Source organism: Ornithodoros turicata, chromosome 10 (genome assembly GCF_037126465.1).
Source record: "Ornithodoros turicata isolate Travis chromosome 10, ASM3712646v1, whole genome shotgun sequence".
Classification (NCBI taxonomy): Eukaryota; Metazoa; Arthropoda; class Arachnida; order Ixodida; family Argasidae; genus Ornithodoros; species Ornithodoros turicata.
Genome location: NC_088210.1, coordinates 26704537 through 26826432, shown reverse-complemented (window position 1 = coordinate 26826432; position 121896 = coordinate 26704537). Strand labels below are relative to the sequence as shown.

At 44.0% G+C, this 121896-nt stretch overlaps 1 protein-coding gene across 3 annotated transcripts; it reads right to left on the bottom strand.

Moving 5' to 3' along the window:
• Positions 1–872: 872 nt before the first annotated feature.
• LOC135371280 (neuronal acetylcholine receptor subunit alpha-7-like) lies at positions 873–114626 on the bottom strand. 3 transcript variants are annotated; one of them, XM_064605384.1, is made up of 10 exons: positions 114301–114626; positions 35522–35661; positions 27144–27188; positions 26602–26646; positions 23027–23136; positions 16398–16654; positions 13277–13471; positions 10687–10773; positions 3982–4091; positions 873–2799 (listed from the first exon to the last, which is right to left on the bottom strand). In XM_064605384.1, exons 1-10 carry the CDS (start codon positions 114377–114379, stop codon positions 2305–2307), a joined length of 1563 nt encoding a protein of 520 aa, XP_064461454.1. In that variant the 5' UTR covers positions 114380–114626; the 3' UTR covers positions 873–2304. The 3 variants fall into 3 exon arrangements, with proteins under 3 accessions (XP_064461454.1, XP_064461455.1, XP_064461456.1); XM_064605385.1 differs by lacking the exon at positions 27144–27188; XM_064605386.1 differs by lacking the exons at positions 26602–26646; positions 27144–27188.
• Between the last annotated feature and the right edge of the window lie 7270 nt (positions 114627–121896).

Sequence of the window (121896 nt, the reverse complement as noted above, 5' to 3'; positions counted from 1 at the left end):
TTAATGTTTTTACACGATGACTCATTTGGAATATACCTTCGATGACACCTACCACATGCTACACTCTTAAAAATAAGTTTCACCACATAGCACGCTCCCAGCCAACTATCATCCCGAATGACAACGTTCTCGCCCCTGATTTGTTGAAAACGGGTGGAGGAGCCTATTTTATTGCACCCAATCGAAACTTACATCCCCATTTTTTCTTTATTCACATCACATCACATCACATCATTGCACCCAATATGCACGTGCATAATAATTACAAAATCTCCCTTTCTCTCCTTCCCTCCCGTTTCTCTTCTCCCCCCTTTTTTTTCTGGCTATAGTCGAGACGATGCCCACGCGTGTGAGGCCAACAACGGCAAGCTACTTCGACCCCCCCCCCCCCTCATTTTTAAGAGTGTACCTGAGGCATTTCCTGCACTCTAAAAACAGAACTTCACCGCATAGCACGCTCTGCGCCAACCACTGCTACGAATGATTGGGTTATCGCTTCTGATTCGAGGAGACAGGGAGGCGTACGCCTTTTTGTGCCAATTATCGTATATCCAAATTGACACAAAAAAAGGCGTACACTCTTAAAAATGAACTTCACCGCATAGCACGCTCCTAGCCAACCATAATCTCGAATGATATCGTTATCTGCATGATTTGTTGAAAACGGGAGGCGTACGCCCTTTTTGTGACAATTATGAACAGCATAAGTGTCACAAAAAAGGCGTAAGCCTCCCGTTTTCAACAAATCAGGGCAGATAGCGATATCATTCGAGATCATGGTTGGCTAGAAGCGTGCTATGCGGTGAAGTTTATGTTTAAGAGTGTACGCCCCACTCCCTCTTTCGAATCAGAAGCGATAACCCTGTCATTCGTGGCAATGGTTTGGTGCAGAGCGTGCTATGCGGTGAAGATCTGTTTCTAATTTTTTTAAAAAAGTGTGTTGCCAGTGAGGTTGCCAATCATCTCTCTTATAGGCTTTTTCGGACATAATACGCTTTACGCATCGCTATTGTGCTTTCATCTTCATTGTCGTCCCTTCTGCGCAATAGTGTACACTCTGAGGAAAAAAGGAGTGGTCTTAGTCCATTTGAGGAGAAGATGCATTCCCACAACCAGTAGTCCGGCCCTTTTGGGACTAAATTCATGGAAGTTTACGCGTACCTTACGGACCATGTAAAGCGCTGTGAAGAAAATTGCGGCGTCAGGGGTCTAAAATGGGGAGTAAGTACAAACCGGGGGACTAGAAACTGTAAATACTCCCCATTTTCCCTTCCTTTTTCCCAGAGTGTACCACTGCCTCACTGGAGGTCAAACATTCTCTTGTTACCCCGTGAAAAGGTTACATTGTTAGCAGACGATGAATAGATCAGAAAAAATCTCGCGTTTTCAAAACACCGAGAGGAAGCCGAACACACGAGGTAGAAGATGGGAATGACTACAGGTGGAAGATACCCTGAAAGAGAAGGTGATGGTCTTGAACGCGTTGGTATCACGAGCAAACCCCGCACCAGTCAACACCACACTCCCCATACTTCGTTCACAATGATCTACCAAAGGTCACAGCTCGTCTACTCTGCCGGAGGACGTGGGCTAATGGCGAGGGACACCGGTGGTGGAAAGCTTGCCAGAACAGAAGCACTTTTCGGAAGTTGCAGAACAGAAGTTTCCTTAATAGGACCTTCTGTAGATAATTTTGATTGTTACTTGTCTTTGCTTAGAATCTGTTATTAATTTTTAAATAATCAGTGTAACGTTCTCTTGCACGACACAATGTTTATGAGGATTGAGAATGCTGAAAAAAGAAAGAAAGATGTATTACTTAAGATGACTAGATGAAACAATCGTGCTAATGAATATGCTCATTTAAAGAAGTCATAGCCACAGCCCCCAAAAAATAGATCGATTAGGTTTATAAATTAGAAGCAACAGAATACCAATACGTATTCAGTGTTTCGCACGATACGTTTTTGTATATTTCGCTTCTTGATCAGATCCTGAGACTGGATTACATGCCTGGCATGACATGGTATAGCCTCAGCCTCGTGCTATTGTGCCATGCACGGCATGTTTCCACCGCGAGCTGCTTGCGAGATCAAGCAACCTCCTTCAGGTTTCACGCCCCCTCATACTCACACGCACTGACGAACATTCGTTATCGCGAAATTTCCCGCCTATTTTGCCGTCCGCGGTTCCACTCCATGTCCCACCTATCATAAGAATCCATCTTCCCCGGCAGAGTAGACGGCTTCCATCCGGGCATAAGAGGGCACAATTGGCGGCGAGCGGGAGGACCGGAGCCAACGGCTACGCGACAAGGTGAGGCGCCGAGAAGAGGCAAGCGCACGTCGAGACGATCGTGAAAAGCGAGAAGAGAATGAGGCACACACGGTCGACAACCATGGCAGCGAACCTCCACTCGTTGACAATCTCTTTCACTTCCTCATCTTTTCGCATTCGGTTCGTGATAAAACGGAGCTCGCGCAGAATGGAGTTGAGTTCTCGCTGCTGCGACGGTGGCAGGCAAGCGTGAATGGGTCCCGCGTCGCCCGAGTACGGGCCATGGGCACGGCAGTCTGGATGATGGCGGTGGCTGGTCCCCAGAACGGCACTGCTGCTGTTGGCCGCCCGGAAGTCATCGTCTATGTCGAGCACGTTTGCGAGCAATGAGCGCGACGAGCGCTCCTTGAGCTCCAGCTCTTTCATCTTGCTGTTGAGTAAAACTCTCCTGCGCGTGATCTTCTGACCTTGCCGCTCCATGCGCAACAGCCAGGGTAGCCACACCAGGAAGACAGTCTTGATCTGATTGGAGCACCAGAACACATCGCATTACTAGATGAACAATTGAATGTTTTCTTTGGTTTTAACATGCGACGAGATATCGTGTAGTAATAATTCTAATTCGGAGATTTTTTATAGTGCTATGTGAGTCATGATTTCGAGAACCACAAGCGATTTACCACTTATCTTACACTCTAAAAATTGAACTTCACCGCATAGCACGCTCTGCTCCAACCATTGCCACGAATGATAGGGTTATCGCTTCTGATTTGAAAAGGGAGGGGGCGTACGCCTTTCTGTGGCAATTTGGATATATAATAATTGACACAAAAAGGCGCACACCTCCCTCTCTCCTCGAATCAGAAGCGACAACGCTATCATTCGTGGCAATGGTTGGCGCAGAGCGTGCTATACGGTCAAGTTCTGTTTTTAGATTGTAGTGAAGAGCTAACCTAACCTAACCTAACCTAACCTATCACATACGTTGCAAGGAAGCACGAGAGATGTATGCGTCTTGCACTAAAAGCGATATATTTATCACAGAAACAATCTCTTTGATTAATTTTCTCTGGGCTTGCAGAGCTATGTCCCTTTCTTAGAAATATTGTGTTGTCTCCGTATTAAGCGCTCTCCGTTCGCATTTGGAACTTGTTACGCTAGGTTTACAAGCAATAAACTGTAAAATTTTGAGAGAAACAAAAAGAACCGCAAAATCTAGAAGTTTGACCATTTCACAGAGCATTTGTAAACGTGGTGCCTACTATTATACTGATAGGTTTTGCTGGGCTAGGAATCGTGAAACAAGCGTTATCGACATCAGTAAAGTCACCATATAATTTGATCAACACTCTTAAAAGTGAACTTCACCGCATAGCACCCTCCTAGCCAACCATCATCTCGATTGATATCGTTATCTGTCCTGATTTTTTTGGAAACGGGAGGCGTACGCCTTTTTTTGTGACACTTATGCGTTTCATAATTGTCACAAAACTGGCGTACGCCTACCGTTTTCAACAACCAGGGACGATAACAGTGTCATTCGAGATATTTGACTAGGAGAGTGCTATGTGGTGAAGTTTATATCTAGGAGTGAAGCACGATCCCTTCGCGTTTATTATGTTTGCCTTTGGGTCCTAACATTTGCATGTTTTGAACACTTTTTTTTTAATCGTTCAACTACTAATAGCAAACATGCGCACGTACCACAGCAGGCATTTCAGTGGTTTCTTGGTTCCTATGATGATAGTTGAGTACCACCACTGTCATCACCACAGAGAAGGCTACCATTATCATAATACATGCAAAATATGTTCCTGAAAACAGCGAAACACCTGCATTACATGACGTCCTGGATTGAGTAATGCTCCGATCACTCCAATAGCATTGCGTATACAGCTGTGATCTACACCGCTAGCATTTACAACAAATAGGTAATAGAATTCTGTTACTGAGATCGCAAGCGTAACTTAGAATAAGAATAATTAATCTAACATAACGTTATGCATTGAAACATGGAACGGTTCTAAATACCCTAGCCACAATCTTAATGCATTAAACGGAATGTCATTTACTTCCCCTCCTAACCAACCACCCTCACCCTTCACTCTTAAAAATGAACTTCACCACATAGCACGCTCCTAGCCAACCATCATCCCGAGTGACATCGTTCTCTCACTTGATTTGTTGAAAACGAGAGGCGTACACCTTTTTGTGACACTTATGCGGAAATGCTAATTGTCACAAAAAGGCGTACGCCTCCCGTTTCCAACAAATCATGTCAGAGAACGATGTCACTCGGGATGATGGTTGGCTTGGAGCGTGCTATGCGGTGAAGTTCATTTTTAAGAGTGTTGATTTGTTGAAAACAGGAGGCGTACGTCTTTTTTGTGACAATTATGCAGAACATAATTGTATGAACGATGCCATTCGATATGACGGTTGGTTAGGAGACGAAGTAAATGCGATTCCGTTTAGTGCGTTGAGTCTGCCGTGTGGCTAGAGTATTAATCCACTGTCGCAACGTAATTCGGTGCTATTACATAATATCAGTTAAAGTAATTAGCTTAGTGTTGTTCTTTTCTACTTTTTTTTTCACCCTACACTGTTAAAACAGAACTTCACCACATCGCACGCTCCTAGCCAACCATCATTCCGAATGATATCATTCTGTGTTTCGATTTGTTGAAAATGGGAGGAGGAGCCTATCTGGTACAGATTATCTTGTCCCAGATAGGCGCCTGCCCCCTGTTTTGAACAAATCATGACACAGAATGATATTATTCGGAATGATGGTTGGCTAGGAGCGTGCTATGTGGTGAAGTTCTGTTTTAACAGTGTGCAAAGGCAGATAGAAACAGAAACTGGTCACATGTACACCGGAAAGCACATAAAATCCACTGCACGCCGACCATGCACATGCATCATACGATACTAACAGCGGGAACAAGGCTTCACTCATGCATCTCGGGGTTTCGTCAGCATCAACATCGACATCGCTGGTGCAACAACAAGCATGCAGCACTGCACAAGTGAATGTTTTATTTATGTAAAGAGTTTAGCGGTTTGAATTAGGACGTGTGGATTGAGCAAATGGTTGCTCATCGAAACCTGTCGTCTGGTGGAAGCGTTTCTCTGGAGACAGCTTGCGATACTCTCCTATCGATAAACGTCTTCTGTTGCTGAAATACGACCCCATTTATTGCATGCTTACCGCCGATGGTGTCTGTGGATTAGCCTGGGAAGATGAATATTGTTTGAGGTAAGACAAAGTGGATATTATTGGACGTGGGCATGGTTGAACTTGGACATAGTTCGGTGGTTTGATGGCATCTGTCGTTAACACGATACCGCGGACAGGCATGATTGCACGCGCAGTTAGTGCTTATGTTGTTACTTCGTATTGACTGTTACTTCATGTTACGTCATTGTTACCTGAATCGGTTGTTCACTGGTGCCTTCATTTGAAGTATATGCTTGCGATAGTCTGCGCTAATGAAATGTTTCAAGTCAAATGGGAACTCCTGTAACGTTGTTGTATAGATGAGGCAGACACAGAAAGACAAACACAAGGCACTGCTGGTGCCCTTTCTTCAATTGCCGTCACTCAGTTAAACCTCAGCTGCTTTTTCACTAGTACTAATTTCTTCTTGCCACAGTCAACAGATAGTGTGTTTTTTTTTTCGGTACTTAGGTTAGGTCCAGTTTTAAGCGTCCGTTTAGTGTTTAGTAGATAAAAGATTATATCAGATCCTTTTACGGGCACAGTTTTTCCAGCTGGAGATAATAGTTCCCGAATATGCACAGACAGATCGACACAATATTTTAAGCATGCGCTGCCGTGATTTTCTTTTAAACATGGGGTTAACTCTTACGAAGATAATTCGGTACAACGCTGTATTTGAAATACTGCGTTCGACTCCAGCGTGCTTCGTAAGTTTCAATAGTGTAGGTAACACAAGTGCCCGTAAATGTATCTGATTCTTCGTGTTGCGATTGGGAACAAGTGTTAAGCGTTGGGTCAGGAAAGAAGTGCAGTGGTTGAAAGGAAGAAAGCGTAGGGAAGGAATGGACTTCTCGACTTAGAAGTTAGAAAACATCAATTGAATTCGACATTCAATTCGTTGTTCTCTAGAGCATTTCATCTCACGATGTTGCGCCAGCCCAAACTATAATCGAATCATTGCATAGCCCAGTACTTTATAGATTTTGTTAACGTATTTAACATTTCGGCTCCCTCAGTGGTCACCCTCAATTTATCCAACTAAATTTGGTTCGGCATTTTTATTAATTTCGATAAACAATACACCAAACTTGATGTGCCTCTTGAATACTTTGCGCATAGGGGGTCATTGTTCTTCTTATCGAAACACTAGCCGTGCATAAGATACAGAAGAAGAAGAAAGAAAGAATAATTGGGAGAGAATCTCGTGTTAACGCTCTTTGCTTCTGTGCTAATGTGTGACCGAGAAGCCCGGCGTATGTTAACTGAAGCCAGAGGCTCACGAGGTGGCAGCATTCCTGAGCATATATGCCAGTGAGCTTCGATGGTCTCAAGGAGGGGAGATTTGTTTGGGGAAAAAGGTGGTGATGTTCCGAGCAAACTCGCACCTATCAGTGGTAGAGCATCAGATGTGGCGGGGATTTTCTCGCAAATCAGCAGCAAGAAGACGATCAACGATAGAAGGATGGTCACTCCTGAGGGAAAAGTGTCGGACAGGCGTCACTTACACAAATTACAGACCCACTGTCACAACGAAGGCTGTGAACGTGGTGCATGCAAAGACGAGAGATCGCACTCTTCACAGTCGATGTAGCCATAATACCCTTTCAAGACCGTTTTCCGCAATTTTTACAGTGACCGAATAAACATTCGTGAGGCGCCGTCGTGACTTTTATGAAGTAACCGCTATCTATTCGAGCAGTGTTAATCTGGAAATCGACACTCTTAACAATGAACTTCACCACATAGCACGCTCTTACGCTCTTAAAAAGGAGTTTCACCACAAAGTCTCCTCCTAGCCAACCATCATTCCGAATGACAGCGTTCTCGACCATGATTTGTTAAAACGGGAGGCGGAGCCTATTTTGTGGCCATTATGCAAGTGCATAATGATACAAAATAGGCTCCTCCCTACGTTTTCAACAAATCAGGGGCGAGAACGTTGTCATTCGGGGTTATGGTTGGCTAGGAGCGTGCTATGTGGTGAAACTCATTTCTAAGAGTGTAGCCAACTGTCATCCCGATAACATCTTTCTTTCCCCTGATTTATTGAAAACGGGGCGCACAACTCTTTGTGACAATTATGAACAGCATGAGTGTCACAAAAAAGGCGTACGCCTCCCGTTGTCAACAAATCTGGGGCAGATAACGATATCATTCGAGATGTTGGTTGGCCAGGAGCGTGCTATGCAGTGAAGTTCATTTTTAAGAATGAGCGAATCTATATGCGTATATATGCCCTTTCGATCGGAAATGCTTGAAACATGTACAAGGTGGCGACCTATAAAAGTCCACCCGCGCCAGCATGCCATCTTAGCCAGTTACTCAGTGCAGGTGGTACATTTGTCTCCCTTGAAAGCTCCGGAGGCGATACAATCGTGCTACATTTCCTGGTAATTGAGCATCGTAGCACAAACTTTTAATGCGAAACGTACGAGCCCCGTATTCAAAACAATTACAAGGGCGGTGTTGCGAAGAGTAGTTGAGACGCGGCTCCCCAGACGGCGTTGTGACGCACAACATTGAAAAGCAGCTGGGATCGCATTGAGATGGTACGCAATCACAGCCGCCTCGGTGTCGTGCTCCGGTGAGCAACGTCCCAACAGCTCTTCGCAACACCGCCAATGTAATTGTTTTGAATATGGGGTTCGTACGCTTCTTATTAAACCTTCGTGATACCATGTTGAATCACACTGAAATTTATCAGCATTAAGTCTCCATCCGACTCTTATATGCAAACAACACGGTGATCCACCTGCATTGGGGAACTGTCGAGCACGGCATGTCGGCACAGGTAATCTCTTTATGGTTGACACCTTGTCTGTACCGCCAATATTACCTCCACTCTCCAGCACGTGGACGTGCCTTCCCATACACCCGAGCCGAATTTATCTAATGCGCGTAGCTTATCTAAACACGCGCGAGTTTCCATTGGTCACGGATTAATTGGAAATGTGTTAGCTACGAACGCACCAACTGCGTGCGTGAAACTTAATCTGCACCGTCAATTAATTGTGACCATATCCCCTCCCATTGTTCCCCGTTTCGCCTCATTTGCATGTCTGCAGCATTTAAATATGAGCTGCCGAGGACAAACTGAGAAAGGCCACATTCGCAGCGACCGACGACGATGAATCGATGCCGGGACCGTAGTGCTGTCACTGATGCTATTCACCCAAGCATTGTTGAAGAGCGCACGCTTTCCGCTACCCCGACGACAGGGATCGATACGTTTTGTGCAAAGAAACGAGTGCTTTCGGCGAAGCCTTGTCACGTCATCTATATGCGCGTTTTCTCGCACTGCGCTTGGGGGAATCACGGACGATGTCTTCTTCCCCTCCCCCCCCTCCCCCAGGGAATGGTGGCAGCGGGAGAGTAATTAATTCAAGAGCAACCGCTTTGATGACAGTTTTGTACGTTCCTCTTTCATAGATAGGATGACGAATATTGAATTTATGTCTTGCTTCGTGGGGTTCGCTAAATAATGTTTGCAAGCAGGCTGGTGTTTACCGTTTGCCTTGGAAGATGCCGAATTGAGAAGTGAAGGCGTTGTGTTTGTGAAATTTCACCGTATAGTCAAAAACCTTTCCCGTGGCGCGTTGCTTTCGCGTTCTTTTTTGTTTTTTTGTTTTTTTGCATCCGTTTTAAGTGCGTTCTTCGTCCTCACACTCTTAAAAATGAGCCTCACCGCGCAGCACGCTCCCAGGCAACTTTCATCTCGAATCATATCGTTATCCGTCCTGATTTATTGAAAACGGGAGGCGTACGCCTTTTTTGTGACACTCATGCTGTTCATAATTGTCACAAAAAACGCGTACGCCTCCCGTTTTCAACAAATCAGGGCAGATAACGGTATTATTCAAGATGATGGTTGGCTTGGATGGTGCTATGCGGTGAAGTTCATTTCTAAGCGTGTATATGTTGCGCCCGCTGTGCTCTCTTTCAGGAGGCTGAAGGTGGTGGTGGCCTCCGTGCACAACGGGTACGACAACGATATGCTTGTATTTCGAAACAACGAGGAGAGGATGAGCTCGTCCGCTGGTGGAGGTAATGCTCTTACCAGTCCTCGTACTTCGCTTGAGTCCCTACGTACTTTTCGCTGTTGACCCGAAACGCCGGGCGATATCTCGCGGTATCTGGTAGCTGTTTTAGAAAGAAAATTTAGATTCTTAGTCGTTCGCGTATTTAACCGTCCTCTGCCAATCTTTTATTGGTTCTTCTTACACTCTGTCTATATGTACCCTGCCTTCTTTTATGGAACCTGTGGCGTTGATGCTGATGTTTGCGAAAACGATAACGGGGGACTTGTAGCGTATTCTGTGTGTTTCTTTAGCGAAGGTTTGACATCGGCAATTCCCCAAAGCGCCGGAGCTTTTCAAGTTATATTGAAATACGGCTCGACGAGTGAGATACGAAATCATAGAACAGAATCACGGTACTGACATACACATACGACTAAACGTTCTAACAACAGCCGAGCTCGGTTTCTTTCGCGTACCTAAACTTCAACTCACGAGCGCACATGAAATTGTCAAACCATATATTTTTTGAAGCACAATAACTACACAAAACGCTTAATGAGTGCAAATTCAAAATGAATATCCGTGGGCGCGTTATTTTTGAAAACGTCTCCATTAGAACTACATGAACACTTTTATGGTTATAGGGTGCAGAAAAATAATTGGCCTTTCGTATAGTGGTGGTAGTCAAATTTGAATTACCTGATTTCATTTCGTTTCATTTCACTTGAATACTTCAAGGCACTTTTAAAAAAGCACATTACATAAGGAAGCTACATGTTAAGGTGTTACCCTTACGCACACTATTATATTACACATGGGAACATATTTGCCCGACGTATTATTTAAGTCCTGACTCTAAACAGTGGACCAGTTTTGCATGTCTAAGCGCCTTGATTTGAATAAGGTGTCTTTTTAAACGGAGATCTGAAAATTTGGAAAAATTCGGAAAAATATGAATATCTCGGCAACCATTATGATGCGTACGCTACGCTTTGATTGGTGTAACCGAGCTCGGCTTTGCTTCTAAGACAATGCAGTAGCATATCGCATAGCAGGACTACATAACGCAAGGACATATAGTTACACGCCGCATAGAAAACAACTACGTCATGCTGGGTTCGAACGGGGTGCCACCGCATCAGGTCCCCCTGGCGTGAAATTTCGCACCTATAATGGACACGGCGTCAGATGTGGGTGGCATGGTTTCGGCTAACTGCAGCATGAATACAGTCAGGGACAGAAGAATGGTGACACCTGCCAGTTGTGTGGGAGACAAATTGAGTTATGTTAGGGTAATGCGTCAGATGATGAAGCTGCAAAAAATCATTGCACAATGGGTGACGTCACACTATGAACTCAAATGATTGGCGATTGAGGTCAGAAGTGCGCCACTAAATTGATTAGGGACAGTGTCTCGTGTTCTTTAAAGCTTCGGACATTCTGGCCCTGCGGAACCAGAGAATGCGCTACCTACATGGGGTAAAGAATACACATCTTTTATACTATATAGTTTCTTATTACAGATCTGTTCCTCAAGTGAAGGTCACGACCCTATCAAACGAGAGTAGAACAATCGGAAGATGGCGCCACTAGTGCACGGTTCACGCCCGCCTTTGAAAGGCCTTTCCACAAATAAGTCAGTTCATAGAAAAAACCCTTGCCTCGGCCAGAGAAATCAACGCCCAAGGCACTGAAAGCTGCGTAGTAACACGTCATGGCGAGGGTGGCAAGGTGCTTTAGTTGTCGTGCAAGGCTCTTAAATAATTTATTTCTTAATTTCTAGATAATCACAGCAAGGTATATCGCATTTCACAATCAGAAAAAGTAGGTACTGCAGGGTACACCAGGTCACTTTCAGTTTTCTGGTTTGAGAAGATAACTGCGTTATTCTAACGCCACCTATAGGTACAAAAAAGCTGCTTAATGCCTCCTCTCACTCTTTCGCAAATTTGAATTAAAATTAAAAATTAAAATTTTTAATTTTAATTTTTAAATTTAAAATTTTTAAATTAAAAACAATAATTTAAATTTAATTACACTTAATTAAAATTTTTAAAAATTTAAATTTTAAATTTTCTAATTTTAATTTAATCTATAAAAACATGATTTAATTTTTAATGATGCATACAATCGCGATGTCGCCTGCTTAGGTCAATGGCCGCAGACGACTGAGCGCAGACGATTTCAGACACGTACAGTCTTCCTCTGGCTATCAGTGGCTTCGCATGCGACTGAAAGCGGCTCTTCTAAATAGCTACGGCCGACGAAAGCACTTCGTCTGCTTCAACCAATCGTGACAGACGATTTCGGACACGTACAGGCTTCCTGTGGCTTGCCAGTGGCTTCGCATGCGACCGGAAGCACGTCGTGGTTGGCGTAATTTTAATAACCCCTATACCTAGGTGGTGTTGGTTGTCTCCTTACAGTCTGTCCCATTTGCTTTGACGGTCCACCCTAGCGCTGTCTCTGAGGTCTGTTAATAGAATACAGCGTAATAGGGCAGCATGTAGTGTGTGAACACGCGTCCCTGCTTGTGTTAAAATGTCGTGGTTCCTTTTCAAGCCAGGGAGCAACAGGCGTTAACTCGAATCGACCGCGCTGCTCCTCTCATTTCGCGGTTCGCCAGACATCGTAATTGTCGAGTGCGGCGTCGGGCACCCTGTCTCTTAAGTTGACTTACAAGAAATTAGCATACAACACGCTCAGCAGTTACCCGTAAGTCCTCATAAATTACACTATGCGTGAACTAGCGAGACATGCTACGCTACCCTCTAAAGCAACATCGTCACTCTTGCAATGGCTGATGCCAAGGTAGGAGTTATAGGTGCAGTGGGGACACAAGAAGCTGCCAGTCAGTGCTGCGTTTCATACAGATGCTTTTGCCGCCTGGTTAAGACACTCGCTCGCTAGAGGAGTATTGGTATCTTTCTTTTGTAGAGCATCAGAGGCCACCACTGATCTGAGAGCAACGATGTGGCTACAGAGCAATGTGTTTCTGGTGACCCTACATAAACACCTGGTAAGTGCCGTACAATAAATAACACTCGTTGAGCTTGTCATGATCCCACTACTATAAGCACTCTTTCACGTCGACATGTATTGCTAACTCGCGCGACTATGCAGTCGCATTGCCCACGTTTTATCCGCGGGTGCAAATGCTGTAAATTTTGTGTAACTCCGCTTAATGCACTAACATCTTTGCTGTTCCTATAACTTTTAAACACGAAATCTATTACTTTCTTGTCCAAATTTGTCATTATTTCATAGTTTCGGGAACAATTCACGAAGGAACTAACCAATCTGCAAACGTCGCCTAGGTGTCTAATACCTATCCTCTTTTTTTAGTTTTTTCACTATACTCAGTATAATAGGAATAGAAAAAGTCCAACAGTATTCTTAAGAAACGAGACTTTACAAAAAATGACTATTATATTTTTTCACGAGGCTTTCCAACTTATAAAAAAAATAAAAGAACTGGAGACGACGACCGCATGGCGAAAGGAACGCTAAAAAGAAACAAAGTTCCTTCCAGTACATTTGAGCTAAACTATGTAGCGAAGTGGAACATTCTTCCAATACCGCTACTCTGTCACGCTAGCCGGCGCTTTACCGCAAAAATTTGTCCGCGAGCATTTTAATAACCGCACGTGGGGGCCACAAACGAATTTTTAGTCGTTAGGAATTCCAAAGGGGGCCTGCCAGCATTCATTTCTCCTAGGAACTGCGGCTAAGCGAGAATGCGTTGGATGTGACTGACCAAGGGTGAGCCTCTCTCCAGTGTCTGGGGGCAGCGTGAAGCCCAGAAGAGTCATGGAGGAGATGAGCACGCATGGGATGATGAGGTTGAATCCGTAGTAAAGTGTACGCCGACGGATGTGGATGGTGTAGGTGATATCAACATAGGATTCCGGGCAGCACGCATACGTGCGTTCGTTCCGGATGCCAGGCACCGCTGAAACAGAGACATCGTTGTCAGTAACACTGCATTTTGGTTGGTCTACTCTCTGAATGTTCTGCGTTCAGACGTTTGCTGCATTTTTATGCATGGAAGCGTATTCGACTAAACGAACGAGGTGACATCGTAAATAAGTAAACATAAAAAGTAAAAAAAAAACATAAGTATAATAAAGATTTGAATTTCAATACAATTTAATACCTGTAAAAACATAATATATAAAAAAACATAGAGTAAACATACACTCTAAATCTTTTCACACCTTTAAAGGTGTAACAACGTGCATGGCGCACGTCTTTTTAGGTGTAATTTTGGTAACATCATAATGGAGCACGGTTTCGCACAAATTTTCTTTACTCGAGTGTTGTCTGTCCTCCGAAAATTCAGTCTTGCAACATCTGAACATTGTTCAACAGTATTGTAGACACTTGCGCGTGCTCGATTATCGATAGCGATGCATATATGCATTAGCTCGTACCTACGATATCCAAGACATAATGAAAGCAAGATTTGCACTGACACTTGATCTTTAGTAATGCTTTCCAAATTTTGTAAAATATCATCCTGGAGATGCAATGTTACGCAACCAGGTTGAATGTTCATAGCGCACACCTTTAAAGGTGTGAAAAAGTTTACAGTGTAGGTAAACCGAGTGACACCTAAGCCAAGGGACTCGAAGCCTTCAGCAAAGTGGCCTATTTAAGCGTTTATTTTTTTAAATAAACATGTCCCCCTTTATGTAGTATATATATAGTATATATGTAATTGAAGATTATCTTGACAGCAAAAAGAACATTCACTGTGCTAGTCAAAACGATTACCTGGAGCGCTTCCCGAAGTTTATTTATTTATCTTTTACGTTCTTTGTGTGGTCAATGCATAGTTAGTGAAACGACAAAAAAAGAAAAAAAAAAGGACCTGCATAAGATGGTGGATAAACTCCATGATAGGCGAGCCTTAGCGATGACCGAAAGACACACAGAGACGAACGTGTTTGTGTCGTATTTGTGTGTTTTTCGTCCATCCCTCGGGCTCATCTGTCGCAAAAGAAAAAAGAAACCCTGTGCGGATAATTTGCTGTCCTTGCGCGGATACTTATGTATTACACTGACTGTGTGCTTACAGCGAGCGATATCGGGAAAATGGGAAAAACAGCATTGCTTTGTACAGCCGCGCTAGCGCCTTTCGTCATGCCTTCTCGTGTTCTTTTAGCGTTGGGGAATATTCTGCGATGTACAGAATATTCCGTCGCAGACGACTGGAGAAGATGTGTTCGGAGAGAAGACCGCATCTAACTCCCGATATGCTGGTCCCGATGGTCCCGTGTGAATGCTGGACATAACTGCATACGCGATGGAACATCCCACCTCACAGAAGCTTTCTGATTTTGCTTCACTAGAATATTCCTTGGAGATGTTGCTTGTTTGATTACACGGTGATACTATCGTTGAGAGAGGAACAAAACTTTAAATTCGTCGCGTCTGTTATTCCTTACCTGTCGGACTTTTCTTCTGTGTATCCCTCCCCCCTCGTTTAGTGACGATTCCAGAATATTCCACTACGTACTTCTCTACGGGAGTACTGTGTATACCACCTGGTCCTGTCTTTCCCTCCGCCTTTGAATTCAGGAATATTTCCCTCGCTGGCTGTAAAGCGTACTTTCCCACATGCGTTCTCTTAATGCGGCAAAGCAACCTTGCGCTCAAAGCATAACGAAGTGTTGTGCTTTTCTTTTCTTTTTTTTTAAAGAGTTCCAGAGCTTGACAATTGCTCCTCGTTTTTATTCAATAGAGCCCAACTTTATTCGTTTTACAACGATCTCATTCTACCGTTATCGTACGATTTTCGTTTTCGCGACAATTTTGCTTCCGTACACTACGATATGAACATGAGACAGAGCGCACCTGTTCTCTAGGGCTTACGGCTATGATCTTTCCGCACAAAGTTCAAGCATAGGAGAGTTCTCCTCGTTCGAGGATTTCAATATATTTCCGGCCCTTTGTACAGCAATTCCACCAAGCGAGCGAATTTCAAACGTACGCTCTAAGGGTCAGGCCCGCAGTAAGGTGAATGCGTAAGTGCGCACATAAATTACAACTCTCTTTCAAGACGCAGCGATATTCTACACTCCTGTCTTTTCCTAACGTTCCCCATGCCGGAAAATTCAAACGTGGTGAAAGTACGCGTGATACTAGGTATCGTGAAATGAAGAGCGCCCCCCGTGTTATTGCGGATCGCTGCGTTGGTGTTCACATTCTGTTTTTCTCTTATTTGGTCGCGGCAGTAGGAACGGGTTATATCGCAGAATTAAGAAGTGATCATGAATAAGAAAAATGTTGAGAAAAGAAATAGAAGAAAACAAGAACTCTAGACGATACACAGTAAATGTTTTTACAGCATTCATCGTGCAAAAAGGGTGTTTTTGTAAGTAAATACAGTTTTTCTTTAGTCCACAGGGTCAACTGAAGCGAGTAGTGAAATAAGCTGAAATGAAAGCGGCGGAAAGAGATGTTTGAAAATCACCGAACTAAAACTACATTTTAAACGGCATACACTGGGTAAAAGGGTGCTTTACACGACTCCCTTCTCTATATGGTGTGAAACTTACAACACAAAGGTGTGCACCATAGGACGAGACACTTAAACGCGAAAGGTGTAAAAAAGTACTGCGGTAGTAAGTTCTTAACACAGTTAACTCTGTTTCCCAGGAGTCACTGAAAGCTCAGAAAAACGCTAGATTTTTTTACATGTTATGACCTTGATTTCAAATGTGATTTACTGGGACGTGACACCCTCGTACGTCAATGTAAGATACTAAACAACACTTTTAAGACACTTATATTTGACGCAACAAAAGGGGGTAAAAAGAACAGACGGAAACAACACAATGGCACGTAGCGGAGAAGGAAGTTTGGGCACGCACCTATCAGGTCCCACTCGCCATTAGGGATATAGGAAGAAAGGTCTCCGCCTTCGTCACTGTTGAGTCGTAAGTCGAGTTGTGAACCGTCGTACGTCCACGACCCAAATTTCAGGTCGCACTTCTGGTCGTCAAATGGAAACCAGGTGATGTCGATCTTACACGTACTCTTGAATATTCCCGGAGGAATGTAGTTGCAGCTACCGTTGTTGCGGACGACCACGTTGGTGTGATACGTTCCGTCAAACTTTTCGTCCGCACTGAAATGAGGCGAAGTAACGATACATAAAGAAAGAGTGAAAGTAACGTAGAGATAATGTATGTAAACTAGATATTGCTTTGTTCATGCAAGCATAGAAAAACGTACAATGAGCTATTGACCTGTATGGTAATTGCTCTGTTTGCTCACCTTGCTGTCCACGATAGTAATCAAGCCTTTCTCATTGCCTTGTGCAAACATTCTACGTAACTACTATTTATCGATTAATCACCATATGATTTTTTCCCGTTTATTTCTGCTGCGGTTGGCACTGTGTATTCTTGTTTGGATCCGGCAAAAACAAAACCGAAGTATACTACTTTGTGTATAGCTCGCCTCTCACTGCTTCCATTCGGTTTGGAATACTACTTGCTGTTCTATCTTCTTCTTTCGAATCTATAGCATATTTCACCAGTGAACCGCAATAGACGGATGTGTCCGAAACAGCTCACCTCTCGACGTTGTTCTTTCGCTAGCTATGACATTGAGTGATTGATCACGCGCGGATAATTGGATATCTTTGAATACAAACAACAAGCCGCAATATCTTTCTTTGATCGGTGAATCTTTAAACCGGAAGCATGTGAAGCAGATTTTATCCATTTATTTCATTCGTTGTTAAGTAAATGTTGAAACACAATGCATTCGCAGAAAGGACACCGAGTGCAATGCGGAATAACTGCGACGCACATAGCATTCACCTTCCAAGGTCTCGGATTACTGCAACGGCGTAATCAAAACATATAGCGAAGATTCAATAAATAAAGACACTCATACGTATAGCAATACATATTGGCTAAATCACAGGAGGAATTGCGAATAATGTATGTCCGTATGTAAGCAGTGCTGTGGAATGTGTGTGCGCATGCGTGCTCATTAACATTTTCGTCATAACAATGGAGGTAATTAGAATGCACTTCTCCACAGTACGCATTAAGAGGGTGGCTATAAAACCTTTCATCAAAGTCGCTCCGAAACTTATTATTAGTTCATTATTGCCGTTCCTATAATGCGTATGGCAGGCTTCGAATGACATCAGGCGCGAATAAAAGAAAGCGCTTAACCTGCAGTCAACTTTCTCATTAATGCGGGACGCGTAATGTCCACAGCACCAGGGTAAACAGCGCACAAAATCAATTGAACGAAGAAGGTGATGCAAGGTAACAGCATCTCTTTTCTGCTCCAAGGCTTTTCAACCCAGCCGCTTTTTGTTATCTTCCCTCTGTTGGAGAGACACTATGTCTTTGCGAAAGTAGGCGCTAACGTAAGAGCACTAGGCTTTGAAAGGTCGTGCTGTCTTGGTCTGTCTTCTTTCCGTTTCATTTTCTTTTTTTGTTGTAATGGGCGGGGGGGGGTATTTATTTCGGCAGGGGAAGTCAGCTAGAAAGGACGGCTTGCTATTCCGTGGTAAATAATCTTTAGTGGGTGGTTAAGTTCCTGGGGTAGGCTGGGGTAACGGTGTTGTATGGGGTGAGACACACCCTGCACGGAACAAAAAAAAAAAAAAAAAAATCCCGAGTCACCGAACAACATTTTAGAGGGGTACCAAAGTGCAAAAACTTCTGTTTGTAGAATGAAAGATTGCGTTACCATGACGGCAATATAAAAGGAACTGAATATTTCTGTGCAGAAAGTAAACATGCAGAAAGTAAATAGACCCTGCGGTGATCTGCTTCCGGGAATGTTAGTTCAGGGATGGTTGCTAGTTGAATGATGCAAGGCAGCGTGAATAAGCCGCGAAATTCCCTCTGATGAAGGCAAAATTCGGGGTTAGATAATGATAGAGCATATGCACCCCTGGCACCGCTCTCTGTCTCTCTCATGGTGGGCTTTCTGTGTAAGGGAGATCGGCTCTAATAAGCACACGCTATATGGTTGGCGTCCCTGCCTGTGCAGATGCACAGGAGCCGGTCAAGTAGCATAAACGTATTTGGAAGCAGTGGTAAATAGTAATAGCATAAAGGTTTGCCATTTTATACCATAGCTATTCGCCCCGAGATCGAACGGCGTCTGTGCGCTGCTGAGAAACAAACGATGAACTACCGTAGTGTGCGCAGCTTCCTCACGTCGTCTGCTTTTACACGCAAAATATCGGCTGGTTTGCGTTTTTCTTTACAAGGACCTTTTGATTATGTATCGCTGTTCCACAGCTGCGGACGCACTGCTCGTCGCCATGATAGGAGCCGTTGCTGCACGTGCTACTGACCCCAGAAGGATTGCACTTCGTCCTCCGAAAATTTTATTCAATTATACTTACTCGCTAGTTTTCCTCTAGCAAAAGTCTCGGTCAACATTCAGCGAACCATGTACGTCACCGTATTTTTTCAATCTCGTGACCTACAAAGTTTTGCTCACACACACAAAAAAAAAAAGAGCTAAAAAGCGGCTATTATGGTGCCACTCCAGTACCTTCTGTGCACCCGCCACCGGCTTAGTCTAACATCCCAAATATGGAGGCGGTGCGTAAACCAGTTATATTACCGCGAAACGTGTTTACGTCTCTCCCGTCTACTCGTCTATGTGTACTATACTGAGCAGAATAGCCGTTATAATGAAAAATCTACGATGCGCGATTCTATGCGACCACATTTCCTGATGTCTCGCTGTATGCATCTAATGTTGCACCAACGTCGCATAAGGGTTGCATATAACGATTAGTGTGAAAATTTTTATAAGACCAAATAGAAAAACAGAAGTCCTCATATACGGGTTTACACAACGCAGTCGGTATAGAGGGCGCCTAAAACCAAGAGGACTCCAGCCAATGCAGGACAGAAAGAGGAATGTCCTTTTTGAGGTGCTCGTGGGCTAACGCCCTTTCGATTGTCTGTATAGGTTCCAATCACACTGTGGTACTGTTCGCCAAATTTCAACATCCATACCGGGACCATAGATTTTCTAATTCCACAGCAGGAACGGAACGGTACACTCTAAAAACAGAGCTTCACCGCATAGCACGCTGCGCGCCAACCATTGCCACGAATGATAGTGTTATCGCTGGTGATTGGAAGACAGAGGGGACGTACGCCTTTTTGTGGAAATTTTCATATATCCAAATTGCCACAAAAAGACGTACGCCCCCCTCAGTTTTCGAATCAGAAGCGATAACCCTACCATTCGTGGCAATGGTTGGCGCACAGCGTGCTATGCGGTGAAGTTCTGTTTTTAGAGTGTACACTCTTAGAAATGAACTTCACCGCATAGCACGCTCCTAGCCAACCATAATCTCGAATGATATCGTTATCTGCATGATTTGTTGAAAACGGGAGGCGTACGCCCTTTTTGTGACAATTATGAACAGGATAAGTGTCACAAAAAAGGCGTACGCCTGCCGTTTTCAACAAATCAGGCCAGATAATGATATCATTCGAGATGATGGTTGGCTAGGAGCGTGCTATGCGGTGAAGTTCATTTTTTAAGAGTGTAGTTCAGACGCTTGCAAGGAAGAAGGAGTCCGCTAATTGGACTGAGTAAGGTGTCCGTCTATATCGCGCAAACGAGATTACCAGCAGGACGTACGACGAACTCTAATTAAAAATTTCCCCCTGCCCGTTTATTAAATAATTTCGTCGCCGGCCAGACTGCGATTCAAGGAAAGCTGTATTCGTGCAGGTTCGTGCAGATTTGATATGCATTCGTAATATGCCCGTGTGTACTGACGTAAACTTACTGCCCCGGGCTCAATATGTGTGCATGTTCAATTCCGCCCTGAAATGTCGTCTGTCATTACAGTTGAGTAAATACCTGACCTCTGCAATTTACGAACACGCAGGCTTAGGCTTACGACATTTTTGTTTGTTTTTTCTCGGGGCGAGAATAGCATTCGGAATTGCCTCCGGAGTTATATTTGTATCGTACGCAAGAAAATAGCGTGCGCACGCGCTAAACGCAAAGCCACGGCGCATGCGCATTCGAATTGCGCGTCCGCTAACTCCTTGTGTACGCAAAGCAATTGTGTACCCAGTACAAAAACGCCTGGACGCCTGGTTGAGTTCTTCTTGTTCTATTTTTTCAATCGATCAGTTTAATGTTGCGCTCTACGGGGTCTTCGCATTGATAAGGCCTTCGTCGGCCTTGATTTTTGTTATTTTTTATGACTGGCTGGATTGAATTGGAAAATACAAATATTATTTTTTAGGCGTTGGGGTATGCGCATCTACCGTATTTTCACGCGCACCTCAACAGAAAGCCATTCACAGTACTTCGTAGCCTTCGCCTTTTGTGTGCGTTTGTTTTTAAAGGATGAGCAAGTCGGTCTTAAGGCTCATTCACACATGCGTTTCAAAAAGCGGCGCCGCCTCAGCGTGCGCGGCGGAGCCGAGAGGGTCCTGTCACACGAAGCCTAGCCGCCGGCCTGCAAACGCGCTTCGTTGTTGTTGCTATACGTCAAGATCGTACCGACACTTCCAAGCTCTCATCCTCCAAATTTACAGCGTGAAGCATGTTATCTATTTTGCCATTATTGTAAAGCATTTTTGCTGGAATCACCAATCGTTGCGACGACAGACGTGACACAATATTGCACCAATGCAGAGAAGGAACGGCAGAAGAAGCGAGACACGTGTTTACCTACCAACACGCGGTCACACACAAGTCGTATTTATTTTCGTCGATTCCGTGGTTTGCGCAAATTCCCAGCTCATCGTTGACAGCTCAGACCACAGCCAACTACTGGTGACAACGAATCTACTCACACGGTAGCACCAAACACACACACACAAAGGACAAAAGATCCCAGCGCGGTATCGGGAGGCCCGCCGGCGCCAAAAGGAAGCCACGTCCACCCCTCCGAGCGTTCCGATTGGCTGGGTGAAAAAGCGTTTGTGAAACAGCGCTGCGAAGATGCAGCACGAAGCGGTTCTCGAAAAGCGTCTGGAAACGCCTCGCAGTCGCAGAGCGCGTGGCGCCGCCTCAAGAAACGCATGTGGGAATGAGCCTTTAGCCTGACTGACCGTTCCTCCCTCTCTTGTTTCAATAAGCATATCCAACCCCCCCCCCCCCCCCCCCGCCGTCGTTATCCTGCTGACGACATTGATGTGGCAGAGGTAGAGTTTCGGTTTGCATGTTATGTTTTGTTTCGTATTTTGCACTATAATAATTTTGTCTTCCTCGCATGAATTCACTCGTTATCCTGAAGGTAAGTAGCACAGTAGGCAAACTTTCGCATAGCACAACGTGTGCTATAGTTATGAACAAATCTACCCAATCAGATGTTTTATATATACATTTTCTGGCCGTACAGTTCGCATCATGTTTGTTTGGAACAAAATGGGCGCACCCTTTGTGCTCTAAAACGTATGGACTTCTTCTATCAGCCGGCCAGCATTTATGCTGTTTTATGAGTGCGTTCTTAGTAACTGTAAACAGCAGTACTATTAGGGGAACCATGAAATGATTTCCGCGAATTCCGAGTACTCTGCTGGAAACGGTTCTCACGATCCTTCACTATCATAAGCACTTCGACTTTTAACCGTATTCAGTGCACTGGGGGCGCAGTTACCCCACAAAACTAGCCGGGAGTGACCGCCGGATATACATCCCTTCCAAGTGATCTTACGTCATCAACATCCAGTCCTGACATCCAATGGTGGACGACCGTGAGCACACACCCCGCGGGACCACGTGGGTGCATGGTTTCGGTTTGGACAACAAACGACGCTGTATCTGCCGTCGAAATCGGTAGAAATATGTCGAAACGCAAATTGTCAGCGATGGAGGAAGAAATTATGCGACGCACTCAGCGTCTCGGAATCGTTCCGTACGAAGCAGCTCCCAAAACGCCACAGACAGAGACATTTTCTGACGAAGAAGCAGCTCAGGGAGGAAAACGTGCTCCGGTAACCATACCGACAATCAACGGCTACATTACGCTTCCGGTAGGACTCTGTGTCAACGACTAGATACGATCTTAGCTCCATGTCCAAGTAAAACATATATCATAACGAAAATTTTGCAATTTGCTCGGAAAAGACCGTCCGCTAATCGGCAACATCACCTGCGTTTATTGACGTCACGATCAGTTCGCCTCGCAGGCGGGACGTAGCAGCACCCGTTCATGGCCGTGGTTAATAACGAATATTTGCGCTATTTGAACGATTTTCAACTTCATATTTCACAGGTTTAATGCTTTAGTACAGAGGAACAAATTGAAGATGGTCATACTTTCATTTCGTGGTCCCTTTAAGACGCTGAATGCGGCGACAGCGCTGTGCGGAAAACAATTATTGACTGGGGGGGGGATATGTTTATTGATAAAAGAAAGTATGTATATTGACTCTTGGACTATGTGAGCAGCAAGGGTAGCACATAATCAGCAACAACTAAGCAATTAAGAGGCACTCCCATTCCAGGCACACGCCACAGGCAGACGTACCTATTGTACATCAGCACGTCTGGTTTCCAGATCTTGCTCGGCGGTATCCGCAGATCTCTGACGCCTCCGTACTGTTTTGGGTCCCAGCGAAGGTTGACGTCGACCCAGTCCTGGTTTTTACGTCATTTACATCCAAGGGGGATACAAAGAGGAAGGCACACCGTGGAGGGGTTACCACAAACACGTAGGGGAATAATACAAGGTGAGATTGGAAGAGAGAAGCACATTGGGCAGATATTAAAGCTACTCGAAAGGACACAGGCTGTATATACGCTCTTTGTATAAGCACATGTCGTATAAACAGAACAGAAAAACAATGGGACAGCAGAAAGGACTTATGAAAATAAATTGCATGGATATGTGTAGGTACAGCGCTTGGTATCTTTTGGGATATGTACAACGCACGCGCTCCAATGGGCATGTTCTTATGCCCATGCTCTGGGCTTAATGTTCCGGGCATGTCATTCATGGCGAATAGTGTGGGATAGTTGTTGGTCACACTTCCCTGTGTCTGGGGAAGACGCGCACAAGGACAGACACAAACAGACGAGATGAGACTTCCTTGCCCTTGTGCACATCTTCCCAGGTACGTGGAAATGTTACCAACAGCTAGCCTACTCCAGTTTTGTCTGCATTTTGTTTCTACACTCTCAGAACAGAACTTCACCACTGCCACGAATGATAGGATTATCGCTTCTGATGTGAACAGAGAGAGAGAGGGGGGGGGGGCGTACGCCTTTTTGTAGCAATTATCATATACCCAAACTATTGCAAAAGGGCGTACGCCCCCCTCGCTCTTCGAGTCAGAGGCGGTAACTCTATCATTCGTGGCATTGATTGGCGGACAACGTGCTAGGCGGTGAAGTTCTGTTCTGAATGTGTAAGCAGTACAGTGTGGAATATTCCAAGGACTCAAAGTATAGCATCGCGGCGAAGAACTAGTGACTAGCCTTGGAGTCGCGTCGGGGTGCCAACCCGCCATCTCCCAAAGGATACACAAGCACACTGCGTTCATTTCGAGAAGGTTGAATTTTGCGCTCCTAACCACAGGGAACCGTGTTTCTGTGCGTAGAACAGTTTTGTTGCTGTTTTTTCTTTCCTCTTGTTCTGCTGTGAAACGTAGTACAATAGCACTTCCGCAGCGATGGCACCAATATTTGCTGTAACGCTTGCTCCGCATCACCTCAGGATGGAGCTCCAGAACTACAGCATTAACTAGGTTTAATAACCCTTGCTCCTTCTTTATAATCGCTGTTAATCCGAATCATATGACATCGCGAAGTGTCAGCTGAGGAAGGCTTCACTACATAACTCAATTTTGAAGCGGTTCTTCGCTACTACATCCGCACTGATAACGTGGAGTTTTGAAAGGATATCCCAAGCAGCACAACATATTGGCCCAATATTGGACCAATATTGGCAATGTCGGCCCAATATTGGACCAAGATTGAACCAATATTAGGCCAGTGTTGCCAATGTCGGCCCAATATTGGACGAAGATTGGACCAATATTGGCAATGTCGGCCCAACATTGGACCGAGATTGGAACAATATTGGCAATGTCGGCCCAATATTGGACCTGTTGATGTTGTGCTGCTTGGGTACCGTTTTTTATTCAACTCCTGAGGCACCTATTAGATATGATTAAACAAAGACTTTTTTTTATTACTTCAATTTTGTCATGACAACGCAGGTTTGCATAAGATTATTGCTCCTGTATAAAAAAATACAAAATTAAAGGAAGCTGTCCGTGCCTCGGCCAGCCTATTTAGGTACATTTGCTGAAACAATATTGGTTGCAGCGCTGAGCAATCTCTCCATCTGAAACAATTTTCGCTGCTCGCACGCAGTTCAAACCTCGTTCCTTCATAAAACCGAAAATGAATCAGAAAAAAAAGAGAAAGAAATGTGATGCATCCTTTGAATGCTGTCAGGACAAACAATGGGCTCACTCTGCGTTTTGCAAGCATTACGTACTTTCACTTTGCGCGGCGAAATATGGTTGGTCTAATGTCTTAAACGTTTATTTTACATCTGCAAGACCGTAGTCCCACGGCCGCTTTCCCAACGTAGCTCGCCAGACTAAGCAAACTTGTCATATTTTAACGGATCGTCTCATGTTGTGTAGAAGTAGATTCTCCAAAATTAAATTCTACGAACAGAAACCACGGAAGGGTCAGTATTGTTAGGCAGATTGGCTTGCATTGCAAATATGCAATGTATCCTATGAATAAAGTAGGATATAACGACTTTAAATATGGGCACACACTAACATGTTGTACACAACATTAGGAAAAAAATGCACATGAGTAGCACATTCAATTGCAATTACAGCTGTAGTCGACATAATCAAGCGAAACAGCAATTTATGCATGTGTTGGTTTAGATCGCGGTTTATTGTTTATTTAGCGTGAATAATAATTTATTTGAGTATTAGTTTAGATGCCGGGCAAATCCTTGGTGGATGATAGCCTTATGCTGTTCATGATTACCACAAGTTTCTGTTTCCAGTACGGAGAACACGAGCTTAAAGGCACTTCATCTGCCACCAAAGATTTTTCCTCCCAGTTTAGAGCCGGTTTAGATGATACCCTTCGCTCAAGATCCATTGCGGCAAAATGTTTTTCCTTCCATTTCGGCTTCTGCCAAAAGAGCAGGTGTTTATTTAGCGTGAACATACTTTTGTACTCGTCTGGAAGTATTACAGTAGGAACAATTCAGGGGCAGTATACAAGTTCGTCTTGATCGAAGGGCATTCATTCTTTGCGTAAAGTCATTAGAGACTCTGAGAGGAAGTGAATTTCTTTGCAAGCCAAAGCATGAAATTGGACGAAAATCTGAATTAAAAATTTCAAGTTACATGATAATTTGCAACTGAGAGTAGTACGCATGCGAACTAATAAAAAAAAAAAAGGAAAAGGAAAACGAAAAAGCATGCACTAAATTCTAAACACAAGGCAAGTAGGTATCATTACCTTCAGCGAACATTCAAGTTAGTTCAACTATATTAGGAGCAAAATTACGTGCCAATCTATTTAGTAATTCATTAATTACGGGCATGCAGTGAAACAGTAGGGAATTTTTCAAAATAAATCAAAACCAGAAACCGAAGCCATAATGAAGATAGCAATTTCACGTGCATGCTGACAACATAATGCTTGAGTGCATGTATGAATCATGTTTTATTTGGAGATACGGTGAGAACTTTTCTTTTTCTTTTTTGTGATTGGTTAGAGGATAAATTCGGTTGAAAGAAATCACCCTCTCAGAATGTTTATCATCTCACATTTAGTTTCACATTTTGGGATCAATTCGCAGGCGGGCACCCGGACCATTGTGGCAACTTCACGGTCAGTCGCTTCCAAACAGAACATGCTTTGCTGGCGGGCATTTGTTTGTGCATCACGCCAGTATCGTATTCGTTCCCCTGCCTTTACGTTTCAATTGTTGCTGGTGTTGTTCGCCGATTTATCTCATCATCCTCCAACCTCTTTTATCCTCTATGCATCTGCAGTGACTGCTGTCGTTTCTCTGTTTCTCGCTTTAAGCACTGGGAATTAGATCGGCGAACTTACCAATGTTAACCAGATATTTGTTACTAAAAGTTGGTTCTTTTCATCCTATAGAAAGGAGGAGAAACCAGAGTTCAGTTTGGACATCAATGGGAGCTTCACTTCGCAAGCGGTAGGCTCTTTTCTCTCTCTCTACCTTTTTTTTTTTCTTTTTTTTCGCCTATTGCCATCTACAGCATTTATGGCAGCATTTTTTTTGTCTTGTTTTAGGGAATGGTTAGGGCAGGTTAGGCTTAGTGCGATGCTTTCGTGGAAGGTAAAGGAAGAAAGAAATGCAGCGGAGAGGAGGAAGAGGAAGAGGGACAGGGGGAGGGGGTGAAAACGATGGTTGGGTTAGTTGAGAGCACACATCGTCGTTTCTTTACGTTTCGCGTTTTGAGCGGTAGATTCCGTTTTTGTTTTCTTGTTTAGCGTCTCGTAAACAAAAACAAAAAACGATATCATGCGTACATGCGTACTTGTATGCGAGATACAGGTATGCATGTACGCTCCGTCAAGAGACACGGTCGTTCGACATTGCACATTACACAGGTGACATCACTTACCAGATTTAACCAAACGTTTGATGTAATTATCTGATTCTTTTCGTCCTACGGGAAAGAACAGAAAAAAGAATGTAACGGAATTTGATTTCCTTCAGTGGTCTTCATCTTTCGATGGTCTTAGAGTAGACTGAGTCCTGATCGCTGTCGTCACACTGATTTTTTTTTTTTTTTTCAGGGTCATATCCCAACATCTCTCATTCGATTCATTGACAGATACGGTTGGAATGAAATGTAAAAGTCTAACGAATATCGTATTGTTTGCTGCTGTACGATTTTTTCTGTTTTAGAAATTAACTCCTAAGGGTAAGAAATGCAGCGAGATGCGCTCGCTATTCTGCAGCTAGGACTCTGGATTGGTCTAAAGAGGTTTTATGCTCTCCACTGACTTCAGCTGATCAAATTTGGTGACAATTTTCGTGATGTGTATCTCAGTTGATGTGCGTCTCACTTCGCCGGTACGCGCAGAGTGAATGGGACGTGCTCTGACATAATCCGCATAAAAACCACAGCTATGTAAATCGGACAACCGTGGTTGCTACCGTAGAAGGTATTATTACGTTATATACTGTCAACATAAAGAGAGAGAGAGATTTAAAAAAAAACACCTTTATTCCCACGATATATCTGCACAATACTCTGCACAATACCCGATAGTTTGCGTAATCAACTAATCGAGGCGGCTTCGATTTCAAACAATCACATTCACTCTGCGCCAATGGAAGCGTAATTGCATGAAACAGACAAAGCGTGCAGTCGGAAAGAGAGATATTAGTGCGCGCAGAAAGAAAAGCGAAAGCGATTTGGAAACATACATGTCACACATGGTATATTGTGTCACAGCTGTGTGAATCGTCGCATACACATCGTCCACCTAATCCCTCTGGTATTTACGGGCCGCGCACAGAGATGCGGTTGTATTGCAGGAAATGCAGGAGGACTCCGCTCGCACCCTGGCCGTGACGCCAGGGTGAAAAGGCTGGCAGTGCCCGTCGAAATCATGCGGATTGACCCTAAGACAAATCTGAAATGTCGATAGAGTACACTCTTAGAAATGAACTTCACCGGATAGCACGCTCCTAGCCAACCATAATCTCGAATGATATCGTTATCTACATGATTTGTTGAAAACGGGAGGCGTACGCCCTTTTTGTGACAATTATGAATAGCATAAGTGTCACAAAAAAGGCGTACGCCTGCCGTTTTCAACAAATCAGGGCAGATAACGATATCATTCGAGATTATGGTTGGCTAGGAGCGTGCTATGCGGTGAAGTTCATTTTTAAGAGTGTAGGGCTGTGCGAATAGTAATTTTACAGCCCAAACGAAAACGGAGCGAATATTTACACATAATATCCCACATATGTGCAGCGTACACTCTAAGAAAAAAGGGTGTGAAAAGGTGGTAACTTCTATAGTTACCACCTAGGCCAACATAGCGTCTGATAAAGGGTGTAAAAGGGTGGTAAAAGCAATTATGATATATCCAACTTGCTACAAAAAGGCTTACGCCCCCCTCGCTCACCGAATAAGAGGCGGTAACCTTATCATTGGTGGCAATGGCTGGCGGACAACGTGCTGTGCGGTGAAGTTCTGTTTTGAGAGTGAGGTAGCAGGTAGAACTTTGCAACCTTTCAGGCACAACATATGCGACAACTATTACCTCCTAAAAGGTGTAACTTCTCCACCCTTTTTCCTAAGAGTGTACATGTGCAGCAGGCATGCGTGATATGTGCACACATATTTTCGCATAAAGTAGCACTCATTTTTGTTTCATACCCTCTCTTCTAGGGTTTGCGGGCTTGCGAGTGGTTGCTTCAAAACTATTCGAATAACATTCGATTAAACGGCGACATTTCCTCGAGTGTGAGGAAGAGGTAAAACGCGCGCACGCACAGGGCATAGAGAGAGAGAGAGAGAGAGAGGCAGACAGACGTAAACAGGATGAGGCTCATATGATCATATGAGTCTCGTCGAGTTCCCTTTATTGTGTTTGCGCTTCGCTTCTTTCTCAAAGTCAGAGAAATGTCGCCATTTATTCCGTCACACGAAAGCACTTACATATTAGTGCTTTGATATATTTGGTTCCGAAGCGACATTGCTTTGATTCGATATTCAAATACAGAATTTTATATTCGATTCAGAAATGGGATCGAATGTTAATTACTCGCTTCGTTATTCGAAAAATATAAATATTCGCGCAGCTCTACGATGGAGTGACGAAACACTTTCCACTGGTGGTGGTGGTGGTGGTGGTAAAAGGGTTTGCCATTGTCGGCCTCACAGAGGTGAGCAACATCACAACTGACGCCCTGGGGGAATAATGTGTCTCCTGGGCCGACATATGTCTGAAAGCGTCGAGGAAAACCCAGGAAAAACTTCAGACAGCACAGCCGGCACCGGCAGAGTATTTGCAGAGAGTCTTTGCATTCGAAGTGCGTTCCCAACCAACGCATGATGCGAACAAACTACACGTTCGCTAGCTGCGTTCTCTTGGGTTACTAAGAAACGAACAAGCACCTTTTCGCTTTTTGGGAAACTTTTACTGCGAACGCACATTGATATGCACCAAAGTGTAACAGCTGTCACGAGCCACAGAAGACGCGTTGTCCGGAATCTGCGTTCTTATGAGATCGATTAATGCGCGCTCTCGAACATCTGTGATCAGCTACGCGCGGGAATTACCAAAACGCCAAGTGTGCGATAGAGAGGTACAAGCTATGTGCCTCACGTTCTTTGCCTTCATTGTATTTTTGTTTTATGGTGGCGATGCTGGCAGGCCTAGATGATTGATAACCTTTCGAAAATTATAAAGCATCAACGAGGACACGCTTTGCTGGAGTGGGATGCATCGATAGCCTTCTCATGGACATTTCGACGTTCTTGGTTTTTATTTGTGTGTTACAGTGTCTCGCCTTTTTAAGTACTGGGATGTGTTTAGAACGGGCTTCAGAGAGCGGTACCTTTCGGTAATTATTCATGCATGCACAATATCTTACAAGCTGTTTCCCGCAAAGCTTAATTGCACTGTTGTGAAAAATTAAGAGGACAAGAAGGGTACACTTCGCCAATAACTCCTATGTAATTTCTTAATAGATGATTTGCTAATAGTTTCTATCCTAAAAGTGACACGTAATCGGGATTAAAATGTTGACATTTTGTGCGCACTCTTTCCTTAGAGCAGATTGTGAAGTGTTTTCGTTGCACTTCTTGACACGGGTTTGGCACGCCTATTTGATGTTTACGAATACTTACGATGATCTACACCTGTACTCATGTAAACAAGCGTCACGCGTCTCTTTCGTCTCCTCACTGTCCTCAATGTATTTGTGTAAAAGAAATAGCGAAGTAACTTATGAACGCATCATGGTGAATGAAAGGTCAAAGGAACAGCCGTGAATTCTGTGATAAGATAATTTTTATGTGAAAGATGAAAGTCACTGAAAAGGTTAGCCAGCTGTAGGGACATCAGTTCTTTCATTAATTTTTATGTACCTGGTTCAACCGTCATTATTGAAAGTAAAACATTTTCCAGCTCAATTTCTTGACGATCACCAATTTCACGCCTTCATACGGGAGTGGTTTAATAAATAACCTTAAATATTTTATTGACCGTTAATCCATACCTGATATTCTAGAAAACAAGGTATCGCTTTTCTACGTAGTCTCTCTGCTTTCAAATGCAGGGACACATCCGTTGGGAAGCGCCTGTATTCCCTGAGAGAACAAGTCCTTTTCGGCGGGTGCGCGGCCAATCACACACCGCTTCTTTCGCACCTTCCTCGCTGTACCTAAAGCCCTGATAAACACACCCATTCTCAAACCGCAGATAAACACGCGAAAGCGCTCCATGGGATCACTTCTCAAAACTAAAAAGTCTAACCCTTAGCCTGCTCCCTCTTCCCGCAGAGTTATTTCGCAGACTTGAGAAACTTCTCTGCCGTCCGTAAGTGAGAACTACTTTTGACAAACTCCTCTTACAAGCAAAATAAATCACTCGGCAGCGCTTGCGGCGCTTCAGTCTTATCCTGGGTCACGCAGTAGCCTCACTTTCGCTGAAGGCGAAGGCAGCACCGCGGCGCGCTCAAAAATTCTGACACCCGCAATTCTGCAAGATGAAGCACGAGTGCTCTTATCAGCTTATGTCCGCAACGTATCCCTTCACGGCCGTGCGCGCATGCGTGAAACACCGACAGGTAGGTAGACAGACTCCTTCCCACGAACCTATCGATTCTGTTTCCCGAATCTTCTCTTTCGGATCGCTCCCTCTTTCCACATTCTCTCCTACTTTGTATAGGACGTGCTGGGAGGCGTTTTTAGTTGCCATGGCTACCCCTTTCTAAGCCGGTGGTTTCAGCCGGATACCCGGCGCAAAAGAGGAGTCCATCTTGTTTTTTCTTTCTTTTTTTTCTTGCTTTTTTCTCGCACTTTACGTACCCTTTTTCTTGTATCTTTTTTTTCCCCGTTTTCGCGCTCTACTCAGAAAGGAGAGAAGTGATGGACTTTTCCACCCACTCTGCTTCTGACCTTTTTCGTCACACCGCAATATTCGTCACTTTATTCTGTGTGTTTTCTTTAACTTTTCAAAACTTGTTTCCTTCTTTTTAACTTTTGGGGCTTACTTTTTATTAATTATTGTCGGAAAAGGGTTGAATTGATCTACAGGGTACAAGGCGTGATGTCGGCATTGTTGCATTTCAGAGTGGAGCATATTCATTGCACGCATAACCCTCTTACATTCTGTTCCATATGTGTGCATCGGATTGCTTGAATGATTTCGTTGACTAACATGATCTAGGTACATCCTCTGAAAGGTGGTGCTTTGTAATTGTTTTGCTACGCACAGGAGGAGGAATTTAAAAGGCCAAACGGTGAAAGCATAATTTTAAAATACAACCACATACAGCATTTCACTGTTTTATCTTGAACCCTGTTTGTAACTCAAATAATGCCTGGAGTCTAACTGCACCTTAGTGAAACAAGGCGCGGCAGTCACTGGATCTACCGGTAAATAATAGCAATTCCATAAACGCAAATGCAAAAAAAAAGAAGGAAAAAGGAATACTCGAGTTTTAAAACCCTGAACGTAGTAATATAATAATATATACATATTGCTCCTTCATTTTCGCTAGCTCAATATCAATACATGAAAACCAGTTACGGAGCAAAACGTAATGTTCAAAAAACCAAATGTTCATTATACGCAACATATGATACGCGCGATATATCTATATTATATATATATATATGTGTGTGTGTGTGTGTGTGTGTGTGTGTGTGTGTGTGTGTAAGTAAAATAATCAGACGTGAACGACAGATTACAGGGAAGTTAACAAAAACTAGATTATTTAGTGCATAATTTAACACAAAGATTATAATACACCATGAGATATTTAAAAGAACGGTTGCCACTGTCGGAACGTCGACCGTTCTTTTAAACGTCTCATGGTGTATTATAATATCTCTGTTAAATGACCCACTAAATAAACCAGCTTTTGTTAACTTCCCTGTGATCTGTTGTCCATGTCTTACTATTTACTTTTATATATATATAAATCGATCTCCACATCGTAGTGCGAGTCAGCATATTCGCTGCCCTGCCTCTACACGGATCTGCCCGTTTCGTAACCCTAGACGCGGGATGCAATCTGCGAATGCTAACCATGACAACGTAGCGGACGCGAATCCAATTACGGAAAATTACGCAGCATGACGGCTGTCGCATTGCCTCTCTTTTTCGAATACTCGGTCACCGAACTTGAGACCGAAAAAAAAAAAAACAGCTAAAAATGCAAGGACGGTATGTCCCCTGTCCTTGTAAGCAGACTCTAATAAGACATATGGGCGTTAATCGATTAAAGTATACGCGATTTGAGTGAGTCTTATTCGCAGGAACAGTTTGCTGCTTGAGCCTGCAAGGCGCTATGCGAGTGAAGTACTGCACAATCAGCGTTGTAAAGGTGGCGCCGCCATCGGTGGAGTTTTACCCGCACCCGGATTCACGTATTATCAAGGAGTGTGCGAGAGAGAAAGAAAATGGAAGCGATGTACTTGGTCGTTTTACACACACTCTTACAAATGAACTTGAATGAAATGAACCGCACAGCACCCTCCTGGCCAGACACCGTCTCGAATCATATCGTTATTTGCCCTGATTTGTTGAAAACGGGAGGCGTACGCCTTTTTTGTGACAATTATGAACAGCATAAGTGTCACACAAAATAGTTTTCGATTGTTTCCGAATGATGACAGTGACTGCAGCTACACTCTTAGAAATGAACTTCACCGCATAGCACGCTCATAGCCAACCATCATGTCGAACGATGTCGTAATTAGCACTGATTTGTTCAAAACTGAAGGCGTACGCCTTTTTTGTGACACTTATGTTGTTCATAATTGTCACAAAAGAGGCGTACGCCTCCAGTTTTGAAGAAATCAGTGCTAATAACGACATCATTCGAGATGATGGTTGGCTATGAGCGTGCTATGCGGTGAAGTTCATTTCTAAGAGTGTAGCAGCAGTCACTGTCATCATCCGGAAACTATCGAACGTATCTTGACAGAATGCCGCGCATACCATACTATGCGGGAAACCCACCTCTCACACTCCACGTTCTTAAAAATTAACTTCATCTTACACTCTTAAAAATGAACTTCACCGCGTAGCACGCTCCTAGCCAACCATCATCTCGAATGATATCTTTATCTGCCCTGATTTGTTCAATACTGAAGGCGTACGCCTTTTTTGTGACACTTATGTTGTTCATAATTGTCACAGAAAAGGCGTACGCCTCCAGTTTTCAACAAATCAGGGCAGATAACGATATCATTCGAGATGATGGTTGGCTAGGAGCGTGCTATGCGGTGAAGTTCATTTTTAAGGGTGTAGCACGCTCCATCGCCAACCATTATCCCAAATGATATCGTTATCTGCCCTGATTTGTTGAAAGCGGGAGGCGCACACCTCTTTTGTGACACTTTATGCTGTTCATAAATGTCACAGAAAAGACGTACGCCTCCCGTTTTCAGCAGATCAGGGCAGATAACGATATCATCCGAGATAATGGTTGGATAGGAGCGTGCTATGCGATGAAGTTCATTTCTAATAGAGAGCAGGCTTGGCATAGTGACTGATATCCTATTTTCCCGAGGGTTCTACTGTAGAACGAACTACCAAAACTTGCAACCTCGTGGCTTTCCTCCAAGAAACGGGTCTCATGCAAAGGCCCCTCTAGTGCACCACTCATTCACACTCTTAAAAATGAACTTCACCGCATAGCACGCTCCTAGCCAACCATAACCTCGAATGATATCGTTATCTGCCCTGATTTGTTGAAAACGGTAGGCGTACGCCTTTTTTGTGACAATTATGAACAGCATAAGTGTCACAAAAAAGGCGTACGCCTCCCGTTTCCAACAAATCAGGGCATATAACGATATCAATCGTGATTATGGTTGTCTAGGAGCGTGCTATGCGGTGAAGTTCATTTTTAAGAGTGCACAGTGCACTTCCGTCTCATGAGTACCGTTCATCCTGCCTGTACCTCAGCCTTCAAACTCTCATCTTCCCCCTTTCTTTTCTTGTTTTGTGGCTATCGTCGTGGCAATGTCCACTTTGTGTTGCCGACAACGGCAACCTATTTCGGCACCCCCCCCCTCATAGTAGTAGACCCCCCTAGTAGTAGTAGACCCCAGTAAAAAGTAGACGTCGTTTGCCGCGTATCGTGGTGCTAGTGCTGGCGAAAGGGCTCGCTGTTGTCGGCCTCACAGAGGTGGGCAACGTCACGACTGACGCCCTGGGGGAATGTGCGTCCTGGGGCGACTTCGTTTCCCAAACTTCTCATAATGGCGGACACCCGAAAAAAGGCAAAAATTAAGAAAAACAAACAAACAAACAAGCCACCGCCATGTAGGGAATGAGAAGGTAGTATATTTCTGCCTTCTTTAGTATCATAAATATCGTCACATATCAATAACGTCCCCCTCAGAGATGACGTGACCAGCACTCGCCAAGACGGTCTTCGGAGCTGTTTTCGATCGTCGCGGACCCTCAGGAACACTCTCGGAGACCCCACGGGTGTCCGTGGACGGACCACACTTTGGGAACCACTGTTCTAAGGGAATTGTGCCAACATATGTCTGGAAGCGTCTGAGGAAAACCCAGGAAAAACCCCAGTTGCCACGCGTATCGGTTCAAGGGTTGTATAACAGCCCTTACTACCATACAACAAACACGTCTCAGTTCACTCATATCGGTCATAAAGTAAGGGACCCTTGTAACGGATGTGTATGCGACGATTGCAGCCACTGCAGCATTATTTTCTGGTTACCGTAGAAGCGACAAACATACCGATGTCTGTGGAATGCAGCCCAGTACTTACGACATCAATGATCTGTTGAAGCGTAAGGCCGAAGCTAAGGAGGAGAGGTTCAGATTCGTTGGCAACTGGCCTCTCCAGGGTGTTGTAATTGGAGAGCAGATCGAATAGAAGCCTGCGCTCGTGAGGACCTTGCACGGAATCTGCAAAATCAAGAATACACATCAGGATATATTGAGGACAACACAGAGAGAAAAGTAGAACCGAAAGTGTGAGTTTTGACAAAAAGTGGTGAAAAGCAAGGTGTGTGTGTGTGTGTGTTGGGGGACCTATTTATTTTGTCAGGAAAAGTCAACCAGAAAGGATGGCTTGCTATTCCTTGGTAAATAATTCCTTAGTGGGTAGTCAGAGCCAGGTGATGTGGGGTCAGAGGACAGAGGTCTTCCGCCGTTCCAGCAGGGTCTTACTCTACAATGTGGTGCTGTTAGAAAGACCCACAGGATGTCCTAAAATTGTCTTTTAGACATCTTGAAAAAGACATCTTGAAAAGACATCTGTCAGTGGGGCTTCCTGACGACATCCTACCTGGATGTCAAATTTAAATTGGAATGCATGCATATTTTTGCGCGGAAACTATTGCAGCCTCATAGTAATACAGTTTTGAGCAGTATGTTAGAAAGGCAGGTCCATGGTGATTTTGAGCATTGAACAAAAAGTATGAAACCATTATTGAAGCGTATATGGCAGGAACCACACCAAACAACCAATATTTCACGAAAGCTGTTCATCATATCATTGTTCATATCACCATTGAAAACGCCGTAAGATGACATTGAACAACAGAACAGTCTTTATGTTACGACAACGTTCGGTACCCCGTACGACACTCACGGAATTTGAAGTCACGTAGCTCTAACTGAGGCCGAGAAACATCAAAGGACGAGCAAAATGTTTAAACGTCATAACTCCCTCGTTGCAATTCGACTAATGAATGGCGGTTGATGAAATGGGATTCGAACAAAGACACCCTTAGTTCTTGCCAGAGATGCTGTCAGTTACACCATGCTTGCAGACTTGTACAAAATACTGCGCAAAAGTATTTAAAATAAGATACTAAATACTCCATGGAAAAAGTATTTAAAATAGAGTACAAAATACTCAAAACTGAAAGTAATTTGAGTACAGTACTAAATACTCTAAGAAGTATTTAAGATACTCTTTAAAGTACTTTAGTATTAGCAGGAAGTGAAACGCGTATTCTGAACGTGGCCTTACAAATGAAGGGAATAAACTTCATCAGCCATGCATATCTTTCATTTGCAAAGTCTTGGTGTCAAGTAATGTTTGGTGAACTTTGGTGAACCCAAGTAAACTTTGTTGATATGTTCTGACCCAAAACTTCGTAATCCCTCCTGTATGTCGGTTCGGGTCTTTCAACCTCTGGCACATGTTTCTTGCTTTGATGACCAAGGAAATAAATGCCGGGATTATCTTGTTCCTAATCCCCTGGTGATTCACCTGGCAATATGAATAGGAACGGTTTTCTGACGAAGTTTGCTATTCACAAGCAAGGCCAGGCTTGGGACCAGCCTATTGTACAAGAGGCTAAATGACAGATTCGCGCATTCCCGAAAAAAAGAAAAAGAAGAAAAGGAGGGTTAAATTCCAGTGAGCTGAAAATCTGCACGGCGGGAAGCGTGCTGGAGATATGGCTTGACGAGGAAGGAAAGTATTTTGAGTACTGAGTAGCAAATACCGAAAAAAGTATTTTAAATACATTAAAAATACTTGTCGCAAAAAGTATTGAGTAGAGTACCAAAATACCGGAAAAAGTATTTAAAATACTGTATTTTGAGTACGTATTCAAGATACGTACAAGTCTGCATGCTTGCCACTCCTTCTACTTTGCTGGCGTGGACCAGTACGTTGCTGAGTGTGTAGCTGGCACGGTGTAAGTGGTAACGTCTCTGAGTGAAAGCTCACTTGTTTGCCTATTCATGAACTGCCATTCTTCAATCGCATTTGAAGTCAACTAAAAATATAACATATTACAACTGATAATGTACGAGTACCAATGGCTTAGAGGACTATACAGGCGCTGAAATCGTTCCTCAGAAGGGGGCACTCACTCCATTTCTCTTCTCTTATCTGCTGAACCAAAGTGACTGCGGGCGCGCAAACGGGTCAGACGTACTTTTCCATTTCTCGTTTTTTTCTTTCTTTCTTTGAGTTCTTTCTCAAATGAGTTCTCTTTCATTCGTGCTGCGGTCATTTTCTCTGAATACATATGAGGCTGTATACTTGATTGCGATTCACAGAATGTGGCCTATGTCGTGGTCAATGCGGTCGTGAAGTCGTTAAAGTACGGCGCATGCGCGTAGCAAGGAAGGGATTGCAAAATATTTAAGAATATGTGACCAGGTACCAGTATCTATATCTAACTATCACTAACTATTACTAACTAATTACTAACTAGCACTGGCTATAACAACTGATATTTACTTTATTAGACATTACTGTGCTACACATTACGTTTAATTAACTTTGGCTAACGTGTAATTCTTTTCATTTCGCTTAATTTACCTTCTACTTACTACTACTAATTAACCACAACTATCCACTATTATCATTTGCATATTACCACTACATATCCTCTTCTACTGCTGTACACGGACACCACACTCACCCCGCTACGACGCCGGCTATTCTTCGAAATGGCGCTTCTAGTGCTGACCCATTAACAAGAAAAAGAAACACATACACAATACCAGTATTGAATTACAGGTTACCTTTTTCTTTTTTTATGAGTGTACCCTCACATTAATTGCTGCGAATGTGAGAAACCGGCGATGTAAGGACATATCACGAGTTCAGTGCTCGACATAACCAGTCGCTTAATTCCACACTACATGCCCGTTACCCAACTAATCCTAGCCGTCTCCTGCTACACCGGCGTTATTACTTTTAATCCATCGAGTATGTCCAAGAGCCATCCAGCACACAAACAGGCCTGTAAAGTGCGACATGGTTTCGAAAACGTTGAAAAGTTTTCTGTTGGAGGGCGCGATAAATAAGTTTCCCCCGAAAAGCCAGCGTGCGAGTTCGAGCGCGGGAAGAGGTTTTGTCGCGCGCGTTATTCCTCGCGGCGCTGTGTTTTTTGTTAAGTTTTGCAGCTTATCCCTTTACGCATGGCGGCGCTGCGTCCGCGCTGTGTGCCAACAGCACGCTGGAATCAATAAGTTCGGTTGCATTTCAAAGTCCCTGGTATACAGGCCTTGAATTTGACAGGTGCGAGCACGTAAGCTTTGGGCAGTATCACACGGAGGTCTCGATGAATGGAAAGAAAGCATTGGGCCTACAAAGTGGAAGTGACAACCATTACAATGTTGCAAAGAAAGGGAATGAGACAGATAAGTTAAAGAGACAGTTTCGGTAGATATTGAAATGTATTGATACTCCTTTCTGGAGTAACCTACGTTTTTTTTTTTTTTGTGTGTGTGTGTGTGTGTGGCATTGTTTACTGTTCAACGCTCTTAGCGGATTTTTAAGATGGATGTAGGTTGAGAAGAAGAATATGTTGTTCGCAGATGCACTCTTAAAAATGAACTTCACCGCATAGCACGCTCCTAGCCAACCATCATCTCGAATGATATCGTTATCTGTCCTGATTTGTTGAAAACGGGAGGCGGAGCCTATTTTGTGCTCATTATGCACGGCACACACATTATGCACGTCTTTTCTGTGACACTTATGCTGTTCATAGTTGTCACAGAAAAGGTGTACGCCTCCCGTTTTCAACAAATCAGGGCAGATAACGATATCATTCAAGGTTATGGTTGGCCAGGAGCGTGCAATGCGGTGAAGTTCATTTTTACGAGTGTGCCACTGTTCCTTTGTATTACGAACGTTCTTCCTACAGTCCTGTTAAGCCATCTTGTTTGCCCGCTTTCGATGCATGCTAAACTAAATCGAACCAGACACATTTTAGAAATCACGGATCTTTGCGAAGCGCAGGCAGCAGCGCAAATATAAGAGCCACTTGCTTAACATGCAGGCGTGATTGAGTTACAGAGAAACACAGCATCTTCTTGCACGATCTGAAGATATCCTTGAAGATATCTTGCATATTAACAGTGCACATAGTTACGAGGGTCTATTTTAATAAGAAACTTTGTAACCGAAAAGAAAATAAGTTTCCCATTTCATATCTACAAACTGTCCATCCACTTTGGTTTACTTAGTGCCGTACGAGATAGATTAATAAAAACTGTCCCGAGGTCGCATAAAAAGAAAGGGTATACCATGTAACAATGTATTTTAATTCAATTTCTTTCACACGTCTGGGAAACTACTTTTCCATGTTTCTCTCTTTTTCATATGCGGGGTAGCGTTCACAATGACGTCCAGTCTTTCTTTCTATTTTTCTTTCTTATCCTTCAAGGAAATAGAGTGGTGCGCAGATGTCTGAAGAAGCTCGAGATGTTTCAATGGGGAACCCGAGGAACGCCGCTGAGATCCTTCACGTTCAAGTGATTAGATACAACTTGCGAGACTGCTCATTGTTCAGACTGTCCAAAACAGAGACTTGTTGGCCTTAAGTTCTTGATTCGCAAAGCACGTGGAGTTCCTTGACTGTATAATTCCATGCTAGAAATTACTGCTTCTTTTACTTTTCGTACCCTGTGGCCTGTTTCGAATTTAGCGGTGTTCTTTCAGTTGCATCGTTTGATAGCTTGGTCATGTCTTGGCTTTACCACTACGCAACGTGTCTGATAAATGCTTGGAAGTACTTTTGAAGTATATACTTTGAAAGTATACCGAGCGGAAAGAAGCACCCGCTGAATGGTGGCAACACAAAGAGCGTGCTGTAGACTGGAAGGTAGTGGGATCGAATCCTGTGCTCTCTGAGCTTTTTCCCTGAGTTTTCTGGCGTACTTTCCGGACGAACGTCGGCACAGTTTCCCTTGAAGTCTGCCCATGACGCATACTAAACCCCTGTCCCTCCACTCCTTCCTACTGCTCGTTCTCCGTCTGTACGTCACTCACAGCCACAGTTGCGTCGCGGCCTTAACACGGAACCATAAAAATCTATGATAAGATCTTCAAAAGTAGGAGAGCCCACGAATATTCTAGTATTGAACACTGACACTAGCACTGACTGCATGATTAGTAGAGACGACTGAAGTAAAAAAAAAAAAGTTTATTATCTATTTATTTATGACTGTACCTCAAGTGCCCTCGCGGGGCGTTACATGAGAGGGGAACAAACTCACACATGAACATACAAGAACATGCTAAATGTACATAAGAGCAAGAACTTGCGGTAGTGGCGGCAAGATCAAAAACCAAAGCATTTAGACAAGCTGCTACCAAATACAACGGCGTCAGAGCTGTGATATCCGCGCCTTACCGATCAAGCCTTATCATAACCTATTTCGTATTACACCTATCGCGCACGTCCTTACCACACATAATCAGACGCTCATGACAGTCTGTTGGCACGCCATTGGCACGTCGTCTGTTCCCCTGAAGGATCCTCTCGAAGGAATGCAAAAAGATTCCCGCAGAACCGGAAGCGATCGATTGCCTGTCGATTATTTAATGAGGCACGAATTCAGCCCTCGGGACGCTAGAAAGACAGCCCTCGAGGCGGTAGAAAGAAATTCATCTTTCGACACCCATCGCCACCTCTAGCAGTATTTGCCCGCCTACGAAATACGTGGGGTACAGTGAAAGAGAGCATCGGCACTTAAAGTGTGATTGGATCCGCGCTGAAATTTCCCGCTGAAGAGGCAATGCGCTTCGAGGCAAACATCATGAACGCGCTCGGGTAAGTGCTTCCTTTCTGAGAAGGCACCGATTAATTGGGCCGAGCATAAACGTTTCCGTTCTCTCGCTCGCTCTGTATCGCTTCAAGCGTACTTCTTGTGTTTCTTTACGATAACGTGGCATTACGCCGTGAGGCAACTATATGATCATGAACGATGCCACAGTAGTCGATCTGTGCGTTAATTTTGCCCACCTGAGGTTGCCTTAACGTGCGTGACGACACTTCAGTGCGTGACGTCACAGCGATGCGGCGGCGCAGCTGCCCTGTTTTGGTGGGCAAAAATCGCGCGAATATCGAGTCACATTGTATTTTCGGTCGCTATAAGAGGCATGCCGCAAAGCGGTGTAACTGCTACGTGGTACAGAAAGGCAGCTTCCTACACCCTTCTGCCCACCAGAGACGTCTGCTCCATCCGCATGCGCAGATGCGCCCTCTTGTTTTCAAACTGAAACGGGTGTCATCGATTACATTTCGCCGCCGTGCAAAGCACGCTGGTGAGCACCTATCAACCTTATCAGCCTTTTCGGCCTATCAGCCAACGCGTTTTTCCTGCTTCTTGCCCACCACAGCAACATATAACCTCGAACCAGTCTGCTCGTGACGTCACACGTTGGTAAACACAGGGTCGCCTATAAGGGACAAGGCCAACAAGTAATTTACCAAAAGGCCAATGGAGTGCCAGCGCCAGGGGTTGAACACGGACCTTCCTGATTACTGGTCAGGGGTGCTACCTGTACACCGCATCCAATGTGCCGTTATGCCAATGTGGCGTTAATGTGGCGTTAAGGAAGCATTCCTGACCACTAATCCAGAGAGGGCCCAAGTTCCACCCCTGGCGCTGGCACTCATTGTCTTTTTCGCGAATTATTTGTTGCATTTAACGTTCCTTGTGAAGGACGGCGTGCCTAAGCAACTCTTATCTGCCACCAAGTTGCTGGCGCCCTCTGCCCTGTTAGAGCTCGCCACCTTGGGATCAGCACACGCTACCAAAAACATCGAGGCCGGTCCTGTTGTATATCTTGAATCTTCCGCGTTGCTTGCTTTTCGAATAGCTGGGCTTCACTTCAATTTGAGGTTTGTACCACACTATAGACGTGAACAGAGTTAACAATATGTCTGCACGAGTGAGGTTTATGACAGTTTTATAAATGTGGTTTATTGCGTCATGTAAGCATTGTCATATGACAACAACAACAACTCTTATTTTGCGATTATGATTGATTATTTGACTCTGATGATGGGATATGATCCGATATGTGATGAGTGATAATTGTGATTGATTGATTGATTGATTGTTAATGGAAAATTGTTATGGAAATGATTGTGATTATGACTGTGTCACGCGACTTTGATTGCGAAAATGACAAGAGGCTGCAGACGCTCCTCGACGTTGTTTGTGTGAGCTCCTCGACGGAGCTCCCTGAGCTCCTTGAGCTCGACGACGTGAGCTCCTCTGTTTGTGTATCAAACGCGGGTCTCACTTGCAAGGAACGACTTTAAACTTAGTTCTCGTATACAAAACCGTTGCTGAATGACTCGACGTAAAAAAAAAAAAGAAATAGAAAAAAAAGTTCTTCACAATGGTTGTCAAGCTAAAACTGATCTCTAACACATACGCAAAAACAGTTTTCTTCGAAAGTCTTATCTTCACAGAAATATAGTGCCACAGAGTTGTTTCGCATATTACTTGCCATTTTTCTTCGTGCATGGCGCGTTTCTCTTTCTAACCACACACCCCTATATCCTTGCTGCGCCTGTCGCGAAAAATCCTAGGTGTGCGCATCCTACCAAGCAGCACCACATCTTGGCCGCATATTGCTCCAATATTGGCAATACCGGCCCAATATTGGTCCAAGATTAGACCAATATTGGGCTTTTATTCGGCCGGTATTGCCGATAATGAACCAATATGGGGCCAAAATGATGTGCTGCTTGGGCTCCTGCATTCTATTTTACTCCGACCAGCAGCACTACATCTTGGCCCCATATTGCTCCAATATTGGCAATACCGGCCCAATATTGGTCCAAGATTAGACCAATATTGGGCCTTTATTCGGCCGGTATTGCCGATATTGAACCAATATGGGGCCAAAATGATGTGCTGCTTGGGCTCCTGCATTCTATTTTACTCCGACCCTTCCTTACTCTTCCTCCGCCTACGCAGCTCCAACGAAAAGCTCCCGAAAGCGGGAGCTCGCCCGTGAGGAGTCACGTCGGATGAATAGTTCGTTTGCACGTAAAAACACGAGAGCAACGCAGCAGAGGCTGTTTTGTTGGCGCTTTCCCAGGTGGCTCGATAGCGGTAATGCGGTCGTATTCACTTTATTTCTCCGGACTAGTCGCGTCGGGGTCCCGTTAATGACGTCGTGCAACTTTTACCCAAAGTCATAAAGCTGTAACTTGGAGTGAAGGAAAGGGTTGCGGGAAGGAAGTGAAACTAGAAATAGGGGTTGTGTACCTGGGCCGTTCGTTCGCTTGGGCTTTCTATTCTCCCGTGGCGTGAACTCGTAACCGGGAACGGGAAAAGTGGTTTTCGTTACCAGCCACTCGTGTGGACTTTTACTAGCGCCGCCCTGGTGGAACACGTTGTAATAAAGTTTGTTGCAGCGTTGCCCAAATAAAGGATGGTTTAGAATAAAAGGAGATTTTTGTACCTTGTGGACTGTGTTATCAGGGGAGTTTTGTTGTAGCGTACGCTATCGCTTTGCGCAAATCACTATAGCGTGTTCCCACTGCGTACGCAACGCGACTACGTACTGAAACCAGTAGTTTATCCAGAACCGCGTGTTGCAAGAAAATTAGGGATGCAGTTCTATTGTAACAGTTGTACACAGGAAGAAAGGTAGGGGGTGTTGCCAAACATTTGGGTGGTGCTGGGGGGGTTGGATAAACCACTGACTAAAACTTTCTATTGTTAGGTTGGAATACTTGCACATGAAAGTTTGTCCTCTTAACATGACTTACAGTGATATGACAGTTACAGTTTCATACATTTACTTACTTACACTTTCTATAGTGGTGGTGGTGGTGGTGGTATTGACAAGAAAAAGTGTTGACGTATCCTCCATGTTGTGCGGGTTCTATGCAACTGACGCGCCAGTTTCTACCAGCACCAGCGCCTACACTCTCAGAAAAAAGGGTGTGAAAAGGTGGCAACTTCTATAGTTACCACCTAGGTCAACATAACGTCTGATGAAGGGTGTAAAAGGGTGGTAAAAGCAATTATCATATATCCAAATTGCTACAAAAAGATGTACGCCCCCCTCGCTCACCGAATCAGAAGTGGTAACGATATCATTCGTGGCAGAGAGTGAGGTAGCAGGTAGAACTTTGCAACCTTTTAGGAACAACATATGCGACAAGTATTACCTCCTGAAAGGTATAACTTCTCCACCCTTTTTTTCTGAGAGTGTACGATCTCAGAAAAAAAGGGTGTGAAAAGATGGTAATTTCTATAGTTACTACCTAGGTCAACGTAGCGTGTGATAAAGGCCGTAAAAGGGTGATAAAAGAAATTATCATGTATCCAAGTTGCTACAAAAAGGCGTACGCCCCCCTCGCTCACCGAATCAGAAGCGGCAACCCTGTAAGCCGGGTGTTTTTTTAACTTTATTTATATATTTCTATTTTACTTTTTATTCCTTTTTTAGGGAATATAGCAAGCCGACTTGCTGCCTATCTGACCTTTCCCCTTTTATCTTCCATGTCCTTTGTTTTGTTTTTTTTTCTGCCAATAAATTCTTTCGCCCCTATCATTCGTAGGTAGTAGGTAGAACTTTGCCACCTTTTAGGCACAACATATGCGACAGCTATGTTGTGCCTAGAAGGCGTAACTGCTCCACCCTCTTTTCTAAGAGTGTACTTTCTAGATCAGGAACATGCTCTCGCCGCTCAATTAAAAAAAAAAAGAATATTGAATAAAGGTCTCGTGCTCATTCATTTCTCGTTTTCACTTGTTTTCACACTGTTCCGGCATTTCACAGTATCCGGGAAATTAATATCGCGAAGGGATTCAGTCTCATCAATTCCAATTATCCTCGGTGCAGCTTCCCCCGTCAGAGGGGTTCCTGGTTTCATGTCTGCCCCTCTCTCATTCTATTTCACGGTTTCTTCTTTCGATTATTTTTGCTCTTCTTAATCGCGCTTGAAAAGTGCTTCGGGCGAACTGTGAAAAGCGCCTCAGCGTCGTCCAATTAACTCGGAAGCCCGTAATTAAAAACGCGTTGTCTCGGTACACAGCAGAGGATCGCAAGGCAACCACTGAAATGGGCTCGAAATTGAAGGTACCCTGATTGAAGATCAATTCCGAGTACAAAGACAGTCGTATAGCACATTTTCCTTTGTTGGAATTCACATTGCGGGGCTTCTTACCCATGTCCACATGCGATGTGACGTGATTGAAAAAGAAAAGAAAAAGTTGGATTTAAGTCACGAGAAAGTCATGCTTATCGCGTTTCAGTATACAGGGTGTCTCAGTTAAATCCACGGGCTAAATAATTGGCGAACGGGTGCCCCCTATCGAGGAACTTTCTTCTTTACGAGTATCTGTTCTATACTACCTACCCTCTTAAAAATGAACTTCACCACGTAGCAAGCTCCTAGCCAACCATCATCCCGAATGACAACGTTCTCGCCCCTGATTTGTTGAAAGCGAGAGGCGGAGCCTATTTTGTGCCGTGCATAATGCCACAAAATAAGCTCCGCCACCCGTTTTCAACAAATCTTGGGCGAGAACGTTGTCATTCGGGACGATGGTTGGCTAGGAGCGTGCTACGTGGCGAAGTTCATTTTTAAGAGTGTACAAGCTGCGCACCGTATGAATGAGCGGGAGGCTCTCATTATTCAAATAAAAATTCAAATGAGTTTCGTGAAAAACGTAACTTCTGAAGCAGGGCGCCGTCGGCATTAAAATGGGTACTACCCCTTTTGGGACCTTCAGTGGACACCTTTTATAGAAAAATCTGCCGCCGAAGCGGGTCATTTGTTGCAGTAATTAATTGGTTTCGGTTTACATAGTTTTGTCGCGGCTGGTCGCGGTGAAGCGCAAAAGGCCGTAATTCATTGGTGGATAAGGGAGTGAAAGAGCGTCCTATGTTTGGATATGCTTATGTCATGCATTGTATGGCGACTCAAGTTTCCGCCCTGCACTACAGCCCAGTGAGAGATGTATGTCGACTATGTCTCGGGGTTTGCTCGGAATGCTCTTTGCCGATTTGTATTTTTCTTCATTCGCTGTTCTTAGTCAGGCCGTCTGCACCGGGGATGTCACAAGTACTGCTGTTCTCAGTTGCTGACGGGGAACGCTATAATATGTTCTCATTACACTTCCCAAACGCAAATGTGAACTGCAAAAGAAAGAAAAAAAAAAAGAATACAAATACAACATTTCAGACACTGTGTTGTATTCTGGTGATTAAATATAGATAGAAGAATACGCACTCGCTTTGTCGTTGTTAGGTTTAAGATAATGATGATGATGATGATGATGACGATGATGGATAGAAGAAAAAAAATGGGGAGGTGGTAGGTTGAACATATCTGTCACTATCTACACTCTACTGGAGTATCCGGTCCTGACCTCGTCGAGGCTAACAAATCTGCATTTTTTCTTTTCTTCTCTAATCTAATCTACCCTAATCTGAATCTAGGATGTCCGCCAGTCAACGCGCACTCCAACCCGTGAAATCATAATTAACCCTCTACATCAACGATAAAGTGGCGTCAAAAGTGACTCACCTCTCCATTTTTCGTCTATACATAATCGCCATCATCATCATCATCATCATCATCAACAACAACAACAACAACATCATCATCAACGTCAACATCACGTCAAAAGATCATAGGCAACGATATACGCAACCCAGAATCAGCCGCCTGCTCTCATAAACGTCCACGCGCAGAAAAAGTACTCCGTCGCACAAACATTGTACGCACTCTGTCTCGCCGTTCCCAGTGCACGTTATCAATGCGCACAACAACAACAAAAAAATTGGCGAGCCAAAACCTCCATTAATATTGCGCGCCATGCATTTGTCACGTCGTTTCCTTTCGTAAATCTGCTGAATCACGAAGCCGAACAATGTTCGCCGATCCGCCATTGACATAGAACGTATACTTTTTGTTTTGTTTCGCTACCGTTATTTTATTCTGGCTCCCTTCGACGCGGCACTTTATATATTGGTTGCGTTAACATGTACTATACCGCGGATACTCCAGCCATACAACCGGCGATACATTCACGACCTGCTTGTTTTAGTATCCACGCAAGTGCGCTTCAGATTTTGTTTTCACTTATTTTGCTATATAGATATACGTATATATATATATATATATAGCGAAACGTGTAACCTATTGAAGCCCGCTTTCTTTGTGCGCAAGGTACACAATGCCGTTTACTTACGATCTTATTTCCTCCCTGGCGTAATAAGTTGGTCAGGAAAGCCGTGCTTTACGAGACGTTCTTGGAACACGAACGTGTAACGGGAGCCTGGACGGCAGCAAAGAAATATAGATAGCGAAATAGAGGTAAGCTACGAAGACGTATGGGAGAGGGTGCTGATTCACGGGGTACAACACGTGTAGGGATAGAGTCTACTGAACGTCGGAGAAGGAGTGAGAAAGGTAAAATGTTCAGCTCGGTGTGTTGTAGGAAGAGGTCGCAGGTCCCTGAGCGTGAGGTAAACAGGTGTCCAGGACCTTCGTTTTGTACACTCTTAGAAATGAACTTTACCACATAGCACGCTCCTAGCCAACAAGCATCCCGAATGACAACGTTCTCGCCCCTGATTTGTTGAAAACGGGAGGCGGGGCCTATTCTGTGCCGTGCATAATGAACACAAAATAGGCTCCGCCTCCCGTTTTCAACAAATCAGGGGCGAGAACGTTGTCATTCGGGATGCTTGTTGGCTAGGAGCGTGCTATGTGGTGAAGTTCTATTTTAAGAGTAGAGGACTGTGCATCATGCTCAAGGGAAGGCTACCCCTACACTCTCAGAACAGAACTTCACCGCATAGCACGATGTCCGCCAAGCATTGCCACGAATGACAGGGTTACCGCTTCTGATTCGAAGAGGGAGGGAGGCGTACGCCTTTTTGTGGCAATTTGGATATATGATAATTGCTACAAAAAGGCGTACGCCCCCCCCCCCCTCTCTCTCTCTCTCTCTTCAAACCAGAAGCGATAACCCTATCATTCGTGGCGGTGGTTGACACACAACGTGCTATGCGGCGAAGTTATGTTCTGAGATTGTAGGACATTGATCGTTGTGGCCTTTTTGTAGTCTCATAGTTTTGATTGTCCACACGAAGTCGTTGAGATGCCGCTTTTTTCATTCGTCATGTGTAATGTGCCCCCTATGCATAACATTCTCGGTGAATCATAAACAAACCCCCGCCACAACTTCCGGTGCCACGAAGACTTCCGGTCCCTCCACGGCTAAGGACGCTCGGAACCAGCCACCATGCAGAATTATATCGTTCGCGTTCCTGATTTGTTGAAAACGGGAGGCGTACGCCTCTTTGTGAGAATGTGAATTGTCACAAAACGCGTATACGACCCTCTCTCTGCTCAAATCCGAGCATATAACTGTATCAATCGGCACAGTGCTTGGCGTAGAGCGGCACCAAACCGGAAGCGGTGAAAACGGGATGTATATGGCGTTACATAATTCCAAGATGAGCGGAGTCCTTTATTTCACAATGCGACAACGCTACAATTCCATCGAAGTGCTGGGTAATGTCGTACAAGTGCCGCACGGCTGCATAGGTAAATTCAATCCTGTTCACTTTGAACAGGAACACCTTTGTCCACCAGCACCTTTGTCCACCATGGTGATTGCTGTGAACATCTAGTTTAGTTTACTGGTATCTTTAAAGGGACTATCGCATGCGGGAACGTATATGTATCAGACCGATACCGCAATGTTCGTCATCGCTTCACAGTCAACTTGGCCAAGTTTCCCTTCCGAAAACAGCTCACATATTAAATAAACGAGTTTTAAATATTCGCACTCCCTTTGCAGCTAAACACCATGATGACGTAAGCCAGGCACAATAATGGGAACGCAGCGCAGGCGATTGTCTCCGAGCTGGTCTGCTTGGCATTCGCATCGCAGTATACTAAGTGAAAAGTCCTCGGTAAATACGCCGACTTTCGCTTACCAGTGTTGAGTTGTGACATGACTATATTGCGTAGAACACGGTGTTGCGCTCCTGGCTGTACGAACCCATCGGACGCTAACCAAAAACACACTGCACATTCATAAAATGATTTGATTTGATCAGAGATTCTCCGCGATCAGCAGACCGCGTCCCTTCGTAGTCCTGCTCGCCTGTCGGTAGGTTGTCAAGGTCCCTCCAGCCGCTCCCTGATTGGTTTTGTCCGCGCGAAAGGGCGCTCGCTGATTGGTCTTGTCCGGGTGACGTTTACAGAGAGGGCGTTCCGGGGTACTCTCAATATGCGTCGTCTGCTCTTGTCATGTGTTACATCAAACTGCACATGAACAACGCGTCCAATTCGCATCAGATTTTCGGCGTTATTGTCAGTGATGAATGCGGAGTAAAACGGCACTGTATAGTTTCGAAATCGAAAGGGAACGGATGCGATAGTCCCTGTAAGTGATCGCTTTATAGGGCACGACACGGTGTACGTCCGTCCGTGACTTTATAAGACCACGTGACCTGTCACGTGCCACCAACATGACACAAACCTGTTTCTTTATTACTCCGTGTTAGCGCCGCGAAGCAACTGTGTACGGACGTGTACAGGTGGAGAGAGGACAGCATGTAGGAGCGGGGGACAGGGGGGGTTCGTATGCGTCCTGGGACGACTTCAGGGGAAACAGCGCCGACATTCCTCTGCAAAGTCTGTCGGACACCGCAGGGAAAACCTGAGACAGCACAGCCGGTGCTGGATTCGAACCCGCCTCACCTCCCAGTCTCGGCGCGGAAAGTGGCCACCCTAACCACTATGCCACGCGAGCTGGTACTGACCTAAGTGGTCATCACACGATCCCCGTGATCGTGATCCTATAATGCTCCGGGGTGTTTGACTCATTTAAAACGCACTTGGATAGCACTTACTTGCGTATACTTGGCACAGTGACCAAAGACACAGCAAATTTTTGCCAGCAGGGAGTGCTGTGTTGCTTGTAAGCAGCATCCCAATCAGCACAACATCCTGGCCCCATAATGGTTCAATATTGGCAATACCGGTCCAATAAAGGCCCAATATTGGGCCGGTGTTGCCAATATTGGACCAATATGGGGCCAAGATGTGGTGCTGCTTGGGATAATTAGAACAGAGAAGCCGGACGAAGACGAGCCCAATCTGAGCAACAGTAAATAGTGCCGTCAGTAAAAAGGGAACGAACCTACTGCAAGAACGCTGTTTTGTTTCCGAATTTCAGTAAGAAACCATCAAAGGCCATTATTTCATCTGCGGCATCAGAATGGCGGAAGAAGACGTGTCTCGATGTGCGCACGGTCGGGCGACCTCTGTCTCTTCGGATTGATTTCGGAAAAGCCGCTCGTCTTGGGTCACTGAAGCAAGAAAGAACGGAGGATTCCGAACTACGAACAAAAGGAAGACTCTCGTGTGTGTAGCAGGGAGAAATACACTCTCGTAACGTCACGCTGGATATTGGAACCCGTGTCTCTGATGAGTCTGGCCACATTGTCTGCGCTGTACGGGCTATAGACTCGTGTTTCCTTCTTGGAAGAAATTGCCCTTTTGTTTACGCGTACGAAATGTTGCGCAAGGAACAGTTCGAAGAATGCTTTTCGACAGCTTTAGTCGTATATGGCCCTATCAAGCACGTTAACGTTAGAAAACATGCATAGTGCCATCCTCCAGTCTTCACTAGACGAAAATATATATTATTTCCTATCTTCATAAATAAATTAAATACGATGGATTATTAATACGGTGTTGAATACTACAACTAATGGTAGTATGCTACGTTAAATTACCATAATTATAAATAACTATACAATATAATAAAACTTGTATCGAAGTGCATGTTATAGGCCTGTCATAGTTATTATCTGCCTATACGCTAGTTTATACTGAAGCCTTCGCAAAAAATAAAAAAATAAAAAGGAATGTGTTAGCAAATTGAGTGATGAACATTTCTCTCCAAGTTCTTAAGCTATTGCAGTTCAGTGTAACCAATGTATAAGCATTCTGATCATGGCTCACGGTACATGCTACAAGGGCTTTACTATACACTGTAAATTTACATATGGTTTTGGCGCTATGTTCCTCATCAAACTAAAGCTTACATTTCACAACGTGGAAACAATACAGACTGATCGGATGATGTCGAAGACCTAAAAATGTCAGCCGCTTTAACGTTTCACTTCCACCGTCGAGACCCACATTTGGGGAGTCCTCCTTCAAATATATTCCGCAGCATCAAAAGACGCTTTCGCTCGACATCCCATTCACTGGAGCGACTCTAATCCCAGCACCCACGGGCGCCTCATTGAAGACGCTTCGAAAGGCTGCTCGCATCTGACTTCCAGGGGCACACTTTCCCGGAGAGGACATTTAAACTGATGTCACGTTATGCGATGTAGCCCGAACTCGTTATGTCTCTTATTGAATGAGACCCGAGCAAGGGTATAGCATCAGGTAGCCGACCGACCGTTACGGGCCGCGGGAGCAATCCGATTGAGGGAATCTGGACGACGAGGAACTTCCTTTCCGCTGCCTGAACAAAATGGAATGATCGGATTAAGGAGTTTGCGAAGATGGGGCCGAGAGGTACGGTGAGCCGAGTAATTAAATTAGAAGCGTCCCGATGCGCGCAACCAGGTTACGTGGAGTTAAGGGGGAAGCCGTGAAGGTATTTGTCACCGCTGTGGTCTGGAGAGGGTGTAATGAAATCGTCGCCACCAGACGCCACACCTTTGCTCTTGTCTTGCGGGAGTGATGAAGGTTCACGACGGTGGACGGCGACTATAATGACATTTTTGAGGGACATCAATCTCATTCTACGCCTCTAGTTAGCGGCACCGAGCACTTCTCGTAATCTATTTTTTTATTATTTTCTTTATGTATATATATATATATATATATTTATTTATTTTATTTTGGTCTAACGGATGGTGCACCAAAACACAGGGAACACAATACAAAGCATAAAACAACAAACAGCAAATAATGAAATGTTAAGGGTTAAACAGTTCACGCGTTGCTGTTAGGAAGAGAAGATTTAAATGACGAGAATGAGAAAAAAAAATGTCAATATCATAATTCTGGCAGAGAGGGTGCGCTGCAAGCGAGATATAGGTGCACAATAATGGGCCATATTTTCATGAAAAACAGGTTGGGATCGCAAGTTACGCAATGGTAGATGAACAGACACCGAAGATAACAAATCAGGGCAGTCAATGATGCCGTGCACAAGCTTGAAAAGGAAATGACAGTCGCGCAATGTCCTTCGATGAGCTAAGGTGGGTAGGTTAAGTTTTTCAAGAATGTGGTCGTAGTTATAATACATAGTTTTACCAATGTATCGGTCGTGGTAAATAGCAATAAATCGTCTATGGACTTTTTCAACATCAGATGTGAGAGATTTGTTCAAACAGTTCCATACAACAGAGGAAAACTCTATATATAAAAAAAAAATATATATATATAATTATTTTTCTGAGCTTAGTCGTGACGTTGCTCGCTTAAACCGTGGCCCACCTCGGCGAGCAGTTTTCACCATCACCATCACCGCCACCATCACCTTCACGACAGTGGTCGTCTATAAACGAATATGTTCTGGCATGCTTCGCACGTCTGCAGGACGTTGTGTGATTGGTCGAGTTAAGATTGTCACAGTTGTGATTTTTCTGTTGATCTTTTATGGCAGGTAAACCAAGCTACAAGTACACAGAGATCAGCTTTCATCGCACGTTAAAGAACCCTCAGGTGGGCAAAAGCAATCCACAGACCGACCGCTGTGGCGTCGCTCATGATCTCAGTTGTCTCGCGACGTAAACCCCCAATTATTCAATTAAATTAAATTAAAGTACATAGAGGTGGCTCGCGAGCTTCTTATCAGTGCGATGCTTTTTTTTTTTCGTCCAAAGTTGCATACGAAAAAAAGAAGTACTTGATGCACACATTGACCACTATGCACTCGGACTTTTCGTGCATTGTGCTCCTTGGGTAAACTTGGCGTTGCCTTGGTAGTACGAAGCGTGACTTCTAATTTATTCTTGACAGAAGAGTGTAACGAAAGCAACAAATATACATATATGATGACGATGACATGGGGTGTTCCCCCATGAAGGTGTAATTAAGTGTGTCGTCGTGATTGTGTGGTAGAGCAGAAACAGAAAAAAAGCACCGAAGATCCTTATATCATTTCATTACATTAGGTTAAACGTATTAGCATAAACATAACAGTGTAACAAGGCAATATTGGAACAAAATAACAAAACAAATAAAGTGGGACTAAATAGTCTAGAGCAAACCGGTGGTCTCGGAAACTTATGACAATTATGAACAGCATAAGTGTCACAGAAAAGGCGTACGCCTCCCGTTTTCAACAAATGGAAATCAGACAATTTCATTGCGCAGTGACAGCACAGTGCAACAGCGAAAATATTTTGCATGGTGGCTCCTGATGTACAGCCTGATGAATCAGACAGGGTTTCAAGTCACATTAAATGTCACCTCATTGCTTCTTTAATGTCGTTTAATAACGTGCAGTGTGTGCCTCACGCAAAAGTTACACCGTTGGGTCGTATACGGACTAACACACACGGTATCCTTGCGGCAACCAAGATATATTTCTTTGAGCAAGGAGTTTTATTGCCTGTGCCGCCTCACCAGCGCGGACTGAGATTGATGCGATTGAATGTAGTTCACGTCTTTCCGTAGTTCTGCATTATTTTGTTTTTGCTGACAATTTGAGCGTATTACGTCCGGAATAGGAAACAATCCTTATTGTGAAGGGGCTCATTATTTCATTCCCCACGACACCACCAGCAATGCACTCTTAAAAAAAAAAAACTTCACCACATAGCGCGCTCCTAGCCAACCATCAGACCGGATGACATCGTTCTCTCCCCTGATGTGTTGAAAACGGGAGGTGTACGCCTTTTTGCGACACTTGTGTAGAAATGTTAATTGTCACAGAAAGGCGTACGCCCCGCGCTTTCCACAAATCAAGAGTGATACAGTTATCACTCTGTACAATGGTTGGCCTTCAGCGTGCTACGTGGTGAAGCCCTGTTTTAAGAGTGTGGGGTAGAGCATCGCCCCTGGAGATGAAACTCCCCATTCATCATCTCACAATAAAGATGTCGTTATTTATTTATTTATTTATTTATTTTCAGGACGTACTTCGCCTAAAGTCTTTACGCTGGGACTGCATCACAATAAGACAGCCTTTCATTCCCAACTGTAAACTGCCGGAGTTACGTGCGGCGTCCAGTGCAACACGAGCAGTCACACACGCACGTCGCTTCTTTGATACGTCAAATTCACGTCAAGGGTACGTAGAGTTTGCAAGATTTTGATTGGACGACGGATTTTGTCAAGTGACTGAGTCTCTACACTCTTAGAAATGAACTTCACCGCATAGCACGCTCCTAGCCAACCATCATCCCGAATGATACCGTTATCTGCCCTGATTTGTTGAAAATGGGGGCGTACGCCTTTTCTGTGACAATTATGAACAGCATAAGTGTCACAAAAAAGGCGTACGCCTCCCGTTTTCAACAAATCAGGGCAGATAACGGTATCATTCGAGATGACGGTTGGCTAGGAGAGTGCTATGCGGTGAAGTTCATTTTTAAGAGTGTATTCGTTCCGCCTCTTCCTCTCATTACACGCACCGGAAAAAGCGCGCCTCAACATTAGCCGAACTTGCGACATTAAGCCATTACGGCTGCGGCATTATTTGCAGCCGAAATTGTAAGCACCGGATATGTGAAAGCAATAGCAATTCGTTACGAGCGCTAACGGAAACAGGCTTAAATGTCAGATGTTACTGAATCAAAGTGATGCCGCGCATGCCGCCGTTCTCATCAATGTGTGGGTGTCTCGCCTACATCGGGCGCGACCTTTCCTTTGAGACGGGCTTGCGAAACAGAAGCACATTAGCCGAAGAAAGCGGACTCGTATTACTCAGTAATAGAGGTTGCCGTCATCCGCGTCTGACCTGCCCTCTCGACTTTCGAATCTGTTTTCCGGCTGCCTTCCTCGCGGTTTAGCATTTTCTCGTCATCCTATTAAAGTTCCATACGAGGTTTGGAATGAACATTCTTGAGGCGCTTCCAAGACTGACTATATCTTCCCTAGCTCTCCCTTCATTCTCTTTTTCCATCCAAAGCGTTTTCCGCGTGGGCTGGAGGCAAATCTGATGGAATCCTTGATGGTAGGATTAGAGGCTTCCATCTTACTGAAAGTGCTGAGGTATACCATATTTGCTTTATGGTGTCCTTTCGGACTTCCTGTGATATACAGAAACTTATGCTTGCTTCTTGCGTTGCGCAAAGTTTAGCGAACATGTTATCTAAGAAGAGTGGAGCTAACGGTGTAGCCACATCCATTTTGTTTCGGGAAGCTATGTACCTTGATTTGATGATGCATCCTAAGGTGTTTTGTAACGACAGCACAATAATTCTCATGCGAGAAATGCAAGTGCCAAAGCGCTTTTACTGAAACTAAGTAAACACGGTGATAAAAAAAAAAACGAAGAACATAAGCAATAAGTAAAATAAGCACGTAATAAGTGTTATGTAATTCCATTAGCTACTTCGCCCCTCAAGTGGTCAAGACTCCCACGGCTTCCACTCGCATTCCGTCAGTCACCAAATTATAAGCCAAGTCAAAGAAATAAACTCTGTCATAAGCTTCCTGCTGGTGTCATCGTGCAAAATATTTGCTTTAAGGTCGCAGCCTGTTTGTTTATGATTGAATATTTTTCAGCCATACGCTATCTTTGTCATGACGTCAATTCCGGTTTCGTGAGACACCTTTGTGATATCCGCCAAAGTGCAGTATAGCTCATGCTGGATGAAACTTCGCATTTGGCATGCAACGTTTACAAAGTCTAGAAGTTTACAAAGTTTACGATGTCTACATGCAACGCACAGTCTCGAACTTACTACTCCAATCTCAAAACCAGTCGACTATCTCTTTAAGGCAAAAAAAATATATATATATATATATATATATAAATATTCTTCAACGACACCTAGACCATGTAGGAAGAAGTGCATCACAGAACTTTCGCCTCACGAAAAAACTTACGGTGAAATGCGAAAAACCTTTCATTTAAAAATAGCGTCCCTCCTGAACTTTCAGAACGTTCTCAAAGTAAAAGGTCGCGAATCTCTCTACCTTCTCGTTTCTCTACCTCCTTCGCTTCTCGTTTACAATGCTGCTCTTGACGTTTTGTTCCCCGAAGTCGCTTCCACTCCCATTACAGCCGGAACACCTCTAGAATACCGACCCACAGTACAGTCCGCAGCACGACACGAGCTTTCTTGCACACGCACACATATTAAGAAGGAGAAAAGGGAAGTTTATTTACGGTTCACCTTCTATGTGGTCTTCACAATGCCGCAGTGAAATAGCGTTGGACTTTCGGGCATACCGCGCGACACGTTGAAAAGGAAGCTTCCTTCAAAAGAGGGGTCGCGGTAATGGAATACCATTTTGAATTTATAAATAGCAAAAAAAAAAAAAGAAGAAAGGAAAGAGGGTACCAAAAGAAATGACAAAAAGATGCCCCTCTATATTCTCCACATATGGAGAAGGAGCGTGCTTGATTGATAGCCTGCAGCAGATGAAAAAGGAAGGAACAGTTTCGGAGGGGAGAGAAAGAAAAATGTTTGGCTTTCTTGAGAGGGATATGTGTTCGTGAAGGTAAAGAATTGTTTCTGAAGATGGGCGCTACATTGCGCAAGTGGCACCTTTGATGTTGATGGAAGCGATATGATTTCTGTTGGCTTTTTGCGGGAGTGATACACCTTGGGAAGTGGCACAACTCGACGAGTGTTGTGTTTGGTATAGGACTGTCGGCACGAGTCGCCAGAGTTGCCCCACTAGCTTGACACACGACAGAACTCAACAGGCGGATATTTATGTAATTGATGAACGCTGATGTGGAATTTGACATGGGCATGTGCCTTTCGTTACCCTTCGCTTCGTTGAGTGATTCTTGATGTCTTGCTGCTCCGGTGTGGTGTGCTGTAGGTATATAGCGTGTCAAGTGTTTGATGGTACAGCTCGGTTTCAAGGGCAGACTTGGAGGTTAAAGATGCCAGGCATATACGCATTACTTGCTGGTTATTGCATCGACGATGACGACGATGATATTAGGTGTTGAAGCGATATTAGCGGGAGCGGGGGGGATATGTTTAGTGCTGATAAAAAAAGGAGAAAACAAAGGGAAAGGTTAGCCATGATGTAGGCTTGCTATTCCCAAAAGCAAACAAACAAGCAAAAGGAAGATAAAAGCAGCCGAGACAGTAAATTATGAAGAAATACAGAAAAAGACAGCTCCTTCACTAATCGTTGTGCAGACAGTCCCTGTTAGGGGGCCAATGTATCATCCTGTCTCTATGCACGCCATTTTTTTTTTACATGGCATTAGTGTAATGTAATTAGTGTAACCGTCAAGTTATCTTGTCATGAAGGGTTCAGCACGGGGTGATCTCACGCGGCACAAATTACGCGTCAAATTTACTCACTCATCGTTTGTTTATTTTCGAAACTCGGTCAATTGAAAATCACTTTGTCCGTAATTATTGCAGTGAGTTATCTCGCTAAAAGTGACATTGGTTTGTCAACGCTAACCACGCCTTTTTGTGCGCCTCACAATCCCGCTGTTTTCATAAATGTTGTGTTCCATCGCATCATTCTGGCTTCCGTTCCTTGACAAACACGAACCATGTCCTATACTGTTCGATGGGAGCAGCTCTATTACGTATCGGTGTACTTCGTGCCGTTTCCATGGTTACCGGACGTGAGCACGCTACAACGAATAACTCCTTCGGAATATTCAGGCATATTCCCGCGGCTACATAAGGCGTATAAGGCATGCTTAGATTGTCATACGTACGGTTAATAATGAGACGCAAAGGCAGCTCCGCATGTGGTAGTCAGTCTTGAGTGAGCATAAAAGGATAAGCAGAAAGGGATAGAATGGATAAGGATATGTTCTGAGGATTACGCAAGCGAGCTGGTGTAAACTTGACGTGGGCAACACTTCCAGTCTTTGGTCTTCGTCTTCGTTAAATACTTTTTTGATACTGCAGTGATGACTGTGTACATTGTCTAACGCTGAGAGCACAACGGAGCTGGAGCTTATCATCTCGGAACACAAGGTTACAGTAATCCACGTTCTCAGTGTGGCAGCGCATGATAATCCGTAACTGTCTACGCCATAACAGACGACACATCGCCAATAAGGCTCTGATATATGCAGCGAGTCTTAGAATGATTCAACAACGGTCTTTGTGGATCCCTAATATTACTATAGGCAGTTCTATTAGGCAGCAGAGGCAAAGATGGTCCATTTATCGTTGACCAGAAGGTGAACCAGCTGAAGAACCGCCAGCAGCAGCTGAGGGTTGCGATATTATGCATTCATGTATGTCGTGTATGTAACAGTAGCTCAGTTATTTGGCGAGGACTTTCGGAGCTTCTGGTTTGTCAGGAAAATGCACGTCCCTGTATGTTCTACGGCCCAATATCGCCAAATATTGTCATAAACATATGTCAAGTCATCCCGTTTCCTATACACGAGGCCATCACACAATCCATCGTCGATACGTCGTCGTCGTGATACGAGCCTCCTGGGCTCCCTGTGAGCCAGGTTTCTTTTCCATTTATTTTTTTCGGTTTCTTTATTTATTTTTATATTTTATTTACATTTTTGTTTAGGGAATAGCAAGCCGGCGTGCTGCATGGCTGACCTTTCCCCTTTTATCTTTCCTTTTCGTTTTTTTTTCTGCCGAAAATTACCCCCACCCCCATCGTCAATTCACTTCAAACTGTATGTAACGCTGTGTCACATCAGAATTAAAAAAAAAACACGTGAGATTTACTTGTAACATATTTCTGAGAGCGAGGTCGCTCCACTCCAATATGGTGTTGAAACTTATAGTTCCCATATTGAGTAAATGGGAAATAGCGACATACGGGAAATCTAGATGGCAAATTTGCTGGATGCAACGGGAAGAGAAGGGAAATACAAGAAATCAGAAATGCTAGCGCGTAACTTTACGATGTTTTTTTTTTTTTCACCCTTACGCGTTGGAAAAAAGCTACGAAGGTATAGCTTCCCGACAACACCCGTCCGCGCACTATTTATTTTCCTCGCGGTCCGACGTTCATCAAGAATTCTCACAGATGAGCTCAGCGAGGTGGTAGCGGCTGCAAGGAGGACCCATACACAGAGAATACAGAATGCATTACAGGCACAACACTGAGGAGCTGTATCGAAGTGCCCATAGCGGAATGGGCAACATCTTGCGATACAGTGGTGGAGAGGCGAAAAGGAGACGGACAAATTGACGTTCCAAATCACTTTCCTTTTCTGCCTTTGCGGTTTCAGGAAGTTGGAGCAATGATCGCTCTGTTACGACGCTCCGTTCTCGGGTAGAGCTTGCGTTCCAGGGAGCTGCGCTTTTCGACAGCAGCCGCCGCGAACGATGGCTCGCTAGCTTCTGAAGGGCCGAGACTCGTATGTAGAAGTGAGGAAAATACGTGCGAGTGTTTCAGAAGGGGTAACGTTTTTGTTGGTGCTTCTTGCACGTCAGATTATATTAGATTAGAATTAAAGAAATAAAAAATATAGAGATGGTGGCTCCTACAAAAACACAGGAGCCGGCTACTCAAAAAAATTAAAAATTAGTGCGTCTAATAAGTTAGAGACGCTGCAATGTCCACGAGGAATGCACGTTGTTCAAGCTATGTTTATGGATTTACTTCGTGGTAGCAAAATGGTAGATGGTAGAAAAATAGGTTGGGAAGTAACACGATGGAAAGTAAACTTTCTGAGGCTCAAACACAGAAAACAGACGAACACGACTGCTTCTTTCTTCGCACAAGGAAAAATAAAAACGAATTTAATTGAAGTGTCGGCTCTGTAGTTATTACGATTCTCGGTTGGCAGTACAGATGCCCACGTGTTGACTACACGCGAGCGACAGGGTAGAGCATTGCCTGTAGCGGTGGAACGTCCCAATCATCAAAATGTCAGTCATCAAAATATAGTGGTTTTCAGCGTTGTTATGTACGCGACGTTGCGTAATTCGCCAACAGACGAAGATAACTCATCGAAACATCGTCTACACGGTCTCCCGATTGTGTGGTTACCTGTCAGGGGGGTTTATTTCGGTGCCACGTTTATTGATTGTTGAAGCCGCGGCGCCGGCTTACCTTCTTTCGAAATTATTTTCGGAAAACAATTAAGGTACTTCTACTTTTACGGAGAGACGACGAACGAGTCCAGTATTAATGTACGTTACTACATGGAAACTATATTATATTCGTCAGAACAATTTGACACAATTCACTTTTTTTTTTCTCTCAACTGTATCAAACAATGTCACACGCCGTTTACAAAGCCATAGCGTCCGCGAAGCACCGAGAAACGCCTTTTCTTTCTATTTTCTTATGTACTCCCGGAAACAGCCGTTGGGAGTAGCTCCCGCTTCACTTTGCGTCGCTTGACTTTTCTTCTTTTTCTTCTTCTTTTTCTCTACTCCATTCCCCTCTTTTGATGTCAGACTCGGATTCTTTTCACCACTGCTCGCTAATGATCTCCAGCTGTAAATCGATCCCATCAGCCCCCCAAAGAGTTCCTCGCTTTTTTTTTCTCTCTCTCTTTTTTTTTCTTTTTTATCGTCTCAGTTTTACTAGATTCGATTATTGGTCTCCTCCTTTTATAACGTAAATTTCTACGTATATGTATGTTGTATTTTTTGCCGAAAACAAGGCTCGTGATCAGAGAGGTCAGGTCAGAGCCCTCCTCAATTCGGCCGCCGCTAGATTTGGTGTAGCGCGCGATCTCATTATCTATAATGAAGATTGTTTTCTGTTGCCCTCGTTGTTTAAGCTTGATCTCTATCTTCACAGATGCCTCCCGCGTCTGTTGATTGCCTCTCATGGAAGTCACGCGTACCCCAAGGAAAGTGGGAAGCACATATTTCGTGGGCAGACATATAAATTTTCAAGACAAAACATGTTGCTTGCTCGTATTTAAAAGTTACCTCAGTTTTGGACACGACCTCGCAAGAGTACTGAAGTTTGGAAGAATAGATGATGATAATGTGAACAAGAAAAAGATAAGGAACGAGCGATGGTGACGAAAGATGTGACGGGAATCAGTTAGAGGGTAAGAGCATACTATAGCTCCAGGTGATCGTTGCGTCGGGTACTACCCGCAGAATTCTCCGTCCATCAAGATTACCCACACAATTCATGTCATCGTTCGCTCATCCACCGCTATACAGGCATTAATTAGGACAGCCATCTTGTTGACAGGAGCCCTCCTTCACGAGCGCACAGGGGAAGCTTTTGCAGGATGAGTTGTAAAAGGAGCGAAATCACGCGAACATCCGTCCGTCTATCCGTGGTGTCTCCTGTAAAGCGTGCTTTCACCACACTACCCGAGCGTAATGCAGGAGGAGCAACCGAGTAATATGCCTCTCTTTCTGGCTCTCTTCGCCATCAGAATGAACAATAGGGGGAATATCGAAACTTTGAGTCAAGTGCGGTCAACACAAGCGATAAAAAGATAAAGACACCGCAACTACTGTTTATTATCGCGCACGCTTTCACGCAGTGGACTGCAACGTTAAACAGGCATATCAAAATCGCTTATATTCATTGTCTGGGCCGGAGTATAATGGACCAAACGTTCCTGCGTAATATCAAATTTTATTGCTGAACACTTCGTTATTCTGCGTTTTAAAGCCCTTCATATTAAAGAGCGTAGCCCACATGGGCAGCTGTAGCAAGTTATGCTCCTGGTTATGTGAACTGCTTTCTTGTAAAATCGAGCCGTTGCAAATGGTAAAATCAAGCCGCCAAATGTAATATGTGGATGAAGAAGCGCACAACCGCACATTATGTGTTGAGCAATTAAGGGGGCGCGACGCCCTGCAACCTCTCTGGGGTTCTCCATACATTTTTAAAGTCGTATAGTGTCACGAGAAATTGTTAAATTTTGCGTGAAAGGTTTCTCGGCTTGTGTACTTCAGTTATTTGTATCGCTTAATGAGGCGTGATTTTCGGTGTTCGCTACTGCGCTCGGAAGATGACAAAAAAAATCGCGTTCTGCGCTTCCTTCATTTTGGTGATCATTCACAAAATAAATGTAATCGGAATAAAATTCGAGCGTTGAAGAGAATCTACACTCTAAAAGCAGAACTTTACCGCATAGCACACCGTGAGCCAACCATTGCCACGAATGATAGGGTTATCGCTTCTGATTCGAAGAGAGAGGTGGGCGTACGCCTTTTTGTGGCAATTTGGATATATGAAAATTGCCACAAAAAGGCGTACACCTCCGTCACTCTTCGTATCAGAAGCATTAACCCTATCATCCTTTGCAATGGTTAACGCGCAGCGTGCTATGCGGTGAAGTTCTATTTTTAGAGTGTAGTTTTAATGACAAGTTTTTGTGCAGAGTCTGCACCTCCTTCATCAGGAGTACACTCTTAAAAATGAACTTCACCACATAGCACGCTCCTAGCCAACCATCACCCCGAATGACAACGTTCTGGCCCCTGATTTGTTGAAAACGGGAGGAGGAGCCTATTTTGTGCCATTATGCACGGCACAAAATAGGCTCCTCCTCCCGTTTTCAACAAATCTAGGGCGAGAACGTTGTCATTCGGGGTGATGGTTGGCTAGGAGCGTGCTATGTGGTGAAGTTCATTTTTAAGAGTGTAGGTACCTCAACTGAAGGAACATCAAAAGATAATTCTAATCCCGTGAAGCAGCAGAAAAACAATCTAAAATCGAGGCATCAACGTCATGTCGTCTGCGTTCAGTCATGTACCTTCTACACAATTGTTTGTCAGCTATGGTTAGCGGAGACGATTCACTGGTGTATCAGATTCTAGCCTGGTGCAAGGTCTAACTTATTCGCGACTCCAGCGAAGCCGTAGCCACCTAGCGGTGGAAGTGGCAACCCTCGAGTCCAGGTTCGGCGTGCGCCACCTATAGTTCGCTGGAGTCGCGAATACCTTACACTCTTGAAAATGAGGTTCACCACGTAGCACTTTCCTAGCCAACCATTATCCCAAATGACAACGTCCTCGCCCCTGATTTGTTGAAAACGGGAGGCGGAGCGTATTTTGTATCCATTATGCACAATTGGTACAAAATAGGCTCCGCCTCCACAGGGGACAGAACAATGTCATTCGAGATGATAGTTGGTTATGAGGTGAAGTTACTGCCATTCCGTTTAATGCATTAGGTTTGCCGTGTGGCTACACTCTTAAAAATGAGCTTCACTGCATAGCACGCTCTTAGCCAACCATAATCTCGAATGATATCGTTATCTGCCCTGATTTGTTCAGAACGGGAGGCGTACGCCTTTTTTTTGTGACACTTATGCTGTTCATAATTGTCACAAAGAAGGCGTACACCTCCCGTTTTCAACAAATCAGGGCAGATAACATACGACGATAACAACGATATCATTCGAGATGATGGTTGAAAAGTACATAACAGGGTAGTAGCAGCATCACCGACCTTGGAGAAACAAGGGTGGGATGGAGTACGACCACCTTAAAGCATCGAATGTATAGGATAGAATGGAAGCAGGAGCTTAAAAGGTAAAAAGAGTCGACTCCAGGCCATGCATTCGAACACACTCTTAGAAATGAACTTCACCGCATAGCATGCTCCTAGCTAACCATAATCTCGAATGCTATCGTTATTTGCCCTGATTTGTTGAAAACGGGAGGCGTACGCCTTTTCTGTGACAATTATGAACAGCATAAGTGTCACAAAAAAGGCGTACGCCTACCGTTTTCAACAAATCAGGGCAAATAACGATAGCATTTGAGATGATTGTTGGCTAGGAACGTGCTATGCGGTGAAGTTCATTTTTAAGAGTCCAGAAACGTCTTCTATACTACGCAGCCACCGCCTTAACTGTAATCATGTAGCTAGGACTTCCATTCCCAATGGCAACTTTCCTCTTTTTGGTAAATTTTCGCGCTCATCATCTTGCTCTTATGTCGGCTAATATCCATTTCCCTCTTGTACGTCTTCTTCTGTCCATATCCCGTCTCTCCTGACCCAACAAACTCGGCATAAAAACTCCTTAGGAAGGTCGCGAATCTCAACCTGCAAAGAGGGGGGGCTCCCTCATATGGAAGCACTCAGTAGAACACGCGCCCTCATATCTTGCGAGGCGCATTACAGCCGTCCCACGCTCTCATAAGGGCCCTTGCGTAATAGTGACTTCTGCTTGCCGCAGAGTTCATACATTTATAAGAGCGCCATGGCCGTGGCTAATGTAATTGCGCCATGTGCGCTGTTTGCAAAACCAGTGCAAGCAAGACAGACGAGAGAGTGGGTAGCTAAGGCCTCATTATTTTCTGTTTAGTCGGTCGCGAGGCCGCCCAGTTAGGCTGAAATAGAAATGCAGCAGATTCTCTCTCTCCTTCCGGTACTCTTCGGGCTCCTGCATATTTCTCCTCCGGGTTCCGCGCGCTGTAGTGGAGGCTGACGCTCGCAATGATGATCACGAATGCACGCTAGGAGCGTAGGAACGTTTACTTAAATTTTTTACAGCTCAGTGCCTTGTAATGTGAGTGATACTTCCAGAGTCCGCGGAAGTTTTGGACGTTGGGATAGTTTCGCATGATTTATGTAAACAATACCTCCTTATTTGTCTGACTGTTGGCGACTCTTTACACTAAAAACCAGGGACAATGTGCAACAGCTATAGATAGGTGCTGTCTGACGTGCCTGGTTTTTGGTGTAAAAATTCGTCAACAGTCAAGTCATATACCAACTTTTTTTAGTTTTTAATATTTCATGTTAGCGCCGCGAAGCAACTGTGGCTATGAGCGGCGTACAGATGTGGACAGATGGAGAGAGGACAGCAGGAAGGAGTGGAGGACAGCTGTCCCTTCTGGTCCCGTACTTTTCGTTATTATTCGCTCCTAATTTGTACTTTCGTTTTTACTGCAGCCAAAAAGTGAACTGTAAGAAGGAATTTCCTTTTACGAGGTAAATTCAAAACCCCATCATATGGCGACAAGGCACACTAAAAACACGAATACACAGGATCTGTCGCAAATTCAGAACGCCAGATATTAGTTAGCACTAAGACACTGGGAATAAAAAGTTCTAAAAAATGGAAAACCAGAATCTTTCTGTTCTGAACACACTTAATATGTATGTAATATGGAACATGTTGTTCAGGTGATCACGAAGAGGGTTGGTGTGGGGTAGGGTACAGCACAGCCGCGGTGAAACACCGCATGTCATCATCGTAGTTATTGTTCAGATGATCACTACAAATATACAATACAAATATAGTAATGTACAAATAGGGATAACCAGACTTGTGCGGAAGTTTAAAGTGAATTAGAACATTAGTAATGTATTGCAAATCAAATGGTTGTTAAGTTTGCAACCCTAGGGGTAAACTGTGATACGAATCGAGTTGACGTTTTAATATAGTTTTAAAAAATGGAAGACCAGAACCTTTCTGTTCAAGACATATTTAATATACATGCAACATGAAATAGGTTGTTCAGATGATCACAAAGTAACATACGTACAAAATGAGAACGAGACTGTTAGATACCGGGTTGCTCGTATAATCCTAGGAGCTGTCTTTCTCTGTATTTCTTAATTTTCTGCGTCGCTGTTTCTGCATATCACTTTTTCCTTGTTTGTGTTTGCTATTCGGAGTAGCAAGCCTACATCATGGCTAACCTTTCCCTTCTTCTTTTTTTTCTATCAGTTGCTGGGCACTCTCTGATACCTCCTACATGACTTCCTGCACTAGTGACTAGACTAGAGAAGAAGCTGTGTTTTTCTGTATTCCTCATAATTTTGTATGCCTCTGTTCCTTCTTCTTCCTTTTTGTTTATCTTTCCCTCCGTTTTTTATCATCGTTAAACATCCCCCCCGTAGGGTAAAACCGTGATACAAACCGAATCGACGTTTCAGCGTAAGCTGTGCTGTTCTCTAACAACAGATAATATAATCACATAGACGCATAACGATCAGAATACACAGTCTTTCCATTTCAACTCACGTTTGCGAATTGTGTAGTTACGAAATGCTACACCTGCAGAACAACAAGTTGGGGTCCACTACCCCAATACGGACGGGTCTGCGAAACACTTAACACGACAACGAGGTGAGGATGGATGAGAGATGGTAGTAAGGCCGCATCAACGAAGTAAACGAACGCGCAACTACTGTTAGCACATACGTAGCACACTCCCAAGAACAGATGTAACGACCTGCTTCGTTACGGTATCTTTTCAGGCGACGCTCGCACACCAACACGTCGACGTGCCACATTCAACAAGCTCGGCGGTGAAACCTACACTCCTTTCATCCGCGAGTTACCCTAATTTAAAGTTCCTCACTGTATCTATAGGGCAGATTTACGGACGATGTGTAAACTGATAGCGAGGCTCACTTCCGCCCCCCGCTCATTGAGCAGGAGAGGAATTTTGACGGGCGCGCTGAATTCATCCGGTTCACTAATGGCCGTCCGTGACGGGAGACCCGGATACGTTTATGCGGTCCCGAGGGAGCTCAACGTTAATCGAGTTAACTCAGATGTCCCATCCTGCATTTACATTATATCTGGCCCAGCTTCCAGTCGCTGCCACTAGCAGCGCCTCCGGCGTAAAACGCTACGCGTTTTATTTGCTCTTCCGGTGAGAATAACCCGACAAATTGAATCCAATTACCTTGAGTTGCAGCGGGAGTTGTTGAGGTAATGTGTGTTGAGAATATTATGCTGAATATGTGCATTGAGTTGACCGACAATGTGAACTGCGGACATAAACAATGTGGCCCAGACAAAATATGAGGCTCAGAGGGCGCAACGGTCGTGAAGGTTGTTCTGCATTCTAGGAATAATGGGAAATATAGGAAGAATAGGAGTAGTTTTAGTCATTTTAGGGAATAGATGCATTGCTCCAACCATTAGTACCGAAACGGGAAGTAGGAATGGGAGTGGGAGGTAAACGGAATCATTTAAACAGAGAGAACATACTTTATGTCGCTGAATTTGTGGCTACACTCAGTCTGCTTTCATAGTTTGAATATTAGCGAGAGAGGAAGGGATGCGATGTTGAAAGAAACCACGCAGCCAAAGAAAAGGCACACGGACGCAATGAAAGGAACGAACACAACAACTGTTAACTCGCAACTGAAAGGTTTATTGACTGTAAACACGGTTCAAAACATACAATCTGACACGTGACTCTATGTTTTTTAAACTGTACGTGTTTCAGTCAATAAACCTTTCAGTTACGAGGTAGCAGTTGTGGTGTTCGTTCCCTTTCTTTCGTCTGCATGTATGCTTTTTCTCCGTTTCCTTCAACACCGTGTCGGTTTACCGACTATCCGCATTTTCAGCCTGGGAGCTTAAGTTTATTACGAAAGGGGAAAGATTAGCCTTGTTCATATGTAAGAAAGAATAAAAGCACATTTGAATACACAAATAACACTAAGTGCAGCGAGCACAATTGAACGAGCCCTTCACTCATTCATTTAAGACGAGTAACAAAAGGCACATTAGACTTCTGCCAATTTAACGTTCTCTTAATCAGATATCGTACATTGGGAATCGATAGCGTATGAATGACTGAACGGCATTTAATGTGGCTTCGGGACTAAAACAGTGGCCGCCGATAAAAAGGGCCACCATTTAGAATTATCGTAGAGGTTGCGGTTTTTAAAGGCGGTTTGTACCCATGCCGTCATTGATGCTAGATGTAAAAGCTGTAAGAAGCTGGAAACAACGAAGAGAGTCTAGCCCAAGTTCCTTAGATTTCAAGCACCTTGTGAAAGTCGTGCATTGGCATTACGAACTCGGCATTTCCTCTCATTTGTGGATGCAATACGATCATTTTTTTCAAAGCGTACGCAGGTTTTTAGTTTTGCTATTATTACCTTAGTACGAGTTTCTTAAATATTTTTTTTTTACATTACTCGTAGACTATTCTTACTTGAGTTTACTCTAAGAATAGATAGGAAATTTCAGAATCTACTGAAGGTGTTGCTTAATTGTACGCTCTAAGAAAAAAGGGTGTGAAAAGGTGGTAACTTCTATAGTTACCACCTACACTCTTAAAAATGAACTTCACCGCATAGCACGCCCCTAGCCAACCATAATCTCGAATGATATCGTTATCTGCCCCGATTTGTTGAAAACGGGAGGCGTACGCCTTTTTTGTGACACTTATGCGGTTCATAATTGTCACAGAAAAGGCGTACGCCCCCCGTTTTCAACAAATCAGCGAAGATGACGATATCATTCGAGATGATGGTTGGCTAGGAGCGTGCTATACGGTGAAGTTTCATTTTTAAGAGTGTAGGTCAACATAGCGTCTGATACAGGGTGTAAAATGGTGGCAAAAGCAATTATCATATATCCAAATTGCTACAAAAAGGCGTACGTCCCCCTCTCTCACTGCGGTAACCCTACAGTGTTAAAACAGAACTTCACCACATAGCACGCTCCTAGCCAACCATCATTCCGAATGATATCATTCTGTGCATTGATTTGTTGAAAATGGGAGGAGGCGCCTATCTGACACACGGTATGCTTGTCCCAGATTGGCGCCTCCCCTTGTTTTGAACAAATCAGTACACAGGATGATATAATTCGGCATGATGGTTGGCTAAGAGAGTGCTATGTGGTGAAGTTCTGTTCTAACAGTGTACCATTCGTAGGTAGCAGGTACAACTTTGCAACCTTTTAGGCACAACATATGCGACAACTATTACATCCTAAAAGGTGCAACTGCTCCACCCTTTTTTGTACTTTATAAAGTCACGGTGAAAAGCTGAAAATTTAGCGGGAACTATTAAATATTTTACTTGGTCGGAAGTACTCTGTTGTGCACGCAAGGCAAACATGATAGAAGGTCGTTCAAGTAATGTGTTCTCCGCATATGACCCCCTCCCCTTCCATATCGCCTCCACAGTCCCCAGGTTATGTGTTGCTACATCAGCGAACATGTTTTGATCGATGTTATCTTACCTATTTCAATGACAATGTAATTGAACTTATAAGAACAGCCGCTGGCACTTGCCTTCATCTTAACGTAATTTGCGAGTCAGTGTTTTTTTTTTTTTTTTCTTTATTGTGTGCTGTGCTCGTGCTCTTCCTTGCCTGCATATTTGCCCATAACGCAACATATTTATCTCAGCCTTAAGCCGTAAACATTAAGCGTATTAAAAATATGTATGGAGTAGGGGATATATAATAATATCAAAATAATAATAAATAATAATAGCAAACTAATAAAAATATGTATGTGCATGCAGTAGCGAGGCTATGGATAAATCTCCGAAAAACGAAACCCCACAACTTTACCGCTTGTGTTTCCCGTATACTCAAACTTCTCCGACACGACGTCAACTATGCACACATATTTCTTCCTCGAACGTCCGAAAAACATAAAAAGAAAGTAACGCCGCCCTGTGCGTGCTCACAAGAAAATAAATCGCCCGTACAGAATAATGCAGCCCCTCATTTTCAGACGGGCTTCAGTCGCTTATTCGCCTGACAGTCGCCGCACGCTTTATAGGAGCTAAGCCTTTGAAACAGCGGCATAAAATACGCGCGCCGAAATAGAAGTGGGGCTTCACCCACACTCTTCTACACCCCACGGCGAAGAGAGATCCGTGAATGGCATTGAAAACGTTTGGCTGACACTGCACGGAAGTTCTCATTTCTTCTCTCTGAGTGCGAGACGGATTGAAAATAGTAGTCTTTGACGAACACGTTTTTTCCACCCACTGACAGCGCGTTCGTAGAGACGCCGTCGAGGCAAATGCAGATATGTCGCGCGAAGATATTACTCATGCATTGGCAGGTGACGGAGGATGCGGCGTTGGCGGCATATCGGCTGTATGGAGACATCATATTCATGACAGCACTTTCGGCTGATAAAGCATTCATCGGAGTCAGGGGAAAAGCTTTTGCGTGCACGTGCGAACGCCAGCCGGAGGCGCTGATTGAATTATAAAGCCGCCAGGTGAACGAAGAGCAACAACTTTATTGTGAGATGATGAATGGGAAGTTTCATAGTGGTGAACGATGTGTTTGAGGAGCGTCTGCAAATTAGTCGTGGATGTTCGGAAACTGCCAAATAGCCCACGACAGAACCGCCAGGGCTGTTCACCAGTCACTTTGAGAACGAATACCAAAGCGTCTCTTGCGGCTGCTGCTAATCTTCTGTCGCCTACGTTCGTGAACCAGGCGGATGAACACGAAATTGACAGCCGGATAGCTGATCCAAAGAGCGCATTGGTGCACTGCTCCGCGCAAGAAATATGTAAACTAAACCAATTAATTACTCGGAAAAATCACTAAATGTCGATGCGTTTTTTTTTTTTTTTGTTTGTTCTTGGAATATTTTTCGCTGAAGGTCCCGATGCATAAAACACAGGTTCCGTAGGCGTGCGAAGTAACAGCTAAAAGTTAGCATGTTTATTTAATTAGTGAGCGTGTGCAAATGACCCGCACACTACTCAGTTCATGGCTGGTGTCCCAAGGATCTCTACGACAAAGAAATTCTTCGATGGCGCCACCTGTTCACGAATTATCCAGCCGGGGGATTTCGGTGGGGCACTCGGTAGAAGGGAATGGAAGGTTATGCTGTATCTCATTTTTGATCACAGAATCACGTCGTACTTGCTCTGAACGAGTGACTTTCAAGAAAAAAACGATGACGCAATCACTTAGAGAGGTACCTACTGCCTCATTAAAAAATAAAAGGGAAGTCAACGAAAGGCAATGAAGGATCGGCAAGGTCTTCAGAGTGTACTACGGCGTATAGCTGCGTAAACACTCCATGCTAGCAGTCGACACATGAGCTGTACGCATCACTTCACTACATCAGTTTATTTATTTATTTATTTCCATACCCTCAAAGCCATGGGGCATTGAAGAGGGGAGGGGCAGTGCAACATTGGGAAACAATACAGCAGAAAAAAAAACGGCAATATAGAACAATCCACAAACTCCGTAGAGACAGTGACACATTATAAAGATAGTATAAAATAGCAATTGCGATGTTAAGAACTAAGAAGAATTATGTATGTGCGCACTTGTGCTAAACGTACGTAGCGAGCAAATCGTAAGCCGCTCCACGCCAAAATAAAAGCGAATAAAACGTCTTCCCACGCGTTTTCACTCAAAGCAACCATTTAGCGTCTCTCGCAATGCAAACAACAGTACCGACGCGCTACAGCACTAATGAACGCCTACCGTCACTGCCATCAATTATCCCTCCAAATCAACGGTAGTAAAACCTAGCGGCACGAATAGGAAGGTGATTGTCACCAATGCTGGTCAATGTTGTCGGAGTGAGGCATTTCTTTCGAGCCTCATTAACCGCCTCTAATTGTCTGGCCTGCCCAGGAATGTCGCCCCCCTGTTGGCTTCGTTCGAGGTTCCCCCTCGAGCACCTCGGGTAATTTATGGTGGCCCGGAGACTGCGAGGGAGACTCATAAGGTCACGCCTTCGTTTAATGACGCGTACAAGTAATAGATCATATGGATGTGATCGTGGATTTACGTGGAAGAACGTCTCTGAACGCTACAAGTGCAGCTGCCGTACCTCCGATTCTAAGCTTCACTGCATTCTTGGTATCATTACTTAGTGCAAACATCAAGATGCACTGCAGCACAGGTGGGGCGGTTTGACTCGACGACTACTGCAGACCAGTGTTGTGTGTTACGGGCTTAGCCTTTTGATGTATTACTATACGTATTATACGACCCTTTCGTATACGTTGCTAACGTATTACACTTACGTTTGCTTGCTTACACGTGCTTCCGCTTATTATTGTGACATAGATGTCCAATTTTTCCTTCTTCCTGTTCAGAACACTTTGTTGACTAAAAGTAGACCCCAGAATAAGTACACTTCGCTTTTCATAAACAAAACAACAATGAAAATAATACACCGACAACGTAAGTGTTCTACATACAAACTGACGCTACAATACAGCTCTCTCTGCAACGTGAACTTTACCGCGGGGTCGGCTGGCGGAGCAGTTGTAGAGCTACCCTATCGGCGCTAAGTAGAACTATAGGGAGAGAGCGTTGTAGGCTATCCCACTCACGCTTGGGGATGTTTGTCAACGAGGAGGCTTCTCGACAAACACCCCCAAGCACGAATGGGATAGCCCACAACACTCTCTGTGTATAGTTCTACTTAGCGCCGATAGGGTGGCGCTCTTCAGCTGCTCCGCCAGCCGTCGCCGCGTTAAAGTTAACTTTGTGGAGAGCTGTACAAACTACTAAAGATATGAGGATGAGTACTCAGTGAATGCCACGTAGAGTAAATAAAGCCTTATCGCCTAAAGAGTGTGACGTAGTGACTCCGCCAATCACGACGCCTATCAATGACATAGACTCAGTACTAATGTTGTCCGGCGAGAGATCATTTCTGTTGTGGGCGCCTCTTCAGGGTGTTACACAGGAGATTTGGGACAAATGTAGGACGAGAAGTCGCGAACTCGCCGAGCAGCATGTTCTCTGAGGCCACTCCACTCCGTTTGTGGCTTTTTGGGCTTCGTGTCGCCTGGGCTTGTATCTTAGGCCATTAAACTGGACCTGAGAGATCGCAGCAAGTGCTATTGGTAATATGTTCAAGGCTGTTCGAACTCAACCTATAAGCGGTAGCAAAGAAGGATGTGGACACCTAAGAAATCGGATCAGCGAAATAACCACTTCTGTGACGTCACAGCTCTAGTTCTCTCTTTCTCTCCTTCATCGTGGCTTCCGCAGACAGCACTACTGGGAGAGGTCAAGTGCTTATGTGGGCCAAGAGGAAGGATGGAATGAAATTCTCGTTGCAAAAGCTAAAGAATCGCAGAGAGCGCAGGCTATTAATATAAGGCATAAAAATGCATTAGACACTGATTAGGGTGAGACTCTGGAAATATCCATTCTTAATATTTTTGCGAACTGCGAGCGTGTTTTCACTAAATATGAGCAATGACACGCATATTTTAATAGGATTACGGGCCAAATGTAAACCTCAGGGTGGCGCAGATCGCATTAATAGAACGGGATGACGGGGAGCTTCCTTTTTGTAGAACTCTGCCAGTGACCACGCCAGTTGCTCATGAAACTCCTGGTAGCACTCCCCCTTTAAACAACAAAACCAATGACCCCTTCTTGTTCCCTAGTCTCGGGGTTTTATATTATGCATCAACAAAAGCTATTTATTTTGTAAATTGAAACTTTCTCAGTTTGGTTTCGGGGCCATTACAATTCAACTGGCATGTGGTACAGGGCAAATGCCTCTTTAATATAAGCGGAAGTGACAACACAGTAGGGCTTGAGCCTCTGATATGAAGTCTGAGTAGGGCAGGCCCCAGGCAGTAGCCCGTGAAGTAGTAAACAGAGGGGGTATGGTGAAAGTCGTCGACAGACATGTATTTGTAAAGAGCCCTATTCAACACAATGTTTTTGTTTTTGCTTATTTCTTGCTGCCTGCTCGTAGTTCCTCGTGCCTTTCACTGATGTAGTGCATTTACGCCTTTCGCACTACTGGGCAACAACAACAATAGATGCTGACGATGAGATGGGGTATTCACGGTACTGGAACCAGCAAGGGCGCTATGGTATGTCTGTGCTGAATGAGCTTTTGTGTATTTTCTGTAGGGTCTTCTTCAATAACCTTAGTTAGATTCCTCTAGAGACCTCTATAGGAACAAAAATATGCTTATAGAGGAAACCAAAGTTCAGTTGGCAAGAAACGTAGCAACTTCGGCGATACTTTTTTTTTCTTTTTTCGTGTTTGCGCCGCGAAGCAACTGTGGCTATGAGCGCCGTACAGATGGAGGGAGGACAGCAGGAAGTAGTGGGGGCCGGGGAGGGGGTTAGTATGCGTCCTGGGCCGACTTCAAGAGAACTGTGCCGACATTCGTCTGGAAAGTCTTCAGAAAACCAAGGGAAAACCTCAGACAGCACAAGCGGTGGTAGGATTCGAACCTACCACCTCCCAGTCTTCAGTCCGCTCGACCATGCCGCTTGTGAACATCAATATTTGCGTCATCAATCAATCAATATTTGTGATACTTTTGAGCATTAATATTTGCGTCGATAGTTCTAATCATTTGGACGAGAACATTACAATCATGGCGCTTCGACAACACGTTCCAATTGCGCACTCTGAATGGTAATAAAAGACAGCATTTCTTCGCAGTTACACCTTTTATCTCCACCGACCCCATTAAAAAAAAATAGAGAAAAACTTTCTTTAGTTCCGCTTTTGACCCTCATGTACAACTGTAGACTCTCTTACGCAACATTCCCAGGTCCTGTCGTCGTCGCCTTTATCATTCAGTAATAAAGAAAATTAATATCAATGAATCTCCCGAGCCACTGGATCTCCCATCGCATGTACCTGAATAGTGAAAGCATTTCAGCTCTTCTCTTCAGCCTCCCACAACATTCCCACGCAAGCATCTTTCTTGACACCTTTATATGCGTCCTTCGCTCTTCTACCTCCTCTCCCATCGGGGGTCAATGCTTGTCAGTTCCACGATCCAAGCGAGATGGTCCTTTCCGCCGAGGCGGAGCTCCGACGTTACGTCCGAAGCACGATCGTATCGCTTCCTTCTTATTTCCATCCTTCCCGAACGCCTTGAGATACTGCGGCCTGCATGGAATTCTCGTTCAGCCATGCGTGTAGGCGCGATCATGCGTACTTTCCGCGCGATGTTTCTATTCACTGCATGCGCTGACTATCTTTAAGAAGGGTTTTGTGCGTCCTAGCTTGTCTCGCTAAGAGAGAAAGTGTTGCGTGGGGCTAAGTTCGCTTCCTCAGCTGAACTATTCTGACCCTGTCGGGCGCGTGATATGGAATTAATGGCACGTTCTGTTTTCTTTTCTTTTTGTTCGTTTCTTTTTTTTTTCGGAGCCACGCGTGTTTCCTGACACGTTTTTCTTTCAAAATCAGTCTAAGGCTTGTAAAGCTGCTGTCCTATATGATTTCTTATGGATGAAGTTTTTCTTTCTTTTTTCTTTTTTTTAATACGAGATGTGCCCCTATATGAACAAGTTGTTTGCGAACGGCAACACTAGCTCGACATACGCTTTAGAAAGAAAGGAAACATAAAGTGTTTCGGGAGTTACAATTAGAACAAAACGAGCAAAATATGAAGATGTCAGTGCGATCAGTTCCGGATTGGACACTCCAGTACATATAGAGTGGAAAAATACACTCGCTACAGAAAAGATAAAACAAACGAAAGGAAACAGAAGGCGGGAAAACAGCTTGGATCAGCAAACCGTATTAACTGCGACGTTAATTTTCTTTTATGTTATGCACTTTACTCTGATTGCCACGACTTACGAGACTCGCTTTACTCTTCGTGTGAGCGATAAAAAGAGAAAAACACTTTTTCAGTGTTTTTATATTTTTATCACTTGTGTTGACCGCACTTGACAAAGTTCCTACATTCCTCCATTGCTTCGCATGAGCGTGAAAGACACGGACGACATGGGCCATCTAAACCATCTATCTGTATAAGATTCAGATTTATGTTTTCCTCTTTGAAGTAAACATATAGTCGAAGTAGCGTAGGGCTATACGTGCCGGATAGCTTTGCGGCAATGTGAGTGATTACACTATCACCCTTTCAATGAGGCCCAGAGCGCGCACCGAAGAAGTTGATTGGAACGTCCTAAGCGTATCATCTACGCTGCGCCTGCTATGTTAACGATAGCCAATATAATACTATTCTGTAGCCTTTCACTAAGGAGATAGCTTTATTGGACAGACCACAGTGTAGGTCCGTCCGTAGCTTTATAGGGCCACTCACGTGACACAAAGAGGACCTCTACAGCTTTCGCCTTTTAGCGCATTTTGGCGCAATACTCAAAATATTTTCTCTTTCCTTCCCTACGTGTTCTCCTTGCACTCAGTGCCGCGTCTAAATGTGACGTAAAGCATATTGTTTCTGTGTCTTTCCACTACACGCGAATCCCTTCTCAAAGTGTCCATCACTTTAGTGGGGGAAAAAAAGTCAACGAAGTCAGACGAAGCAGCCGTAAAATATTTCCCTCTGCGCTTCAGCAGTGACGACTTTACTAATTGACGTCTAGTCTAGTTTGTCTAGCTTATCTTGTTCTTGCTCGCACAGCGTCGACGTACCCAAAAGCGAGATTGAAAAGCATGGGGAGAACTGTCGCTCTAGCGTAATTTAAATAGTCCCAGCACTTCTTTCGCCACAGGCCAGCCAATAAAAGAGGCCGACTGATTTTTGTGGCGGCTTCATGCATTTCTTATGTTCACTATTAGAGAATGAGAAATGTAGAGTTTTTTTTTTCCTGAACATTTAGACCGTAAAGCAATTGCAAAGTGTTCCTTAATAGTATACACTCTAAGAACAAATGAAGTAAGGAGGTAACGAAGACAAAAAGAGAGTAATCTTAACCAAGAAAGGAAGAAAATGCAAGCTTGCAGGTATATGTAGGGAGAAGACATGTCCCTGAGTTTAGATACATTATTTAGAAGGCAACACAGTTAGGGAACTCAGTAATTTTAGTCCTTCTGCGGACTAGATGCATTGCCGACATGTCGTTTGACTGACCTTTCCTCTCTTTTCTATTCTTTGTTCTAATGAATATATCCCCCAACCATTAGTCCTATATTTGGGACTAAATGCGCCGAAGTCCATGCCATGTTTCGGTATCACTTACTAGTGATGCAAAACAATCGACAAACTGACTATCAGTGGTGTTGAAAAACTATCGATAGTGTTAAAAACTATCGATTGTTGACTATCGATAGTGTTAAAAACTATCGATAGTTTTACGATAATTGACTATCGATAGCACTGTTCTTTTGTTTTTTCTTTACTATCGATAGCTAGATTCGTTCTCACTACCGATGCTTTCACTCCCGTCTTCGTTTTCGCAGCAGCACAATGACAACGGAAACAGAATCACGCAGCGACACAACCTTTCTCCGTTTAGCTGTGATGCGATGTGATAGAAGGGGGAAAAAGGGGGGATTTAAGTCACGACAAAATCAGACTGGCATATGGCGCACACATATACTCTATAGGGGGAGGGGGGCATGTTTAATGCTGAAGGAAAGAAAAAAAAAAGAAGGGAAAGGTTAGGAATCGTGGGATTACTGGGATTAATAACCAGTAACGGCGGTATTACCGTCAACGTTTTTATGATCTCTACAACGGCCTGGAATCTGTTTTCTCTTTGACTCAGACTTTGCGTTCTTTAATCTTTCACTGAGCCACTGTAAGCCACTGTAGGAAGAGAAAATTCACTCGAGATAGCACCAAGGGCTTTCTTTACTGTTGCTCTCTGCGGATTAAGTCGTCACCCTTGACTTCTCTCTCTCTCTCTTTATTGCGTTGTACATGTTCTTTCATCCACATCCAATGTGTTTTGTGCATGGAACGTCAGAAAAGACGGAATGAATAGATAACAGGCCATCGAAGGGCGGCTTCCGCTTTTAAGAAATGATAATCTCCCACTCAAGAGCATGCCCTCTGAAGGACTCCTTTGCAAACGACAGATAAGGGACTAGAAAGGACCCACTGGAACAAGAAAAGCTCACGCCGCGAATATAGCGCAGTACACCGCCTACTATAGTTCTTTTTTGTATGCCAAGCTGGTACATCGTAAAAAAGAGGAGAAATTGAAGCAGAGGCGTGTTTTATGCGCAGGTACTTTTTGTTCTTCCTATATAGGACCGCTTTACAACACCCTGGTTGTGGCATTTATTGCCACCTCCAGCGTGTTCTTTTCTTGGGCCTTACTTTACTGCGATCCTGTAGAGAATGAATAGTAATGGTGATCGTTCGCCGCAGTGGCGGCCTTTGTGTAAGGAACGCGTCTAGATATACGGGCGTGTCACCAGTTAAGGTCGAGCGAAATAAAGCGATGATTTTTTTGGTGCGTGTCAGGGACAGAAGACTCCGGTTGGAAAGGGCTTCCTCTGTACACAGGCACGGGGCTCATGCAACGCCACCTAGATGGAGAAAGCGTGCTTACTCGTCGACGTGACGCAACAACTAATAGTCAGCCAGTCAGGACCGTGTTTTCAACGGCGGCAGCCAATCACGAACGTGCTTTCAGCGGTCGTGGCCATGAAGTCGAACAACCGTCGTCTGCGAGTAATGCTTGAACGTCCCCGAAACTTGGAAATAAAGCGCAAAACGGTCACATATCTTTCTCAAAACTGATTTTCTGGAAAGCCTGTTGCACTTTTTGTCTACATATTCATGTGTACAAGTTCCAAGTTAGCTGCAATCATTTGCGAGTCCTTGAATTCGCAAGAACGGTGATTCGCAGTAGCAGACGAATTCTGACTTTATATACTCACGTAGCGAAGGAGGGCGAGGAGGCAATAAGCAGGCCTTCGAGTATCTAGGTGGCGTGGGTCAGGCCTTCGTTTTGAGTTGCAACCTGTCCCCGTATTTTCCGAGACGTAAGCAAACCCGGAGAGCCAACTTCACTATCACGACTCTCCATTACAACAACGCAGAAGTGTTACTTCCGCTCGCAAAGAGAACCGGGGAGAGACGTATTGCCGATGTTGTTTCTCCTGCGTACACTAAGGTGGTGCAGTGAAAGCACGCTTTACAGGAGGGTGCAACGGACAGACGCACGCTTTGTCTGACTCCGCGTCCCAGCATCCTGCTTTGCAGAACAAGTGGGTGAAAGTTGTGCGATACGCATCCTCGCCACAGAAAATATTATTTCGTTTATTTTCGTTTTACAGTGCTGTACATACAAATCATCGTCAGAAAGGCGAAACTTGTGGTCATTAACGGATACTGCAGTCCTTGCATAAGTCGCTGCCCTCCAACGTGCCGTCTACTGCGGCATACGACGACAGCCCCAACGCTTCCTCTATCCGTGATGTTAGTAGTGTTAATGTTAATACAGACTAATGATGCTGACGTGAATCTTAGTACAGACTACTGTCGTGCAAAGTATTGCGAAAGTCCACTGAGCAAACATCGCTGCAAACAGCCCGCATTTCCTTTATCCATTAAACTGCGTGCCTAAGAACGTACTGATTTAAAAAAAAAAAAAAAACGTCGTGATGTCGTCGTGAGTACACGGCATTCTGTAAACATGCTGGTACTCCTGTCTGATGCATGTTTCGGGCACGTCTAGTAGGTCTATTTGATACCTATTTATTTTCAGTTGTGTATTAATATTGCTGGCCACCAATTTAGGGAAATGGGATACCCCAAAATGTGAATCAACGATTCTTCGAAAAATGCTTTCTTGATCCGTAATTGCATGCGTTGTCTCTATTGAGTTTACTTTGCTCGTATACCTTTTCCTCATTTGAAACATAAGTAAGATAGATGCCGCGCATATTTCGCAAGAAAACGAGTATAAAATACAAAAATGACGCCAGATATATTAAAAATAACATGCAGCAAAGCAAACAAGTGATCTAAATTATGTGGCTAGATATACAGTGCACGCTGTTTCCGACCGGCTCAACCTGTCTTTACCTAAGCGTTTTTAGCATTTCGTTGCATAATCATTGTCATGTGCAGGACTGCCGAGAAAAATTACATCGATAAGGAATTCCCGCAGGAGGGTGATTTTATCACCACCGCTGCGATGGATACGCGATGGACTGCAGATTCTTCCAACGGCCTAGCAAGTACGGAGGACGGCAGGGAAAAGGCCGCCTCGTCACGCTAACGAAACTAGGGGATCGATAGCACGTGCCGTGCCAATTTACTGGGAGAGTCTCACCACTGTTTTAGTTAGCGACCGAGGCAGAGCGGAATTGGTGAAGATGTCTATCGGCCCTAATCATAGCACGGCACCTCTCTGTTGGAAGGACGGACAGCTGGATCTTTCGAGGACATAGACGTGTGCGTCGCTGTATTGTCTAGCATCCGTGAATGGGCTAGGATAAGATTGACGGCGATACTGATGGTCGGCTATTCTATGCTGGGAAATATGGTGGTATAATATGGTGTGAAAACGTGGTAACCAGGTTGAGAAATTCGCCGAAAGGAGTCGGAGGAGAAATGCCGCTTGTTATGCCCAAAGCTGTCCTCGATCGAAGACTGCTGTGAGTTTCGGAATGTCATTCCTGAACCGCGGCCTGATGACCATGTTGCTTATTGCTCGTGTTTGTTTTTAAAACTAGAGAGCTTTGCGAAATTGGAATTTTGCACACGGCATTCTCCATATACGTCACAGTCTGTCGGCCAATCATGTTTTGAAGGTAGGAGGAGAACATTCTCGTTGGATTGCCGTTTCGTCCATTCACTTGATATTTTTGCTTTTTACCGCTTCGCATGAATTATCTTTCTTTTGGGAGTGCAGTATTTGAATAGCATTCCTCGATCATGAATGAACTCCTCTATTACCTCCAAGTCAATTTAAATCTCCTCCCATTTTTTTTTTTTTTTTTCATTTACTTAGACGGAAAAAAAAACCTCTCTCAGACCTCCTGTACGAGAGAAGTCAACACGGGACGTTCAAAGCCAGTCTCTCATTTTTCTTGATACACGCGTTTTAATCTCTTTCTTGCCTTGTACTAGAGTTCACGTTTTTGGAACTTCCTGCCAAGAAGTTCTCTCATAGTCTTCTGAGCACCACAACATCTTAATTCCTTTTAATCTTCTTAATGAAGGAGGGGTCTCGGATATAAAAAAGAAGAAAGAGACGTCGTTTTCTCTTCGTCTCTTACAGTCTCGTTTCGCTTTTAATCCCTCGGCATGCCCCTAATATGGAGTCCTTGGAGATTCTTTATTTAAAGTAAAAATGTTTTTCGCGGATCGAATGATCCATGGCATATATATCTTTTGCATTATACCATGGAACTGAATATCACACTGCAGGAATTTCATTATAATGATGTTAAAATTTTCGTTCATTAGCTGACTCGATCAACAGCATCGTTTAATGACTTTCTGGGCTAAGTATTTCATACTGACCTTTCTTCTCCTGTGCCCTTGTTTGTCATCTCCTATTGTAAAGTAAAGATGCGAGAAGCAGAATAACAGGAGAATTATAGTTCAATGAGAGAGACTGGAGACTGCATATTTGCTGAGATGGTCCTTCGCTCTGGTGTCGCGCAATACGACAAGAATGTGTAGATTAATGCTTCTTTCTCAGAGAAGTGCGGCGGTTCATTTGTGCGAAGGAATATTTGTCATAGTAGACTGATGCTTAGCTGTCAGGATAACAAATGTTAATTGTGATCTCAACTGTGCTATCAAGTGACGTGTCCCAACGTCTCGGTACTGTACACGGAATTAATTAGCTGCGTAGTTTACGAAATTAACACCAGGTCGAGAGAGAAATTACGCTTCTTCAGGAAAGACAAGCACTGTGAATAATTGTACCGCTTGAAACGAAATAAAGGCGCACACAGAAAAAAAAAAAAAAAAAAAAACATATGTCAGCCTTGGTCCTGCCATTATGCGAGGTAAACAATGCACGGTAAACAGTTTTTTTGTTTTGGTTTTTGCGACCCTCGGGTGTAAATGTATTTTCCAATGGCACATATCGTGTGGTGTAAGTTTCGCATCATGCAGAGGAATGATTCCGGAATCATTCCACATTTATCAGAGCCCGGAATGGAATTGGAATGGAGTGGCAGAAACTGTCCTAGGAATGGAATGGGAATACAATTAGGCGTTTTATTCGCAGGAATGGAATTGGAATGGAATGGTCTAGGTGCCCCAGTGGTAATTCTGGTTTCAACCCACTGGTTTCTGCACACACGGTCAAGGGCGAAATAACCTTGTCTTTGTGCTTTTTCTGTGCTGGGCAATGTCAATCTCCTCTAGCACTGCAGGGCCAGCCAGTAAGTACGGTTACCGGTCCCATTTCTTTTATTGATGGAATTAAGGGAGCGGAACGGAGTTGCCAAGCCATTCCAGGAGTGGGAGTTGACCATCCCTTTACATTCCGAGGAATTGAAATGAATGGAATGATCAAAATCTCCATTCCTCGGAATGGAATTTGAATGGAATGGGTGACCCCAGTTCCGCAAACCCTGCCACACGCTGTTTCGTCGGCGCAGTCTCCTTCTCGCACGCGTTGAACAGCAACAGAAACGGTTGTTTTCGTTTCCAACAGTTTCCGAACTCGACCCGCTGTAAAAATTTCATCACGATACCGAGGGAAACGGGCCGACGTTTGGAAAACCCGAAATCCAGCTTTATCCTCCCTCGCGGGCGGCTACGATTACCGCCAGCTTTCCAAACCCCTTCATCTGCGAATTTCTGGGGAACGGGAGCGCTTTTACCTGGGTGACGCCGTTGCTGCCGTCAGCGTTACTCTTATTTTCTTCCTGCGTGCTTTCGGCAACGTTCTCACTTTTTTCATATTTTCCGCACGCCCGCTCTATTTCGGCTCGGCTCCTTTAGCAGTCGTTTTGAGCTTCTTTACCTTCAGCGTGGCCCTTCCACGAATATATCGGTGCTGAATAAAGTCACGAAGTACTGCTGGCTTGTCTTGGCCCAATAGTTTTTTTCTTTAACTAACGGGTGAGAAGAACATACTGACAGTGCTGAGGATAATAAAAGCAATAAAGAAACCTGAAAGAAAATAATTATTTCCGATATATAACTGTGATAACAGAATGAAACCGGCGAAAGGGGCCTCATCAGAAGTGCCATGATACATGCGGCGGCACTAGCCTCTCATCGCACTTGCCTCTGCCAGTTCCTTACATAGTGCAAGGCTTATAGGATGGGAAAACCCTTCCTTATAGAAGCAGAGGGAGCACAAGCACACCGGGTCATACCAGACAAGACGACTCGCACCGAAGTCCACAAAACAAAAGATGATTTGAAACACACGTACGTTGTTCCATTACATCGTCCCGCTAATTACCATCAAAATAAGATGATAATAATAATAATAATAATAATAATAATAATAATAATAATAATAATAATAATAATAATAATAATAATAATAGTTTATTTATAACTTTCGTAAATGGGAGGAGGGACAAAAAGTCCAGAGGACTTGACAGAGGCCCCAACTCCCAGTAGCACCGTACAAACATCAGTCACAGGCTCTTGACATCAAATATAAATCCACTACGGAAGTCATGAGCATAATCAGTTCTAGACGGAGGAGATTTGGGCAATTTTACAACATATTGATAAATTATGGGGGTAGTACCTACCATGTGGAAATACTCGTTGCATGCATAGGTTGTGTACCAAGAGCAGGAAAAAAAAGTTGCTGTCGTGCAAGTACAATATGTTATTCAGCTTGAGACTAAATCGCTCGTTCAATTTTACTCGCTACGATACATGCCTTGTTCATGGTGTGACTGCAACATTAAAAAATGGCGTTTGAGTTAGTTTCAGTGCTACCCTCAGCGTTAACGCACAGGCACAGGATCATACATCTGCAAGCCCATCAAGATGAATAATAGAAGAACATTGAAGTTTCGATTCTATAGTATTCCATAGCACAGCCGAAGCATTCTGACACGAGGTCGGCTCACATAGGCGTAAATGTGGCAACTGACACAAGAGAATATGTCTGTAAATGGCATCGGATCTAAAGTGATAAGAACACGCCCTTCTGAAATCATACCGTCGTAGCATGGTTCTGTGCGGCTCTGAACCCAGCGTTAGCCAATTTTCGCTATGTGTGGCATCGATTGAGTACTCGGTATGAAGGCGCCACATATTTCCGATACCGACGAAAAAGTTCGAACGACGCCATCGAGAGGAATCTCCATCGATCTCGATAAAAATCGTTTCCTGTCTTGACACGGCTCCTATATCTTTGTTCCCATTCGCCTTTTGCGTCCAGTTTCCTTCTGTTGCAACGTGTGTCAATTAAATTGGCCTCCGCATTTTATCTCTTATACCCGTAATGTAATCAAGAAATGTAATGTAATTAACTAAATTAACTACTACCAACATTAACTACAAACTAAATCAACCATACTCACATTTTTGAGTACACTTGACTACATTTAACTACTTACACTTTTGAACTATTTACGTCTTTGGAATTAACTACTAACTACATTAACTATAATTAACTATTAAGTAATGTAATTAACTAATGTAGTCAAGTCAGTTTGATGAGTCTGAATGCAAACCACAAATGTATGCACAACAACAACAACAAATAAATCGTGACTATGAGGTGGAGTGATTCACCACTGGAGAGCAGTACACCACCCCATTACACGCGAAACATTCGATGTGAGATATGAGAATGAAGTGAAACATATAAGGTTTGTTAGTGTTCCTATAATTAGAGCAGCACAATTACAGTGCAAAAAGGACTAGACGACATAGTTCCTAATCCCGCAGACGACGGCAAATCAAAATCACAAAAGACTATTGCCAAAGGTATTGTCTATTGTCCAAAAGGTAAAAAGTGCAGATTGTCTACTTTGTTGATGCAAAATGCGCTCTACAAATTGAGAGTGGAGTAGGGCAATGTGTGTGTCCGTCCGTCCATCCGTGGTCGTCTCCTGTAAAGCGTGCTCTCACTGCAGTGGCTAGTGTAAACAGGAGAAGCAACCACGTAATCTATCAGCTGTGCACCATGCAAGTGGGGACATGTGTCGGAAAAGAGATTCTACCTGTTGGCGGCCGTCGAAAACATCTGTTAGGTTTGCGTTGATGGATGCGTGGTGGTGAATGGTGCGACTGCTAGGGAGGCTAAGAAAGAACAAACACTATTAGCTATTACGAACGAACGTAGCTTGGGACAGAAATGTTGAGACATGGAGCTCTTTTTTTTTTTCAACGATGACAATGTAAAGTAGTTGAGGGCGTTATTAAATTTAACCTACGATAATAGTGGATAGACTTGAAACGTGCTAAACCTAACCGAGAGAGGGCGTCATTGGAGTCTCGGCATGGGTTAAATGTGAAACACAAGGGAGTGTCAGGATCACATGATGCAGTGTTACAACTCAAGCGCAAAAAGACTGAACCGGACGTTTAGTCCTGGCCTCAGAAGTTGACTTTGCTGTAGAAAATACAGGAAATTGATCAGTGAGGGGTCTAAACGTTAAGCAATAGGAGCTCTCCTTTTGGTAACTAATCTAACAGAACGAAATTGTAATGTGTTGTCTAATGCTGAACTGAAATCAAACCCTAATACCCCTGTCACACGGGCACGTTCTATGCTGCTTGAGGCCGATCCGCATTGACTTCCTCAAGAGTGCTCGACATTTCCGCAGCTACACGGGCCAATCTGAATGCGCTTTGACGGATTCGATTGCAGCGCAATAGCCAATAGCCGCTAGCCACATCCGCTTCCGCCTTGTCGTGGTTTTGTTGTTTGTCTTTCATGCGCGGTGTTTTTCGTGTGGCCACGCTATGAGTGTTGCAAGAGAACGTATGGAACGTCATATTGTCACGAACACACTACATTTGTTTACGGGAAAGAAAGGCCGCGTGGTTCGAGACTACACGCTGCGCGGTCGGAGATCGCTCGCTGTGATCGAGAGTGCTTTGAATGCAGCTTGAGAACCCCGATCCCGTTTCGGGGCCTGCATTGAGTCGAGCTGCATTGAAGCTCTATCCTGCTCAACGGTGCCCGTTTGTCTACGCCTAATCTGCATTGAGTTTGATGCGCATTGGCTCAATGCAGCTCGAAGGCGCCCGAACACTTATTGTGTGAGATATTAGACAGACGACGCAAAATAAGCTGCACCGAATTCTTTTTATATATATAAAGTATACAGTATCTAAAGAACACCCGGATGAGCTTGTACGCTCTCACGCCGAACGCCGCTTCACACAAAGTACGCTTAATAAACGTGCAAGTTTTCTGTGTCATCAAGCGACACTATCAATCTTACTTCGGTTTGTCATATCCGGCAACGTGAGAGAAAACTGTTTCCGTGTTTACTGGAACGATCTATCGTGGAGCTTATAATGCTTTGCTCGTCAGCTCCCAACAAGAAGGAGTACCCTCCCTATCGCCATTTCACGAAGCGCTAAGCCACCCAGTGCCATCAAATTCTTTTCAGCGGAAGCCTCCCCTTCTAAGCGCGCGAAGGAGCTCAGCGGTTTGGGTCTCAGATTCTTGCGTCTTTTTCGTCCTTCCACAGTCTATCATCTCTGCTCCCGCGTATCGGAAGTACATTCACCGGGCAATATTTTATTTTTTTTCTCTTTCCCAGCAAAGCTTCTTATCTTTCCACCTCGTGACTGAATTCGTTTTCTGCTGGTTATTATTTAGCTCCGTGTATCGTATCTATATTACCATCCATTGTTCTGCTGTATAATGCTGCTCTCTGGGTGCAACCCACGATAAGAGCCACTCGAATTTGGTAAGGATTGCAGAGTACGAGCGCAACGCCTTCTTGGAGGTGCTGGCGATCGAAACAATAGGCGAGGTGAGACGTGGATAGATTGCGGGAATCAGTTGGCGGAAAATGTGGGTGATTGGAAGATCTACGGAGGTAATCGGGGAGCTGGGGTTGAAGCGAATGAAATGACCGCGGTATGCAGGTTCTGTATAGCTCTCTACTTAAAAACACACTAAAAACAACGCTGAAGCTTTCTAAGTCTAATAAATACAAGCTGTGGGACCACGCTTCATCAGGTACCAGATGTACGCTCTTAAAAAAAAAAACTTTAACTAATTTTCCTTGCCACATACGAGTATATCACTCCCTTTTAGGGAGTACAATTACTCTGAAAAAGGAGCCTCCTCACTCGCTTCAGACCCTCTAACTCCCAACTCGAGAGTAATATTAATCTCCAGTAAGGAGTTAAAAAGTATCCTCACTCCCTGAACTCCTTACTCCCTTTTGTGAGTAATTGTACTCTCCAAAAGGAGTGATATATGTGCCAAGGAAAATGAGTTAAAGTACACCCCTTTTTTTAAGAGTGTAGGTGGCATGATGTGACATGTGACATGATGTACGTACCTGATGAGCTCGTATTTATAAAAAGCTTCAGTGTTGTTCTTTTTTTTTTGTGATCTTCATTTCAACTCGGACTTAACTCCCCTTGTTCACTGACATATGTTAAAAACACACTCTAAGAAAAAATGGCGTGATTTTACTCCTTTTACTCTATTTTTACTAATTTTACTCCTCTTGGGGACCAGTTGCATTACGGCAGCCATTAATTCCTCTCGGGACTAAATGTGCGGAAGATCATTCGAAGCTTTTGGACTATATCCAGTGCTGGGGAGTAGATTTCAGGGTGAGGGCACCAAAATGGGAGTAATTACAATCTACGGGACTGGTATCTGTAGGATTACTGGTCAGTTTACTCATTTTTCTCTGTCTTAGAATCGAGCGCATTCACACTCGCGCTTCCTAGGAGCTTCTTTCGGTTAATTGCCATTACATCTCACACGGCCACGAGCGCGTTTCTTCGGTGAGATTTATTGCAACCCTAAACATCCACATCATTTTTCACCGCAGAGAAATGCTTTGCTTTGTAACCAACGAGCAGATCCAGCAACTTCCATGGCATGTTCATTACGCAGTATCTGAAACTGTGTCTCAGGAGAATTTTATCAGTAAAAGTTTTCCCATTAGCTTATTCGGTTAATATCCTTGCGCTGTGCTGTTCTGTTCCCTACCATTTTACTAATAGAAAGAAAAATCAAGCTCTGCACGATTATACGCCTCCGAAATAGGAGGCAAAGAGCGATAATGTAAAAGGATCCGAATCTTCGAGGCCGTCGTTCGCACTGTGAAATGAATGGAAATGCCTTTGGGATCTCCCTTCCTGCATGGATGCTCTAGAGTTTTAAGGCACCAAATCTTTCGCAGATTGAGACTGTTCCTGACCCAGACGGTGTCATGTCATCTTACCTGACCAAGCGTGGTTATATCGAATTTGCAGTTCGGATTAAAGATTCAGAGACAATAGAAAGGGTGATCGACACGAAATGTCGTATACGATATGGTGATCATGTGTCCACAAAGGCGATTCTATTGTTGTAGTTGATATAAAGCGCTATAAACTCTTTACACTTGATATTTTGAGAGACCAGTACTTTTTGCTAACCGTATATTTCGTACTAAAGTTCTTCATCTCTAGACACTAATCTGTATTTGTACTTGTATTTCTTCCTATTTCCACATATATTGATGGAGCCCGGAGAAAAAAAAACTAGATTATAGCTTGGCAACGTCTTCGGGCTATTAAGACTATTAGAACTATTACGGTAAGACTATCGGGCTATTAGAACTATATTCAGTACAAGAAAGAAACGAGCATAAATTACGAATCAAAAACAAGGTATTAGATACACTTAATCTCAACAGGGCGAATGGATAAAGGACGGCGTTTCAACATGAGACTATACTATACTCAACTATAGCAAATATTATGACACAACCTTTTTTCGTTATCGTTTTCTGCAATTTCGTAGTAGGTAAGTAATGTGTATGTCAACACTACAACAGTAACAGTAATATAGTACAACATTCGGTCAATATAGAAGAAAGAGGCTTCGTCGAACGTAAACAACAAGTATGTTGTGTTTTTATTGTTATTAATTAAGTTGAGTAATATTCGCGATTATTAACGTGACTCTGTGAAATGCATTTATTATTCTTTGTTATCATTGCTGCGAAGAGCCTTCAAGCGGCATCCCTTCCCTCTGGCTCCTCTTCATGTTTATTATATTAACACTGTAACAACCTCAATAAACTTGAATAAACTTGAATATTTTGAATTATTATTTCACGCGGACAGTTATCAGCGCGTACCAAGCTATCAGAACACTTAGTACGTGCAGCACTCGCATTATAGTACATTCAAGACTTCAAGAATACACTACTCATCATCACTAAAATAGTTTTTTGTAGTTCTTGCTCCATAGTTCTCCAAACGTTTCGTGCGCGCTGTAAGTCTGGTTACTAATGCCCGCAATTTTCTCATCTTTTTTCTTTAGCAATCCACAAACGGCCGCATGTGCTAACTCAAAGAAATGAAGCACACCGTCAACATAAATAGTGCGTATACCAGGGGCGTGTTTACGCCCGCGTACATTTCAGCCGAGCCTGCAAAACCCGAGCATCGTTGTGTTCCGGAAAGACGAGTATGGAAGACGAGAGCGCAAGCTGGTGTTCGGTTAGGCACGAAATGTAAATGAGCCTGCCGCTTCGCATGGAGCAGTGTGACGAACGCACATTTATGCAACGCAAGAGCATTGATTAAAGATTACGTTTTCCTCATCGGCTGAGTTAGATGAGGCAATTCGTATGTTCTTTTTTTTTATTCCGAGTTCGCGCCGCGAAGCAACTGTGGCTATGAAAGGCGTACAGATGTGGGCAGATGGAGAGAGGACAGTACGAAGTAGTGAGGGACAGGGGGGGGGTGGCTAGTACGCGTCCAGGGCCGACTTCAGGAGGAACTGTGCCGACATTCGTCTGGAAAGTCCCGGAAAACCCAAGGAAAACCTCAGAGAGCACAACCGGTGGTATAGATTCTATTGGTGGTATAGTAACTGTGGCTGGTGCTCGTGTACTCTTTTTTTTCTCATTCGTCTATCTACACGTATTACACGAGAGCTTAGCGTAGCGTCAGACTGCATTACTTATACTCGTAAAACTTCGTAATACTAAAGGTAAAGTACTGGCGAGTGATTGTCTCTTCGCTGTAGAACACGTTTCAGAATACAAACTGCGTGAAATAGTAGAGCGAATGGAAGCCAAGAATTCCCGAATACTTAAAGGCCCTGACAAGCCATCTAAAACCGCGCCTGTTTGATGCACTGTTCGTCATACTCAGGTCCACATATTCGGTACACAAAGCCATGCTTGTATCCGGGGCTCGCTACTTTTGTAATAAAATGCTCTTTCCAAAGCTCTATAGACAGAGCGCAGCGCCAAACGGAAAATTTTCCCGCGCGGACTGTTACCATGGGAACAGGTACCCCTCAAACGTTCTCGTGAGTGCGCGTGCGCGTCGTCTTCTGCGGTAATACGTATTATATTTGAGGGGACTGAGGGAGAGAGCGAAGTCACCCCTCTCGCAGTGCCGCATTTTCCGTGGGCACACTTCGGCATAGTATTTTGCTCGGTATATTCGTGAGACAAATCCCCACATCATCAACATGATTCCTCTAAATGTGGGTGGACCATTTCATAATCCCCTTTTAACAAATCGGAACGTCCATCAGATGCAGTTGTTAAACAAACTGCCCCTCGTTTACTTCGCTGAAAGTTTCCCCTTCAAAAACTTGCGGCGTCCTCTCTGCAGGCAATCTTGCATTTCCATGCCAGATGGATGTCCGCAGCGAAAGGGGCCATAAGCGATATGGCTGGGCTCTCGAAATCGGGCTCTCAACAACCCAGGCGCCTATGCCAGCATTCGCTTATCAAGCCTATACGTGTGAGTTTTACGTGCGAGGGCCCGCGAGACTGGAATGGCGGAGAAAGACGGTTGTGGCCCTTCTGGAAGGCACTCCTGGGACCACTAAGTCGGCCACCAGTAAATAAGAAGCAAATAGACCCAGAAGAAGCAACCATGTATTGATGGGCATCCTATTGAATTATGCAGCACGGCGTGGTAGTGGTTGTTGGACTACTACAACCTCCCTATTACGCCAGGGTTTATTACACTCGCACACGCGGCTGTGAATGGTTTACTTTGAGACGATAAGCGGGTGCTCTTCTTGATGGCTCGTAACATGTAAAATGTGCACTGTGTTGGCGGCAGATCTAGGAGAGAAGTCTCAAGCGACGGAGGACGCCGTTTAGTTAGTGGGAATGGTTTTGTATAATCTAAAAACGTTCGATTGTGTGGACTTCTGTATACTTGATTACGCGTAGGTTGTAAAACCTTACCATAATGGTACCATATTGGTATAGCGAGAAAAGGGGAAGTGGTTCAGAATTATTATCGGATGTGTATTACGGACAAGTCTTCCTTCTTACGAACTCGCAAGCAAATGTTTGTCTTACAATTAGTTGCAACGGGTGATTGCAAATTGATTGATTGGGTCTACTAATACTGCGTTCCGACCCTTAACACTGACGTGAAAGATATGGTAGTGGCGTATAGCTAGTTTTATTTGGGATATTAGAGGGTACACATGTTAGAGGTACCATAGAGAAAGTTATATGATGAGTTAATTGATGTTGTCTACTCTCAAATATCGACGTCATTGTTGCGACAGGCGTTTAAATGAAACGACACCGCCTTGTTTCTGTGTTGTCAGTTCGTGCTATAGGTATGGCGGAGATGTGGTACGTGGTAAAATCAAGATCACCGACGCATTGTCCTGAAAGCACTGCTCACCCTTCTGGACATAACGCGAGAAAAGCTGTCTCTGTTTATTCCGCACCAGCTCTCATGTAGCAATTTACATTTCTTCCGGTGCTCGGAAATGTGAGATATGGGTCGGTGAGGCACGTCATAAAATTTTCACAAAATTACGTCTAGCAATGGGAAAGAGCACCGGGCCTGTGGCAACGAGACACCTCAATCATCATCATTTAAATAAAGTATTGTCATTTTGTGCACCGTGCAGTTTTTGAAAGACGTACGACCCTTTCGTTTGTGCAGGTCTTCATCAATCCTGGTGTACGTATAACCATCCATGATGAGCCTTCGTGCCCTGGGGCCCGGACATAGGATAGGCCTACAGAAGGTAAGAACCTGACAACCTAAGGGATCTAAGAATTGTAGCTTCCGGCAGCTGTGAAGTGAGAGTGCATATGCGTACGACGCACAGGTACTCTGTATTTGTGCACCTCTGATATGTCTATATGTGGCCGTAGAAGTACCCCGCACATAGTGTTAGCTATTGGCTCTGGTCTGAAATGTCGGCGACGGCGTGAAAAAGGGGGTACAATACTCCGAAAGTATGTTTCAAGTACCCATGTTAGCAGTGTTGTACATTGCAACCAAAGACCGAAGACCCATTACTTAAATTAATTTGAAGGAAAAAAATATGGCGTCCCGTTGTTGTCGGTACTTAGTAGCCTTTATGGCAAGTGGGCAACGCAGGCGCTTTTTGGAATACTTTGAGTTGTAGTTCGCTGGGACAAAAGATTGAGAATAGACACGGTATGCTAAGACACGCGGAGTCTCACTCTGACTAATGCCAGGTGCATTGGGTCGCGGTAAAGCAGTGGCATAGACGGAATGAGACCCAAATGGTGATGTTTGGTGCTGTCAACGCTTTGAGCCATTTGAGAGGGAGAAAAGAGGACGCTGCTCACGTTATTGGAGGTCCAGAACTGAAGAAAAGAAACTTGTAACTCATCCAAGTTACGCTAGCAAAGTTACCTACAAAAGGAACGGGTTCCCCAAGAATTCTTCTCTGCTGCAAGAGGTATTTGGCCACACCAACAATCGACTAAAGATGCTATTTCCTCGTCTTCTATTATTTTTTTCTTTTACCATTCAATCAATCAATCAATTAATCAATCAATCAATTCCCGTCTTCTCTATCAATATCACTCTCTTTCTAATTTCGGTGGCAGCACACGCCGTGCTCAAGGTACATCCGGCTTTAAATTTGCTTTCAAAATTGAAGTAGAACAAGAGTAGCAATGAAGGAGGAACCTAATCGCGTTAAGTGTCCTTTTTTGCGCCTGCCAGTTTCTTAAATTATGCGAAGTTACATCTTTTTACTGTTTTGTTTTCAGAGGACAAATGACAGTTGAAGTCAAGTTGGGTCCTCGTTAAGTACCCGTGTACGCAATCTGAGTGACTCCTTGCCGTATAGTTTCAATATTTAATTAGAACATCAAGTTACCTCCCCCCCTCCACTTTCCCGAGCGTCTATCTTATCGTTGAGAGTCTTCCGATGAACGAGGGGTCGCTACATTACCTACATTATATATTTTCTTTTTTTTTTTTTTTTACTGTGACGCGCTTAAAATCAACACTCTCATGTACTTAGCAATGTGTCCAAAATAGAATAAAGAAAAAGTTAGGCGGGCGCGTCTTTTTGAGCCAGGCTCCATCCAGCGCTGATTACGCGTACTGAAAAGAGAGAAAGGTCAGAAAAGGGAATGGTTAATTTTGCGAATCCCAGACGATCTTATTAAAATGAACACTGGCGTGTGAATGAAGTCTTTCTAAGCCCTAGCGTTCATCACCATCATCATTTTCTGCAGACCGTTGCTTGTTAACTAGGTATGCCATTTGCGCTCCGAGCGTTTCTTTTTTCTTTTTTTTATCCCTGCACGACTGGACAGTCAGTATGCTTTAAATTCACTGGTCTTTGAAAAAGCATCACTGATTGGGTGTGAAGTACGTTGTGTCGGGTCGTCTGATTGGTGCGACATTTAATCGGCATATTTTATCCACGCATCGTGTTCACAACAAACTATTTTTGCAGACGTACATCCTGTCGACACACGTGCATGAGAGCAGAGAGAAAATTGAAAAGATAACCGCCAGACGATGTAGGACAATGTCTCTGCACGTACAAGAGACTGGACATGGCAGGGACATTATCCAAAGCAGGAAAAAAATAGTTCAAATCCATCAAACGACGAAGCAAAAGCTGGGCGCGGACGCACGTAGCTCTGATGGATTTTCAATGGTCTTACACATCTAAGTCTTTGGGGGCAATTTGTACGAACACTATTTTTGGGACATTATTCTCCCAATCCCTAGGCTGCCACCCAACTGTAGTGATGATTGGATAGCACAAGTGCGGCCATATCAAAGTCATTTTCTTTAAAATCGCATGTATATTGTGTTTGAAATCCTTTGAGCCATGAACGTTCCCGGGATTTTTTCTAAGGAGGGGCAAACTGCTTCCGGGGGAGGCAAACCGCACAGACCCCTCACCTCTTTTCCTGGAGACGGACGCTGCGAACTGTGCGGGTGTTCAGAGGTTCATATTATTATGGCATCGGAGAAAAATCCTGACAAAGAGTTCACAATTTTCACAAGTGACCTCCCCCCCCCCCCCCCCCCCCCACCTTGCCTCCCTCTTGGTACGCCCATGCTATGAGCCCATGCAATGTAAAGTGTGCACACCGGACTTGCATGTCACACTATTTTCAAAGAATTAATTAACAAGGTTCGCATGTCCCGGTTCCTCTTTCTTGGTTTTTCTGTTTTCATTTTCTGGCTCTATTGTTCCACCCACAAACGCGTTTTGGAGTAGCCGGTCCTGACTGGGGTCGGGACTAACCTCTCCATATTTTTCTTTCATGTTCAATCAATCAATCAATCCCGGTTCACATGTACCTGTGGGTATCCGTCTTGATATGCTGCATTCTCTACGCTTACAGAATCTTCAAATGAAGCATAATTGAGTAACCGTTAGCTTTAAACATATGCCTTCACAAATGATCACCCCAGGAACTTGACTACCCACTAAGGAATTATTTACCAAGGAATAGCAAGCCGTCCTTTCTGTCCGGCTTTTCCTGCCAAAATAAATAGACCCCTTCCCCCCCTCCCTTTCCTTCACAGATATTATGCGACACGAGGACCGCACGTGCAAAGACAAAAATCTCACCATCCTCAAAAGATAAAGAGCCACCGGGGAACGCCGAATAATGGATTTTCTTTCCTGCAACGCACTTCTTCGCTCGCGCGCATTCTTATTTATTCCTCTACGCACCGCGCGTGCGGGGTCTCGCTGCGACCTCTGTTGTGTGTCTAAAATATTCTCTCTCATTCCTGCGGCGCGTCCCATATCTTTGACTTGTACTCCGACTCTCTGAGAGCTAATGAATAATTCAACTTCGAGAAATGATGGGTTGCTCTTTGGCGATCCAACCGCCTTCGTGCTTCACTCGAACCAAGTCTCGTTAAAGCGACTGCGATGGGGAAATGATAAGCTGAGTAGTACAATACGTGAGCTTTCCACGAAACAAAAAATGAAAGAGTAACATTAGAAGTCTGAAGAATAGGTTTGTATACGTTTGGAATCTCTTTTCGCGGGGAACTTCCATCTCGGTAAAAGCCAAAATTTAGGTTTAAGTGCGCTTTACGCGTCTGTCTCTCGACGGCGTACGACGGCCGCTAACCGCTAACGGGACATAGCCGTGGTTCTCCTAACATTAAGCCCCGTGATGCATGATGCGCGACTAACTATTGCCATGTTTAGTTATACGACCTGGATTGGATTGAATTGGATTGGATTGGATATGAAAGAAAAATATTGAGATGTTAGTCCCGACCTCTTGTTGCCTTGTTGAAAGAGACGAGCCACGTAGCGAAAGTAAGAACAGCTTTACTGTCTAGAAGCGAAAGCGCAAGTGACCAGAAGAACTGGTGCGGGAGAGGTGTGCGCGCCAAACGTTAGTTGTCGTCGTTTTCCAACACTAAGTAATTGATTAGACGCAGTTAATTAGCTAACTTTTTATTTATTCGTCTGAGGGCCGAGATGTGAATTGGAGAGTTGTAGAGCGTGTCGAGAAACCGACTGATGTTGAGCTTGGCTTTGAGGTTGTAACAGCAGGAAGTATAAAACCTTATAAAGAAGACGCGGTTGAGAAGAACTTCATCCAACGTGAAACGTAGAAACGCCTTGTGTCGTTGATGATGATGTTGACGAAAAAAAATAATTGGAGAGAGAGAGAGAGAGATTGAATTCGTCACGCCTTATGTCGTCACCACCCTCAGTTGTAAAGAGTTGCAGTTGTTGCAACTAGAGTCCCTTAAACAGCTTGCTCGGCACCTCCGTTCGCGGCAGCCTTCTCAAATGTGAGGCAAGCCCGCGTAATCCCGTTGCATTGTTTTATTTTTTGTTTTTGTTTCCGTGATCCTGCTTGCTGCCACGATATCGATCTGGCTTCAATTGGCTTTGCGATGGCTTCAATTGGACACATGCTCTGAGGATTTCTCGCCCTAATCCCGATTCCGCTTTGAAACGTTTACAGTTGTCCACTTTCTTGTCCTTCACTGACGCTGTGCGCGTGGTTTCTAGCGACGTGCCGTCCTAATCCCATGAGTCCGTGATCTTCGGAGAACCTCCAATACAAAGCTTTTCTTAAAGGTACTGTAAAGCAGTAGACAAGCAGGATATGCCGGCGACGTGGCTTGAGACTTTGTTGCTTGTAAATCCCACATGCGGAACTGTACGACCGACAACGCTGTCTAAATATTTTTAATTTATCACGAAAAATACGGCGTAGTGCAGCGGCGTGACGCCTGGTGTCAAACAACCCCCTGTGCAGCGAGCAACACTGTGAAATATGTATTATGTATACAGCACTATTTTGTCGCGTTTTGGTCTTTTGGTGGTTATATTATTTCGTATCATATTTCTATAGGAGTGCAGAGACACCTATTTAGTCTGTTTTTTGCGCGATAAAATGAAAAAGAAACGCAGCGCTGTTCGGCTGTCGGGCCCAGTGTTATGCGCATGCAACGTGGTCGCCGCCGTACGCGGCTGAGAGTACGGATCCCTTCCGAATACTAATACAGTGTTGCCCGTAATCTTTAATTTTAATTTTCTAATTAACTGCACCGCCGATTGGAATGAAATTTGCGCCGCTTTTGTATTGATGGCTTGGACTGTCGAATAGCTACCCTAAATGAAATTCGGCCTCTGCTGCTTTAGAGTACCTTTAAAAAGAATAACAACAACTTTTGTTGCTTTTTTTTAATGCTTGTTGCGTAGAGTGAATACTATCGTGGTTTCGTTAAGTCGAGAAACTCAACAAGAACTCTGTCTGTACGGCACTGATTTATTATACACGATTGTTTCGTAGGGACACCGCCGCAGGTTAATCAGTTATTAGTGAGTTTTAGTATATCGTATACGCTGTCGCCTTTGCGTGCGTAAGGGATAGCGTCGGTGGTTCTGCGCACGCGCAGTTAATAAGCAGAGCTTTGCGCTTTGCTCAGAACCACCACGCTATCCCTTACGTACACAAAGGCGACAGCGTACAATATACTAAAACACACTATTGTTCACATAGATCTGAAAGCACGAATGACCGTTCTTCAGTAAATTTGTTCAACCGACAATAGGGATTTTAGGAGAACATAGAAGTTTCACGATAATGTTTCCGAATACGTTATAAGCCAATCGCCTGATTCCTTTGGAGTGGCTGACGTCACGTGGCTAATACCTGATTGACCGTGACAGCGATGCGGATTCGGAATCGAAGGGGGGGGGGGGGAGGGGGCGCTTACGATTCTCTAGAACTCCCTAATAAGTCTGAATTTGCACGTGAAAGAGATCTGAACATAGGTCGCTTCCAAAGAGATATATTTGAGAGTAAAGCACAAATTAGGGTGTAAAGTTTTCTAATAATAATTCTTGTTTCATACTTTTTATTAAGTACTAAGGTAGTATAGGATAAATTAATATAATCATAATAATAATATATTTACTTCATGTCTTGAAGCCAAAATATAAAACAGGCCGAGAGGCTTGTGACGCTGGGCCTGGAGGCAGTTTACGGCAAAACAACTAGATACACAATCAGACAGAAAAGAAAAGGAAAAAAAATACAAACCAAAGACAAAAACAACTTGTATACAAAACAAAGACAAAATTGACGCAGTGCCCTTTTCAACTCTTACTTTGATGGAATCATTAAAAACTCAGATATAATATCATTTGTAATAATTGTTATCTTAATAATTCTTATTTGGCTCTGAAAATATGTCGAAATCTCTTCTTTGTTCGGCTCAACACTTCTTGCAACTCTAGCAAAAACCAGAGTCGTTTAAAAGACTTTGCTTACATACAAACACTGGGAAACACAAGCCAGATGCCAGTGAGAACAAGAGCCGTCAACGAAAGCAATTCATACTGACCTTTGCGCCGCATTGACTTTATTTCCACCAGTTACAATGGCAGGAAGAAAAAAGAAAGCAAAAAGTTTAAACCCAGGAGACGCCCACAGCCAATTCAGCGCCCGCGATGAAATATGTCCCGGGTCTCAGAATGCCAGCGGCTATTTCGTTGTTTCATTCATACTTCCCTTGGGCGGACGCAACAAGAAAATTACAAAATCCGCCTCCTCGGGGATGTAAGAGGAAAGAAAAAAACATATCACCCGGGCTCTTTTCTTGGTGATTCGACGGAACTGCCATCGCTACCGGAAATAAAGATGGGAAGCTATAACAGTACATCACGACCACAGTTTCTCTGCATGCACATTTACCTTACGCCATAAATATGCCGTCCCTTGCTTCCACGCTTTTGTTGTCCCACAGGTGTGGAAGAATAAATCAGACCAGGGTACAGATGAGTTGAGGGGGGGCTTCCCAGCATACGATGATTTGCGTAAATTTGTAATATAAAGATGATTACTATATCCTTACAATGCTGCATCTGAGTGTCGTTTTTAAACGTAATTATTAATGGAAGCAGTACACTGAATTAGAAAAAAAAAGAGAAATAATTCTCGATTACGTACGGACTGGCCAATATATTACTCGTAATGAGGAAGAAACAGGCACGTGGAGCAAATCAGAACCTAAAATGATGTGCTGGGATAGAGGAAGAAAAAAAAATATGGGGACGTAAGTCGCGACGAGGTCAGTCTGGCTACACCAGACCACTTAGCCACAGTTAGTTGAAAAAAAAAAAAAGAAGAGAGAGAGAGAAAACTCAGTAGTTTGGGGAGGGGGAGGACATATATCCCGAACCAGTAGGAACACTTCTCACAAACAGGGGACCAAAATGTGTCACAAAATGGCAATCAGATGGGTTTCTCCAAGCAAACGTAGGAGCGCTTTCAATGCAGCCGCTTGATCATTGAATGGCGGAGGACGGGTGAGCTTTACAAGGTCAAATGTCAGTACCTAATATAATAACTTTTTTTAAGCTTTCGTGCTGTAATTTTAATTCGTTGTAAAGAGCAGCGCTGCACGATTGTGTATGTTATACACCACTCGTTTCTTTCGGGAAGGAAGTTGGGTGAAAAGTGACCTCCATCAAGTATTATACACTGAACAGACGTTTAGACGAAAACACGTGTCTAGGTGCTGGTATGGCAAATTCTTCTTGGTACGGTATGGTATTCCTCTTTCTGTCATCTTTTACGGGTTCCGTACTGAGTCTTCCACTAAGTGAAGCTCTCGTCCTCACAGTACATCATATCAAAGCGATTTGCTTTACACTTAGCTGTGAAAAGGCTGCGCTGTGCCTTAACCAAAAATTGTTCTAGCTGGCAATTTCAACAGCTTCTAAAATAATTTAACGTAGCAGTATTAAATTGTAAAATAATTTTCGGTTTTCTTCGCGGAGATGTCGTTTAAATCCGAAAATATTTTATAATAATGAATTTTTATATACTATTATAAATTATATAATAATAATAATATATTATTATTATTATATAATTTATAATATATAAAAATTATAATACTTTATTTTGAACAGCGCCCATAAACAACCGTGAGGTCTACCGGATGGTGCACCGACAAGGTCAATGGCTGTTTAAACATGGCAGAAGCAATGCAAAAAGCAAACCAAAAATAGCAAAACAAGTCATCAATATTATACAGCAAACATGTATAATCTATGTAACATATGTATAACATGTAACATATCCCCCCCCCCACACACACACATCCCCATTTTTTTCTTTATCACATCACATCACATCACATCACATGTAACATATATAATAATTTATGTATAATAAAGAAATTATGTATAATAATATATTATAATTTATATCATCTCTTATATTTCATTTTAAATAATAAAGTCACCCTCAGTGTGCTACCTCAAAGACCTCACAGACGTATTGCACATATTTCATACTGTCCACTAACACTACTCCCAATACATGCGAAGTCCATTAAATACGGAGGAGGGGGGGGGGGGGGGTTCGAAGTCCAAATCGTCGCCAGTGCAGAGTCGCGTCATTTGGTGCTCAGGGTACCTACATTGTGCGATAAAGTTACGTGGCTCTCCCTTTCTCAAATCTACGAGCTCTAAACGGGATCTACAGCGTCGCTCACCAATTTGCTACAACTGCCAGGGCTGGGATGGCGCTTGGTTAATGAGCGTGTATCCCATTTAATGAACTAGCGCCCGTGACATAGTCGCCATGCCCACATCGATAGGGTGTTAGGAGGCTGCGATGTTGTTGCCTATCGTATATTCTGTTGGTCACGGCGTATGTGGCTCGATGTCCCTCATTAATACCATCTCAATATTTACTTTGTTCGTTGTTAACTTCACTGTTGCTCGTTACATCTGAGTTACGATCCTTCTTTGTCAGCCTTCGTCCCGTTAATTTGTTTTTTTCTTTTTTCCGCTGCACCACATTCACACGCGTTGGTTCGTTAGCATGCTTTCCATTGGCGCCTGCCATTTTGCCTGTTTCTGCTCTTCACGCTTGCAAGCATTAGATGAGAGACGCTTTACTAAACTGTCATAGCAACGGGGAAAATTCAGGTTCGCAAACAACACTCAAAAACAGTAGACACTGAGGCTTTCTACATTTATACTATACTATGCTATATTATACTATAACATACAATACTATGCTATATTATACTATACTACTACACTACACTACATACTGACACTATACTACTACACTGGTACTATAGCTTTCGAGTGGTGAACCAGTACCGTAAATGAATTCAGAAAATTTCAGTGTCGACTGTTTTTAAACTGCCATATAAATAGAAAGTCGGCTTCACCTCGCGCATTGCAGCTATAGGTGAAGCGTACTTTACAAAACAGTCATATCTACACAAAGGGTGAATGTTTGGGCCTGTTGGTACATAGTATTGGAGAAAGGTAACCAGCGGTAAAAAACAGGACAAGAGAAGTAGAAGAAGACACACGGACGCTGGATGTTTGCGTCATGTAAGTTGTCGGGGGTTATGCGGCAAGATCACCGGGGATGCGGAATTCAGTGGTTCTTGTAACATTAAACACTCGATTAGATTCATGGAATGTGCTTCCAATGTACCGTCTACCGTATACCCTTGCCATGTGGCAAGGTGTATATTGCTCAGACCGGACGTTATATAAGCGTAAGACAAGAGGAACACGAATATTCGATCAGGTCTGGTGGCAGTGCCAACTTGCCTATGCATTGTGGGGCGTGCGGTTGCTATCCGTCGTCTGATGGTGTGACGATTATTGGCAGAGGAGCTTCTAAATGTGAACGTGAACTGGTGGAAGCCTTTCAGATGAAAAAAACATGGTCACGACTGCTGTGTCCGTGTCCCGTCTTTATCGCTTACGGAAGAAGAATACAACAACTTTCTTGATAGATTTCGAAGTGCTGTTCCCTGAGATATGTTATCAGGAGTGTTCGCTTTTCACGTGCCTTGTCTTATCATTCACGTGGCTGTACCACACTGCGCAGTGGCGCTTTAGTGTTTCTTCTACTTTCTTTCTTTTCATTTCACCATATTACAGTTGACAGTTGCCAAAAACTATGTGGTCCCTTAGGTGATACTAGTGACGGGAGTGGCTTCTCTTATCCTGTTTTTTACCGCTCGTTACCTTTCTCCAAGTCTACAGAAAGTTGGTTTCACCCCAACGCTTTCAAGCGCTAGGTGAAGGGCAACTTATATGATTGATGTTTCAACATCAATTGAAATATGGCAGTCTTGTGTTGTGTTTATTTCCTCATGTTCCAGCATCACGTCGGCTTCATATCGTGGTTGAAACTACGAGGCGAAACTGACTCGCAGTATGAACGCCGGCTGAAAGAATAGAGCTCTCTCTCTCTCTCTCTCTATCTATCTATCTATCTATCGCTTCATTCTGGGATGTAGATTGCATTCTCGTCTCTAGCTCTGGAAATCTCTTTGATCCTGCCCCCACCATACGTGGCCGCTCATTAAGTGTACGTACATCCGGGGCCTTACCTCTTTGCCTTAGATAACAAATCCCGCTCCGCGTTGCTGGAGCAGCCCCGATGATCGATTAAACGCTTCTACCGGCGTCGTCGCATCTGAGGTTCCCATTAATCAATCTCATCCTTCGTCAGATGACGCATTGTTCCTTGGCTATATGCTTTTGCTTCTTAGCTCTGGCAGCGCAAGATAACGCTTCCTGATCGCCGCAGTTAAATTAGAGCTTACGCTCTTTTAATTATCGCCCGCTTCCACGCATACTTCGTCTAAGGTAGATTACACAGGCAGATGACGGAGTAGCGAAAAGCAGGGAAAATAGGAGATTACTTTTTAAGTGATGTATGGCCCGTTATCGTAAACTGTAGAGAAATTCAAAACAGATTTCTCTTTTGTGTGCGTAGCGAGAGAGACAAAATAGCGTGCAGTTTCGAAGATGACAGTTATCAAGATGACTGATGAGCAGATAGTTTAAGTGGGGAACATATTTCGAAGCACATCAATTTTCAAAGTTGGAAAGACACTGATGAAACTAATTAGGAAGTTCGCGATTAGAAAAGAACGGGATTCGGCCTTTTGTGGACTGGATAAAATGAGATAACAAGAAAGCATACGGCCCTAGTCGTATTGCGGTGCAGCGGTACGGAGGGGACATCATTGTGATATGTCATGGGCACCTAGATGCTGCTGATTATATTATGATAACGGCAATTATCTAGAAACTCTATAATAAAGTGTAAGATTTCTTCTTTTCGTTTTTCAATATAATGAAGTGTGCAGCGAAAATGTGACAGAAGACAGGTCTCATTGTTGTTCGAATAGAAACGCCTTGCAGTCATGTTACTTGCTTACGTTCATTAGCCTGCGTTCTAGGAAGAAACAATGAAATAATTTCTCTGTATACATTTTCTCTCTTTCAATCAAAACCGTGGGGATCCGTACCAAGGCACAAGCGACACTGCAGGCCCGAAAGACGTGATTATACAGTGTTTCGCCTAACGTGGTAAAAAATTCTAACTGGCAACGTACTCGCCGGAGGATTGTCGGACTTTCGGCAATTACCTTCTGGAAACTTTTGCGACTATTGAGGAAGGCTTTGGACAATTTTTAATTGCGTGAATTTTTTTTCAGTTGAACTGTGAAAACTGCCAAGCAAAAATCACTTTTTGTTACAGAAATATAAAGTCGTTCACCGATAACCGCAGACCCAACAAAAACTACGTGCAGTATCGCAACAGAGATAGTCGAAAAAAAAATAGTAAAAATTACGCTTCATCCCCGCCAGCTTGATTTTCGCAAAGAAGCTCGTGCGAAATGTGCGTCTAGAGGAGAAAGTATCCCCACCTTCATTTGTTTCGCCTTCTTTGTGATAAGAGGACGGTTGTTTTGTTTTCTTTGTGATAAGACTGTTGTCACCAGCATCAAGGTCAAAGCAGGGGAAAGAAAGGCAAAACGAAAGGCGGGAACACTTCCTCCTCTCCCCGCATCTTCGGTGCGCTCTACTCTGCAACAATCAAGCAGCTAAAGCGGAATTTTTACTAACTATTCCGACTATTTCTGTTGCAATACTGTGCATAGTTTTTCTTGGGTCTGTGGTTAGCCGTGGAGGACTTCATATTTCTGTAAAAAAGAAGTGAGGTACGCTTGGCAATCTTCCAAGTTCAATTGGAAAAAATTAATTTCCCGCAATTAAAAATTGTCCAAAGCCTTCCTAAATGACGGCGAAAGTTTCCAGAAGGTAATGGCAGAAACTACCACAATCCTCCGTCGAGTACGTTGCCAGTTAGAATTTTTTATCACTTCAGGTGAAACACCTTGTATAGCCATTACTGTGTAAGCGTAACGTGGCCAATGGTGCGCTTTGCGTGTGGCAGTGATTGTGCTTGTAAAGAGTACGAAACACGCGGCGGGGGAGAGGGCTTCGTGAAAGCAGTTCTGTGCCAACTTTTGTCAGCGTCCACTAAAATACGGTTTCTGTCACTTTGCGATATCACGCAGGAGTTTTAAGGCACGTACGAATTATACGTGTTGTCACACAGTGCGCAACAGAACTACATTTGCGTTACTTCTCGTCTCTTCTACACGTTTTCCTTCAGGGACACCGACATTGTATAGCTTCACATTATATGAGATGCCGGCCATGACATCTTATACTACAATGGATTCCTGGACACGTAGGCATACGGGGGAACGAAGCGGCCGATGAAGTAGCGGATATTGCCCATCTGTCCTCATCGAAACATCTTGTGCCGTACGCCAAAGCAGACGTGCAAGACCTCTTGAGGTCTCTTACACGGACTATGACTAGAGAGCAATGGCTACAAGGCGACGTGCACTCCTTGTTACTCCATCCAGTAGACCAGACCCGCAACTGAAATTCAGACTCCTGTCTACGTTACCTCAGGAAGACTGATTGAGTGAACTGTACACTTTGTGCCACCGTAGAGGACACTGAGCACGTTCTCGTGCACTGTTCCAGATGTGCATCTCAAAGGGCTATCATGTAACCTGCTCTCGACCGACTGGACAGCCCCAACTTTGACCTTGTACAAGTGCTGGGTCCTTGGCCACCTGACAAGAGGGATGCCGCCTTGTCAGCGCTTGTGACATTTATTCAGAGCAGTGGATTGGAGTCAGTCTAGGTCCGTGTGCGTTACCCTAACCGATGATTTAGAGTTTGGCCAATGTATGTACATCGCCTGCACGTATAGAGCAAGCGAAAGCGGCGTTTTTTTGTGTGTTTTGTTTTTTGTTGTTTTTTTAGGTGGGGGAGGGGGGAGGGGTCAGTTTATGGGAGTAGCCGAATTTATCGTGCGATAAATTCAATCTCTCCCTTTTATTTTTTTTCGCCGACGTCAACATCAACTTTATATGGGTTATAAATAATAGCCGTCTTCCTTTGGACAATTTTATCTTATCGTACCAGATATCGAGAAGATTAATACAGCTCTTCTAGCACAGATGTTATTATAACATCCACGCTGTAATAAATATTATCACTTCGATACAAACAGTCCTTCGCGGGATCCTTTCACTCCTTTCCTTTTTCTGTTTTTTTTTTTTCCTTTCATGAATGCTTAAACCCGTTTCGCATTCATAAAGCTAGGCCGACGCATGCTGCCTTAAATGTGCCTTCGTCCATATTTCATGGACAGATTATAGAACCCATCCCTCTTATCAGTCCCCGCATCGTAAAACATAAAAAATCGTACTGGGATATTGTTCGCCTGACAGGGAACTTATATTCACGAAGGCTCCTTCGGTGTAGGGAAATTCCGGAGCCCGCATGTGGCTGTCTGCGCTGCGTTTTTAGTGCGCGAACCACTTTCGCGATAAGGCCTGCTCAGCCTAGCTACGTTTCGGGTCGAGAATTTTCATTTCGGCACACCATAGTATCGTGGAGCTTTCGTTCATCCGTCTGTATGGATTCGCCAGATGCTTCCAACGTTCCGCTAGAAGCCCTCCAATAAACTGTTCGTTTCTGTGGGCCGCTCGTTTATTTGCATAGAGGCTTATCGCATCTATAACTCTACAAACAGTAATTGTTAAAGGCCTTAGCTCGGTAAACACTGGTTTATTGCTGTGACATGTTCCGCTTCGCTACCTCGTTACGTTCTTTTTGTGTGTGTGTTGTCATTGTTGCTGTGTAGTGTTGTTATTGTTGCTGTGTCCTGGGCCGACTTTAGGGGGAACTGTGCCGATAACCTCGTTACGTAAATTGGAGAGACAGAGTGGACAAATAAGAGGAGCGCAACAATTGAGCTTCTCCAAAGTTCAATCAATGATCTCAACTTGTCAGTGTTGCAAGCTTGTTGCACCTATCTATATACGTAATGACGTAACGTCCTGTAATCATGTGGACTCGTCATGCTGCTCATTTTCTGTAGTAGTCAGCAACATAGTAACTTATCTCGAAGGGTTTTATGAGAAGCTGACGATTGGATGTGACTGCTACTGGTTGCACATTTTTTGTTTTTCTTCTCGGTGTTCAGTATGCAGTCCAATATCCTTCTCTCTTACTGTTTCTCGGTGCGTGTCTACCGAGCGACCTGCCTGCCGCGCGGCGCTCTTGCGTCCTGGGGCGACTTCATAGGAGGCCGTACCGACATTTGCCTTAAGTCGTCCGATGAAAACATCAGCACATACAGGCGGTGTAAGGTTTCAAGTCCAGATGAACTTCCAGAGCTTGTGTGGACGTGGTTACTTTACCGACTCAGCCAAGGGTGCTCGGCGCCCTCAGACGACACAACAAGACGGCGTATGCTCAGTCAATGCTATGATCTTTCTTTTTTTTCCTCTGTCATCCTAGGAGTATTACCTCTGTTATGCTTAAGGCACATTTAATGCATTTGGGTGCACCTAAGGCCTTAAATGTGAAGGCCCTGAAAATAGACTAAAAAGAATAGACATTTATACATTTCCAACCGAGACGTGACTTAAACGTACAGTTTTAAAACGTGCAGTTCTTTCTTTTTTCTTTTTTAGAAAGGGGCTTGTTTTTATTGCTTGTCCTACAGATAGGCCAATAACTGAACAGCCCCGTTAAAGCTTCGCGTTTAGTTTACTCTTTGTTTTACCATAGATACAGAACACAGCCTTTTATCGACTGATATGGAATGGTTCTAAGCATTTTATTGACCTCTGCTTGGCTTACTCTAAAGAGCCTATACGTCGGAGAAAAAGCACCACCAAGTACCTGTGTGGAGTGCCCGTCGGCTTAGTGAGCAGCGCAGCATCATCTTCAATCATCGTCCTGCGCATTTGGCGTACGTTCTTACGAAGCCATCGCTCTGGGGAAGGAGCTTTTCGGTAGTATAGTCATGTCTGCGAGTATTGCCTCCAGTTTCTAGCAACGCTGCCATGAGGGATTCGGGAGGTTCGCTCTGCTACAGCCTCATGAAAACGGACCGGAAATGATGATGATGATGAGTAGAGCGCGGATTATCATGCAAATGCACATTTTTTTTCTCTCTCTCTCAATATGGTTATGTACCTGGGCTATGAGAACACACTTTTTGTCTTGTAGATCAGAAGGGTCCTATGGCGCATATGAATGCATGTTTTGCACGTTGTGGCATATTTCGCACGAAAGTGCATATTTTGCCACACTCTCTGAAAAAAGGGTGGAGTAGTATTGAGAGTTTTTATTGCATATTTCAAATATTTTCAATTGATCGTTGCACGCATATTTCGTTTTTTTTTATTGTGCGTATTCATCCGCACTCTAATGATGACAATAAAAAAGAATATGGGATTAACTAAACAAATGAGAAATTATTTTTAAAGAATAAGGCCGAGTAGTCGTACAAGTAGTTGTTGCGGGGAAGGGGGTTAAAAGTTCCACCAGAGAGTCAGGAAATGTTCGTTGATTTTGTTATTGCCTAATTTATTTATTATACGGATCCCCCTTCTGCATTAGAGATAGAAGATCGCTAACTGTGTCCGAGTTCTGCCGTGAATCGTATTGGGGAATGATTTCCCTCGGGTGCATAGCAGTGAAGTGGAAGGGCAGGAGAGGTCGCAAAAGTACTTTGTGAGCACATCGCTAAAATGTAATGGGGCCACTAGAGCTAGAAGTGCATGAAAGGTATACAGGCCGCTCTACGCCTCGGGGCAGCACCCTGTAAATTGGATTTGAATGGACGAAATGAGAGACGGAGTAAAAGACTTGCCTTTGCTCGTCCGAACCCGTACTTTCATTAAGAGTAGGTAAACAGAAGGCAGGTTGATAGAAACGAGAGCTGATTAAAAACCAATACATTTTGTTCCTCAATGAGCTCGCCACTCTAATTCTCTTAGATCACCGGACGTCATGAAAGAGCTATAACGTTCTGTCCGTAGCTTTTCTACAGAAATATTCCCTTCGCCATTAAGCGTGTTCCTCTTCAGACTGTGCCTCGTATTCTCTATACCAGTCTAGTTGGCAAGTAGAGACCACTCACGTTTAGATGCAGAATGAAAGTTTTACGTGTGCGGCATTATTCATGAAACAAAGCTCTCAAACTCTGCAGTTCCCTTCCGTTTCTGCGTCGAGATACATGGTTGCTAGGATTACGTTTCAATATTCAAAGTTTTCTATACGCATCCATGACGGGCGAACGGAAGCGAAGAAATTCTGAGTGGGCCCGAGGACACCTGCTTCTCTGAGGTACATACTTTTTTGAGGTACAGGGTGAGGTTTTAGCAGATTGGATTTCCTCCTCTATGAAAACCATACGGCGAAGGGAGGAAGCTGTCAAATAAAAGATCACCAACACTAGTGAAGCCAAAATCAAATCAAATCAAATCAATCAAAGATCAACAACGTGATGTCAGCCACTTCAAAAGAAGAAGGCGAATGGCGTGCCATGTTCTCGAGGATGTTATCGTGATCACGTTCCGGTCAACTAAAACCTTATTATTACTACGAATTGTTTTCTCTCAAATCAAAGAGAGAGGAGTGTTTAAAGGAACGCAATCAAGTTATTGTACGTTTATTTCTTCGTAATCGCTGCACACGCTTAATTTCATACTCAGTCAGTGTGAATTCTGCGAAGTACGCAAAAGCTCATCAGGAACAGTGCAATTACGCAAACAGAAAAAGAAGCCGTGAGTAACGTAAGCTTACGCACTCATTCTGGAGTAGCCAGTCCCGACTGTTTCGAGACTAACATCTCCCCGTTTGTTTTTGTTTAATCAGTCAATCAATCTGGAGCCCGCCTTTTTTGTTATCTTTCAAATGCTCTCAACCGGGCACATGTACAGGGTAGTCCACCACCCATGATAGAAATTCATAGTAAAAAACGTAGGCCCCAGAGAGACATGCGGTCAAGAGATTTTTTCTGCCAATACCTTTTGCCACATATTGGTAACATTTTTATTTCATCTCAATTGACGGAAAATTAATTTCTTGAATTGAACTCCGAAATTTCCCAAGGCAACCTAACGTTTTCTTTGCGGAAATGGGTTCCCCGTAGTCATTTGGTTTCCCCGTGGTCAGCGCATAATTTACTCAGTAATGCAATGGCAATTGCCGAAATAAATTCGCCGAAAATCCGTGGAAATGAGCACTTGGCTCCGCCTCCTTTTTTGACGGCTGTAGTTGCCTCGGGAAATTTCGGAGTTCAATTCAAGAAATTAACTTTCCGTCAATTGAAATTAACTAAAAATGTTACCAATATGTGGCAAAAGTTATTGGCCGAAAAAAAAAAACTTGACCTCATGTCTCTCCGGGGCCTACGTTTTTTACTATGAATTTCTATCGTGGTTGGTGGACCGCCCTGTAGAGCCGAGCAACGCAAATAAAATATCATCGTCAGTCCTCATCTTCTGACATTACTCCCCCGAGATCTTTGCCGAAAATCATACAAACGTGAACTGTCACTGCCAACAATAGGGGCTGAGCCACCAGGCATGGGCTCGGACTCATTAGCGGTAGAGTTCGGTTTAGTGCATCCCTTTCTCTCACTTCTCGTCCGAAAGGTTTGAGTAATTCGTTGTGTGTGTGTGTGTACATTTTCCTGTATCGAAATATTTTCGAAAGTGCTGCAAAGAGGAGGTTGCAAACGTTTACGACAGGTCTTCCAGGACGGGAACAATAGAATACAACATAATACAGCATTTCAGTAGCACGCATACGGAACAGAAGTTCACTTAATCGGTGCGCAAGTTGTGCAACGTTTTACCCAGCAGTTCATTAGCCCGCATTAACCCAGTATTAGTGAACCAGGTTCATTAGCACACACGTAAGGGCCGGTTCTCACAAACAGCGCTTTGCTTGAGACCGTTAGAAAACAGCGCTGCAAACCGAGCACAGTTTTCTACCTTCCCGTTCTAATTTGCAAAGCAAAGAGCAAAGGCCGGCTCGGCATCTCAAGTCTCGCGAAACCTCATTGGCGACGTGACGCGCAGCGCCGGAACGATCTTGCGTTGATTCTTGATTCCCGTAAGCCACGCGGACGCACAAGCTCAATCAGCTGGGCAAAAGGAAATTAGACGCTCATCAGTTCATCACGACCGCGTACCAAGACACCAACAAAACACTACAAAATCAGGAAGCAAAAGAATCACACCGCTTCCGCGACGTCATGGGTAAAAGAGCCTCGTGATTGGCCATCACAAGCCGGCTCTAGAAATGAGCGCCGAAAAAGTTCGCTGAAAAAATGTCGTTGCAAATCCAAGAGGCCACCTTCGCGCGTATGTCAATGGACAAGGTTATCTTCCTGTGTTGTAGTTGTAGTGCAAAATTAAGTATGGGGACAAGCGCAAGCTTGTTCACATCACGTTACTGTGTTAGTTTAATCATTCACACAAGGTATATTACACAAGGTCCGTCAAATACCGTTGACCCCATAATTTTCTGACAGATTGATTCTGTACCAAATTTAATTTTTGTGACACGTTAGGCGAAACACGTATGTATGTTGGGGCATCCTGTACTGAGCATTGAAACGCTGAAAAGATCTGGATGTCCCGAGCAATGGCACAACCAAGGTCCTTCGATTCTGCAGCCAAATGCTTTAGCACAGATGAGGTTTCTCTTTGGACTATTGTCCAGGTTAGACTAATGGATTTGAGAGTTTGAGTTCAGTTTGAGTTTGAATGTAAAAAAAGAGGAAGAACTTGAATTCGTCATCGTTTGTTAGTCATCTAGTCATCTTTGTCTTTAATCTATCTCATCCTCCTTTCAACATTTGTTAGTTTATTCTTTATTTCCTAATTCCTTTCTTTTCTTTTTGCTTGATTCTTCTTTAATTTATTTTTGTTTTTTCTTTGTGGTATAGCAAGCCAACGTCCCGTTTGGCTGGCTATTCCTCCCTTTTTTTTCCTTTGTTCTAATAAATATATCCCCCCTAAATGGATGAACCTCACAGAAAGCAAAAAGGAAAAAGAAAAATGAAAAGAGAAAGAGATAAAAAGAGAAAAACGTCACCCCTCCCGGTCAGAGAACCGTTTGTGCACACGCGTAGCTTCATCCCCTAGAAGCGAAAGGAATCGCGGTAAAGCGTGACGAGGAACTCGATGAAACATGCCTAGGACGGCGGTCCTAAAATACAGATTCGATATCACTGCTGACTATGAAGTTCACAAGCGCTATCTGTTGGACTATGGGACTCCATTTGCGTATAATAACTGATGCAGATATCCTCAAACACTTACATGACTACATTTTACACTTACTGCACACTTACCTATTGCACCTTACCTATTGCACACTTACTGACTGCATTTGACCAAATCATGACTGCATTTTGTAGCATAAATTCTGCATTGGAAGCGTTTGCACGGGATGATAAACGAGCTGCCGAAGTTTTGCCTTGAAGACTACCAAGTGGAACCCCAAATAATATTACTTCATTTTACTCCGTAACGAAGTATAAGTAAAAAGAATGTGTGTGAAATACTTATTTATTTTATATTTATTCAGAACAAGGTGGCCAGGTGACCCGGGTTCGAATCCCCGCGCCTGCTGTGCTATCTGGGTGTTTTCTTTGGGTTTTCATCGGACGCTCTAAGACAAATGAACCCCCCCTCCCCCCCTCGAGCAACAATTCCGCCTCACCGGCAGGCAGACGGCTAGGAAATAGTACCCCACCACCATCGCCACCACCCAGAACCTCATGAGGCCTTTCCGTGAGTGAGTTTTAGTATCCCGAACAGCACAACATCTTGGCCCCACATTGGACAAATATTGGGCCAGTATTGCCAATATTGGACAAATATTGGGCCAGTATTGCCAATATTGTACAAATTATGGGCCAGTATTGCCAATATTGGTCCAATATTGGGCCAGGATGTTACGCTGCTTTGGCGTACGCTGTCGCCTTTGCGTACGTAAACGATAGCGTCGTGGTTTTGCGCACTGCGCAAAGCTCTGCTTGTGTCTTGCGCGTGCACAGAGACGCCAACGCTATCCCTTACGTAGTAAAAGGTGATGGCGTACGATATAATAAAACTCGCTAATACCTATATTCCTAACCCTAATAGCACGACGTCTTTCCTTTCCTACTTCGAAACGGCTTCCATAAAAAAATCTAATCTATCGACAAGAGAAATGAAAAGAAAAAAAGAAAAGGAGAAGATCATTGCAACCTTCGCGCTCGAGCAGCGTCCAAAACCACTTTCAATATGTTACGCGACTACCTCCTTCGCAGTCGGCCACCTACGCCATGACGTAGCCTTTTTCTTTTTTATCATGGCCACTCACAATTTCCTAGACAGTTCTGGCGCTTCATAGCGCCGTCAGATCGAGCCCGCGTTAGCCATTACAGAGAATCGAGCAGCACACTTTATTTATTTTATTTTATTTTTTTATAGCTTCGCTTTCAATGTTCGAAATACGCGAATCTTCGTATATAAGGCATCGCCGCTGCAGCTGCGAAATAGCGTTGTAAAGCCGTCTAGCATTTAGAATGGCTGCACAGCTGTTGCCCGCCAAGATACCGCGTTTGCGCGCCGCCGAGGATCAAGTCAGTGTTCACGACGCTAGCAGGCTGTACCGCGTTTGAGCCGCAGACATCAAAAACGAAAACCCGCGAGCGCCTTGTCATGTTTTCCCCATTCTTTGGAGCAACAGCAGGTTTTCACATCTGCGAGCGAGCCATGAAAGAATGCCGCGTCGTAGTTAGTGGCGTATTTATGCTTCTACTCCTGCCTCTATGACTGCTGTAGCGTCCTTCGTTGAAAACTCGTAATTAAGGACAGAGCGTAATATATATAAGCCCAGTTTGTGAGGTCGAAAAAAAAAACGTGCCTGGCTTTCTGAAAATATTTCTGTTGCTACACGATGTACGCGTCTGAAATGTTGCTAGCAAAAATGGGGAGCTAGTATTAATGCTTATTAATATGATATAATACTGCATCTTATTAATATTAATACTGGCGTATAAATACTGGCAGCGCAAGTGTAGGAGTGAGTGGGGGGAATGACGTTCAATAATAATAATAATAGTAATAATAATAAATGTAGTGAGTGAATGTAGCAAACTTCTCCTACGCTATTGAAATTAACGGAACTTTTTTTTTCTACCAGATCTGGAGTAGCTTGCCCCGCTGTAAGCGGGCTCACATCTCCATATTTTTCTTCTACTATCATCATCATCAACATCATCATCATCAACCGAACGGTTTCGCCCTGGGGTTCATTAAAATGCCGTACATTTCAATATTTGAACATCTCAGGACTGCGACGTGCTAAGTTTGCCTGAGAAGCGGAAGTAGAACTTGTGTTTCAGTTCTCCGTTTGTCTCTCTCTCTCTCTCTCTCTTTCTTTCTTTCTTTCTTTCTTTCTTTGTTTTTTGCTGTTTTGTCACAGTGTTTTTGTTTTGTGTTTCAATCCCAGAGTCCTTCGTTCATACTCATAGTCCTATTTTTTTCTACAAGGGCGATACTAACAGGCCATTCTAGAAAAAGACCACTCGGTAAATTCAAAATTACACATTCCATTGTATACAATAAATGTTCCTGCGTCCTGTGTCTGCGGTTCAAAACCCTTTGTTTCTGTGGAGCTCGCGACTATTGCTGCAGCCTTATTATGGAGGATGGATCGCGACACAACCACTTGTTGAAGCACGGAGGCTCCTCGACTGATCTCGATAGCAAAACCATGCACCTCTTCTACGTATTTGCTGGACGCTTCGCTGCATTGTTGTCTTGTGTACAATATTACATTGAAACACTCGGGGTCGATATTTAACTGTTTGAGCCGCAGTATACTACGCTATGTTAACAGTGGCGGCCAAAATATTGATTAACGACGCTGCAATCTTTGCACAGCACATCTGCCGCGCCGTGCAAGCGTAAGGAAGCGTGTAAACGACTGTAGTTTGTTAGAAGGAAAGCGGTAAATAATTGAATAAGAAAGTAAGGTCTCTCTCACATGGAAGCTTTAGATTACTTAGCACGTGAGGACTTCATTGATATTTTTGTGCTCTAACGGGGTGGTGCAAAACATATAATGGCGTAGACTTTAGCCGTATGTGTACGGGCGGGGAAACTTGGTCACTTCGCTCTCCTAGGCTTACTTTACGTTCTGAATATGGAGGATATGGGTGTGTCTTGGTTCAAAGTGGAATGAATTCCACTTCTAATGAACGGAAGAATTAAGGCTTACCTTCGGGCGAGAGGAGCAACATGAGGAACCAAAGAAGGTTGACACAACACATCCGCTGCAGAATGCGGAGCTTCGTCATTCTGGGCTGAGTCTTCGAAGCAGCACAAGTCGCACCGGCGCAGCGCACATGCAACACGCAACTGCGACGAGCGGCAGCAGCAGGTGCGGAGCACTTGGCGGCCCCGCCGCTGCTCCGGGCCTCGTCCGGGGCCCTTCGCTCAGTGAGGTCCGCATCCCGGCTTGCCCAGCCGCCAACCCATGGCGAAAGCAATCACCGGTCGGAAACACCGCCGGCCGCGACGAGGACTCGAACACTCCGAGCTTTCTCGCGAACGCCGCACGCAGCGGACGGGTCGCCCTCGGCGCACGCGCGCTCTCACCGGCAGGGAGGAGCACGTCTTCCAGGAGACTTGTGGATCGAGGACAGAGACCAAGTGGCTTCGAGTAGAGGGATGATGATGGAGAGTGGTGGTCCGCGACAGTCGCAGGTGCAAAATATCTGGCCCATACCTCTCGTCAGTCAAGCGAGGGAATTTGCAAGTTTGCATAGCTCGTATTGGTCTTTACGCTGAAGATAGCATCATACTGGTAGAGAGCGAAATCGAATTACGGATCCGACGCTTATTATTTATACCTGAAGCTGCGTAGAAATCGTTCAGTAGGAGATCCGTTAAATTGAAAGCTTATATTTCTTTGTACTGGGGGCTAGTTCCCAAAATCGCCGGCACGGTGCTTCATCGAAAGTTCAAATTAGGAGTCGGATTAGATAAGAGCAAACGTAACAGGAAGGTCACATCTCCGCATCTTGACGAAGAAAATGTGTGGCTGTTCTTTATTCAGTTATGTTTCTAAATTTATGATACTTTTGAGATTCAGTGCAGTGTTACATGAGCTAGAGGGAAAGACTGAAAAAGAACTTCACCCTATAATAAATCATAAATAAATTAGGATTATATTGATATCAAACGTCATATTGCTTTCATACGACACTGATAATTACATCAACAAACAACAGTCCTGTCTGACCGCAGCAGCGGAGCAAAACAAGCGCAACAAACAACAACTTTATTGTGAGATGATGAATGGGGCAGAACAAGCGGTTGCATATGTAGCTAAAGAGAAACAAAATGGATATAAATACAATGTGGAGCTAAAGAGACACACAAAAACAGCGACGTCGCCCAGCAACATTGCCTAAGGCAACCATTGCATACCAGGGGGCAACATATTATAAATGGCTTAGAAGCCGATAGAGGACCGGCCGGACACTTTACTGGAATGAAAATTCTGTCTGGGCAAGAAGGTAGAAACGTGTTTGGCTTTCGAGTTGACGTATGTGTCCCGAAAAGCACGTGAATGTTTTATCTGTACCGCTTATGTCTCTCCTAATAAAAGTACTGGACAGAAGACAGACGGAGAGACATTTGTATTCTTCTACGGCCGAGGGCCATGCTTCGTGAGGGCATTGCATAAAGCATAGTTGGCATATGTCTGGCCAAATGGGATAGCGAATATAACTCGTGATAGTTGGTGTAGAACGTGTGTGCATTGATGGGATCATTCGTCTCTGAAGCAAATGATGAATCGATTTATTATTATTGATTACGATTGGTGACGTGTTGTCAGAGCTGCATCTGTAAAGCACACGACACAAAACGAAATTTGTCTCTTATGTCCACGCGAAGGGGGTAGCTCACACATGCAAATTGATCGTAGTAGAGGATAAAACTTTCGTCATGTCTAGGGTCAAAGAGGGGGGGGGGATGTGTTTATTAAGAAAAAAAGAAAAGGAAAGGTCAGCCAAACGGAGGTCGGCTTGCTATTCAAGAAAAAAGGGAAAGAAAAAGAAGGAGAGAAACGGAAACAGAAGAAAGGGAAAGAAAAAGAAGAAGAGAAACGGAAAAGAAAAAGGTCAAAGAGGTTGTATATTGTACGTCTCAGAAGATAACTACGTGCTGAACAGGTTACTATCGTGCAGTGACTCTCCACAACCAATCGACACTGTAGTTAAGGAAGGTTTGCTACGTTGCCCTTTAATTTATTTAGCTGCCAAAAGAAGAAAGAAAAGAAAAAAAGACGAAAAAGATATGCTGTCCAATACATTACGGCACGACACGCCAATATTTGTTTTAACAGGTTCGCTTGCACTTGAAACGAAATTTGAAGGTGGGAGACCTCGCCTCAATGTGGCATTCACTCCCCAATTTAGACAACGGTGAAGACACCTCTACAGACACCTCTACAAGCATGGTGACAAACGTTCAACACGTCGTCATCGACTGCCACCTACACGATTCGTAGAGAGCAATATTGCCAGGGTTGAAAAAAATCCGGCTATTTTTAAAAAGATCCTCTCCAGTGGGCTTCTTTTTGGATAAAACCCGGATATTTTTGTATATTTTTGAAGAATCTAGACAAGCCCAGAAATGCGACACGGAGTAAAAACAAATGTGTTTTGCTATTCTTCTCGATTTCGGGTGACCTCTCATAGTTTCGGTTTATGGAACTGCCTGTCCCAGTAACATTGAATGAGTTTCCATTGTTTTCCGAAAGGTGGAGTCCCATGCAGGCGTGGGTGGATGGTGTAGACGCTACACGCCTGGATTAGCTGTCGTACTTCAGTTACAATGCAGGAAGCAGAAGAAAGCCTCTCCCTGAATGGGCAGAAGTAGAAAAAACGGGAAAAAAGTTAAATCTGAAAAGTTAAAAAGTTGAAAAAAAAAATTTAGAAGGTAATGTTGCGCGTACCTGGGCTTTTGTAAACAGCCAACACTACAATAAAATAAAGCGAGAGTTTCCCGTGTGACGTTGAATTAAGATTGTCTTTCACATCGTATCTGGACAAAATCTCTAAAAAATCCGGATTAAATTTTGTAGATAAAATCCAAAAAATCCACCGGATAAAATTCATGTGGATTAAATCCAAACAACCCTGAATATTGCAGTCCCAACTGACTCGTATAATAGCAAGCCGCTCAGTCTTTTCTGTGTGTGTGTGCTTTTTTTTTCTTTTTTTTAAGGAAAATCAAGTCTGACTAACCTTTCCTCCCTTTCTTTTTCTTCCAATAAACATAACCCCCCCTCCCTTGCGCAATCTAAGGCCCTTAACCCTGCGCAGCCACCGTGAATGTGTGCAAACCTTTCACCAGTTCTTGACGTCCACCGGTCTCCTTTAGCCTCAGTGATAACTGTTGCAAGAGTGCGGCTCCTGTGTCACGGCAGCGTGATCTGTGGGAATTCATCGTTGAAAGATGAAAGTCACTGAAAAGGTTAGCCAGCTGTAGGACTCGAACCCACATCTTCTGGATTACCGGTCTAGGGCTCTACCAATTGAGCTAAGCTGATACGCCTTCTCAGCGACTTCCAAGGTGCGTTATCTGAAGGGACAAACCAGTCACTCTCTCTCACTCATCCTCCTTTCACTCTTACATTTTTGCACACTCATACACACATTCATACGACAGGGGTCGACGCAAGCGGCAAAAGTTGAACATGAGAGAAATGATGTTCTGAGGCTGGAACAACATAGAAGGGACAATCACATACAAGGCCTCAAGAAGTATGTATGTGATTGTCCCTTCTATGTTGTTACAGCCTCAGAATATCATTTCTCTCGAATTCATCGTTCTTCACCACATGTGGTGGACTGGATGAGCTGCTAACCCTGTCAGTCACTCCATGTTCAGTATCTCACTTGCCTTGCTTTATAACATATGTACGTGTGTGTGTGTATGTTTCATCTCCTTCATCCCCATCCCATGTTTTTAAGGAATAGCAAGTCTGCCTACGCCTGACTAACCTTTCCTCCCTTACTTTTTAAATAAACATATCCCCCCATCCCACTCATGAATTAACCCACATGCACTGAGGCTGTGTATCGTAATTCCTGCGGTGAGATACCTCATCCCATTGTCATATATGTAGCTGCTGTTGTTATTGTTGTTGTTGTTGAGGACGGCGTCTCAGTGTGTTTTACAGCGATGGCTGTATCAGGGACGTTTTGCGGCGTCGACTGTGATTATGCCGAGCGTAGCACAAACGAAATTGCATCACCGCGCCGTGACGTCACAAAATTACGTGGCGCAGTGGGTGCCACCAATCACATCACACACACACGCATGGCCATTGGGGCGGCGTGGTAGTCAACCGCAGCACAGGGAGAGGGAAGTAAACCGTAACTGTGCGCTTTTCGCCATTACGTCAGACTCCTCACAATGCGGCGGCGCTGCGACCACGCAAAGTGGGCACACCATCTGGAGAGCGAGAGTGGAACGCGCGGCGCGCCACTGCTGCTGAACGCACCCGTTTATGTGCCGAACGCACCCGCCGTGCCGAACGCACCCGAGCGTCGGCTCATTTATTCCAGGGTTTTTAATTCGAAGAGGGCGAGAATGCCAGTAATATGGTAGCAAGTTGATTTGCTACCTAGGCCATTATCCAATCCGGTCCAGTTCATTTGCCAGGTAAGCTTCACGAGATGCGTTATACAACGCCTGAATCAATACGCGTTAAGAATCGCGCGAGTTGCACAAATCACGCGTAGTTGGTCAACTGTAGCGTCACTCTTATGATCGTAGCAGCTTCCTAGCATAAGACCATGAGGTTCAATCAATCCTCCTAAAACCAACCAGTCAAACAAATAATCGGAACACTGCAACCTCGTGAAAGAAACACGTCATGAATTCTTCCTGATTGTAGATGTAGAATATATTAGTACATAGTAGTAGACTTTTAAAGAAATAAATAAATTAAAAATAAATAAATTGAATAAATATTGAGAGTCGTGTGCTATGCTTGCGCAGATTAAGATCTGACAAATATTTTGAAATCTCTCTTTTCTTTTTTTTTTTTTCTTTTTTCAACGTTCTGCAGTACATTAACAGCTAATGGAGTTACAGTGTTTCGCGCAAAGCCTCGCAAACGAAGGCATATCAAATATGAGCGCGGCCCCATTTTAAATTTTGTTCACATCTCCGCGAGGGAAAATTTAAAATTGGAGGAATATGCAAATCTCGTTCCGTCTATCTCATCAACGAGCTCGGATGGTGGGATATAACGTCTTCATCGAGTCCGGTTCGTTAGGCTTGTTTCTTCTATTCCTGTCTACATCACGTATACGGCATTTCTGAGGCGAATTCGTGGTATACGTGCTCGACTGCTTTAACGAGAGCCATTTTGCAACCTTTGAATCGTGCCAGCAATGGGTTCCCCCCGCTGTCTGTCTTGCCAACTCTGAGGAATGGGATTTGAAGACGGAAGATTGAAATGGGGGGAAAACATATTTGTTACCTGTCAGCCGCTACCGGATGAACGTCTTACACAGTTCATTTTCCAAGGCAGCACTGGAATCGAAGCTGCGTGTCAGACTATAGTGTTCGAAATGTGCTGTCTGGATGGGAATTTCGATGAAAATTTTGCGCCCGAAGAACATAATGAAGGGGCGTATTGTTCTCGCCCTGTTGCACCACTGTCATTTCAATGGGCATTGCCATGCAGCGGCTACGGGCACTTCAATGGTCATTGAAATGAATGACGATTGATGCTGCTACACCCTCGTTTTCGAGTACCATTGATTCCGATGCTCCTCGACTCGATGCGGGTTCGTGAAATCACATTGAAGTAGTCAATGATGCTCAAAGCGTGCCGCTGGCAACCTCGTTCACAATGAATAGTTGAGCACTGAACAAAAGCAGATCAGAAAACTGTAGCAAACTTAACAAAACGTCATGAAACTTCAGTTTCACCATTATTACACTTGTTACGTGGAGCTGGTATTCGCAGATTTACTTTTTCCACTCTCGACACCACAGAAACATCACACAGAAACGCATAGTAAAGTAATAATTACATATAATTAACAATTCAAGTATTATTAATATTACAAAATCGTTTTACCTTACATATTTCATCTCTATAGACGGCTATATGTTTTAAATATCTATGGAATGGTCGTGTGACAGATGTGACGTGGTGGCGTCTGTTTGTCAATTCTTGTTTTGGTCTGTGATTATAGTATTAGATTATAGATTAAGTATCTAGAACATGTTGTACTTTAAGTACAGTACAAAGTACCATACTACAAATGTACTTAAAATAGAGTACAAAGTCATTTGCAAAGTACTTTAAAGTACCTCACCAAGTACATTACAAATTTACATCGCATCGACGGACGTTTCAGCACTTGGTAGTGATAAAACGTGAGTAAGCTTTTATCTAGCATTTTTGCCAAGTGGTAGTTAGAAAACAAGATATAGTTTACAGCTGACTCATTAATATGAACCGAAAGAAATGATTTTGCGACGAAGGTTTGCGTTTGTATTGCCAATTGGGTACTTGAGTACTTGAAAGGAAAGTCTGCGTCTGAACGTGGCCTTCACTCCGTTCTATCGCTACCAGCTAGGCTGTGAGGCTAGCCCAATTTGCAACGAGTGTGGTGTACTTGCCAACGTAGAGCACATACTCCTCCCCTGTCGGACTAATATCAACGAGAGGTGTACACTGCAATCACAGCTTGCCACCCTTGCTTGGCTGCCGCCCCTTCAACTTGTCGTGCATCCTCGACCCTTGGGACACCGCGGCCCACTCCAGGGCGGCCTTCCGTCATGTAGTTTTTTTTTTTAGGCGACAGGCCTGAAGGACTCATTGTGACTCCGGCAGCGCCCTCCGACATTCCCACCTTCACGATCAGGATCGCCATCGCCGCTCCGATCATCACCGTCATCTCTCATCACCGTCATCTCTCATCACCGTCATCACTCATCATCGTCATCACTCATCATCGTCATCACTCATCATCGTCATCACTCATCATCGTCATCACTCATATTAGACCCCCTAGCTAAAAGGTAGTGTCCCACTCCTAGAGTGGAAAATCTCCCTACTTGATCGTCAGAATATAATTGTTGTTGTTGTTGAAAGGAAAGTACCGAAGAAAAGTACTTAAAGTATAGTATAAAGTATACAAGCTGAAATATGCTTCAAGTAAGGTACAAGTACTGAGAAATATACTTAAACTAGTACTTGAGTACTTGGCACTTCAAGCACTCCCCATCACCGGTTTTGATTGATTTTGAAGGCTGGAATACTTTACGACGCAAGATGGGTATTATTTCATATTTCTGCGAACATCACCATCGTCGTCGTTACAGCTATTGTTGTGATGAACGTCATTGTGTAAGGTCGGCGGAAAATAATTTGGCCCACCTGAGCGTTCTCTAATCTGGAAACAATGAAGGGAGCTAACTTTTCCCTGCACGGATCAGGTGACAAAGTACTCTTGTGTGCCTAGTTTGTGTGCGGCCCCAATGGAAAGTTTTGGCACTCGTTTGGTGATGTATGACTTGCGCTTCGAGGTATTTTAATTGGGGATGCACTCTAAAAACGGAACTTCGCCGCATAGCACGCTGTGCGCCAACCATTGCCACGAATGACAGGGTTGTCGGTTGTGATTGGAAGACGGCGGGGAGCGTACGCCCTTTTGTTGCAATTTTCATATATCCAAATTGCCACAAAAAGGCGTACGCCCCCTTCTCTCTTCGAATCACAAGCGATAATCCTATCATTCGTGGCAATGGTTGGCGCGCAGCGTGCTATGCG

Coding starts and splice junctions, on each gene's coding strand:
- LOC135371280 (XM_064605384.1), bottom strand. CDS start 114,379: ATGACGAAGCTCCGCATTCTGCAGCGGATGTGTTGTGTCAACCTTCTT. Junction 26,647..27,143: donor CAAACGTTTGGTTAAATCTG/GTAAGTGATGTC, acceptor TCCTTTCTATAG/GATGAAAAGAACCAACTTTT. Junction 4,092..10,686: donor TGACGCCGTGTCCATTATAG/GTGCGAAATTTC, acceptor CGCTGTTTTCAG/GAACATATTTTGCATGTATT.